Genomic DNA, 141,649 nt, shown 5'->3' with positions numbered 1-141,649 from the left:
AAAGAGTCTGATGCTAGGAAGGATGGGGGCGGGAGGAGACAGAGACGACCGAGAATGAGATGGCTGGATGGCATCACCGACTCGATGGACGTGAGTCTGAGTGAACTCCAGGAGTTGGTGATGGACAGGGAGGCCTGGTGTGCTGTGATTCATGGGGTCACAAAGAGTTGGACACGACTGAGCGACTGAACTGAACTGAACCAGTTTTGTCTGGAGGGATCGATAAAGTATACTGCAGTGCATTCAGTTCAGTTCAGTTCAGTCGCTCAGTCGTGTCCGACTCTTTGCGATCCCATGAATCACAGCATGCCAGGCCTCCCTGTCCATCACCAACTCCCGGGGTCACACAAACTCATGTCCATCGAGTCAGTGATGCCATCCAGCCATCTCATTCTCTGTCTTCCCTTTCTGCTCCTGCCCCCAATCCCTGCATAGTATGAATCAAAATGCTTGCCAAGCCAGAAGTCTGTCATCCTTTTGGAAATTCATTAATGCAGATAGACATGAAATCCTAGTAAGCCATAAAGGGTTAATCCATGAATGACTTAAGTATAATAGTGTTATGTATGAAACCTTAAATTGGTTTCTTTTAGATAGTTTTAAAATAGGCAGACTTTTGCGAACTAAATTTGAGGCTTCTGTGAAGTCTGCCCTACAAAATTATTCTTGTTGATGCTGAGTAAAATTCTCCAGCTAGCTGTGTAAAGTCTAGCTCTAGCCATTTACCTTCCTGGGCTTAATTTTCCTCATTAAAATAATACAGGACTAATATTAGGTGATTTCTAGAGTCTTTTTCTGTTTTGTGATTTGTATATCTTATATCTAATAATTCTTTGCAAATTATCTTTCATGTAGTGCTCACATGGTCTTCTGAAGAAGCCATGGGTAGCTGTTGTAGCTGTCCAGATAAAGACACTGTCCCAGATAACCATCGGAACAAGTTTAAGGTCAGTAAAAACTGGATGAGTTGTAGCTCTTGCTGCCTACCTGAATGCTCTACTTTTACTTTACTTAATACATCTTCTTATTTCCTCACTGGTATCTTCAGACTCTCTTTATTTTCCTTTTTGTCCATTCTGCCTTTTCTTGTTTTAACCAATAAGGACAACATTTTTTACTGACAGTGTGAAATTCTCTTTTCCTTTGTTCTTCCATATCCAATTAGAACCACACAATTCTGATAATACTCTCCTTTTTTCCCCCCCAACTTGGAAGACATTTACATTTATTATATTATTACCTTCCTATATCATCAGTCATGGATATGAGAAGCTAAATCTTATATCTCCGTCAGGAAAACACAGCACTATTGAGTGACTGTTACACCCTCTGGAGAATTCAGTCTTTGGTCACAGTGATAAGAGCCCCTGGATTTGGTCCCATCAGCCCTCTTTGAAATGACCTGATAATATTGTCTTTAAAATGCCATTTTATAGGTGCTTCTTCAGTCCTGTCACTGGTTCCCAGTCATTGTTTAATGCCTGCATAATTTCGTAACTGAACTCTACCTCCAGTCACCTCTGTGATCCATCCTGCAGTTGACATCAGATTTATCTTCCTCTTTCATTATTCTAAAACTTCAGTGGTGTTCTGTTACTTAGACACTAAGTGCTCCATTCCTTACTCCTCCACAGCTATTAATGCCTCTCATATTCTGACTTCAGTCTGCTATCAATCAGCCTCTGGATCACATAAACCTTGGTGTAAATCACAACCTTCTTGCCTCATAGCTTTGCGACCTTTGACAAGTTACACTGTCACCAAGTCTTTGTTCATTTGTATGCAATGGAAACAGTAGTATTACCTGCAGTTTAGAATTGGTATTAAATGACAAAATACAAGTAAAGCACTTTGCCCAACCCAGGAGTATTAGTAAATTCTCCCTAAGTGTTATCTGTTCTTTAAAGTCTCTGGCCATTTTCTGAAACTCAGCAGTGCAAGGCCTTCTCTGACAAGAACTCAGTGCCCGTCCTGTCTTGATCTCTCTGAAATGTACCTTCTTTATCTCTGCTGTAGCACTGTAGCTTCAGGGTGTGCCCCTTAAGTCCTGACCCACCAACTCACCCTCTTTATTTCTTCTTGCATGGGAAATCCCATGGACAGAGGAGCCTGGTGGGCTATTGATACTATCCATGGGGCTGCAAAGAGTTAGACACAACTTAGTGAGAGAGCATGCATGCGTGCAAACTTATTTATACCCAGAACCCAGGTAAAGTCCCTTCGCTTCATATGTGAAGGCTTCTCCAACAACCCTTGGCTACCGTTCCTGCATTTTTCAGGGTCTGTTGTACTCTTTTGTTAGGTTAGTTAAGCATTTACAGTTCTGTGATGTTGACTTTGTCTTTCTGTATCTTACCTCCTCAGTGGGAATGTGAGTTCTTTGGGGATGTGAACCAGGTATTGCCCTGCTACGTAATCCATGCCATACAAAAACATTGGTTGCTGAATGAAATAACAATAACTGAACCAATCAGCAACAGTACATTTTCCTGAAATTAGTGAAATACGTGCATGACTGTCGAGAGGGAGCATTGAGTTAGCACTAATTAAACTTTGTTTTAGGTCATTAACGTGGATGATGATGGAAATGAGTTAGGCTCTGGCATAATGGAACTTACAGACACAGAGCTGATTTTATATACTCGCAAACGTGACTCGGTAAAATGGCACTACCTCTGCCTCCGACGCTATGGTTATGATTCGAATCTCTTTTCTTTTGAAAGTGGTCGAAGGTGTCAAACTGGACAAGGTAGGTGGAGCCTTCTTTTTTTCTCCAAACATCATATTTGAATATCATTCTGTAATTCAGTTATTTTATATATGTTTACATTACTGTTTTAGTTTTATGCTGAATGAAAAAAAATCCTCAAATAAGTGGATTATTTAAAAAGGAGATATAGTACACTACGTATTCACTTATCAAGCATTTATTAAGCATGTTTTCTATATCTAGAATTGTGGCTCATATTAACTAAGATTTGAAGTAAGTAAATGAATTAGTCTCAGTAAATTGCTTCTGTCTGTCTTTACTATTATAACACTTCTCTGGTGGCTCAGACAGTAAAGCATCTGCTTACAATGCGGGAGACCCGGGTTTGATCCCTGGATTGGGAAGATCCTCTGGAGAAGGAAATGGCAACCCACCCCAGTACTCTTGCCTGGAAAATCCCATTGATGGATTTTCACATGGTAGGCTACAGTCCATGGCGTCACAAAGAGTCAGACACGACTGAACGACTTCACTTTCACTTCACTTTTACTGTTATAGGGCTTCCCTGGTGGCTCAGACAATAAAGAATCTGCCTGTGATGAGGGAGACCTGAGTTCAGTCCCTGGGTTGGGAAGATCCCCCGGAGGAGAGCATGGCAGCCCACTCCAGTATTCTTGCCTGGAAAATCCCATGGTTGGAGGAGCCTGACAGGCTAGTCCATGGGGTTGTAAAAGAATGGGACATAACTGAGTGACTTTCACTTTACTGTTACAAGTTGGGGGAAAGAACTTAAACTTTGGAGTTAAGCAGAACATAGTTTTATTTTTTGGCCACCTTCTTCTTGAAAGTCCTTAGACAAGTTGGGGAACCTGTTGCATCAAATTCCTTATGTATTAGAGTGCAATGGTAATCCAGTAATTAAACAGGGTATTGATTGTAAACCACAGAGCAAGCACCTGTCAAATGGTGGATTCCTGTGGTAATGATAGGTTAGACTCCCCCTGCTGTTAGAAAGCAGACTAGAGCAAGTGTGCAAATCTTATTTTTGCCTTCCTTATTTTGAGCCATCACCCATGGACAAATGAAAATTACTCTGTGAACTTTCTTTTGAAACAGGGAATATAATGAATTTATCAGACATTTCTTTGAAAGGCCTTTCTTGCTATTGGCACACAGAATGCTTCCTTTATAATTTTGTTCTCTGATAGGTGCTCCTTTGTCTTTTTTAGATGTCGTGACCGTGTTTTTTTCTTCTGGTTTATATTTGTAGGAATCTTTGCCTTTAAGTGTGCTCGTGCAGAAGAATTATTTAATATGTTACAAGAGATTATGCAGAATAATAGTATAAATGTAGTGGAGGAACCCGTGGTTGAAAGGAATAACCATCAGACAGAATTGGAAGTCCCTCGGACACCTCGAACACCTACAAGTAAGTGTCCGTTTTCCCCTCTTCTACTATAAACTATAGACTGTGGGTATTTAATCTATACCATGTTAGAAATTGCCATTGGCTAACATAAATATAGTGGTTGTGAGTTTTGAAAAACTGTTAGCTATGATTATAAACATTTTAAATATGAAAACACAAAGTGTTTCATATTATTTTAAATGTGAGTGGAAAGTTAAAAGTGCAGGGAGGTACAGTTTGCTCTGGTTTTTTGTGTATCTTCCCAGAAACACCTCCTTAAACCTCTCAGTGCTGATTGTATCCTCGTTCATTTTTTTCTCTGTGCCCTACCCCTGCATTCTTTCTGAAACCAATAAACGCAAACTCAGCTCCAGGGTTTGCTGCTCAGAACTTACCCAATGGATATCCCCGATATCCCTCGTTTGGAGATGCTTCATCCCATCCTTCCAGCAGACATCCTTCCGTGGGAAGTGCCCGCCTGCCGTCAGTAGGTGAAGAATCTACACATCCTTTGCTGGTGGCTGAGGAACAAGTAAGCATGTGCTGCTGTCCAGTGGTATTGTATGGGGTTAGAGTATTATCGTGCTAACACTTGAAGGTTTTATTAGTCAATTTGAATTTTAGTTGTCACTTTTGTATATGACCTTTGTAGTGAAGATTCAGAGGACAAAGCATATATTTGCTGACATATACACAAATATGTATAGGTTTGAGGGAAGCTTAGCATTACAGTTAAGTTTGTGGGTCCACAGAAGAGGTGTGTCTGTAGACGAAGATGGACAAAACTAACGGTCAGTTCTCTTACAATAACCTTAAAGGAAAGCTTTTTATATTGCAGTTTCTGTAAATAGTGCACTGCTAACAGTAAGGCAGATTTTGTTGTCAGTGTTTTTAACAGCAATTTAGTGTCCCCAGCTAGTCTGTTTTCATTTTAGGAATGATGTATCTGGTTGAACATTGTCTGTGTATTAATTAGTTGTACTTATCTTTTGTCAACAGTATGACTGTTTATCATTAAGAAATTTTCACTGTTTTAAAATACATTTCTTTGTATTTTTTACTTGTTAAGTGAGTTCTTACTATAATTAAATATCCCTCTTTTTGAATTTTATTTTTTGAGTTTTTCAGATTTTATGTAAAGACTTCTGAACATTTTTATATTATCTCCCCCAAATACCATGAGCTTTTCTAAGCAGTGATAACTTCCTACCAAGTGGAACTATTTTATATCTATGTATCTTACAGAACTCTTACTAAATCTAATAATTTATCTCTTTATATAGTAAGATGATCTATAAATAATGATAAATTTCTCTTCTCCTTTTTAATACTTGTTATTTCCTATTTCTAAATCAGGTTTTAATGCACTGATGAGAATTTCTAGAACATCCAAGTAGTAATCCCTGTTTGTTCCTGACTTTTTATAGAATGCTTATCATGTTTCACCATCACATCTATTTTAAAGCACTTATTCTTTTATCAAGCTAGGAAGACATTTGTACATTTCTTCCATCTCCTCCAAACCTTTTTATTAGTAAAAAGCAGGTGCAAAAGCTTTGAAGAATATACTTAGAAAGTTAATAAAATTAATTGATATAGTCAGGCAGATTTTTTGTTCTTTTTCCTTTTCTTTTAAACAAGCTACTCACTTTCCTGTTTTGTTTTAGGTACATACCTATGTCAACACTACAGGTGTGCAAGAAGAACGGAAAAACCGCACAAGTGTGCATGTCCCATTGGAGGCAAGAGTTTCCATTGCTGAAAGCAACACACCAAAAGAAGAGTCAAGTAATATTGAGGACAGGGACCCTCAGATTCTACTTGAACCTGAAGGAGTCAAATTTGTCTTAGGACCAACACCAGTTCAAAAGCAGTTAATGGAAAAAGAGAAACTGGAACAACTTGGAAGAGATCCAGTCGGTGGAAGCGGTGCAAATAGTGCAGAATGGGACACTGGCTATGACAGTGACGAGCGAAGAGACGCGCCCTCTGTCAGCAAGCTGGCATACGAGAATCTAAACGGCCTCTCTCTCCCCAGCGCCTCAGGGTTCAGGAGAGCTCGTCCGCCGTCCACCGGTACCTCAGACACCCAGAATGTCAACAACTCAGCTCAGAGGAGGACTGCACTGTTAAACTACGAAAATCTACCATCTTTGCCTCCTGTTTGGGAAGCCCGCAAGCTAAGTAGGGATGAAGATGACAACTTAGGACCAAAGACCCCATCTCTGAATGGCTACCATAATAGTCTAGACCCAATGCATAACTATGTAAATACAGAGAATGTAACAGTGCCGGCAAGTGCTCACAAAATAGAGTATTCAAGGCGTCGGGACTGTACGCCGACAGTCTTTAACTTTGATATCAGACGCCCAAGTTTAGAACACAGGCAGCTCAATTACATACAGGTTGACTTGGAAGGTGGCAGTGACTCTGACAACCCTCAGACTCCAAAAACGCCTACCACTCCCCTTCCACAGACCCCTACCAGGCGCACAGAGCTGTATGCTGTGATAGACATCGAGAGAACTGCTGCTATGTCCAATCTGCAGAAAGCACTGCCGCGAGATGATGGTACATCTAGGAAAACTAGACACAATAGTACTGATCTGCCCATGTGAGCCCTGGAAAGCATTTACATTATTTGCACCTTTGTGAAGTTTTTAAAAAAAAAAATGATGCAAGTGCTTCATTTTTATTTCTAAACAACTAACTCCTTTTATAGACTGATAGAAAAAATTTTCGTGAATATTTCATGTGCTTCTTTAAAGGGAATTAATGTAGAGCAGGTACTCATAAAAGAACACTAATTTCATTATATACTACTCATTACTGTACAGCAGCATTCCCATTTTCACAGTGCCTATTTAAAATGAGAGTTGAAGTGAGTGACATGCTGGTTGATTTTTATCAAGATTCTGAACTCATGTATATCATTCATGTGTAAGTCATGGTTGGCATTTAAAACAGAGCCTCTTGATAACGTGCATTGCTAACAGATAACTGTAGCTTTGAAAGTACTATTTGTAGATTCACTATTCATGGTATGTGGCCTCCAGCATGTAACATGAGGAATCCTTTATTTCATTAATTGTAGGCTTTTTGACTTGAGCCAAAACGTATGTAATGGAAATAGAAGTACCACACCTCCTATGTACCAGTCAGTTCCTTTGCCTTCAGCATTTCTAGAAAGTTCTACTTTCATGAATGTGGTGGTGTGCTTTTGGTGTGTTGAAAGGCAAGAAAGAGATGAGATTTTCTGTTTCGTCATCTCATGATGTCATTTGAAGGGCATGCCCAAGTATCTTAATCAGAATTATAAATAGGCTCAAGAATCAGTCTCAGGTCACTTTATCCAAAAACATTTGAAAAATCTGAACCATGATCTCTTGAAAGTTTCTCTCCTACAGATTATTTACAGTAGCATTGTTCTCTGGAGGCATTTGTGCCATTAGATTACCATTTACCTTCAGTTTTTCCTTTGGTGTTTGGGATGTCTAACTTTGTTGCTTCGTGTCTTTTTCAATTTAAAATGTTTGAGTTTGTATATAGTTTTGAAATTGGTATGTGTTCATTGTTGTTTAGTTTGCATATTTGTCCAATTGTGGTTTTGAAGGTTCATTTGGAACTTAACTGTTATTCTATAACAGGGTTGCCCTTGTCCAGTATTTATTTATATGCTGTTTACTTTTCATGTTGATAAAAGCATTCTCTCAATTCTAAATTTCACTTGTGTCCATAGGTGATCTCTTAAGCAACTGAGAAGAGAGGGAAAAAAAAAAGGAAGTACTTTTAACATGCAAAGTCCCCTAAAGGTACTGTGTTTTCTCTGTGGGCACTGTCCCAGCACTTTAGCAGTGATTCCTTCAGTCACATGGCTGCAACTATACTTTGCCCACTGTATTGCTCCTCAGCTCTACTGTCCTTTCACTCATAGCTGATCTTGGATTATCCCTTGATTTTAATAGAGTGTTAAGATTATTGCCAGCATAGCAGGTACAGTGGAAGTCTTACAGCAATGAGATTGTGTCATAATTTAGGATTGGAAATGAAGTTTATATAAACTGATTATAGAGTCTATATTCTCGCTCTTGGAAAGTCAAGAATTTTCCAGTTTCCCAAATCGTAGAGAAACAAGAGAAGGTAGAGTGGAAAGAAGGTTGGATAACCTTGCAAAATACGTCACTATTTCCTGTAAATATGAGGAAGTTTCTGAGATTATGATCTGGGTTTATCAGATGTAATTAAGGTTAATTTAGCGTGAAAAAGTAGCATCCAACCTGTCCCATAAATGCCCTAAGTATAGGACAGTGGGTGGATTGGCAAAATAATAGGGTGGGACCATTATAAAGAAAACAGATTATTAAAGGTGTCTTTATCACTTTCAGTGCCATTGGTTTATGTGCATAGCAGAATTTTTTTTTTTCTGTGAATTTGGTGCTTACTAAAGTGTTCACTGTTCTCTAGAAAGAGTACAGTGGTATAGGTGTGCAGCTTCCATTTTCATGTATTGTTCCATTTATGCTTTCTTCTGAGTAGATTGCTAATCGTGCCAAATTTATGTGATGATCTTTGTAATGTGGAGTAAGAATTATGATGAAACCAGTGCATATGGTTTTCTTGGAAACAAGCAGTCAAAACAGAACGTTAACCTCCAAACGAAAGGGCTGACCTATTTACTTATTTTGGAGGTTGGGTACTTTTTTTTCTTTCTCTCAGCCTTTTCATTTTTCCTTCCAGATTCTGATTACTTTTTATATTTTTTAAGCAACTATAATATAACCATTGCAGTTTATGCTTTAAATACTTTGTGCTTTAAAATTGAAAATGGGACCAGTTTGTCTGTTAGGAATTTGATTTTTAGGTACTACGAGTATTAGGGAAGATGTATACAACTGGTATTAATTTCTAGGTATCTCTGGAAATCCCCTGTGTTCCTATTTAATAAAAAGTAATGTAGAACACTACTTGTCCTTTGCTGTAGTCTAGTGATGGGCATTAAGCTCTGTCCCGGAAGAATGTACCGATTACTTGGTACATTTTAGAATGAGATATTTTCTTGGGATATAATTGTGGCCATATGTTTCAGATTTTCTGAGACAGACCTAGTTTTAGATACTCCGTTCTGTTGATAGGTCATGTGATCCCACTTTCTGGCTTTGGAAATAGAATCATTGATCATGTGTTTTCTCCCTAATGGAATCCTCTTTTATCTGTATGGATCATAGCAGCTTTTATCCCAGACCAGGGTTGGAAACTGATATGGGTATCACATGTGTTTTTTCCTCAGTATATTTTATTTCCCAGGTTCATCATCCTTTAAAAATGAAAATATGGTGCCTTCCCTCCCTCCAGGAAGATTGGCAAATAGTTCCTTTTATTTACTGCTGCTGTGGAGTGATGAGACATGCACTTTACTTTTGAAGACTCAGCAAAAAGCTTTTCACTTCTCAGTATATCCAGAATAGATCACATTTGGGACTTAAGAAAATTTGCCAAGCAATCTTTGTTTTTATAGATATTAATGTTGACCCCACAGTTCAATAAATCAAGCTAGTGTTTATAACACCCCCTCCAAAAAAAATCTGTGGCACAACATATAAAAATGTACCTCAATAATGTTCTATTAAAAATGGGACAGGGGCCTTATGTTTTCATAATTTCCCAATAATGTGCCACCATATTTTTGCCTCAAGGTAAAGGTTTTAGCAGGCTAAAAACTACATCCCATTTCCCCTTGTGCTGTTCCTCACCCATAACGTTCAAGTGTTTGTGCAATGTGTAGTATGTGTGTGTGTATAAATATATATGTATATCTCCTTGAAACAGAGATACCATCAGAGACAACATTCAGAAGTAACTAATGTATTGGCATCTTTTTCTTATCTCTGATATGTGAGGTATATGGTACTAAATTACCTTTTCCCTGATGTTTGCCAAATTTGAATAAAGGCATTGGTACGAAATCACAGAATGTATAGAAAATGTTTTTGGCTTGAAAAACTAACAGATATTTTATGACATACCACAGTATACTCTGCCCAAACCAGCACCCTGTCTTTGCTCTTCTTTACATCCCTGTTCCCCATCCTTACTTCCTCATTTTTTTGGTATAAAAATTCTTTTGTAGCATCATTACAATTGCAATTCTATGACAATTGGATAATAATAGCATGGAAACGGACTGGTATTAATAGTACAGTAGTCACCAGTGTGCCACATTTGCATTAGTAAATGCAAAATATACATTTTATAAAGGACAAATTTTGTGTTATGTTTTTATTTTCATTACATTGTATAATACTGTAAGATTATTGTATGTCCTAATTTGCATTATAAATGTTTTTTTCCTACGTAAAGGCATAAATATAGCAACTTTGTATAAAGGTAGCTTATTAGATTTTTGATTTTGTATTTTATAAAAAAAATTGTCTAACAGTGGGACTACCATTGCCAAATTGTACATGAAATATGAATTTTACCCCTTATGGTTAATTTCATTTATAAACATTCCATATTTCTCTAATAAGACATAAGTGATACTGTACTATGCATAAATGGTATTTTAATGCTGTTTCATATCAGCATTTTAAATTTTGGTTTGCATTTTTAATATTGGCAAAATTTACCACTGTTGATTAAACCTTGTTGTATATGTAACAACATCTTTTGCCCTTTTGCCCTCCCTACCCTTCTCCCTGTCAGTGCCAACTTCATACATTTTGTAGCATGGCAATAAAATATAACTTTTACACTGAGGCCAAGTGTGGCTTTTTGGAGGTTATGGAGATGGGAGGATTGCCCTCTAGTTATGCTTTGCATATGACTTTCTGCCACATAAACCATGTTTCCAGGCATGAGGAAATTATCTCGTATATGATGTGAACATGCTTTTAAAGACAAGTGTGAATGTTTCTTTTAAGCTTAATTTTTGTCCTTAACTAATTTTTTATCTTTGGAAAAGTCAGAGTTCTGAAAGTACAATCAAACCTTTATTAACTGGAGTACTTAAAGAATGAGCTAATAACTGAATTTAGTTCAACAAGGGCTAAGCAACACATTTTTTAAATCCTTATTTATTGTAGAGTATTAGTATACTGTCCTAAAAATTATATGTAAAATATGGTTTCATCTTAGATGATTTAGGATCTTGCAATGCCTTACTGTTGTCATTCTGGCATAAATTCCCATGACGAGGTACTCAAGTTGATACTGGAAGCTGAGCTTGACTATACAACTAACATTAAGCATTCATGAAAAACTGCTTTGTTTAATAAAATCCGATCAGAGTTCTTACGGTTACTTTACCCTTATTGCCGAAAGTAGATTGCAATAAAACCCCAATAAAAGTTTGGTTGGATACCTGTTTAAAGTTTCACTGTATTTATACTTCACACGTTTCTTGAGACTTTATGATAAGTGGTTTTATTAGACTCATATCACCACCTCCATTTTCAAAGTGAACATATAATGGGTCAAGGATTATGTTTCAAAGTGAAATGAAATTTTAAGTATTTGCCAGACTCTCAAGAACTTTTATCTTCTTGGTCATTCAAACTAGTAGTTCTTAGGCTGGGATTCCAAACCTGTTGTCACCTAGTGGCACTGCAAAGCCTATCTGGGTACAACTCAAGATGCAGATCGTTTAAATAGTAAAGGGAATAGACAAGTCCACAAATGGTCAGGTGCTTACTATGTACCAGACACTACAGAATACACAGATCGGTGTAAGATGTGACAGAGACCACATCTTACTTAGGTATCTTGGGTATTCTCAGAAATTAAAAACTTTTTTGGATTATTTTTTTCCTTTGAGTTCCTTTGAAGATAATAACTATTCAAATGTTCTTGTTTAATGAATAAGCACAAACTAGGCCCTCTGTTAGTAATGAAGATAGTTAATTCTTGTTGCCAAAAGAATCAATAGTTTAGAACAGCTCTTCTAACTGGGGGCAGTGCCCTTCCTCTCCCCAGAGAAATAAACCTTAAGATATAAATTATATATAAAGGATTGCAATCTCTCTGATACCTCTAGAATAGTACTAGCTATATACCTTAAGAGAATTGAAAAAAAAATTATTCCAATTCTTAATTTGTAATAAAGGCATTTACAAAGGAAGGGCATCTAACTCAGCCTGAGAATGAAGGTTTTTAAGAAAAATTTGAAGAATGTAATCCCTGAGGTGTTTGATGAGAGTTTTTACAGATTAGGGCCGGGTGGAGAGGATATCTTGTATGTGTGTTAGTCGCTCAGCTGTGTCCGACTCTTTGTGACCCCATGGACTGCACAGCCCACCAGGCTCTTCTGTCCATGGGATTCTCCAGGCAAGGATACTGAAGCGGGTTGCCATTTCCTTCTCCGAGGATATCTTAGGGAGAAGAAATACCCAGTGCAAAGGCACAGAGGTATAGAAAGATCACAGTGTTCAGTGATGGCAAAGATTCCGTTTGCTTGGAGCATAGAGTGAAAAGGCAGGTTTGTGGGCATAGAGAAGGGAGAAATTAGAGATATCCTATACATTTAGAATGCACGAGTTTTTGTTTTACTCTGAGTCAGATGAGAGAATTTGAAGAATTTTAAACACTGGAGAAACATTTTGTAAAAATGACTCTGACATCAACATGGAGGACACAGTAGAGGACATGACATTTTAATAATGGAGGGAGACTAAAGTGGAGGTAAAACTGGGTAAATGTTTTTTCAAAGGTATTTTTAAAGGAGTTTTGAGGTTATCTGCTGCTCTGCAACAAGCCACCTTAAAATTGAATGACTTAAAGCAACAAATCATGTTATTCTCACATTGCTATAGATTAGAGTTAAGCAGGCTTATGGAATGCACCCCAATCACAAAACTAATATATGGAAGGGTTGAAACCCAAACCTATACAGCCTGGTTCCTGAAACTTGAGTGTTCAGCCCCTGGAGGTACAAGGGTGACACCAAATAACACAGTAAAGGAGGAAAAGTAAAACACACGTGCACTGGAGAAAGGACAAATTGCTGGGAGTCCCCGTGTAGGGGGCTGCTTCTGGCTGTCTCTGGCCTCCGCTCCACAGGTGGCAAAGCCTGCCTCCTAGTCCCCATCCAAAAGCCCCTCAGTTTCTCCTCCCCAGCGCCCCCTCGAGACCAGCAGGGAACGAGCCCTGGGTTCTCCATCACCCATAGTCTCAGGCTTGCCTGCCAGAGGACATAATCTGTATTTCCACATACGTGATCTTGCTCATAATAAAAACAGCTGTTTTTAATATTGTGCAGGTATCTTACCCTCTTGTATTGTAATTCTTCTCATTCCAGTGTGTGATTTGAAATCTTCTGGTTGAGGTGCATTTCCTAAAAGAAGAGCAAACTTTTCCACAAAGAACACAAAACTCTTGGTCGATTTAAAATAATTTGTCCAATCTGAACATCCCTTTTCATGATGGACCTTGGAAAGAGTGTAAACTGGGGTCAGCAGCCTTTTTCTGTAAAACATTAGATAGTAAATGTTCTAGGCTTTACGGGCGACACAGTTTGTCACAACTATTCCTTCCATTGTATAACTGTTTTGTGTTGTTTAGTATAAAAATGAATTAGCTTGTGTTACAACCAAGCTTTATGGACATCAAAATATAAATTTCATATAATTTTAATGCATCACAACAGTTTTTATGTTTCCAATCATTTAAAAATGTAAAAACTATTCTTAACACTCTGGTCATACAAAATCAGGTGGCAGGTTGGATCTGGCTCCCAATGGTTTCTCAATCCCTGGGGTAAACTAACCCTCTTAGCATGCATCTCAAAGGTACAAAAGATTAAAAATTGAAAGCAGCTATCAATGTTAACAATTACCAAAATATAAGCACTTGATCATCAAGGGAGAAAAAGGTATCAGATGCAAAGCTGAACATTATTTTAAGCACAAAAATTTTGTTTTAAATGTCCTAGGGGGTCAATTTAAAGTATAAAATTATTCTTAATAAATGGGAATATTTGGGATTGATTTTGCTCTCTACCAAGCCACTATGTAAAAGCATATTAGTCATCTCTACAGTTGTGTGTTGTGCGGAAGGGGAAATGAGTGAAAGGCAAAACCTCCTGAAAGTAAGCAGGACAAAATAAATGTCTCCATCAGAGTTCACAAGACCTTGTCCCTGACCGTCCAATTAAAAACAGCATTTGGACTTCCATGGTGATCCAGTGGTTAATCTCCCTGCCAGTGCTGGGGACATGAGTTCGATTCCTGGTCCAGGAACATTTCACATGCCAGGGAGCAACTACTACTGAGCCAGTGAGTTCTATAGTCCGTGATCTGCAACAAGAGGAGCCATGGCAGTGAGAAGCCTGTGCACTGCAACTAGGGAGTAGTCCTTGCACACAGCAATGAAGACCCAGCATGGCCAAAACTAATTAATTTACAAAACAGTATTTTATAATTTAATAAAAGAAATGTAGGTCTTCATCTTAATAATGTTTAAAATAGCAATAAACTATTATTTAGAAAGATGATGGTACATTTTTTAAAAAGTTAAAAAAGTGGTTGCTTCTGGGGAGAGGAATCAATGCTGATGGTGAATTACGTTTTCCATTATTAGTTACAGAGCCTAAGCTTGCTGTGCTTGCAGGCCAGTGAATCTGGTGGGGCAAAGAATAATGACTTTAACTGGAAAGCTAGCAGACCAAGAAGACAGATGAGTGTCTCAAAAAACCATCTTTCCTGAGTCCAAATTCAGGCTTTTTTTTAATACAGAAGAAGGGGAGGGGATGGTGTGTGCTGCGATGCGAGTGGCGTAGCAAGACCATCACTACCAGTTGCTCTAACAGCCCAGAACCTGCCCTTTCCCTGCTGTCAATGTCCATTCCATAATCCTGTGGGGAAAAGGGGCAGTGATCTTTCTTGCTGCTTCCTGCCAAACGGGGGAGATGAGGGGATGATTGTGAAATGGAATTGATGACTTTCTGGTTGGGAATATTCCTTAAAATTTTTAGTAAGTGATACAATTCTTTTTCTGAAACTACAATTATTTGAATCTGATGAGATTTCTTCCACAATGAAATTTTAATCTCAGTACTCACCCTTTTTGAAGAGCAATCTTAAGTCTCCTAAGTGTTCACAAGCCCACTGCTCTCAAAGTCTCTTAGGAGTTGGGTCATTTTCTGATGGCAGTGGGGCTGCTTTAACCTGAGTGTGATGAGTTCACAGCTTTACTGCAGCTAACTTGACAGATGAGTGCCTGGTAGGTAAGATCACTTGTGGTCCTGTCCACTTCGCCATGACCTGGTATTCAGGCCCCTGAACTCTCCAGGTCTTAAGGAGGACTTGGTCTCCAGCCTGGAAAGGATGTAAGGCTATTGCAGCTGGATAGGCAGACCTGCTAGAAGAAAACTCATGAACAGAAGTAGTACAGTGCCCAGAGTTTTAACATAATTGGCAACTGCTAGATCTTTCAAAGCATTTATAGATTCTCCTGCCTGGGCAAACACCTGAAATGACCTACTATACAATATTTCAAAGGAGCTTAATTTAAGCCTCCTTCTGGGGGCCATTCTAATCCATATATGGGGATATATGGCAACTGGCAAGGCTTTATCCCAAGTTAAATTGGTCTCGACATATTTTAGCAATGCTCCTTTTTAATGTATAATTCATTTTCTTGGGTTTTCCTGTAAATTGTGGTCTCCAGGGTGAATGTAGCTTCTAGTTAATTTGCAGTTCTCCAGACATCTATTTCTGCTTTATTGACTATGCCAAAGCCTTTGACTGTGTGGATCACAATAAATTGTGGAAAATTCTGAAAGAGATGGGAATACCAGACCACCTGACCTGCCTCTTGAAAAATCTGTATGCAGGTCAGGAAGCAACAGTTAGAAGTGGACATGGAACAGCAGACTGGTTCCAAATAGGAATAGGAGTACCTCAAGGCTGTATACTGTCACCTTGCTTATTTAACTTATACGCAGAGTACATCATGAGAAACGCTGGGCTGGAAGAAGCACAAGCTGGAATCAAGATTGCTGGGAGAAATATCAATAACCTCAGATATGCAGATGACACCACCCTTATGGCAGAAAGTGAAGAGGAACTAAAAAGCCTCTTGATGAAAGTGAAAGAGAAGAGTGAAAAAGTTGGCTTAAGGCTCAACATTTGGAAAACTAAGATCATGGCATCCGGTACCATCACTTCATGGCAAATAGATGGGGAAATAGTGGAAACTGGCTGACTTTATTTTTCTGGGCTCCAAAATCAGATCAGATGGTGATTGCAGCCATGAAATTAAAAGAAGCTTACTACTTGGAAGGAAAGCTATGACCAACCTAGATAGCATATTAAAAAGCAGAGACATTACTTTGTCAACAAAGGTCCGTCTAGTCAAGGCTATGGTTTTCCCAGTAGTCAGGTATGGATGTGAGAATTGGACTATAAAGAAATCTGAGTGCTGAAGAATTGATGCTTTTGAACTGTGGTGTTGGAGAAGACTCTTGAGAGTCCCGTGGACTGCAGGGAGATCCAACCAGTCCATCCTAAAGATCAGTCCTGGGTGTTCACTGGTAGGACTGATGTTGAAGCTGAAACTCCAATACTTTGACCACCTGATGCGAAGAGCTGACTCATTTGAAAAGACCATGATGCTGGGAAAGATTGAGGGCAGGAGGAGAAGGGGACAACAGAGGATGAGATGGTTGGATGGCATCACCAATTAAATGGACATGGGTTTGGGTGGACTCTGGGAGTTGGTGATGGACAGGGAGGTCTGGCGTGCTGCGGTTCATGGGGTCACAAAGAGTTGGACGCGACTGAGCAATTGAACTGAAGACACTGGTTGGGTGATGCTAGAGACAGAAGCAGGCCCGTCATCACATTGAAGGGAGTTAGCACTCCAAATCGGGGGATAATTTCCATCAGAGGGCCTTTACCACTTTGGAAGCTTTCTCTGTCCCTCTTCCCATCCTGAAAAAGTATCCACAGATACTAGCAGGTATTTAACATTTCCTACAGTTTGAGGCATTTGAGTCAAGTTTGCCAGATCTCAGTGGGGCAGGTTCCTCTGTGTTGGGTTCCCTTCTGGGGAGGTCTGACAGCAGTCTTTGGGTTATTTTTAGCACAAATCATGCAACTTTGAGTGATTGCTGGGTGGTCCTTGGTAGGTTATGCCTCGTTATGTATTTCTGATTTTTGGTTCCATTGTAAGGAGGCATCTCTCCCATAATGCTTACTGTTATGACTGCACTGCAGCACAGTATCCAAAAGGGCCTCAGGAGTCAAAATAATTCCTTGTGCATGACATTTCCAGCCAGATGAGGTATGATCAAGAGTGAACCCCTGCTCTTTGGCCCTCTCCTTGTCCTTTTCTGAATACATTGGTTGGTATTTTGACAAATCAGTCTGCGGAAGAAGTGATGCTATCATGGCAATGTATGGAGGGATATTCCTCAGAGTTTGAATGAACACCCTGAGACCTGTGCATTGCCTCTCATGAACATACAATTTGAAAGGTTTCTTTAAGTCTGGTAGTCCCAAACCCAGGGCTGAGACAAGCTTTGTTTTCATTGTTTCAAAGGCTTTTCGGCACCGTGTAATCCAAGTAGGGGCTCAAAATCCTGTCCATTTAAAGCCTCATAGAAGGGTTTTACTACGAGTCCATAGTTCAGTATCTGAATCTGACAGACTCCTGCCATTCCCAGAAACCTTCTCAGCTGTCTGTGAGTCTTGCCCTGCAATTGCCTGTTTTCTATCAGGCAAAAGACTTCACTGTCCTTGGGAATGAACAAAACCTAGGTATGTGAATTGTTGCGCATACTTGGGCCTTTTTCTGGGAAAACTTATTTCTGCAATTCCAGATAATTCAGGGTTCTTAAGGTATTTTGTAGAAAACTTATTATATGCAGGGCTTGGAGTAAGAGTCTTTCATCCAACATGAAGTTTCTAAGGTCCCTAGCTAGCATTTCTCCAAACAAGGCAGGAGAAATCTTAAGGCAGGACTGACCAACAGTAATGTTGGACCACCTGTGTTTCTGGGTCCTGCCCTGAGTCCTGGGTCAAAAGCAAACAGCTGCTGTGATTCTCCTGCAATAGGATTGCAAAACAAACAAACATCTTTCAAGTCCAAAACTGAGAACCAACTGTATTCTCCTGGAATTGTTGTAAGCAGGATGTATAGGTTAGGTACTACAGGGTGCAAATCTTGGACTATTTCATTAACAGCCCTCAAGTCTTGGACAAAGCAATACTCTACTCAATTTGGATTTTTGACCAGGAGGATAGGCATGTTATCCGGGAACCTGGAAGGTTTAATCAGTCCTGTTTTCAAAAACTTATTGAGAATTGGCTGAATTCCCTTTTGGGCCACTTGTCTCAGAGGGTATTGTTTTAGATTAGGTATCCCAGAGTCCCTTTTTACCAGGACTTATACTGGCCATGGACTTGCATTGGCCATGAGTGTTTTGTCTTCTCTGGCGTGCCATCAGCCCACAATTTCTTGTATTGTTTTTTTGCTTATCCTTTAGCCTGGTGCAATCTTTTTCCCAATGTTCTTCCTCCTTACAGTAAGTGCACTGTTTCTTCCCTGATGGTGGCTCACCTCTCTGGGTTACTGGCCTTCCAGGAATCCAATGCTGCTGCCAAAAAAGTAGCGTTCCATCCTGCATTCTCTTGCTTCTGCTGTTGTGCCCTGTTGTTGAATATTTTATAAGAAGGGTTAATTCCAAATGTACCATCTAACTTCTGTAGTTTTCTTCTTATATCTGGGGTGCTTTGCCCAACAAATATCATATTTACCATTCTCTTCTTTCCGGGGCCCTCAGGTTCTGCCTCAGTGAGCGTCTATAAGCTTGATAAATTCTTTCTAAAAAACATGGATGGATCCTCACTGGATTTTTGGTGTATCTCCTGAATTTTGTTTAAGCTCCTTTGCCTAGGTACTCCCTTTCAAACACCCGCTAAGGTACACCTCCTACAATGCTCCAGGTGTGGTGGCATATCTCCATTATTAGGATCCTAGTCAGGCTCAGCAATGGGAGCTTCCAGATTTGCTTCTGCAGTTACATCTGGGAATCTGCTAGATGATGCTCGTGTGCTTCCTCCCTAGTGTCAATGACCATCCTCCTCTCATCCCCAGAAAGCATCATATTCAGGAATGTAAATGTCTGCCCAAGAGGGATGGTGAGTGGCAAAGACAGAAGGGAAAAGTTCAGTCACATGGGGGTGGGGCAGTCTCTCGGTAAGCAGGGTTATGGTTTTTCCAATTAAACAAATCTGAAGTTGAGACTGGATTGTGCACCCATAGAAACCCAACTGGTTGGTCATTTGCATTAAGGCCTCGTACAGGATGTCAGCACAAGGGAAACTGTCCTGGTCCAGAAGTGACTCCCTGTATGGTCTCAAACCAAACCACGGTCGGTCCTGTGTCCCAGGGCTTAAGGTAGAAACTTCTAATTGATCCCCATAAGCAGGGGAAACAGGAGGAGGTGAATATGCTGGTGACATGGGCTGTGCTGGTATAGCCTGCTTGGGAGAAATGGATTGGCTGGAGGGGGTTTTAAATTTTGAAATAACATGTTCTCACTCTCATTTTCTCTGTTTTATAGAATAGGTTTTCACTTGGTTTTCCTTTTGGACTGCTGTCCAATAAAGCAGCAGCCATCTGATGCCTTGTCCTCCTGATTCAAAAGCATAAATGCTTCTACATATGGAATCTCATCATTTTTACCTGCTCTTTCACAAAGATCTTATAATAACTAAGTGAGCCATTCAAGGGCCATCGCTAACCTGATCCTAACATACAATGGGACCACACACTACTACAATAGAATATCACCTCTTTCTTAGTTACAGGCCCACAGCTATATTTCGTACATTTATTTACGATACACCCCAAATGGATTTCCTGAGGGACAGAATATTTCCCATGTTTATAAGTTCAAGAACAACAAAGCAAAAAAGCACAAGCAAATTTCAATACCAAAAGTACAAACGGATTCCATCATGAATGAATGCAAACAAACTGGTTCACAAATCTGAGTCCAACAATTCCCCTCTGCAACAGGGTACCCCAATCACATGCAAAACAAAATGGCTTTTCCCATAAGGGAAAAGCCCAAATTGAGAGTAGGAAATGTTCCCAATTTTATACAGCAGAGCAACTTACAACTTACTATATGGAGCTTGTCTCTGCTCAGTCATGTTCAACTCTGCGACCCCATGGACTGTAGCCTGCCAGGCTCCTCTGTCCATGGGATTTTTCAGGCAAGAATACTGGAGTGGGATGCCATTTCCTTTTCCAGGATAGCTTCTCGACCCAGGGATCGAACCTGCGACTTTTAGATCTACAGTCATTACCAGGTGGGTTCTTTACCACCAGTGCCACCTGAGAAGCCATGTGGATTCTTTCCTCCAACTGCCAAGCTCAGGGGCAGCTGGTAATACTTCAGGGAATTCTGAAGGCAAGATCCTCAGGAAGAGTGGTTCAGGAAGCTGCCAGGGCCTTACCTAAAAATTCCCAAACTGGAGCCAGCTGGCTACAACAAACAAGGTTCCTGGCTGGCATTGCCAAAATTTACCAAGCCTAGGTTTACTGTTTGCTGCACAACAGGCCAATAAATCAGGAGATGAGTTGTTCAGGCAAAGAATAATGACTTTAATTGGGAAGCTAGCAGACCAAGGAGCTGACAGACTAGTGTCTCAAAAGATCATCTTCCCTCAGTCATAATTCAGGCTCCGTTTATACAGAGGATGGGGGAAGAGAGACCTATGGTAACAGCCACATGCCTGTCCTGCCCCTATTACATTAGTATATATCGCTTTAAATTCTGTATATGCAATACTTTAAGGCAACATTTTTTTAAAGGTTAAATTTAGGAGAAAACCTTCGAGAAAGAACTCCGTTGCTATGGAAACCCCAACAGCGCAACTTCTTTGCGGGTTCTCCTCTCAAACCTCTGGGACGCAGGCAAGACGTCCCGCCCTCCTTTTCCTGTTTTTCAGTAGGTGCCAAAGCAGAAAGCAAGGCCTCAGGCAAGGCCCCGCCTCTCCAGTGTGACGGGCAGTCTTTCCGACCTCAAAATGCTGCCCCCTCCCATTCCCCCGTGAGGGCGGTGCCGGGACGTGAAGCGCGCCTGTCGAGGCTCCGCCCCTTGCGGCAGAGCGTGTGGCGTCACTTCCGGTCTCTCTTCCCTCGGGTCACGGGCGCGAGCTGTGAGGGGTTAGTGTGTGTGCCGAACTCCTCGGAACCATGGTGAGTCTCGCCCCGCAGGCCCTCCCGAGACCCCCCGTCCCCCTCCGCCGTCCGCTGCCCCATCTGTATCCCAGCGCTGTGCTGGGATATCGCTGCGTCGCTATGCCTGTACCCCGGGTCCGCCGCACATGGCGCAGGCCGCGGCGTGTGGTCTGCGCCGGGCCCTCGGGTGAGGCCCTCCCTGTGAGCCAGGAGGAAGGGTGGGACTGAAGGCTGGCATTTGTTCTGACTTGGTCTCTGGATAGGCCCAGAACCTCGAAACCTAGGACTAACCCTAAGCTAAGAAATTTCTAGTGCATCGGGCGGGTCGGGGAGCCGGGCCCCTCCCTCCCTCTCAGGGTGGAGCCTGGAGCGGCCCGTGGGCGGTGCTGGAGCGAGACTGCCGCGCTGCCTCCCCTTGGCGGTCCTCGCGCGAGTGGCCTGCCACCCCTGCCAGCCTTATTTTTAGTTTAAAATAATTTTTGCGGTCTTTGGTCCTGCCATACTTAGAGTCCGTATCTTCGGTGTAGAATTTTTTTCGCGGAACGCTTAAGATATCCAAAAAAGGAATGTCACCTAAGTCCCTGCCTTCACTTTAAATAAATGACGCCTAATCATGGACTGCTTTATTTGTTTAAAAGGAACCTTCTTTAAATTCGTGTTTTCTTAGGTATCTACTTGTAAGTCCAGTGAAACTCATCAAAGTATGTATGTTAAAGAATACTGGTATTCAGACTGATTCTTGGTTTTCAATTTTAGGCGTCCCTTTCCCTCGCACCTGTTAATATCTTCAAGGCTGGAGCTGATGAAGAGAGAGCGGAGACAGCTCGCCTGGTAAGCCTTTTCCTCGTTCTTAAAAAGGTGGAAGAGTGGTCTTTTGTTTGTTTTACGATTTTAAGACTGAAGTTTATTTTGGTCATCTCTGATTTTTATTCCAGTCTTCTTTTATTGGTGCCATTGCTATTGGAGACTTGGTAAAGAGCACGTTGGGACCCAAGGGAATGGTAAGGAAAACAGGGAATTTTAGTATTTTACTGTCGTTTTAGAGCCCTTGGGAATACAAAATCTTGTGGGTGCTTTTTCATGTTTAAAACTTAAATGTTAATTATAAAAATTCAGACATAGGTACATTCTCTTTACTGAAAATCAAGACCGTACCCCCTAGGACTAAGGTCTCCTTCTGATCACTATCCCCAGTGCCACTTCCTTCCCCAGTGATAACCACTGATACCTTTGGATACAAATCTAACTGCTGTCCTTATTTTTATGTGGATGTACAGGTATCTTATGAATTATAAGATACTAGTTTATATATTCTTCTCATGACGTTGTTTTGTCTCATCAAAGATAGGATTGGTGTGTACTTTTTCTGTAGCTTCTGGTTTTTTCGTTGTTTTTTTTTCAGTATAACTAAATATACTCTGCTCTGTCAAATACTCTTCTGCATCTTGCTTATTTTATAATTTGTATCTATTATTGTATTGTGAGGTACACTTAGTTTTTCTCTTACAGTATTCAAACAGCCTTGTTAATGTCTCTCTCTTCTAGTGTCTCTAGGAATAGAGAAGGATAGGACATCAAGGTTTGCTTTGGGAGCTGGTATATACAGTGAAACAATTTGGAGTCTGCTATATAACCCTTCAGAGTATTTACACATTAGCAGTCTGAGAGTACTGATTAATCCATGCATCATTCCAGATGTGCTTCTGTCTTAACCTGAAGCAAATATGTTCCTTTTAGGACAAAATTCTGTTAAGCAGTGGACGAGATGCATCTCTTATGGTAACCAATGATGGTGCAACTATTTTAAAAAACATTGGTGTGGACAACCCAGCTGCTAAAGTTTTAGTTGGTGAGTCTTGGGATAACATTTGTTAACATTTGGAAATAATTTTTAAATAGACTGTGTTGACTGACTGTCCTTTTGATTAATTGATGTCTACTTTTTTATTGATAATTATCATTATTAAAATACAAACTCCTAGATGTGGTACATATACATGATGGACTATTACTCAACCATAAAAAGAATGAAATAATGCCATTTGCAGCAGGATGAACCTAGAGCTTATCAAACTAAGTGAAGTAGGTTAGAGAAGGACAAATACCATATGATATCACTTATTTGTGGAATATGACAGAAATGAACATATCTCTGAAATGAGAACAGACTCAGATACAGAAACTTGTGGTTGCCAGGAGGAAAGGGAGAGGTGAAAGAAGGAAGGGTTGGGAGTATGGGATTAGCAGATGCAAACTATATTGTATATAGAATGGATAAACAACAAGGCCCTAATACAGCCCAGGGAACTATATTCAGTATCCTGTGATAAGCTGTAACTGAAAATAATATGAAAAAGAATATATGTACAACTGAATCACTTTGTTGTATAATAAAAATTAACATTTTAAATCAACTATACTTCAGTAAAATTTTTAAAATAGAGTCTTGTAGTGTAATAGTGTGATATACTTACTGATGGTGAAACTGCTGTATTTCAGACTGAAGAGTTCCAAAGAATTTGTTAGGTGAGGACACCTAGATAAGTAAGATTTAGACTGGTAGTGAGTATGTTTGGAGAATTAGATAAGGTACCAAGAAGTGTTAATAATTTAAAAAGCAGAATCACGTATAAGTGAGTTATTAACTAACTTTTTCCCGCTAGATATGTCAAGGGTTCAAGATGATGAAGTTGGTGATGGCACTACATCTGTTACTGTTCTCGCCGCAGAATTGCTAAGGGTAAGAATATCTGAGTAACTTGACCGTCATCTCACTGTATTTTTTCCTACTCTGGTATTGAGTGTCATAAGTAATCAGATTCTTTCTTACTACAAATTTGCTATTGATGTGTGTTTTCATTGTTTATTAATAGGAAGCAGAATCCTTAATTGCAAAAAAGATTCATCCACAGACCATTATTGCGGGTTGGAGAGAAGCCACAAAGGCAGCAAGACAGGCTCTATTGAATTCTGCAGTTGACCATGGGTTGGTATACCACAGTATTACTGTTTTAAACATTTAATATTCTTTTCAAAATATACTTAGTTCAGGAAGTCTAGAAAGCAGTGGAAAGCACACATGGATGTGGTTCTGTTACCTCATCCTGCCTCAAGAGCAACCAGAAAAGCCCCACATTACCCATCAGAGGTAGTCACTAAAGTTAAAATTTGGGGTTCTGGCTTTTTGCATATATAATCACAAGTAGTCATTATATAGAGGATTTTTTTTAGCTTTTTTAACCTAGTTGAACAGCAACCACAATTTTTAGGTGTCAGTGTACTTTATTAGTTTTAGTAGAGGTATACGCGTTTGATTATATGACGGCTGTAACTTACTTATCTGTAATTGGAGATTTTGCGTTTTGACAATTTTTTATTTTATAATGTTGTGACAAAGTTGTTACTTTAAAAAGTAGTATAATATCTGGGTCCAGAGATACCTGTGTTTATTTACCTCACAAGTAGTTCTCTAGAAAAAAATAATTTACAGATCCACTGGCTGTATAACAGTGTCTCTTTCCCCATGTTCTTGACATTTTTGTTTGCTTGTGTTTCTGCTTTGGTAGTTTGCCAGCTTGGTGGGGAAAATAGTATCCATTTATTTGTATTTCTTGATTACTGATAAGGTTTAATTTTTTTCATGTGACTTAAGAACCCTGACTAGAAAAAAAAAAAGAACCCTGACTGGTTGAGGTAACAGTTTCTATTGGCAAACACTGTTTGGATAAATTTTGGAAAAGTAAAACAATGTTGATAACTTTGGAGAAGCATTTTAAGATCGGGCCTGAGTTTTTTTGCTTGGTGTTTGTTTTGGTTTTAGTTCTGATGAAGTTAAGTTCCGTCAAGATTTAATGAACATTGCAGGAACAACGCTATCCTCAAAACTTCTTACTCATCATAAAGACCACTTTACTAAGTTAGCTGTGGAAGCTGTCCTCAGACTAAAAGGCTCTGGTAACCTGGAGGCAATTCATGTCATCAAAAAGCTAGGAGGAAGTCTGGCAGATTCCTATTTAGATGAAGGTATGTATATATTGTATATGGGAAAAGACGTGTTGACTAGATGTTGAAAGCTAAATACTGAGTGAATAAAACTCATTTATTTAGTCAGGACGCTCCCGCCTGGAAAATCCCATGGACGGAGGAGCCTGGTAGGCTGCAGTTCATGGGGTCGCTAAGAGTCGGGCACGACTGAGCGACTTCACTTCTTTTTTCACTTTCATGCATTGGAGAAGGAAATGGCAACCCACTCCAGTATTCTTGCCTGGAGAATCCTAGGGACAGGAGCCTGGTGGGCTGCCGTCTATGGGATCGCACAGAGTCGGACACAACTGAAGCGACTTAGCAGCAGCAGCAGTGACACTTTACAAAGCGAGAAAACTTGATTTTAAGGGAACAAATCATGTTGCAATGATTTTTGTCATCTTAATCCACTTGTTATATTGACAGTGCACTTGACCTACTCATACTATCCCAGTATTTCTTTGATAACCTCTAGGTTTTAGTTTTGGAGAAGGCAGTGGCGGCCCACTCCAGTACTCTTGCCTGAAAAATCCCATGGATGGAGGAGCCTCGTAGGCTGCAGTCCATGGGGTCATAAAGAGTTGGACACGACTGAGCGACTTACTTTCACTTTTCACTTTCATGCATTGGAGAAGGAAATGGCAACCCACTCCAGTGTTCTTGGCTGGAGAATCCCAGGGATGGTGGAGCCTGGTGGGCTACCGTCTATGGGGTCATACAGAGTTGGACACGACTGAAGTGACTTAGCAGCAGCAGCAGGTTTTAGTTTATACCGTGAAGTAAGTTACAGTTTTTAATAAAGAGACTTAGTTTCCTTCTATGATTGTCAAATGGTATTTTTTCTAGGGTTGCAAGTGTTCTCTAGGAAGGGTCTGGGTAGGTCACATTAATTGGTTGACAGATGTTTGAAGAATCAGTTTCTGATGTTCCTGAGGAGTGATAAATCTCTTAGTGTTTTTATGCTGTGTCCTTAATAATAGTATGTTTTGTTCTTATAGTATGTTCACAGTGCATTTACTTCACAAAGGGACCTGTAGAAAGTGTAGGCATTCTATAGAGAAGGGGAAAAAAGGGATAAATTATGCTTTATAGTTTCTGCTTTACTAGTCAGTAATTTGGAGTCTGGGTTTTGTTGCAAAAATTCATGTTGTCTTTCACAGGTGTAACAATTCTGAAAATACTCTAGGTTGAATTTATAGGCGAGGGCTGTGTAGCATTTTTATAGAATTTGGTGGTTCAGTTCAGTCGCTCAGTCGTGTCTGACTCTCAGCGACCCAATAAATCACAGCACGCCAGGCCTCCCTGTCCATCACCAACTCCCGGAGTTCACTCAAACTCATGTCCATCAAGTTGGTGATGCCATGAATTTGGTGGTTGCTGCTGCTGCTAAGTCACTTCAGTTGTATCCGACTCTGTGTGACCCCATAGACGGAAGCCCACGAGGCTCCCCCGTCGCTGGGATTCTCCAGGCGAGAACACTGGAGTGGGTTGCCATTTCCTTCTCCAGTGTGTGAAAGTGAAGTCACTCAGTCGTGTCCGACCCTTAGCGACCCAACGGACTAAGGCACTAATAGTGACTGTTGAATGTCTGCTCTGCGCCAGGCATTCTAATAGCAATTGTACTCAAAATCTCATTTCTTTATCGTGATGTTGATCCATTGAGCAAGAATTAAGTTCAGCTGAATAGAGCAGAAAACCCAAGGTGTGATAAATGAATTAAAAGATAAAAGATGTATCTAAAGGAAGCCTGGAGAGATACACAGTACTCAACTTGTATGATCCTTTCAGGGCCCTTGGCCTAGTAATGGCATCTCTGCCGCTGTTGATATTCCTGTTTATGGATGAGTAGTTAGGGTTGGAAATTTGGTCCAAGCTTGTATGCTGATGCTGCTGCTAAGTCGCTTCAGTCGTGTCCGACTCTGTGCGACCCCATAGACGGCAGCCCACCAGGCTCCCCCATCCCTGGGATTCTCCAGGCAAGAACACTGGAGTGGGTTGCCATTTCCTTCTGCAATGCGTGAAAGTGAAGAGTGAAAGTGAAGTCGCTCAGTCGTGTCCGACTCCTAGCGACCCCATGGACTGCAACCTACCAGGCCCCTCTGTCCATGGGATTTTCCAGGCAAGGGTACTGGAGTGGGGTGCCATTGCCTTCTCCCCAAGCTTGTATACATAGCCCATAAGCAGCATGAGGGGGACAGGTTTGACTGACCGTTGTCCATGGTGTTTCATGTTATCACAGCCTCAGTTTTCTAAAAAGTTCAGTAGTCTCTATCTGAATCTTGAGAGCTTGTTTTGTTTTGGTTTTAAGCTAATGAAAGTGGATTAATAATTTTGCATTGCAACTCACACACCTGCAAATGTAGTATGTATCTGAGATTAAAGATTCAAAAATAACTTGTTTTTTTAATTAGCTCATTTTTATTGAAGTATATAAATTGTTGTACAAAAAAATGGTCTGTTTACTTTTCATATTTCTACTGTGCCTCATTTTCTTTTTTTTTGCATGATATTTTTTAAATGACCTGCTAAATTAAATTTTTATGGTTACTGGTGTGGAATGCAATGTAGGTTCTAGGAGCTTGATGAATTGGACTAGAAATGCATTCTTTGAAACAGTAATTTGATAAAGCGTATTACTTTAAAAGATTCATTAATACAGCCTTGAAGTATTTAATAAAATTCTGTTTTAACAGGCTTTCTGTTGGATAAAAAAATTGGTGTAAATCAACCAAAACGAATTGAAAATGCTAAAATTCTTATTGCAAATACTGGTATGGATACAGACAAAATTAAGGTACATTAACGATATTTTCTGAATTTCTGATTATTAGCTGCTGTAAACTTGGGTTGGGAATCAGTTGCACTTGATACATATATGTGAATATATATGAGTATGTGTTTATATGGTATGCATGCGTTCACAGTGCACACAGTTTTGTTGTATTTACATTAAAAAGTTTTAAGTATGCTATGAAACTTAAGGCAAGTGATGCTATTTTTTATGATTTCTTTTGTTTTAGATATTTGGTTCCCGGGTGAGAGTTGATTCTACAGCAAAGGTTGCTGAAATAGAACACGCAGAAAAGGAAAAAATGAAGGAGAAAGTTGAACGTATTCTTAAGCATGGGATAAATTGCTTTATTAACAGGTCTGTTTGTATTTGTGCTAACAATATAATGATCCAAGAAAGGGCCTTGTTTTTCTGGAACAGTTTAGGAAAATGCTTATAGAACTTAGTTGTTTGTTATTTAGGAAGTGGTTTTTTTCCCAAAATGTAAATAAGATTGTACAGCAAGGCATTTGCCTTAGTAAATCATTCAATATGCTTTATGAAACCTTTTCTGTATCAATGATGCAGTTTTCTGATTTGCATTTCTTTGATTGCTGGTGAGGTAAAGATGTTTTCATGTTTTTCTTAGTCTAATGTATTTTATCCTGTGAAGTAACAATTTTGAACAGTGTTTTTTCATATTTTTTTATAGGCAACTAATTTATAATTATCCTGAACAACTCTTTGGTGCTGCTGGTGTTATGGCTATTGAGCATGCAGATTTTGCAGGTGTGGAACGCCTCGCTCTTGTCACAGGTATGAAAAAAGGACATTAACTTCTAACAAATAATCACTCTTGGATTTATTGAGAATTAGTTTATGTAACTCATTTCTAAAAGTACAAAGAAAGTACTTTGTACCTGAAAAGGGTACCTTAAAGTGCCCTTAAGGTGCCTAGACTCTAAAGAGGTATCCTGAATCTTTGATATCTTTAGTTACATTAATTTTTAACATATCAAATGCCAGCTTCACTGTAGGTTTAGATTTATTTTTGCTTGTTGTTTTAAAGGTACTATATCTTTTTCTCACAAACACACAGGACCTCTGTTCTAAACATTAGTCTAAATAAACTGAAGCTTAAAAAAGGAGTCTTAAGTTTTACTTAGTTATTCATTTAATTCTAGTGCTAATTAAGTAGTATTCACTTTGTGCCTGGTGTGGTACTCTCTGTTCACTCTATGTGCCCGGTGAATAGTACTCTGTTGCACATTTAACTATATGCCAGACAGTGCATCAAATACTTAAACATTGTTTTTGTTAATTTTTTAAAATTTATGAAAGTAATAAATGTTGAATAAGTGTGAAACAGTCCAGGAGTGTATGATGAAAAGTTAGTTTACTCCAGTATCGTTCAATACAGGTATGGGTTTTATAGTCACAGTGTAGACTAAGAAGTGCATTTACAGATATGTCTACATCAAAATAACTTACAGTGCAGTTATTTGCTTTTTTAGTAGTGGTAACTGCTAAGTAGCCCTTGAAAACTAAGTATAACAATCTTTATCCTGTTTCAAGAGCTTGACAGTGAATAGGTTGGAAAGTTGGTTTGTGATCTGGCAGTGAGAATTCCAAGAATGGGGTTTAGATGTAAAGCTACTAGGAACACCACATTCAGTTTGGAACTGCTGTTTGTATTAGATGAAATTATACTAAGTAGATGGTAGGATTGGACTTATTTCAAAATAACTTCTTAAGCCATTTTCAATAATTTGAGAAGCATAGTCTTCTGACCTAAAAAGAGACGTTTTTCTTGGAGGTGGGTTTACCTGCTTTAGAAGTTATTGCATATTTGATACTTAAGGTGATAAATCTTATGATGCTCATATTTATTTAATTACTTCCTCAATGCAGCACAATTAAAGATATGTTATTATCACAAGGACTTGATAATGTGAAATTGCCACATACATTCAGAAGATTTACTGCTTCAAGCACACCAGCTGTATGGCTGTGAAGTAGACTCCATGGTGGTTCTCATTCTTAGTAAACTCATCTGTTGTCAAGATGTGTGAAATTGGGTCTTGCGAATGGTCTTTAAATATTTTGTAAGCAGGTGTACCTGAGTGAGTGAATGAATGTAGGATCAGTGAAAATTCTCATAAGCCAAATTGGTCTCATTTGGGGCATATCATGTCCCAAACATCTATTGTGTCTCATATCTAGAACCCAGAGCTGTCTCTGGAGTTTGCCAACCGAAAATAAGAGCTTCAGTTATACAAATGAGTATATAAATTAGTAGAGTTGGGAAGACCAGAGTCCTTTTTATAAAGTTAATTGTACACTAGAAATAAAGCATGAATTATGTAGCAGATTTATCGGTAAGGTGTAAGAAAAGGGAAGGGGTTGGGTTGATGATTGCGGGTATCTATTAAGAGAGAGTAAAGAGCTAGAGAAAAGGGTTTTGTTTTGTTTGTTTATTTTATTTGGCTGCCTCACGCAGCAAGTGGAATCTTAGTTCCCAGACCATGAATCAAACCCGTGCCTCCTTAAGTGAAAGCACAGAGTCTTCATCACTGGATCACCAGGGAAGTCAGAAAAGGATTTTAAAATGGAAACCTAACTTTTGCTTAATTAAGAACCAGGAAAGGAAATGTTTATAGCATGGAAGGTGGAGGGAAGATAGGAATAAAAGGAAAACCTAAGGAAGAAAATGAATTTGCTTTTTTGCCTTCTCATTAAGTTTGCTCTGGGAAATCCTCAGTATACATTCCCCCCTTCTCTAGGCCTTATATTACAGGAGCTTTCTGACACTTCAGTTATTGTAATAATTCACAAGTATCAAGTGCTCACTATTTGAAGCAGTTCCTAATGTCACTGCACCTGTTGATATAAGATTAGCCAAATATTTTCATGTTTGGTGATACTGGATCATAGAGTACTAGTTTTCTAGAGTGAATTCAGAAGAAAGTCTGAATTTGTTGATAAATTCAGCCTTAAAGGTAAATGTCAAAGTCTCGGTTAAGGTGGAATTATATAGCATGCCATAGAGGTCTGAAGCCAGATTGCTTGTATTTGAATTTCAGTTTTGTATTTGTTTGAACTATGTAAGCTTATATGAAAACGAAACATTTCCTTGCCTCAGTTTTACCATTTCTCAATGGAATGATAAATGAAGCCTGTCTTCTTAGGGTTGTTGTGAAGATTAAATAATTAGTTTGTATAAAGTGCTTCAAAATGTTTGGCATATAGTAAGCAGTCAACTTAACATGTTTTCTGTTCATTTCTGCTTGTAAGAAAGCAGACATTTCAAAACTATTGTGCATTTAATTAATGAATATTTTTGTTCATAGGTGGTGAAATTGCCTCTACCTTTGACCATCCAGAACTAGTGAAGCTTGGAAGTTGTAAACTTATTGAGGAAGTCATGATTGGAGAAGACAAACTCATTCACTTTTCCGGGGTAGCCCTTGGTGAGTGCTTATGTATAGATTCTGGTTTAGGTTCCTAAACCTTTTGTAGACTCTGTTGAAGTGAAATAAATAGTTACTGTAGTTACTAGAACATATGTCTTAATTGTTGAAAAACGTTCAGTTCAGTCACGTCCGACTCATTGCGACCCCATGAATCACAGCACACCAGGCCTCCCTGTCCACCACCAACTCCTGGAGTTCACTCAAACTCATGTCCATTGAGTCGGTGATGCCATCCAGCCATCTCATTCTCTGTCGTCCCCGTCTCCTCCCATCGCCAATCCCTCCTAGCATCAGAGTCTTTTCCAGTGAGTCAACTTGTCGCATGAGGTGGCCAAAGTATTGGAGTTTCAGCTTTAGTATCAGTCCTTCCAATGAACACCCAGGATTGATCTCCTTTAGAATGGACTGGTTGGATCTCCTTGCCATCCAAGGGACTCTCAAGAGTCTTCTCTAGCACCACAGTTCAAAAGCATCAATTCTTCGGCTATCAGCTTTCTAGCCTTGACTAGACGGACCTTTGTTGGCAAAGTAATGTCTGCTCTTTTATGCTCTCTAACTGTGTCGATCACAATAAACTGTGGAACATTCTGAAAGAGATGGGAATCCCAGACCACCTGACCTGCCTCTTGAGAAACCTGTATGCAGGTCAGGAAGCAACAGTTAGAACTGGCCATGGAACAACAGACTGGTTCCAAATAGGAAAAGGTGTACGTCAAGGTTGTATATTGTCACCTTGCTTATTTAACTTCTATGCAGAGTACATCATGAGGATGTACTGGGCTGGAAGAAGCACAAGCTGGAATCAAGATTGCTGGGAGAAATGTCAATAACCTCAGATATGCAGATGACACTACCCTTATGGCAGAAAGTGAAGAGGAACTCAAAAGCCTCTTGATGAAAGTGAAAGAGGAGAGTGAAAAGATTGGCTTGAAGCTCAACATTCAGAAAACAAAGATCATGGCATCTGGTCCCATCACTTCATGGGAAATAGATGGGGAAACAGTGGAAACAGTGTCAGACTTTAATTTTTTGGGCTCCAAAATCACTGCAGATGCTGATTGCAGCCATGAAATTAAAAGACGCTTGCTCCTTGGAAGGAAAGTTATGACCAACCTGGATAGTATATTAAAAAGCAGAGACATTACTTTGCCAACCAAGGTCCGTCTAGTCAAGGCAATGGTTTTTCCCGTGGTCATGTATGGATGTGAGAGTTGGACTGTGAAGAAGGCTGATCGCCGAAGAATCGATGCTTTTGAACTGTGGTGTTGGAGAAGACTCTTGAGAGTCCCTTATACTGCAAGGAGATCCAACCAGTCCATTCTAAAGGAGATCAATCCTGGATGTTCATGGGAGGGACTGATGCTAAAGCTGAAACTGCAATACTTTGGCCACCTCATGCGACGGGTTGACTCACTGGAAAAGATTCTGATGCTGGGAAAGGTTGGGGGCGGGAGGAGAAGGGGACGACGGAGAATGAGATGGCTGGATGGCATCACCGACTCTGTGGACATGGGTTTGAGTGTACTCTGGGAGTTGGTGATGGACAGGGAGGCCTGGCGTGCTGTGATTCATGGGGTCGCGGAGAGTCGGACACGACTGAGCGACTGAACTGAACTGAACTGAGGTTGGTCATAACTTTCCTTCCAAGGAGTAAGCGTCTTTTAATTTCCTGGCTGCAGTCAGCATCTGCAGTGATTTTGGAGCCCAAATAAATAAAGTCTGACACTGTTTCCCCATCTATTTCCCATGAAGTGATGGGACCAGATGCCATGATCTTCGTTTTCTGAATGTTGAGCTTCAAGCCAACCTTTTCACTCCTCTTTCACTTTCATCAAGAGGCTTTTGAGTTCTTCTTCACTTTCTGCCTCAAGGGTGGTGTGTATGCTAATTTCAGTCTCTTGAGGGAAGCCTGTTAACCTTGTCTTTGTGAGCAATGCATATTCAATATAATTGTTTTAGATCATTTGGAACTGCTAGGAATGTGCAGCAATAAAAAACATATCAACTTTCAAAACCAGATAATATAACCTAAATAATAGAAGGCAGATTTCTATGTTTTACAACTTGAGTTCATTGTGACATGAAAACATTTTTTTTTTTTTAATTTTAGGTGAGGCTTGCACCATTGTTCTGCGTGGTGCCACTCAACAAATTTTAGATGAAGCAGAAAGATCTTTGCATGATGCTCTTTGTGTTCTTGCCCAAACTGTGAAAGATTCTAGAACAGTTTATGGAGGAGGTAAGCATCTGAAAAATATTGAACATATTTTATGTATTGAAGTGTAGTAGTGGCTTTTGACTTTTAATGCTTCTTACTTAGTAATGCCTTTGCACTTAATTTTTAATAGATCGTAAAGGAAGTCTTACTTAGTGTCTTGGAGGCAACTGAGTGTAATGATTTATGTTCTTGGAATTTTAATCTGTAGGCTGTTCTGAGATGCTAATGGCTCATGCCGTGACACAGCTTGCCAGTAGAACACCAGGCAAAGAAGCTGTTGCAATGGAGTCTTATGCTAAAGCACTGAGAATGGTAAGTTAATGAAAAAGGGAGCCCTGAATTTAAATTTTGTAGGTATTGATGGTTTTTAAATGAATACATTCTTTTATCTTGGACAGAAAATGTTTTCTTTCTTGCCTTTAAGAAAAGAATGGTTCACACTGCTTAAGTTTGATTTTGGAGTTTATAAACCTCTTTATGAGCAGTAATTAAAAGGAAACATTTTACATTATTTCTAAATGTACAGTTTGAGAAAGCTTTTCTTCTAGTTGGTAAATGAACTTTCTGTTGGTAGAGTAGATAGTTACCATGTCCTCTTCATTTTGTAGTTGCCAACTATCATAGCTGACAATGCGGGCTATGACAGTGCAGACCTGGTGGCACAGCTCCGAGCTGCCCATAGTGAAGGCAAAACAACTGCTGGACTGGGTAAGAAATTAATTGGAATCTTGTGGGAGTTCTTAAGAGTAGCTCTTTACTAAGTTCTTTTTTTAATGTGAATGTTCATAACAACTATGTAAAAGATTCCTGTGACCCTTGCTTTCATAACCATTATGTTGTTTAGTTGCTATGTTGTGTCTGACTCTTTTTGACCCTATGGACTGTAGCTCATCAGGCTCCTCCGTCCATGGGATTTCCTAGGCAAGAAGACTGAAGTGGGTTGCCATTCTTTTCTCCAGGGGATCTTCCAACCCAGGGATCAAACCCATGTCTCCAGCATTGGCAGGCAGATTCTTTACTACTAAGCCACTAGGGGGAAAAGTGGCCTAAAAAAGACTTAATTCACATTGAAAAATTTTCCAATAAAATAGTCTAGGACCTAAAAGGAATATTTTTAGGGGTAGATAATCCTGTCACTGGACAAAAGAGAGTTAATGAATAATGATCTTACAGAAGATGAAAGGGGAGTCTAATAAGAAAAATAGATGACTTAAAGTCTCCTTCAGTTCTTTAGACTCCATGGTGTATTCAGTGATGAACAAATTTTCTTCAGTTTTATAGGTAGATTGGTGATGTGTTGCATATAAATTTTCCTTATTTGACATAGTTATCCTTCATAATACAGATGATCAGTAGTTGATCTTTTAATTTTCTAAAACGTTTTCCTTGGGTGATAGTCTGATGAGAATGTTCTAATTGAATAGTTGACTCTGTAATTTTGGTTTTTTTACAAGTCAGGTTTAATTTTATTACTGTATTCTGTTATTAGATATGTTTTGATACTTTAGTTAAGACTAGTTGTTTATCTAGTGAATATTTCTCAGATATGAAGGAAGGTACCATTGGAGATATGTCGATACTGGGTATAACAGAAAGTTTCCAAGTGAAGCGACAAGTTCTTTTAAGTGCAGCTGAAGCAGCAGAGGTCATTCTCCGTGTGGACAACATCATCAAGGCAGCACCAAGGTATTGTAACACTTTAAAAAACATCTCTTAGGAAAAATTAACATGGAAACAACAGCTATATTTTTGTTAATTGTAGTTGATAGGAAGTGGAGTCATTTTGTCTAAATAGCAGTATTTGCAAGTTACTTAAAATACGTGATCACAACTCTTAGATTTAAGCCAGAAAAGCTTAGTGGGGAGAAGGGTGTGGATAACACAGGGTAGCCCTCAAGATTGAGAGGGCACAGAAGAGCAGGCTTGGGAAAGTCTAAAACCAGAGAGCTCATGGGTAGGAAAGTAGTAGTAAGAAAGGATGTCTGTTTACCAGGATGAGTTGGCTCCAGTCATTTTCTGTCTGGGTACTCTTTTCTATATATATATATTCTTCAGCACATGATGTGCAGAGTTCCTTACATGTTCATATTCCAGTTCAGTCGCTCAGTCGTGTCTGACTCTTTGCCACCCCATGGACTGCAGAATGACAGGATTCCCTGTCCATCACCAACTCCCAGAGCTTGCTCAAACTCATGTTGATCGAGTTGTTGATGCTGTCCAACCATCTTTTCCTCTGTTGTCCCCTTCTCCTGGCTTCAGTCTTTTCCAGCATCGGGGTCTTTTTCAATGAGTCAGTTCTTCACAGGTGGCTAAAGTATTGGAGTTTTCAGTTTCAGGATCAGTCCTTCCAATGAATATTCAGGACTGATTTCCTTTAAGATTGACTGGTTTGATCTTGCAGTCCAAGGGACTGTCAAGAGCCTTCTCCAATACCACAGTTCAGAAGCATCAATTCTTCCACACTCAGATTTCTTTAAAGTCCAACTCTCACATCCATACATGACTACTGGAAAAACCATAGCTTTGACTGGACGGACCTTTGTTGGCAAAGTAATGTCTCTTTTTTAAGATGCTGTCTAGGTTGGTCGTAGCTTTTCTTCAAGGAGCAAGCATCCTTTAATTTCATGGCTGCAGTCACCACCTGCAGTGATTTTGGAGCCCAAGAAAATAAGTGTGTCACTGTTTCCATTGTTTCCCCATCCTATTCCAGTACCATTTTTTTGGCCGTTACTTGTGAGATTGTAGTTCCCCAGTTGGGGATTGAACCCAGGCCTCCTGCAGTGGACGTGCAGAGACTTAACTACTGGACTGCCAGGGAAGTCCCTCCAGCAGCTTTTCTCAGATGAAACCTATTCACGTAAAAATGATTAGGTGGCCAGAAAAATCTTAGCATTTGAAGCTTCAGTTAATAATTTTAATTAATTAAATTAACTGCTAGTAGCTGATTAGTTACCTAAACCATTAATTTTTCTTATTAGGGGGACGTTCAGGGAGATGGGAGGGGATGGTGGCTTGGACCAGCAGATAAAGGTGAAGGTGGTAAGGAGGGATTGATAGTAAATCTATTTTAGGTGATAGAGTCAGCAGGATTTGATGATGGGTTGGATATAAGGTCTTTGAGAAAAGGGAATTGATAATTCAAGGGTGGGCTTTTGAGGGGGCAGTCCTAAAGATTTTTATTCAAAGCTCCTTAATAATTGCCACATTTCTCCAATACATTAAGCATATTCCCACTTTATGGGTAGAGAAAGGGGGATGGAATTCTAAATTTTGTCAGAAATATCTCAATTATGTTTTAACATGACAGTATTAAACATTTTTAGTTCAGAAATAAAAGGTAGAAATTCCCAGCAACTAAAATAACAGTAACAAAACAATATTGGCCATGTCATTCAAGGTTTTTGTTGTGGAAAGCAGAAGTTTTTCTTAACTGAGTTGGAGGAAGGCTTTGGGAGCAAAGATGGGGGTTTGTCAGCTTTGGACATTTGAGATAACCTTTGAGAATGCAGTTAGTTGGATCATTGAGCCTGTAGTTTAGGGAAGAAATTCAACTGTAGTTAAAGTTTTAGGGTTGTCAGCTTGTACGTGGTAGTATAGAAGGTCACACTACTAATTGAGTTCCCAAGAGAGTTAATGTAGCTAGAGAAGGGAAACGGGTTTTTTTTGTTTGTTTTTTTAAAGGACTGAATGCTTGAGAATTCCAGTAAGAAGTTTGAATTAGAACAGCCGTCAAGGGTCAGTAAGAAGGATTTTACTAAACTGGTTAATGGATACATGAGGATTGAGTGTACAGTCTCTACTTTGATATACTTTTGAAGTTTCCCATAATTCAAAAGTCTAAGGTTGGGTTGGGGGAGTGTCCCTGAGGTATGAGAAATGTGTGTGGCAGCCAAGTAATGTATTTGGGGAGGAGGAGTGATCAGCTCCCAGGATGATGCAAATACGTCAAGTAAGGACTGAAAATTGGTCTTAAAAATTGGATTTAGCAACGGAGGTTGTTGGTATTCTTAATGGGCAGTTTCAGTGGGATAGAGAGGGCAAAAAGCTTGAAGTAAATTCGATAGAGTCTGGGGAAAGAGGAATTGGAGGAATCGTATGTAGTCTGCGTTTTCAGGGAATGTTACTGTGAATGAGAGCAGAGAAGTGCAATAGTAGCTAGAGGAGGTGTGGTCATTTCTGTGAAAATTGAATGTGTGCATTTGGGAGCAGTTTCATGGAGAGGAAGTGATGGATGCAGAAGAGGGGCGTGGTCCGCCGGCAGCTGCTGTTGGACCTAGGGAGCAAGAGGAGGACAGGAAGGAAGTAGGGATGTTACTAGGAAATTACATTTCAAGTGGATGAAGTTCTTCATGTAGAACCCTGCAGCACTCCTTTCATTGGATTTCTCCTATGAATGGCAGCTGTTCTCTTACTGTTAGAGGAAGGAGAGAGTAGAAAATAGTGATTTGGATGTGGACAGAAAAGCTAAAATGATACTCAGGTCTCCCACTGTGGTGAGTGGAAAGGACTGAGCTACAAAATCTAGATTCCCTCCACTTCTAGTATTGGGAGAATAGGGTAATGAGGAGCACTCATATTTTGAAACAGAAAGTAAACAAGGGAAGGAAAAGTTGACAAAGTTTTCTTGGAAGCAGTGCCAACGAAGATGGGTAAATACAGCTACATTTTCTGTTGTCTTGAAGTAGAATGATAACAAAGGGAAACAGTTCTACAGGTAAAGTTTTCTGACTTGGGGGCAAGGTCACATAGCTGCCTCAGAAGTTTTTGTAATAACTTGGCTCCCTCAACAACGTTTGAAATACAACTGTAGTACCTTGTTTGAGCTGGTATCACTGTTTTTGAAGTTTAAGTGTCTTAAAAATATTAGACAGTCTGAGTAATTTGCAGTAAAGAAGTTTTGAATTTTTTTAAACTCAGTTGTGCTTCCCAAACATCCTGAATTGTGGACTTCTCTTCATACTCGTTATTAATCTCCAGGGGATTAATTTTTCTAGGCAGTGTTTTGTGACAGCTGCTTGACAACTTTTTCTTTATTGCCATCCTTTGGTCATACTCCCATAAGCTACTGAGGTTGGAAGGTTTATCTCTATATGATCCTAATGTGGTTTAGTCTGGATCTGTTTTTGTGCTTTGTCTGCTTCTCTTAACTGTTGTGCTTGCCTCATGAAGCAGTGTTTCCACAGTCATGAAGTAAAAAAATTTCACTAGTACCCTTACCATGCCCCCTTCCTGATTCACTGTATGGTTACCAGAGAATAAAAATTTAACATTAAAGATATGGGAGGTACTGTTGACATACTTAAGTGAATTACCCAACTCCATCACCAACTTTTTGTTTTCATTCATTTAGAATAGTGACCCAAAAGTTTTAATTTAGAAGCCCCAAACTCCAATACTTTGGCCACCTCATGCGACAAGTTGACTCACTGGAAAAGACTCTGATGCTGGGAGGGATTGGGGGCGGGAGGAGACGGGGACGACAGAGAATGAGAAGGCTGGATGGCATCACCGACTCGATAGACATGAGTTTGAGTGAACTCCGGGAGTTGGTGATGGACAGGGAGGCCTGGTGTGCTGTGATTCATGGGGTCGCAGAGAGTCGGACACGACTGAGCGACTGAACTGAACTGAACTGAAAGACTTGTCATTTTACAACTTCTGACTGAGAGAACCATCTTTGACTCATTTTGTAAAATTAACTAGCCTAAGTGAAAAACATGAACTAGCCATTTTCTGGAGAATATATATTTGGTAGGTAGGTTGTTTAGATGAGAAGCTGAGAACTGCTGAGTACCTACCTGCACCTGTACACTGCAGATTTTTCCTATTCTCTTAACAATACAGTAATTAAGGGATGTTAATTTTGAGATAGAAACATCCTTTTTACACATTTAAAACTGGTTTTAATAAAAGTAGTACTCTAGCTGCGTTTGTGTTTAATATAGACCTTTGGTTACAGTCATGCTTTTCATTTTAACTGTTGCCCTATTTTAATTCTTACAGGAAGCGTGTCCCTGATCACCACCCCTGTTAAGCATTCCCGTATGCTGTTGAACTCTGGACCAGTTCATAGTAAAGTTGTGTTTGAAAGACTTTGACTTCCTGAAAGAAGAATATAGAATTGAAGTTTATCTGTGGCTGTTATGTCCTTAAACTTGGACATTTAACTGACCTTCTATTTTAACATGGGTCTAATTTATTTGCTGTTTCATTTTCTATAAAATTCAGTTGATTTAAGAGTTCATTCCTCATACTGTGCATCAAAATAAAAATTTGAACGATTACTTAGTTCTTAACTGACTTAGTGATTTGTATCAGGTTTACTCTAAATGGGAGTGAATGATTATACTTGGAGTGTAGAGTTGTTCCATCTTAACTAATGATCGCTATTACATATTTATGAAAAAATTAACTTGATTAAGGCCAAGTGAGACGTTATAAACTTTGTATCTGTCGTTTGATTCTTAATCATACATGACATTTGTTAACCATTTTGTTTTGTGAAAGAACCATATAGTCCTCTTAATTTTGTGTAGTCTACATACTCTCTCAAACACAGGAAAAAATGGTTTCTGTTACTTCAAGTGTGAAAGAGTTAAATTTTAAATGTCAGCTGCTGCAAGCTTCTTCAGATTACATCTGGTAATTTTATAGGGCATGGATATGGTTAGCATATCCATATGTCAGCATTGTTGATTGTTTTGCTAGGGTTTCTTGTTTTTGTTTTTGGTAAATACATTCTAGATAGACTGTAAGTACGTGCTGAATTTGATGGTTTAAAGGTGAATTTAGATTTGGAGGTTAATTCAGCAAAATGTGCAAGAAATGAAACAAGAGCCCAGTTGTAGTCTTACCTTGGGTACCTCTGCTAGAATTCTGGAGAGATGTTTTACTCGCATAGAGGATCAAAAGGGTTTTCAGAGAAATACCGATAACCAGCCTGTTTTGTTCTTGTCCAAAAATTTGTCTCAGCATTTTAACACTACTTTGTAGAAGCTATTAAAACTGGAAAATTTTGTTTTTTATTGTGATACTAGCTTATATCCCCCAAAATTCACATAAAAGAGACACTTCTGAGATCATCAAAGAGATTTATACAGGTTTTTACTTTTTTCACTTTTAGAAACGTTAGTGGTACATTTGTTTGCTGTGTTGTTTTTAAAATACTTTGTCACGTCATAACATAAATTTTTCATCCCACAACTCAGATAGGTGGAGCAGTTGAGCATATCATGGCCTAGAAAACATGCAGAGGTTTCCATGGGAGAGGTAGGTGGATAAACATTTATCCTGAGGGACCAGGTAGCTTGGAGTAGGATTTTAATCTACACTGTATTTGGGCTTATTTTTTCTGAAGGTTCTAAAAAGAAAGGAAGTGTTAAAGAGGTAGAAATCTAAGAGCTTCATTGTATATTCAAGAATACACCCATGTTTCTTTCCATCTTTGATTCATATCCTTTGAAGACCTTACAGATGTTTTCATCATTGGCCTAGAATATCCCAAGTTCACGAATTACGAAGTATTTAAGTTTCAGAGGTAATGTACCAACCTGCTGCTGCTGCTGCTAAGTCGCTTCAGTCGTGTCCGACTGTGCGATCCCATAGAAGGCAGCCCATCAAGCTCCTCCGTCCCTGAGATTCTCCAGGCAGGAATACTGGAGTGGGTTGCCATTTCCTTCTCCAATACATGCATGCATGCTAAGTTGCTTCAGTCATCTCTGACTCTGTGACCCAGTGGACAGCAGCCCACCAGGCTCCTCTGTCCATGGAATTCTCTAGGCAAGAATACTGAAGTGGGTTGCCATTGGCCCCTCTAATTCCTGTAAGAGTTTTAGGATGGAGTTTTTTAACTCAGAAACAATTATGGAAACAATTTTTCAGTTTTCACAAGACTTTTGTGACATGGAGATTTTTGGAATGTATGTTAATACTTAACTGCATAGAAGTTAAGTGCTTAGGATTTTAAAGTCCATTTTAGTAGCGTTCTGTTTTTCTTTGAAGAAGAATAATATATGTGCTGGGTATTTTACTCTTCTCAAGTCGGACTCCATTCTTTGCCTGCTTGGAGGCCATGGGGCTTATTACCCTTGCTGACTGCCTTATAGCTCCCCGTAGTCTGGTTTTATATGGATTAACTCAGGAGCCACTGGTGGGGAAAGGGAGTTGGTATTTTCTTCCTGTTTTTGCTCTTTTTCTCTGGAATTGGTTGCAACTCTGGAGACCTGCCACTGTAGCTTCCTGGGCAGCTCCTCTTTTCCTGGCTGTCAGCTCTTCCTGCATTTTGGTAACATATCTGTTCCCTGTTCATTGGGCCATATGGGTGGGGACACCTGCTGCTGTTACTTAATGCTAAATACAGTTACTCGTGTTACCCTAACATAGGCATTTTCTTGTCAGGACTCTGAGGCGTAAAAGTCAATAGAATACTTTGAATAAAATCCTTTACTGAAGTCTGCCTTGTTTTGTGCCTACTCTAGTGTTTTAGGACATCATTAAAACAGAAATGTAAAGAGCACTTTACCTTTTAATCATAGTATTATTATAGAACATTTTTTGTTTCTCAATATGAATAAAGATTTCACATTTTAAAATTGTGAGCAGTACATAACACCTTTCAAAGAGGTATTGACAAAACTATATGAATTCACTTACACAAGACCCTGAGGATAGTGCTCCGCCTACAGTAGTGCTTTGTAAGTGTCAGTGTGTTTCCCTGTCCTGTGGCCTAGGTGTGTGGTAAAATCTCCAAAATTCAGTGATAAAGCTACCAAGCACTGGGGGTTCAAAGATAAGTATCACCTGCTTTGTGTTCTCAGAAGTGGACAGACCAGAAGGGAGGGGAAAGCATATGAACTTTAAAATAGTATTAATATTATTTCTAAGGTAGTGAGATTACAAGGGTTGTGTGTGTGTATTTTTTTTTTTTTTACAGTGATAAAAGACTAAATTGTCTAGCAGATACACACCCATGTTTTCAGTCTCTTGTCTTTTGCTCTCATGATAGGAATGGGATTAGCGCCAAGGGAAAGTCACATTTTCATTTATTTTAATGATTTTGCAAATTCTAGAAAAACAGGGCAGGGTATATTCATTTAGAATCTTAAAATCCTTGATAATTGTACCTGTGTTTTCCTGTGTAGGTAAGGCAGAAGTGTTTGATCACATTTCAGTAGTATTTATTATATTCAAGATCAGAGATACTATTTGTTGAAAATTTACTGAGAAAGTTTTTTTTGTTGTTCTTTTGCTATTTATGGTTTATTCCTTTACAGGAGTCACACTGGTTGTAGGGTAAAAGTGTCATGCTGCCATGATATGACAGTAAAACAACATATTAAGTAAACATTAGCCATAACCTACCACACACTGTTCAATGTACTTCCTACACAGTAATTTGTTTAAACTTGACAGTATCCCAAGAGGCAGAAACTTATGATTTTACTGACTAGAAAACAGGCCCACAGAGAAATAAGTGACCAGTAAATGACCAAAGTAGGATTTCATCTCAGGTAGTTTGAAGGGACATGCTCTTAACCATATTACAACCTGTGGCTTCCTTAGAAAAAGCGGGCCCCTTACTCTTAGAGGGGGGAGTGAGTGAAAGTCATGTCCGACTTTTTGCGACCCTATGGGTTATAAAGTCCATGGAATTCTCCAGGTCAGAATACTGGAGTGGGTAGCCTTTCCCTTGTCCATGGGATCTTCCAACCCAGGGGTTGAACCCAGGTCTCACATTGCAGGCAGATTCTTGACGGCTGAGCCACCAGGGAAGCCCCTAGGAGGGGGAAGAGAAGGTCAAAAGTCATAGCCATTATTGAGGATGAACTGTGATGCAGCTCAAGGCAGTCTTCCTGGCAGAATATTTCAAGTATCAGCTGGGTATAGTTAAATTGCAGTCATTAGGAATGAATAAATAGACTAAATTCTAGCTTTCTAATAGAAATCTGGACTCATTGCTAAAGGGGTTACGTATTTGACAATTTAGTGATTAAAGGGACGCTTTGGCCGTCTAATCAATGGGTTGCGGATACTCTACAGACTGGAAAGTGGTGATAGGAAGAGATTATGTGAAACCATGAAACTTCCTCAGGTTTAGCAAGAAATATTTGTGGAAGGAAAACAGGAAAATTGTCTTCTGTCTCATGTCATTTTAGAACCGAACTTAGCTGGATTAAGATGCTTTTATGGAGAGCATTCTTTTTAAAAGCTAACGTTTTCAATATGTTTTAGTTAAGATGGCACTTTCTTGAAAGAGTTCAAGGACAAAAAGGATTGTGTTACTAAACTACCCATTGACAGCAGTTTCTGTAAAGTTGACATATTCATGGGGAGAAGAAAAGGTCATAATTAACATATTAATACTTCAAAGAAATAGCAGCTTGAATAGCACCAAAAGATTCTATACAAAATAAATCAGGGAAGGCAGAGATGCTGAGGCTGAAGAGGCAGACATTTCCTATATGTACACTACAACTTGCAATTCCAATTTCCAAATGCTTTTTTCAAGCAAACAGATTTTGCACAACTTTTTACCTAATATGATTCTGGAAATGTGGTTCCTGCATGCAAAGGAATTTAATTCAACCCTGGTTCATTACTGTTAAGTAAACAGTAGGATTCTGCTCCACTGAGGCAACCAGTTACACCTTGGCTTGATTTTAATGAGACCACCCTGCCAAAGAGGTTCTATTTTCTAGATGACTTTCAGCATTGCCAGTGACAGTAAACAGGTGGGAGTAGACCTTTGGTCAGATCTTTACAAGGAAAATGAGTGAAATCAACATGAACCACAGTCAAATTCAAAGTGGCAGCTGGACTCCACCAGGAGGCATTCTCCAGCAGGGGTGTCAGCAGCCACTGAATTGCAGGGGAAAAGCTTCATCTCCAGCCTTTGCAACAATAAGGAGTTTCTGTGAATCTGACTGACTAGGTAGACATGTCATTTTTAAGTAACCTGAATATTTTAAGTAACATGAATATTTTCATGCCATTTATGCTCATTCATAGTATGAAAATACACGCAGCAGAGGACTGGAGACAGGCCACGTGAACTGTTAGATGAGTTCTGTAACTTACACCTGATTTGAGAAGCACGTGAGCCTCATGACCAGCCAGTTCTAGAGACTGAGGGAGGCTATAGTGTCCCAGCCTTTCTTTCCGGTGTTTCAAAATACCTGTTTGGAGAGGCTGATTTTCTTGCAAAGAAGTTTGCGTGGTACCTATAGCACACAGTTCCCTTTGGGAGAGATGTTCTTGGCCAAGAGTATTTTCTTGTGGGTTAGGCAGTCCATCTGATGCTGTTCCATTTGCCGCTGGCCGAGGTGCCCCACATGGCCTAGAGCAATCCTCTGCAGTCTAACGGAGCGATCTTCAGAAGATGCTGGAGTTGTCCTTGGCTTTGACCTGCAACTGAAGCTTCTCAGGAGTTGGTAGGAAGCAGTGGAGGAGGCAGGGCAGGTAGCTGCGCCTCCTGGCTTTCCTCCCTGGCCAACGCATAGCGTCTGGCTTTTCTAGGGTCAGGCTCTGGGGTCTCCTCTGCCCATCTTCCCACTCGACGCACCCCTTTGGCCACCTTGGGTGCATTCCTGCAAGGATTGTGGTCATAGATGACCAGCTTCAGGCTTGACAGGTGGGCCAGGCTGGGAAAGTAGCGGATGCTGTTCCGGTCCACATCGATTACCTCCAGGAAAGGCATGTGAAGCAGCACAGGGGGGAAGTCTGTCAGCAGGTTACCAGAGAGCCAGATGGTCCTCAGCTCCCGGAGGCGCTGGAGCTGGCCTGGCAGCAGACGCAGGGCATTGGAGCCAGCGTGCAGCGTCTTAAGGAGACTCAGCTCACAGACCACCTCCGGCAATTTGGTGAGATAATTGGCCTCGACCCACAGGGTCCGGAGATTCTGGAGCAGGCTCAGCTCCCTGGGGAGATCACAGAGTTTGTTGTTGCCCAGGTAGAGGATGCAGAGCTGTTTCAAGGTACATACCACCTGTGGCAGAGCCTTGAAGTTGTTGAAATCCAGGGCCAGAATCTGCAGGTTCTGAAGCTGCCCCAGCTCTGGAGGCAGGCTGTTGAGGCGGTTGTCGCTCAGGTAGAGCTTGACCAGCTCCTGGAAGGAGCACACATGCACAGGGAAGCGGCGTAGCTGGTTCCCACTCAGATCCACCATCCTGTCCAGTGGCATCTCCCGGAGGTCTCTGGCCACGTAGTTCTGGCAGCGGTCAGCAGGGATGAAGGCCACGAAGGCCCTGATGGTGTTCCCCATGGCAAGCCGCAGCCCACCAACCATGGGGCTGCTGCTTCTGCTCTGAGGCCTGTCTTCCTCTTATTATAACCTGGGAATTGCTTGACAAAAGCCAGTCACTTCAACAGAGAAAAGTGCTCCTGATAGCAACTTGAGTGTCCGGTGACAGCCAGGGTCCTGGAGGCGGGGTCTCACACACTTGCTTTCTGTTGCCTAAACCCCAATCCTCTTTACATTTGTTATTTGTTTCAAACTGAAAATAGCTTCACTGTTTCTTCTAATGATGAAACATTGGGACATTGCATAAAGGTGTAAAAGAAGAAAGTAAAAAACACCCAGTCACACCCACCAGAGATAAATACTGTAAACATTTTAGCGGATGTCCTCCAGCCTTCTTGTATAAATAATCAATTTGTTTTAAAAAATTTCATATACTATTTAGGAGTCATTTTTTATATCATAAAATATGGGCATATTTTTATGTTTACAGGTATCCATGCAATTATTTTAAACACCTGTAAATCATTCCATTATATGGATGCACTGTTGTTTAAACAAGTCTCTTGTTGGGCATCTTGGTTGCTTACAATGTGTCACTATTATATATGTATCCTTGTACATACAGTGTGAGCAGTTATCCACTAATCTCTTTAGGAAATGTCCTTAGAAGTATCACTGGGTCAAAGATATGTATCCTTTAAAGGCTTTTCATTGGTGTATCTGGACTAGTGTGTACACTCCACAAGTGTCCATTTTCTTATTTCTTCTTTCTTTGTTGTTGTACAGTTGCTATGTTGTGTCTGACTCTTGTGTTACTTTATGGACTATAGCACGTCAGGCTTCTCTGTCCATGGGATTTCCCAGGTTAGAATATTGCATGGGTTGCCATGGTTTTCCACATTTAAACAATTTATCTTTGACAAAAGACAAGTAGAAAAACAGCAGAAAGAGAAGAACCAGCCTTCTAAAGCTTAAATAAACGAGGATGTATTCCAGCAGTGCACCCGTATCAGATGTGGCTCATCAAAGGTTTGTGCTTCCTTCCGTAGAATGAAGTTGTGGGAAATAGGTATCCATTTGGGACATTTCCTAGCACTAGTCTAGGGCAGTTAGGCTAATTTTGGCCAATGGAATGAACAGAAGTGATATAAAATATTTCTAGGCCTGGTTTATTTAAAACAAACCTCAACTTTCTCCATACTCTTTCTGCATCTAACACCCAGGGTGACCCTAGAAGCCATCAAGTATGTGGGATTCATACATTAAAGTTCTGGGTGTCCTGGATCTCTGCCTCCCACACACACTTCCACCAGTGGATTTAGATAAATGAGAGACTTTCAGTTATGTTAGGGCATCAAGAGCTAAGGGTTGTCTCTTACATTATCCTAATGAATAGAGCAATCTATAAATCTATATATACTAATGTGCAAAGATATTTAGGATAAATAAAGGCAAAAAAAACCTTCTGAAGTTTTTTTTTAACTGTCCCATCTGCAAAAATATATGCATATATTCTTGCTTATGCACAAAAGTATCTGTAAGACATAACAGTGATTACCTCTAGGGAATCTGAAGGTTTGGGGTGATAGGAATGCTGACTCTTCCATTTTCACCTTCTTATACTGTTTGATTTTTTAGAGACTACATACATCTACTATCAAAAACTATTCCAAAAGAAATGGATTGCTTCCATTTCCAAAAGAAATGAGCTGTTTCCATTTATAACAGCCTGCTTGCTCTCTATAGAGTGTTAGGGTTTGTGGGAAGACCTGACATACCATTTAACTTCCTCCATGGGCTTCCTGGCTGGCTCAGTGATAAAGAATCCACCTGCCAATGTAGGAGACATGGGTTCAGTTCCTGGGTTGGGAAGATCTGCTGGAGGAGGAAATGGCTACCCACTCCAATATACTTGTCTGGGAAATCCCATAGACAGAGGAGCCTGATGGGCCACAGTCTATGGGGTTGCAAAAGAGTTGAACATGACTTCATGACTAAACAACAGCAACAACAAATGCCTTTCCTGCTAAATTGCTTATGACAGACTAAACTGAGCGATAGAGGAGCAACCCATGGGAATGGCCATTCTACAGAACTATTTGGTGATGTGGCATCACTACTCACCTTCTTTCTTCTCAGGCGTGACTAAAGCCGGTGTCCTTGGACTCTCTACACATTGAATGTTAAGAGCTATTATCTTAAGCCCTCTCCTTGCTTTGATGACTTGTCCTGTAATAACTAGCCTCTCAACAGGTACTGTGCTTTAGCTCTATATTTAGCATGGTCAGTGGTGACCACAAATGGTCATAAAGCTGCTGCCCTTATATGATAGGGATAATAATGATTGCTGCTGCTGCTGCTGCTAAGTCGCTTCAGTCGTGTCCGACTCTTACCCACTATTATTTATGACTAAATGCTAAGCACCATGCTGGTGCTTTACGTATATCATCTCTTCTCACAACTTCTGCCAGGTAGAGATTTTTCACCTCAATTTTCAGATGAGAAAACTGAGTCTCAGGTTTAAGAATAACAGTAAATAGTTATTGAGCACCAATTGTGTTTAGATTCAGGGAATCTCGTAGCTAATAGATAGATAAGACCCTGATATCACAGAGTGTACGGTTCTATCAGAGTGGAGTTAAGTCACACCAGCTGACAAACTGCCCACACACACACACTTCCACTCAGCACTTCAGTGTCAGCCCCTAAATGTGAGCATGTAGCTAAGGATAACGACACATGAGACAAGCCTTCTACATGAAAGATGGAGACTGAAACGAAACCAAGAAACACAAACAATGGCGAGAGCAGAAGAAAATCTTAACTAATTTTCTGCAGTGTTTTCAGAGAGTTAGCTGTAACACTTGTGTGCTGGTTACAGTATTATTAGCTCATTGAATTCTTACAGCAACCCTAAAATGCAGGCAGCTGTAAGAGAACAGAAAATATATTGGTTTCTACCCCTGCTTCCTGGTATAGAGCTCCTAAAGCCCTTATAAATTCCATTCCTGTGTGATAAGACCACGAGGAACATATTTATTTATTTATTTTTGGCCATGCTAGGTCTTCGTTTCTGTTCGGGATCTTCGTTTCTGCTCAGGCTTTTCTCCGGCTGTAGCAAGGAGGTGGCACTCTCCAGCTGCACACTGCAAGCTGCTCATTGCGGCGCTCTCTCCTGTTGGGCAGCACGGGCCCTAGGACATGCGGGCTTCGGAAGCAGCAGTATGAGGGCTCAGTAGTTGCAGCTCCAGGGCTCTAGGGCACAGACTCAATAGTTGTGGCACACAGGCTTAGTTGCTCTGAGGCACATGGGTTCTTCCCGGATCAAGGATTGATCCCGCATTGGCAGGCAGATTCTTTACACTGAGCCTCCAGGGAAGCCCACAAGGAGCACCTCTTGTTCTAATATTTGGTCTTTGAATCCATCCAGACACAGGGTTCCTAAAGCCCTTGTGAATTCCTAAGTGATAAGGACACTAGGAACACAGTTGTTCTAATGAGGAACTGTGGGTGGGGTCCTGGGTGGCTGCTGGATAGGGGCTGGTCACTGGAAAGACCCAGTCATGATTGGAAGCTTGGAATGTTCATCCCCACTCCTTCATCCTCCAGAGAAGGCAGAGAAGCTGGAAATGGAGTTAATGATGGATCATGCCTATGTGAGGAAATTCTCCATGAAATCAAGGTTATTAGGGGGCTCAGGGAGCTTCCAGGTGGCTGAAAACATCCAAACCGGGAGGGTGACATACCCCTCCATGAGGATAGAAGATCCTGTGCTCAGGACCCTTCCAAACCTTGCCCTATGTGTGTCTTCATCTGATTATTCATTCTTTATCATATTCTTTAATAAACTGGTAAACATAAGTGTTTCCCAGAGTTCTATGAGCTGCTGGCAAAAGGGTGCATTGCTGTGCCAGGGGAATGCAGTGTGGAGCGTCCTCAAAGAACCTCTGGGAAATGGCCAGCATTGAATATCTGCCATAACAGAAGGCAAGTTTCTGCCAAAGGACAATTAGTGGGTTGGCCAAAAAGTTCGTTTGGGTCTTTCTGTACCATCTTCTGGAAAACCCCAATGAAATTTTTGGTCAACCCAACAAAACTGTGTATCCAGAGTGAAGCAAATCTTCTCTCCCTTCTGCTGGGCCCAACCCCTAGCAGGTTAAGGCATAGGAGACGGGGAGGAAAAGGGGAAGTGGAGTCAAAAGAGAGAAAGAAAAGACATGTACCTTCTACCTCCAATGCCAGCTCCTTTCTCTTTGCTGGTCCCCAAGCCACAGGCCAGGCCACAGATGGGCAGAAATAAGTGTTAAACTGGATGAGATATTAAAGTGTTGATATAGACTTGGCTAAACATTTCAATATCTCAAAGTGTCAAGAAAGCTGTAGGATCTGCCCAAGATGCCATCTGGAGGTTGGGATAGGAATACGCACGGTGTGTGTGAAAGAAGAGGTAGGAAGATTATAGCTAATCTTCTCTACACTCTACTGGATTCCTTCACTGCACTCTACCGGATTCAGCCCCCGTGATAAACCGCTATGAAATGATCAAAGTGGCCCCTAGAAAAACAGCCTGAATCAAAAGGACAATACATTCTTGGGCACAAATATACACATCTCGAAGAAAAGACAATCCATGTTGCCAAAGACATGCAAACAACTCTTGAAAACAGAAAACATAAATTGCTTTGTATTCCAGTAATTAGTTTTGAGGTGCAGCTGGTGTTTCCTTTGTTAAAACTCATGGGAACCATGGTGCTGGATGCTGAGAAGGGAGCCCACAGCCAGGGTCCTGGGCCTTCATGAAGAGTGGTCCAGAAGCAAGCTCATCCCTTTCAAGCCTGAAACCAAGTGCAAACTCGTGTCTGACCACGTGTACCTGTTGGCTTTCACTCCAGACTCCTCCACTGAGGTATCTGCACAAAAATTTGGTCCAGAGCTAACTGATGTTGGGTCTTCAGATAACTTCAAGTTTCAGTTCTAGTGTGGGGGTTCTTAATTTCAATGCAGTAGAAACCGTCTTTGGATGATTCAGGGAACAGGAATTTACGACAAGGTGTTAGGATGTAATCACAGACTGCCTGAATATCCTGAGGGGCCTGGCTTGGATGCTGCAGCCGGAATCACGTCCTAGCTTGGTGCAGAACTGGCACTCCTGGGCTCAACCCCTTTGCTTCTCCCTTTGACTCCCTGGTGCTGAATGCTACCCCTAAACATGAATGTTGCCACCTCCCTCCCTGTCCCTATCCTGCCCTGGAAGGAATTTTTCACAGGCCCTGCTTCTTTGCATCACCAGCAGTTGAATCTGATGGAGAGATTTCATTGGCCACATGCCCACACTAAGGGAGGCTAGGGTTGAGATTTTGGATTCTGTGATGGAGAGTGGCTTTTTTCCACCACCAAGATTCATAAGGTGAGACATTCCCCAAGCACAGAAAGGTGAGTTGTATGCTGCTTGTTGTTGTTCAGTCACGCAGTTGTGTCCAACTCTGTGACCCCGTGGACTGCAGCACGCCAGGCCTGCCTGTCCCTCACCATTTCCTGGAATTTGCCCAAGTTCATGTTCATTGCATCGGTGATGCTGTCCAGCCATCTCATCATCTGACGCCCTCTTCTCCTTCCTCCTTAAATCTTTCCTAGCAACAGGGACTTTTCCAATGAGTCGTCTGTTCCCAAAAGATGACCAAAATACTGGAGCTTCAGCTTCAGCATCAGTCCTTCCAGTGAATATTCAGGGTTGATCTCTCTTAAGATTGATTGGTTTGGTTTTCTTGCTATCCAAGAGACTTTCAGGAGTCTTCTCCAGCACCACAGTTTGGAGGCATCAATTCTTTGGCATTTGCCTTCTCTACGGTCCAGCTCTCACAACCGTACGTGACCACTGGGAAGAGTTGTATACTGACAATTGAAAGAAATCACAAATACCCATCACAGCTAGCCTGTGGTCAGACACCCTCTAATGGCTGTTTGACCATGTATAATTAATTTTTCTCCCTATATCTACATGACTATTTCTTCCTATATGATCAATTTTTCTTCCCGTATCTATACGAGCAGTTTCTTAAAGCAGACAATTAACGTGGAATATATGTGGATTTCCCAGAGCTGGAACATGACTCATTTCCTAAACAATTGTGTAATGTTAGAAGAATTTGAATGGAAGGATTATAATCTTAAACCCTTCAAAAGAATCCAGAAACATTCAATGTGACAGCTGATCAGCAGATAACAATACTACTTACTCAGGAAAATGGTATGTCAATTAAACAATGGATAAATGCTATTTCCATCAGATACTAGTAAACATTTATTGAAATGAAATGAAAACAATCTACCAAAACAGGACTCCTACTAGGTAGTATTTGGTTAGCCTGATTCTGTTATGTACTTAAAAGTAAAATAGAAAAGTTTTCATAGTACTATAACCTGTAATTTAGATTTATGATTCAGATTTCTATGGTCTTATTTTAGTGTATGAAATGGCAGTAGAGAGTGGAGTTTAGAATTAAAAGCAAATGTTTCATCATTAAAGGGACCTTGTACAGTTTGAAGCTGGATTCTGTTTTTTTTTTCGTGTGTGTGTGTGTGTGCGTGCATGTACTGTGTTTAGTCATGTCTGACACTTTGCAACCCCATGGACTGTAGCCCACCAGGCTCTTCTGTCCATTAAATTTTCTAGGAAAGAATACTGGAGTGGGTTGCCATTTCCTCTTCCAGGGGATCTTCCCTATCCAGGGACAGAACCTGTGTCTCCTGCATTGGCACGTGGATTCTTCTTTTAAAAAAAAAAATTTTTTAATTTATTTTATTTTTGGCTGGGCTGTGTCTTCCTTGCTGCACAGGCTTTCCCTAGTTGTGGTAAGTGGGTACTGCACTCTAGCTGTGGTGTGCAGGCTTCTCACTGCTGTGGCTTCTCTTGTTGCAGAACACAGGCTGGAGGCTGTAGTTGTGGCACACAGGCTCAGTAGCTGCAGCTCCCGCGCTCTGGAGCACAGGCTCAGAAGTCGTGGCACATGGGCTTAGTTGCTCCCCAGCATGTGGGATCTTCCTGGGTCAAGGATTGAACCCACATCTTCTGCATTGGCAGGTAGATTCTTTACCCCTGAGCCACCTGGGAAGCCCTCTGGCAATTATTTATTTCTAAAACCTTTCTTTACTTTTGTTTGCCCCACAAGTCATGTGGGATCCTGGTTCTATCACCAGAAATTGAACCGGCACCCCCTGCATTGGAAGCTCAGAGCCTTAATCACTGGACCGCCAGAGAAGTCCTTGGATTCTGTTATTTATTAGTTTGGAAGCTTTGGACAAAGTTTTCTGTGCCTTGGGCTCTTCATCTGTAAAACTGGAACCAACTGAGGCTCCACCTCATTGAGTTACTGTGTAATGTACTTATTATCTGTATAAATGCATATAGGCATATGCTATTTGCTGTATGCAATCAAGTTCAAGGTAACCTGGGGTGTTGTATAAAAAAAAAAGTCATAAATCATCCCCAAATAATGAATGAAATCCAATTTAGATCTTTATCACAGGCACTTAGGAAGCTGACAGAGGAGAGATCCCTTTCGTGATGCCCAGCAAATTCTTCTTAAGACTCCCTCTGCCTGCCTTTTCCTCCTACCCAGATTGGGGCCCCAAAAGTGCTCTCCCTGAGCACTGCCTCTGTACCATCCCAGGGGACTCCTGGAGAATGGGGAGATGGTACAGCAGCCCTGCCCCAGCTTCCTGCCATTGTTTTCCTAGTCCTACCCCCTCACTGGCTGTCTTGTCTCTCTTTCTTCTTGCTCTCTTTGTAGCCATCCTTTTTCTCCCCCCAGTAGCTATCAGCAGCCCTTGGGGGCTCTCTCCAGATTGCATTTTCTCAACATGCACAATTAAGACCTAAAGCAGATGGGAAACCTCGTGTGGGCACTTCCTGGGGGGCAACCCAGATGGGGAAGACCAGGCAGATCTGAACCTCCCGGTGCTTGTGTGGCTCTTGTTGCTCCGCAGAAGCCCCATTCACCCTCCCCGCTTCTTTCACTGGATTCCAGCACCAGGGTTCACCACTTTCCAGGGCAGAAAGGATTCCATCCTTCTCGCTGGGAGAGCAGACAGGCAGCCCCTCCTCTTCCCTCTGGGAGTTGAAACCATTGAACCCTTTCTAGTGAATTTTATCTGTCTTCCAGGTTGGTCCTGCCCTTGTTATCGAACTGGACTCTGGTTGGCTTGCCCTCCACACATCAAAGTCAGTCTACCTACAATAGGTTGTGGTGAATGAAAGCAAGTGCTGATTGCAAGGCTGAGCAAGGAGAATGGAGCCCATACTCACAAGACCCCAACTTCCTGATGGCTTTCAGGGAAGGGTTTTTAAAGACGGTGTTTGTGTTGAGGGCTGCAGAGGTCATGACTTTCTTTGGTTGGTTGGTGGTGAGGCAATAGGGTGATGCTTTGAGAATCTTAGTCTTCAATCTTCTGGTTCCAGCTTTGTGCTCACCGTGCATTCGCTGTCCTCCATGTGAATGGGGGGGTCTTAGTTCTTACAGAACAAGTCAAAGTACTCATCACACTGTTGCGTATTCTGGAGAGAAGGAGCTAGGTCTTCGTTTCATCTTTGTTTCCCTCGCTTTCCTGACAAGTAACTGCTTGTGTCTGCTCTTGGGAAGTCAGGAAAAGCCTAGAAGGCTAAAACCTTTTTCTATAAGCAAGAAACATGACATGGAAGGTCTGGCTCGATTTCAATCACCCCCTTTTTTTTTTGATACCCCTCAGTCCTCGCAGAAACAGGTGTGAGACAAGAGAGGGGATAAAATTTTGAATAGAGAGGTTAGTCGTAAACTCATCAGGGGAACTCAGTTATGGGGGGACTTTGTGTCACTCTCATTTTTCCTGCATTTGTATCAGGTTTAAAGTGGGTAAAAAGTCCCTCAGGAAGCAATATGGATTGTGGATTAATTATTACCATGGCTGGATTATTGAGCCACCCTATGTTGTTGATGTGTTGACAGGCAGAGGGACAGCCTGCCGATTCAATAGCATTTCATAGATCCACAGCACACTCTTCCCAAAGTCACTGGGAGAACTGCAACCTCCGGTCACAGATGTCTGTGAATATGTAGAACACGACAGTGACAATGACTGTTCGCCAATCACTCCAGAGGGCTTTGTGCAGGTTTATCTCCAAGAACTTGTGGATGTTCATGGCTCAGTTCAGCCAAGTTGATGATAAAAGTCAGAAAAAGAATGTCTGAAGGGTGGACTGAGTGTCGGAGGGCAAGTGAGAGATGGGGAGAGACATCTGCTCCCAGCTGTGCCCGTCTCCTGGGAGGTTCCCCAAGGCTCCGTGCTCACATCTCCTCCATTGCTTCTGGGATTGAGAACTTGAAGCTTCCAGAAAATGGCACAGAGCAGTTCATCTCTGTTCTTCATCTGCTCCCCTTGTCCATTTGGCCCTCCCTGGCCCTGTCCCACCAATTTCCCACTTGTCTGCAGTAGCGCGTCCTTGTAAGATCATCCAAGTATTGCCACTCCCCACCGCCTTGCCTGGGCGCAGACTCCTCAGCCAGGATCTGGCCCCTGTGCATCTCTCCGGCCCCTCCACGGGGGCTATCCTCCTGTCCCCACGCGAATGTGCCAGCACCTCCCTTCCCCACCCACTCCCCCATCCCCTGGTGAGGGCCTTCCCATGCTCAGCCCCCTGGGTTAGGAATGCTCTCCCCTAGCCCACCCCTACCCCTCTCTTCCCTTGGTCATTTGTGCTGTCCCATCCTACATGACATTTCCTGACCTTTCAGACTAGGTTGGTCATTTTATAATGTGCTGTCAGTCCTTCAGTGTGTAAATATTTGTTGACTGCCCATTTCCCTGCATGCACTGGACTTTAATCACCATGAGGGCAGAGATCTGCTGGGACTCACTCCCTGGTGGATCCGGCTCTCTCTACTTCAGCGCCTGGCAACCGAAACATCCTCAGCTAATCAATGAGCTGATCATCCTCAGAAATCGATGAGCTAATGATAACTGCATAGTGAAGGAGGCATTGACTTGCACACAGAAAAAAAGTTTTAATGCTAAAGTGAAAGTGAAAGTCACTTAGTCATGTCCAACTCTTTGCAACCCCATGGACTATACAGTCCATGGAATTCTCCAGGCCAGAATACTGGAGTGGGTAGTGGTTCCCAACCCAGGGTCTCCTGCATTGCAGGAGGATTCTTTACCAGTTGAGCTCCGGGGAAGCCCTTAATGATAAAGATGGCACCAAAGATAGGAAAAGAACACAGATTTAATTTATCCCATTAGAACTGCAATAGACAGTACCTTCTGTAAAAACCTGGAGTTTTATATATATGATTGTACTTATAATTAATTCATAACGTGATATATAGTTTGTAAACATATAATTTCAGTATAAAAGTAATTGTTTTATTGAGAAAAGGAGAGTAGAGGTGGAGAGTTTCAGATGTAGCATAAATAAAAATAATAAAATTACTTTTCTGGTTGGCATTTTAATCACACTTTTCCCTAAAAAATCATATAAATAATAAAAAAAATATAAAAAATATTTCTAAACCCATAGTTACAAAATCTATATATCTGGGGTTACATCCAGGGTTAAACCCAGGAATGAAGATCTTTCTTTTCCTATCTCATCCAGCACCATTACTAGTTCAATGTCTTCTTACATATGTATCACCCTGTGTTATGGTCAATACCATTATTATGAGTAATAGTATCTTTTTACCTTCTTTTCAATGAGTAATACAGACAACCAAGTCTCAAGGCCTTTGTGCTAGACTTTTTGCTCAGCCCTGAAATATTCCCTTGAACCAAAGTGTGTAGGTATATGTATGCATATGTGCATATCTGCATGTGTGTGTATTTATGAGGATACATATGTATGTAAGAATGTGTTGCATATGTATGCATGTTTAGGTGTGTGCATGTGTGCATCTCTGCATGTGTGCATGGGTATTTATGTGTGTATTTGTGCCTGTGGTTTGCATGTGTGTGCATATCTGTATGTGTGTGTCCCCTGAAAATCTTTTCAGGCCAGCTCCTCTTCTTCAGGTTTCAGCTTAATGGACATTTCCACAAAGAGGATCCCCCTGACCACCTATTTGTGTTGGCTGCTTCTGCTCGCATTTCCCTCCACTTAGCTCTTACCACAATTTGTGATTGTTTTGTTTACTTCTTTGTTCTCTTGCTCTTCTTTGGCAGGAGAACTGCCTGAAGGCAGGGCTTGTACCAATCCTATTCATCGTTGAAGTTTTAGCCCTAATGATAGCACCCCAAAGTGGACATTCATTTACTCAACAAATAACCAAAGAACCAACAACAGAATTTCTGGCCCTCCTGGAGCATTTGAATGAACGAATAATGTATTACTCTGTTTGATAATGTAAACTCAAATTGCTATTAGCCAATGACTAAATATATATTCATATTTATTTTTTCTACCATCAGTGATCATTGTGGTAAAAGATAGTGACTCTGAGAAAGACTCAGAATTTATTGAGATAAGTTAAGATACACACAGGGTTGGAATAACCTGGAAAAGAGCTCATATGTGCTTGGCAACCTTTTGGGTAAACTCCAATTTTGTGCTTCCCTAAAGTGCAATGCCAGGGTAGAAGCCGAGGGTTTCCCCTGAGATTTCAGCCTAGGACGACAAAATGTGCCCACTTGGTGGACTTCATAAAGCTGGATTCCAGAGATGTCTCCCAGAGTACTCTGTGAAGCTGATTAGATCTTCACTCAATGCTGAACTGCTGGAATCTGTTCAGTAGCACTGCTGAGCTCAGACAACTGTTCCGAGAAAGGAGGCTTCAGAAGTGAGCAGTGAAATGAAACACGAGCCCTGAAGGAGCGCCATCGACGCCACTCACGACTCATGGGTGGAGGGCTGGGGAGGGGGGAAATGAAGAGAAGTGGGAAAGGCAGGCTTTTTATAGCCCGAGTGTGAGTGATAGGAACCAGGCCAGGAAGATGGGCCCTGAGGGGACTCTGTCTCACTCGCCATCCCTGGGAACCAGCTCCGAGGGGATACGCTCTCTGAAGCTGTGCTTCTTGATGGCCTGGGTAATGGACCTTCCTTGTGATTACAGCCAAGTGCTGTTTCAGTGACCCTCTGCTCCCTGCTTTCTGGAGTAGGATTTGCTATCAGAACACTCTGTCTTCTAGACGGTTCAGTCCTTTTTACTTCATGGGTGTGTTTCCTGGTTTTGTAAGGTTTAGTGCAGCCCTTTGAGTAAATAGAGCCTTCTAGTTTATTTGCCTTTGCCAGTGACTTTAAACTAGTGGTGGGCTTGCCCTTTGGATGGCGATGTCTGAAGATAGTTCTGGTTGTCATAGCTGAGAGAGAAAGTGTTCCTGGCATCTGTAGGATAGAGGCCAGTTCAGTTCAGTCGCTCAGTCATGTCCGACTCTTTGTGACCCCATGAATCACAGCACGCCAGGCCTCCCTGTCCATCACCAACTCCTGGAATTTACTCAAACTCATGTCCATTGAGTCGGTGATGCCATCCAGCCATCTCATCCTCTGTCATCTCCTTCTCCTCCTGCCCCCAATCCCTCCCAGCATCAGGGTCTTTTCCAGTGAGTCAACTCTTCGCATGAGGTGGCCAAAGTATTGCAGTTTCAGCTTTAGCATCAGTCCTGCCAATGAACACCCAGGACTGATCTCCTTTAGAATGGACTGGTTGAATCTCCTTGCAGTCCAAGGGACTCTCAAGAGTCTTCTCCAACACCACAGGTCAAAAGCATCAATTCTTCGGCGCTCAGCTTTCTTCACAGTCCAACTCTCACATCCACACATGACCTCTGGAAAAACCATAGCCTTGACTAGATGGACCTTTGTTGGCAAAGTAATGTCTCTGCTTTGTAATATGCTATCTAGGTTGGTCATAACTTTCCTTCCAAGTAGTAAGCATCTTTTAATTTCATGGCTGCAATCACCATCTGCAGTGATTTTGGAGTCCCCAAAAATAAAGTGAAAGTGAAGTCACTCAGTCGTGTCTGACTCTGCGACCCCATGGACTGCAGCCTCCCAGGCTCCTCCATCCATGGAATTCTCCAGGCAAGAATACTGGAGTGGGTTGCCATTTCCTTCTCCAGGGGATCTTCCCAACTCAGGGATTGAAACTGAGTCTCCTGCATGGCAGGCAGATGCTTTACCCTCTAAGCCACCAGGGAAGCCCAAAAATAATGTCTGACACTGTTTCCTGCTAAACGTTCTCCAATGCACAGGACAGCCCTGCAACAAAGAATTATCTGGCCCCAAATGGCAACAGTGTCGAGGCTGACAAACCCTGGGCCATCCTAACGGCGGAAGTCTTGCAGGAAACGAGGCACTGTAATTGGAAAATGCACACAGCAGCAGTGTTTCATCTTCTTGACTAGAACAGATCTCTTTTTCAGTTGTAGGGAAGATTGTCTTTCAATTTAATCAAGTCAAGTAAGATTGGATAGAAATACACCATATTTAAGTATACTTGTAGGAATACCCTTTTGGTATTTTTGATATTCCTAGATCTTTCTATAAGTGAAGTATTAGTTACTCAGTCATGTCCAACTCTTTGTGATTCTTTGGACTGTAGCCCACCAGGCTCTTCTGTCCATGGAATTCTCCAAGGCAAGAAAGGGTTGCCATTCCCTTCTCTAGGGGACCCTCCCGACCCAGAGATCGAACCCAGGTCTCCTGCATTGCAGGCAGATTCTTTACCATCTCAAGCACCAGGGAAGCCCAAGAAAGGGCTGGTTAATAAGAAAGTAGCTTTGGGTTTGGACCTGTAAACTCTGAATTAATTTGAACCTTAAAAAGGAATCACAAAGTCTCTTTTGTTTTTTTGGGTGAGTGGGGGGTATGGAATAGCAGGTGCGTAGATCTTTTAATGCATTTTTCCAGAAATTATGGCATAAATGGTGGTATCCCAGGTTAATCTATAAGAGTTGGCTTAACCCATAGAACAGAAGTGTGCTGATAATGCAGTAATCTCATTCTTACTGACTCTTGTGTGTAAGATGGTTTCTGAGGAAGTGAATTCTGAGCTGTCCTTCAAGCATCAGCCCAGTCCTGGAGGTGATTTCAGAGGGTGGTAGATGCTACTAAACTCTGGGGCCACCTGCAGCTGGGCACACTTCAATGCAACCAGGAGCCTATCAACAAGAAAGAAAGGAGAGCTTAGGCAGGAAACCAGCATTGCTTGTCATGGGAATGTCTGGTGTGTGTGGGCTGGCAGTTAGGAGTGGAAGTTTAGTTCTACCATTTCCTGCCTTTCTGGCCTTGGGGACCTTGCTGAGACTCTTTGAAATTCTTTCTACATTTATCAACTGGAGACAATATTAATATCACGGTGGGGATTAAATGACAATAACAACCTGAAAGACAGAAGCTTAATTCTTGTCAAGTTTTCCCTCTCCCACTGCAAACTTGCTTATCAATACTTGGCTGATACCACCTCACATCTTTAAGGAATGTCAATATTTGCCCAAGTTTGTGGTCAGCTCCAGCCACATTATTAAAACTACTGGTAATATAGAACTTCTAGAACTGATGGAACAAACTCACAACTTTGGAAATCAACGAGCTATCAAAAAATCTGGTGCATTGCAAGTGACCACTGAACAAGGACGATAAAGCTGGTCCTGACGACTCTGGTGTCTTTTAGATTATCATGGAGTGGAAAGCTAAGGGGAGCTTGGCACAGCCTCTGCTGTGACACTGTCTCTCCTTGACTGACACCTGCCGTCCTCCGCACACTGAGGAGTTGAAGCTGGAATGAGATGCATTGAAACAGCGTGGGTCTGACACCACGAGCTCACTCATCTATCTCTTTTTTCAGGATTTCTTTGAGCCAGGGGAAGTACGGCAGACATCATCTTGGAGAAGCAGGGACCCTGGAGTTGCTGCAGTTTCTGCTTGTAGATATCTATGATGATCCCTCAGGAAGTTTATTTATAGGAGAGAATGACAAAAGAGCAGTTATGTGATTACGAGACTAGATTATGTGAGTAGATTGGGAATCTGGAGATGTCTGGCTCTGTGAAAGACCACAAACCAACCTGGGTTCCCTAGAGGCTGTGTTTTTCTCTTGTCGGAGAGTTTCTTCTATTGAGTTAAACAAATAAATTTTTAGTATTAAAAACATTTTTTTAATGTTTAAAAAATTAAAAAAAATTTTTTTTGGCCTGACCAGTAGTCAAATTCAGGAAACCTAGGAAAAGCACGTAGTCTTAACCACTGGACACACAGAGATGTCCTGCTCCCATTTCCCTTTGGAAGGAGCAGTGGTGCAGGTTCAGTATTACTCCATCTCAGGTGTCTGATTTCAGACAGGAGGGCTCATTCTGGATCCTGGTCAGTTAGGGTCATGTTGACGGGGTGGGGCTGATTCTGTGGAAGGGAATCCAGACGTGGACTCTGCATATCTGTGTTTGCTTTTCTCTAATTGCTGTGCAAGCTTGGGCAAGTTGTTGAAGTTCTCTCTCTCTCCTTTCCCTCATCTGGAGACAAGATGGTTGGACCAGGTGGTCTCTAAGGTCCCCATCAAACTTGACCGCAGGGACTTCTCACTGCATCACTTTGGGGTCATCAAATCACTCAGCTGCAAATGCAGAGTAGGGTGGGGTAAATGGGATGCAGACTGTGCTTGAGAAAACCACTGTTGCTTTGCTTTAGTTTCAATTCTGGGACACTAAGTTAAAATGGCAAAGAGCTTGACTCAATCTCCTTTTTTGTAACTCGTTCCAACACACTTAGGGGGCCCAGTATGAGAAATGGGAAGAGGATGCATAGAGTTTAGAGTCAGAAAAATTTGAGTTTGCATGTCAGCTCTGTCATTCACTAGACAGAAGTTAAACAACTTCTCTGAGCCTTAGTTCCCTTACCTGCAAAACTGAAATGATAACACCTACTGCAGGGGATTGCTTCCCAGGTCATACAGTGGTAAAAAATCCACCTGCCAATGCAGGAGACACAAGAGATGTGGGTTCGATCCCTGGGTTGGGAAGATTACCCTGGAGAAGGAAATGGAAACCCACTCCAGTATTCTCTCCTGGAAAATTCCATGGACAGAGGAGCCTGGTGGGCTACAGTCCATAGGGTGACAAAGAGTCAGACACAACTGAATGACGGAGTACACACACACACACACACACGGGATTGTCCCCAGGTCAGTATTGTAAGGTGTCTAAAATATTTTGCACACAGAGGGTGCTTGAGAAGGGTTAATATTGTTATCCTCTTGTTATTAGTGTTAATATTAGCTGTTGGGTTGCGATTATTCCAGGCAGTTTTAATGGATGCAGAAGTGAGCTGAACCCTGAGCCAGCTCAGGGACTGTTTCTCTCCATCCCTGGGCCCTTTGTCAGAAGCACAGACCTGGAAAGAATGCCTTTCTATAAAAATAGGACAGTTGGAGGCGTAACTGCACCAGCAGATAGTCTCAGAGTCTTTGGGACAGGCCAACTGATAAAGTTTTCTGCTCCGGGTGCCCCAGATTACTCACAGCTGTTTTCCAGACCAAAGGGCCCTGGGGAGGCTGGCCGCACGCCACACGTCAGGTGCTCTTCATCACACTCTACCCGAGAGGCAGCAGGCAGCTCAGCAGCCTTGAAGCCTTGGCTGCCCTCTAGGAAGGATGAGGGAGGGCTGGCAACCTGACCTGTAAGCACATTCCAAAACCCAGCAATCTCTTTGTTTTACTTTATATGTACATATTTCTTTTCCTTTTTATTTTACTTCTATCAAAAGTTGGTAGAAGCTGGGGAGGACTTCCCTGGCAGGTCAGTGGATAGGACTCCATGCTTCCACTACCATTGGCCCAGGTTCAATCCCTGGTCAGAGAACTAAGATCCCACAAGCCTCCAGAAAAAAAAAAAAAAATTGGATAGTATGGTGGTTAAAGAGGTGCATTCTGGATGTGAAGCCTGTGTTTTGTTTGGTTTTTTAGACTTCCCTCGTGGCTTAGATGGTAAAGCACCTGCCTACAATGCAGGAGACCCGGGTTCAATCCCTGGGTCGGGAAGATCCCCTGGAGAAGGAAATGGCAACCCACTCCAGTACTCTTGCCTGGAAAATCCCATGGACACAGTCCACAGGGTTGCAAAGAGTCGGACATGACTGAGCGGCTTCACTTTCACTTTTTAAGAGGGCCTTAAGGGTAGTTTTACATTAACAGGGAAACTGAGCGATAAGTACAGAGAGTTCCTGTAGCCCTGTACTCACCCCTACTGCCTCCCACACCATGGATACCGCACACCACAGTGTGCATCTCTTACAGTCGGTGAACCCACATTCACACATTCTCACCTGAAGTCCATTGTCTAACTGGGGTTCACTTTTGGTGCTGGGCTTCATTCTTTGGGTTTGGACAAATGTATTCCCTGTTGCAGTATCATACAGAAGAATATAGTTTCACTGCCGCCAGATCCTGAGCTCTGACTATTCATCTCTCCCCTCTTGTAATAGGCAACCCCTGATCTGTTTACTGTCTCCATAGTTTTACTGTTTACATCATATAGTTGGAATCATGCAGTATGTAGTTTTTTCAGATTGGCTTCTTTCACTTAGTAATATGCTTTTAAGTTTCCTCCATGCCTTTTCATGGCTTGATAACTCATTTCTCTTTAGCACCAACTAACAGTCTATGGCATCTGGTCCCATCACTTCATGGGAAATAGATGGAAAAACAGTGGAAACAGTGTCAGACTTTATTTTTTTGGGCTCCAAAATCACTGCAGATGCTGATTGCAGCCAGGAAATTAAAAGACGCTTACTCCTTGGAAGGAAAGCTATGACCAACCTTGATAGTATATTAAAAAGCAGACACATTACTTTGCCAACAAAGGTCCGTCTAGTCAAGGCTGTGGTTTTCCCCGTGGTCATGTATGGATGTGAGAGTTGGACTGTGAAGAAAGCTGATCGCCGAAGAATTGATGCTTTTGAACTGTGGTGTTGGAGAAGACTCTTGAGAGTCCCTTGTACCGCAAGGAGATCCAACCAGTCCATTCTAAAGGAGATCAATCCTGGGTGTTCATTGGAAGGACTGATGCTAAAGCTGAAACTGCAATACTTTGGCCACCTCATGCAACGAGTTGACTCACTGGAAAAGACTCTGATGCTGGGAAAGGTTGAGGGCGGGAGGAGAAGGGGACGACAGAGAGTGAGATAGCTGGATGGCATCACCGACTCTGTGGACATGAGTTTGAGTGAACCCCGGGAGTTGGTGATGGACAGGGAGGCCTGGCGTGCTGTGATTCATGGGGTCGCGGAGAGTCAGACACGACTGAGTGACTGAACTGAACTGAACAGTCTATTGTCTGGATGTATCACAATTATACTTTCACCTACTGAGGTATATCCTGGTTATTTCCAAGTTTAGCAATTATGTGTAAATATCTGTGTGCAGGTTTTTGCGTGGATATAGGTTTGAGTAAATGCCAAGGAAAATGATTGTTGAACCATATGGGAAGAAAATGCTTAGTTTTGTCAAAAACTACCAAACTGTCTTCTAAAGTGGCAATAACATTTTGCATTCCCACTACCAATGAGTAAGAGTTCCTGTTTCTCCACATCATCGCCAGCATTTGGTATTGTCAGTGTCCTGGATTTTTTAATCTTTCAATGATTTGAGGCAAATTACTAAATTTCTCTGCTTTGGTTTCCCAATCTGTCAAACCTGGAAAGCAGTAGCACTTCCATGATTGGGTTTTCATGAGGATTAAAGTAACCCATGTAAGGAGTGTAGGTGTGGGCAGGTCTATGTAAATTCTCAGTAACTATTAGCTATGATGTTTGGATTAGGTTGGACTTCTGTTCTAAAAAACACTTGGGATTATTGGGCACAAAATAATGTTTGAGTTAGGAGAGGATTCCACAAAACTATTTTTAATAATGAGAATCAACCCCATACCATTCATCATGCTGAGATTTCATATACAATCTCATTTGAACACTACAGAGTAGATGCCAACGTTATTCTCCATTTTACCGAGGGTGAATTAACTTAGCCAAGGTCAGGAGTAGAGTTAGGACTTGAACTTGAGTTTATGTGATCCACAGTTCAGGACTTAGCCCTTTGCGACACTACCCCTTAACTTGGTGTCCCTATCAACCTGCACCTTTGACTTGGAAATTTTGATTTACAGGGGTATAGTCTTTCAACCCACTCCAGTATTCTTGCCTGGAGAATCCCAGGGACGGGGGAGCCTGGTGGACTGCCGTCTATGGGGTCGCACAGAGTCGGACACGACTGAAGCAACTTGGCAGCAGCAGCAGCAGCAGTCTTTCCAAGGGCTTCCCTGGTAGCTCAGATGGTAAAAAATCCACCTGCAATGCAGGAAACCAGAGTTTGATCCCTGGGTCAGGAAGAAGGGCTACCCACTCCAGTATTCTTGCCTGGAGAATCCCATGGACAGAGAAACCTGACAGGCAACAAACAGTCCATGAAGTTGCAAAGAATCAGACACGACTTAGTGACTACTCAGAAGTACACACACGCAAGTCTTTCCAAGCCATTCTCTGGTTAAGCAAGAAGCTCGGACCACATGTTAGAATTAACTTGACACAACATGATTATATTCAAGTCCAGTTCCACTGTTTTCTTCTACTGATGGTTCAGCCAATCTCTGCTCTTTGCAATGCTCTTCCGTGCTTCCCCTGCCTCTTCTGGCTAGCTCCCATATCATCCTCAGGTCTTGGCTTAGACATTACTTCCTGCAGCGAGAATTCTGGATCAGGTGCACTCCTTTGCTCCCTCAGCACCCTCTCTTTTCCGCATTGTATCACCCTGTGTTATGATTTTATGTCTGGCTCCATGAGTACAGATCCGCTGTGGGTCTTGCTCACTGTTGTAGTCCCAGCCCACAGGATAGCATCTGGCACTTAATGTAGACTTAACGAGTATTAGTGGAATGAAAGACTGAATGAGCCTAAGTGGCTGGTGTTGGGCTGCAGTTCTAGGTTTATATTCTTCCTACAGGCTCAGTCTCTGGGGTTGTCAGCACTGATAAACCACTGCAGAAATTCGCAATGGTGTTTGACTTAGGATCATCCAACTTCTGGGTCCCTTCTTCCTACTGCATCAGCAAGGCATGACATGGATAGGGGAGTTTTAGCACTTGAGTAGTCTCTTGGGCCACCCCACTCCAATACTCTTGCCTGGAAAATCCCATGGACGGAGGAGCCTGGTAGGCTGCAGTCCATGGAGTCGTTAAGAGTCAGATATGACTGAGCGACTTCACTTTCACTTTTCACTTTCATGCATTGGAGAAGGAAATGGCCACCCACTCCAGTGTTCTTGCCTGGAGAATCCCAGGGATGGGGAGCCTGGTGGCTGCCGTCCTTGGGGTCACACAGAGTCGGACACGACTGAAGCGACTTAGCAGCAGCAGCAGTCTCTTGGGGAATGAGGTTCTTCTCCCCAACTCTGCAACAGGGCATGGGCCCCAGATGGGCTTAACACAGTCTGTGGTCTCTATATCCTTCAGGGGTTTCACCTGGGGATGAATCAGTTGGTACATGATAGTTTGGCCATATTGGTTGTTAAAATGTAAACTGATTATTTCCATATCATTTGTTAAGGAACCCTTGCCCAGGGTCTGCTGGGTATTCTCTCCACTGGTTCATCTTCCCAGGCTCCTCTCCTAGGACCCCTCCCTTACCTCTCCACAACCTGGGAAACAAGGTGGTAGCACCTGGTGCAATAGGAAGCTCCAAAGACTCTATTTCAGCTCCTTGTGCTCAGTCGCTCGTTTGTGTCCGACTCTTTGTGACCCCATGGACTGTAGCCTGACAGCTTCCTCTGTCCATGGGATTCTCCAGGCAAGAATACTGGAGTGGGGTGCCATTTCTACCTTCAGGGATCTTCCTGACCCAGGGATCAAACCCGAGTTTCCTTCATCTCCTGCATTGGCAGGTGAATTTTTTTACCTCTGTGCTACCTGGGAAGCCCTTGACTGGCACTATATTGCTTCAGTCTAGGTCTTTACATAATCTGAGTATTACGCCTGGTACGGCCCTTCTGTATTCTTGGGAAATGGCCCAGGAAAGAGGGGGGCGGAGAGAGGGATCAGGAGAGGACTCAGGCAGTGTCTCTGCTCCTCTGGCACTTGCATAGAACTAAGAGAATTATGAATTTGGACATTCCGGATGAATGACACATACTTACATGTGGTCTCCAGCTACCCACCGCACAGACAGCTGCTCTTTGCCCCCCTTCACTAGCTGTCTGCAGAAGGTTTCTAGAACAGCAGCCACCGTATGCTGAGCTCTTTCTGTGTACTCGGCACTCAGCTAAATGTCTATTCACTTCTCTTGGCAACTCCGTGAATATGAACAATTACTATCTTCATTTTCCACATAAGGAAACTGTTCTGAGAGGTTAAAATAGCACCCAGGTCACACAGCTAGTAACTGATAGAGTTGGGAGTCTGATGCAAGGAGGCCCACAGGGATTGCATTTGTAGGGAGCATCTCTTTGTTCCCAGATAGAGGCACAGAGGCTTAGGTTAGGGGAAGGTGCTTTTTAAAAAACAGTGCAGAAAAGTGAAACAAATTCATGGAGAGGGCTGCCACAGAGCCACGTCCCTATGGCAGCCAGAGGAAAACTTCCCAAGAATCCTAGGTCCTGTGGATGGCCGCCCTATTGCTCTCTGCGCTCAGAGCCTCTGTGCTGACAGAAGTGAGCCAGCTACAGAAGTGAGTCCCCAGAGTTCCCTTTGGGACACCTGCTCTGAGGGCAGTGCACACAGACGGTTGACCTTATGACTTGTCCTGAGGTTTCATGCTACACTCAGTCTCCATAGCAACCCTGGCTCTCTGGGTAGCACCCCAGGGCAGGCTGGGATATTACAGAGCTCCCATCTGGGAGCTCTAGGTCAGAATCTTTGCTGGATGTACAAAGAAATCCCCATTGCTTTGACTAAAAAATGTGAAAATCACATCTAAAAACCAAAAATTCTTGGAGGGAAAAAAATCTTAAAGAATATCCTTCAGTGAAGAATTTATATTATACCTTGCTTATAATTAAGAAAAAAAAGATGGAAAGGAAGAATTTTAAAAGCTGACATGGTTTGATAATGGGCAATTTATTTTTCTTTCTATTTTTTCCAAAATATATAATGTGTTTACTTTTAAAATGAAAAACATATATTTAAATTCCCCCTTTCTTTCTAGGATGCCTTATGTCTTTAGGAGTTAGAAGGAGATAGATGACCAAGAGGAGACAAATGAATCTTCTCTGCCCTTTATGACTTTGAGTAAATCATCTGATTGCTTTGATCATTTTCTCATTTTTAAAAGTGGGGAAAATAGTAAAACAGTAGGATTATAAAGTTAGGATGAGCAGTGAATGGGTTAATCTGAGTAAAATTTTTACTACAAGTCTAGCTCACAGTAAATGCTTCTGATAAGTGTTAGTTATTCTGTGTGTGTGCGTGCTAAGTCACTTTAGTCGTGTCTGACTCTTTTTGACCCATTGGCTATAGCCTGCAAGGCTCCTCTGTCCATGCGCTTCTCCAGGAAATAGCTCATAGTGTTATTCTCATAATCGTCAGTGTTATTATGACCACCAGAGGGCACTCCTGGCTCTGGAGTCCACCATGGGGTTCTGGTCTTTCATGGGACACCAGGATTCCAATGTTGTGTGCCTGTTCTTGGTGGGTAGATGTGAGAAGGAGGCACATGGATGCCCCTTGCTCACTTGCTGATCTCTAAGATACCAACCATGTTCTGGAAGAGAAATTAGCTTTAGATTGGAAGTGACTGACTCTCTCTAGAAATAGTGGCAGCTGACCACATCACTCCTAGGAATGCACTTGTGATTCAGATCTTTCCTCTGAAATTCCCATGGACAAGCAGGGATTATGTCCCCCATTCAGTAGTGAACAGGGACCTCCCACGGATGGTGAGGATGGAGGAGGGGCTGGTGAGCGGGCCTGAGGTTTCCACTGCTTGGGTTGGGTGTGGGGCACAGAGGCAGACCCATATTCTCTGTTTCACTGGTCGCCAGCTCTGGAAAGCCACATGGAAAGAGCATAGAATCCTGGATTAGTCGAATTCCTAGGCAACTTCATGCAGTGATGCAGCTTCATTTTCTGTCCAGTCTCTCTCTAGCCCTCACCTCTCCTCTAAGCTCCATACTTGTCTGTCTATCCAGCTGTCTACTTGATATGTCTACTTCAGTTCAGTTCAGTTCAGTCGCTCAGTCGTGTCTGACTCTTTGCGACCCCATGAATCACAGCAGCACGCCAGGCCTCCCTGTCCATCACCAACTCCCGGAGTTCACTCAAACTCATGTCCATCGATTCGGTGATGCCATCCATCCATCTCATTCTCTGTCGTCCCCGTCTCCTCCCGCCCCCAATCCCTCCCAGCATCAGAGTCTTTTCCAGTGAGTCACCTCGTCCCATGAGGTGGCCAAAGTCTACTTGGATGGGGTTTAATAAACCCAAAATTAAACTGTTTCTTCTGACTATTAACAAGAAGCAACAGCTATTAATATTACTACAACAAAAACAAAACAGAATGAGCCTGTATTCTCAAAGTGTCATTCATTTACTAAACAAGAACATCCTGAGTGTCCACCCAGTGCCAGACAGTGAACTTATCTCTGGGGTGGGAAGCAGGTACCGCAGTGAACAGAAAGGGCACAATCCCCCCATCAGGGGTTTATGTGAAGAGAAACCAAGTGACTCTAACAAGGAAACTGGCTATGCTGCTCTGGTCTGCACTGGCGAAAAGCAAAGCATACAAACATGTGAGGAGTGTTGTGCTCGCTTCTGGGGACATGTCTGAGTAGAGCCATTGTGAAACTGACACGTCTTGAGTAGAGAGAGAGCAGGTTGTAAAGGGGCTGAAGGCCATGAGATGCGAACAACAGTTTGGGCCTTGGTTTGGCAATACTGGGCTTCCCTGGGAGCTCAGTTGGTAAAGAATCCACCTGCAATGCAGGAGACCCCAGTTCGATTCCTGGGTCGGAAGATCCCCTGGAGAAGGGAAAGGCTACCCACTCCAGTATTCTTGGGCTTCCCTTGTGACTCAGCTGGTAAAGAATCTGCCTGCATGTGGGAGACCTGGGTTTGATCTCTTGGTTGGGAAGATTCCCTGGAGAAGGGAAAGGCTACCCACTCCATTATTCTGGTCTAGAGAATTCTATGAACCTTATAGTTCATAGGGTCGCAAAGAGTGGGACATGACTGAACAACTTTCACTTTCACGTGGCAAGATTTGGTCTCAAGAAAAGATGTGGGCAAGTGTGCGCTGGGACCTTATATTATGCTTGTGCTTAGTCGCTCAGTGGTGTCTGACTCTTTGCGACCCCATGGACTGTAACCTGCCAGGCTCCTCTGTCCATGAGGATTCCCCAGGCAAGAATACTATGCCCTCCTCCAGAGAATCTTCCCAACCAAGGGACTGAATCCAGGTCTCCACATTGCAGGCAGATTGTTTACTGACTGAGTCATCAGGGAAGCCCAAGAGTACTGGAGTGGATAGCTTATCCCTTCTCCAAGGGATATTCCAAACTTAGGAATTGAACCGGGGTCCCCTGCATTGAAGCTGGATTCTTTACCAATTGAGCAACCAGGGAAACCCTGGGACCTTAAATAGATGCTGCATAATGGCATTCTTCAAAGGTCTGACACTGGTCCTGAGTGTGGAAAAAGATGGACTCACTAGCTATGGATCCAGAGGTAGATTGAGAACCAGTGGGGATCTGGTTGCCAGGAGGCAACTTTGCCCCCAGGGTGGAGAAGGCCATCTCCTGAGTGTGATGTTTCAGTGTACAGCGGATCACCTGGTGGAGGTGAATTGTCTTTCACTCGAGGGATTTGGCCAGATGAATCTTGGCAGGGATGTTATAAGGACGATTCTATCAAAGGTAAGGCATTGCACTAGGTGACCCCGAAATTCCCTTTCCACCCTAAGGTTCTGGGAACAGGCAGGTTGACAGCATAGAAATGCACCATGAATGCATTTACTGTCACCAACCTGGAGTGGGTGCACTATCAGCAGCCTCTGAGGACTGTTCCTTGATGGCCTGCAGATGAAGACACTCTCCATCCCATAATGCCCCAGTAATTTCAAAAGACAGGAGCAGCTGGATCTCGGGGGCCCAGAGGCATGACGAGGCTGAAGCCCAGCGCCTCTCGGACTGGGGCCCTAGGCTTAGTGCTATGGCCTTGCTCTCTGTCCCCATCCCGACCTGCCTCCTCCCCGTGACTTCCATCCCCAGACACCAGCTTGCCCAGGAGGGGAAGGGGCTCGTTCATTACCTCCTTGATCTCAGATCACAATCATCTTTCTTGCAATTTCCATACTCCTAAGACTCTTAGCTAGCAATTTCTTGGTTGTTCTCTTTGGTAGACAACCTATTTGGAAGAGATTTTAAATGTGAACAGAAGTTTAAGAAATGAATATGTATGAGTGGATTACATGTTAGCCCTTGGATTACTGAGGGTGGGATGCCAGGAAATATTGAAGGCCAAAGGAGAAAGGGGTGGCAGAGGATGATATGGTTAGACAGCATGGCCGACTCAATGGACATGAATTTGAGCAAACCCTGGGAGACAGTGAAGAACAGAGGCGCCTGGCGTGCTCAGTTCATGGGGTTCATCAAGTAGGCTGGAACTCAATGACTGAACAACAAGAAGCGGGCCTCTGTCCAGAATGGAAGGAGAGCCAGGTCGCCCGCGGCACTGGGGGTGCTGAGCGGGCCCTGGGAGGCTGTGTGGAACACCCCTTGACATTTCTGCCTTTCCGCCTTTCCTCTCATCCTACCTTCCTTCTCTTATTTTCCTTCTTATCACATTAGACTCAGGGACATTTGCCCCTAGCAAGCTTTGCTCCATCAGACTACTGCCCTCTAAAGTTTCTCGTGTTCAAATCCATCCCTGGGGCTGGGGCTGGCAGGGCCAGCAATGCCCTCCAGGCAGGGCAGCCTGAAGCTTATAGGGGTGTCCTCTGGTCATGGTGCCAGGGGACCTGCCTATCCAGGGGATTGTGCTTGGGATAGGTATTGTTGTTGTTGTGTTTTCCCTTAGTTTCACATGAATTGGGCCTTCAGAAAACACACGCTGATTTCAGCTGACTCAAATAGTTTAAAGGGCTTCCCAGGTAGCACTAGTGGTAAAGAATCCACCTGCCAATGCAGGGGATGCTAGAGACTCGGGTTTGATCCCTGGGTCGGGAAGATCCAGTGGAGAAGGAAATGGCTAACCGCTCCAGGATTCTTGCCTAGAGAATTCCATAAACAGAGTAGCCCGGTGGGGGTGAGCTACAGGCCATGGGATCACAAAGAGTCAAAGACATGACTGAGCACACACACACACACACAGTTTGAACAGACTGGAGCCCTGAAGCCACAGTCCTGATTATGTCCCAAACCTCCCCTGGAGGCAATTTAAAGTGCATCTCAGATCCTCCAGCAGGATTCAACATCACTGTGATGCTCAGCTTTAGAGGGATGAACTGGAGATGTGATCAGGGGCTTTCCCAAGCTCAATATGTCAAATGCTGCCACCTGGAGGCAGGCCGAGGCCTCTCTTTGGCCTTGGCCTTTCCAAGTGGAGTTTGCTATTTGCTGTTTTATGAAATGCACTTAAGGCAGGAAATTTAAGAAATCATGTACCAAGATCTTTGACTCTGAGAAGGAGTCAGTTTCATACTTCAGGGAAGAAATATTAAACATTCTCATATCTTTCATTTATTTTAAAATGTTTTTTAGCCTTGCTTCAAGGTATGTGGGATCTTAGTTCCCTGACCAGGGATTGAACCTATGCCCCCCTACATTGGAAGCATGGAGTCTTAAACACTGAACCAGCAAAGAAGTTGAAACACTCTCAAATCTTACTTTTGTTATGAAGTCAAGCTTATTTCATTAAATAATAATAAAAATAGTTCACAATTACTGGGCCATAACTTTGCACAGGGAGAAGGCAATGGCAAGCCACTCCAGTGTTCTTCCCTGGAGAATCCCATGGATGGAGGAGCCTGGTGGGCTACAGTACATGGGGTCACTAAGAGTCAGACACGACTGAACAACTTCACTTTCACTTTTCACTTTCATGCATTGGAGAAGGAAATGGCAACCCACTCCAGTATTCTTGCCTGGAGAATCCCAGGGATGGGGAGCCTGGTGGGCTGCTGTCTATGGGGTCGCACAGAGTCGGACATGACTGATGCGACTTAGCAGCAGCAGCAACTTTGCACAGACCCTGCATTAACTGCTTTAAATCCACTATTTCATTTAATTGTTAAAATAACCCAGTGAGGCAGGTACTGGCATTAATGTCATTTCACAGTTGATGAAACTGAGGCTAAGGTACATCAGGTCACTTGACCAGGTTGTACAGCTACTAAGTGTCTGAGCCTGAATAGAATTGGGTGCCTTGGCTTTTAATCACAATACTATTTAATAACATGATGATATAATAATGAGAGCAAACATTCATTAAGTGCTTACTATGTGACAGGTAATGTAATGACTTTTGTAGGTACTAACTCATTTAATACTCACAGTAATAGTATTACTATTATCCCCATTTTATCTGTGAGGAAAGCAAGTCACAAAATGGTTAAGTAGCTTCACAAGCAGTGATGGATGTGGGACTTGAACCCACGTAAACTGAGTCCAAAAGATAACCTTCTTGCCCTTAGTGTTCTCTTCTTAATGCGGGTTGATTAGACCACATTTGAAATTTGGTTTTATGGGTAGAACATAAAGTAAAAGCAAGGGCTTGCTCTGTTTTCTGTGTTCTTGGTCTCGTGTAGACCACAAAAGACTATGGATTTGCCTTACATAACATTTTACCACGGACCAACAGAAGTGTACCCTGTCTGCTGAAAACTACATCAGAGAAGTGTGAGCCTGGTACTCAGCCAGCCCCAGGTCATGGATGCATGGTGGCAGAGACGCCCACATGATCCCTGTCAGATCTTTTTGATTCCGGAGGCCCTGCGGCATGGGATTGTGTGTGTCGGCAGCTTTCAAGTTCTAGATGTCACACCAGCTCCGGACAGCTCTGGATCTCAGGAGCTGTGTTTGTGTTAGAACTCTATTACATGTCTGATGGGGTAACGACAGGGAGGAGTTTGCAGAAGCTGTGCATGGGTGGTGGCCTTGGGTAATGGATGAGGTAGTCCTGGCAGCTGTGGGGAGAGACCTCATGGAAGTTGACGGGACAGTGGGAGAGTTCATGTCTTTTTTTAAATTGTGCTTCTTTGTTCGGGCTGTGCCTGCTCTTCGTCACTGTGCGGGCTTTTCTCTAGTTGTGGGGAGTGAGAGTGACTCTCTGTCGTGGTGCTGGGCTTCTCCCTGTGGTGGCCTCTCTTGGAGCACACGGGCTCCAGGGCATATGGGCTCGGTAGTTGCTGCTCCCTGGCTCTGGAGCACAGGCTCAGGAGCTGTAGTGCATGGGCTTAGTTGCTCTGTGGCATGTGGCATCTCCCCAGACCAGGGATCGAATCCATGTCTCCTGCATTGGCAGGTGGATTCTTTATCACTGAGCCACCAGGGAAGCCCCGAGAAGTCAACTTCTAATCTGATGTTGGGCTTCCTACTCTTTGTTCTCAACCTCCTTAGGGCCCTTCTCACAGGCTCTCTGAGTACCCCTGAGAGGATATTGTGAGGAAAGCACCCTTCTGGGAAAGCACCACACACAGGAGCGTTCTGCTCTCTTGTGTCTGGTGCTTCTCCTGACTTCTGGTCTTTCACCAGTTTCTGGTCCCTGCTGGCTTTTAGGGGTTTTATTTCCAAGGTAATGAGTGGGTTTGATCTTCTTCCCGGCCATCACTTGCTCCCACTCCAATAGGATTTACCAACCATGGCTTAGCTGTTTCTTCTTGCCCCACTTACTGACTTGCCCTTTCCCTTTGGAGAGTGAAGTCGGCTTTTAAAATTTACTCATCCTTTCGTCTTCCCTCGGTGTGGAGCTGCCCCTGTTATTCAGTGCTCCCATGCAAGATGACATGAAGCAGTGACCTCAGAGTGACCGATGGGTCTGGAGGCCGATGGCTGGAAATAGCGGGAGGGCTCTGGGCTGCCTCCCTCCATAGTCAGGCAGGCAGCCCACCAGGGACTGTGACCAGCAGTTGCGGCGACGTGAACCTTAGTGGAGAGCCTCGGGTTTCTCCGGTGAGAATGACACAGAAATAACATGCTGTTTTTGGGTCATCTGGGATGTGACGGCCTGCTGCCAGCGGGACCTGTCAAGATTAATGTCACGAGTCTCCGTGCCTCGAGTGATCTGCACTATTGCTGAGCCCAGGAGAATACAGAGACTGTACAGTTCAACCGGAGATGTAGGTCAGAAAAGAAACGAATTGGCAACACAGGGCTGCTGGAGTCTCCAGCAGTAAGTAGAAACATGCTCTGAGATCATTAGCTTTGCATCTTCTTATTCTTTCCCTCTTTGCATAGTTTGGAAACTCATAGTGGTTGAGGTCTCCATGGAGCTGGTGATGCTTAAGTAAAAGAATCTGAACTCCTGATACCCACCAGGGCCAAACAGGAAGCAGGTCTAGCAGAGGGCATAGTGGACTGTTAAACTGGAGAATCCTGGCTAAGCAAGAGCTATGAGAAAATCAGATTCAGACCACCAACCGCCACTTCCCACTGCAGACTAAAGTTGTGTGTCTAACTTTGTCTTAGACTGCAAAGTAAAGGAACTTATTAGTTAACATTTTCCACTTAAAGGGCTTCCCTGGTGGCTCAGATGGTGAAGAATCTGCCTGTAATGCAGGAGACCAGGGTTCGATCCCTGGGTTGGGAACAGCCTCTGGAGAAGGGAATGGCTTCTCACTTCGTTATTCTTGCCTGGTGAATCCTATGGACAGAGGACCCTGTCAGGCTACAGTCCACGGGGTCACAAAGAGTGGACATGACTGAGGGATGTATGCACACACACACACACACACACAAGTTCCACTTAATGTAAAAAAAGGACAAAATCAGATTCAATAAAATTGTTCTTAAGTGCTTCTACCGTTGCACTTTCTCTTCATGGAAATGTTTCTGGGATGCTCCAGTGTAAACCTCTGGGTGATGAACAAGTCACAATGACCTTACACCTGAGTTTAGGCCCGAAAGTCAGCACAGAGTGAGAACACTGGGAGAGTGAAAACTACTACTGAACATCTCTTAGGGAGGTTCCGCGTCAGGCACATTGTTAATTACCTTTTTCAGGAAGTCCAGATGGCCTGGATGTTAACAATTGTTGGAAGTCTTTCATTTGAACAGCAGATGAAATGGTTGGCTAGTGTTTAGGAGCCAAGTTGTTTGGGAAATTCAAGTGCTGTGTCTTTAAGCACCAGCATCACTCTCAGCACATTGGAATTGGGACTAATTGAGTGGGCTTTGCATCTGGCATCTCCCAGTCACTCGGAGATCCGTGTTCCCTGTAGGGAGGGTGGGAGTGAGGGGGAGGGGACCTTTCTTTTATGCACATACGTAATGCTTCTCTCTCTTTTTTCAAAAAAACTTGTTTTGTTTTGTATTTGAGTTTAGCTGATTAACAATGTTGTGATAGTTTCAGGTGAACAGCAAGGGGACTCATCTATACACGTACATGTATCCGTTCTCCCTCAAACTCCCCTCCCATCCAGGCTGCCACATAACATTGAGCACAATTCCATTTTAAATATAGCAGTGTTCACATGTCCATCCCCAAACCCCTAACCGAAACTTCCCCCAACCTGTCCCTCCCAGAAACCACAAGATCGTTCTCTGAGTGCACCGTGCTTCTCTTTCCTTTGCCGAGCACATTAGGTGCATACATTCAGTGTGATTCCAGCATTTGGAAGGACACACCTGCACACCTCACATGTGTCCAGAGGAGGCATTAGTGGTCTTGCGCTGAATCCATACACTTGTTTCAAGCTTTGTCTAGCGGCAAAGTACAATCCGAGGTCACAGCCAAGAGTTGAAGTTTGTTTCAGTGAAGGCAGGGATCATGAGCAGAACAGGTTTAACTTCAGGGAAGGTGTTTACAGAGAGATACACTCTGGAGTTGGGCTGTTCTTTAGCGAGATGATGCATTTCCTCATAGTTTATGTGCAAAACCGATTTTGCGTCCCTCCTCTGCCCGTGATTAGCTCTGTGACATGGGTACACTATTTCACTTCCCTCCGTTTCCTTATCTGTAAAGTGAGTATAGTGACACCTCACAGTTCATTAATGGAACCAATGTGTGTAACAGCATTTCAACCATAGCATTTGATGCACAATAGGTGTTTCAAAAAGGTGGCTCCCAGGGTTCCCCACCAAATTCTGGACCTATCATGAAGCTGCTCCAGTGATTATGATAATTGATTGCTCATCTGCATACAGACATTTCTATCCTAACCTGTTTCATTGTTTTTTTTTTTTGGATGCAGTATAGAGTGGTGGCTCAGATGGTAAAGAATCTGCCTGCAATGCGGAAGACTGGGGTTCGATTCCCAGGTTGGGAAGATTCCCTGTAGGAGGGCATGGCAACCCACTCCAGCATTCTTGCCTGGAGAATCCCCATGGACAGAGGAGCCTGGTGGGCTACAACCCATGGGGTCAAAAAAGAGTGGGACACGACTGAGCGACTAAGCACATACAGCATATACATAGAGTAGTAGAATCAGCAATGAGCCTAAGAGACCTGGGTTGAAACCCTAGATTGAAATTTTAACTGTTGTGAAACCCCTGACAAGTTATTTAACTTTTCTGCTTCTCCCTACATAACAGGTGATAGTACCTGGTGAAGGTTGATTTAAATGATGAATGTGAAACGCCAGGCAGATCCCAAGTACCCAATAGATGTTAACCCCCCAACCCCCGCCGCTGCCCCACTTCTCTTTTTGTTTTCTTTCTGCCATTTGGGTCAGTTTTCTCAATATTCATCATCACTGTCTCTTCCTTCATCCCCATGTATAGAACCTCCAGAACTGTTATTGAAACAAGCCTTTGAGAGAGACTTTAAATCATTTAGTCTAACCACTTATTTCAGAGCTGAGCAAGGTGAAGTTCTGAGGTTCCAGTAACTTGACTGACTTCACACAGCTAAGGTCGTGGTCGCCTTTGATTGAGATTTTCAAGTTTCCTGACTTTAGCTCTAGAACTAATTTGGTTTATTCATTCATTTTTTTCTTTATTTCAATATTCATTCATCTAACTTTTTTTGAATTGTTTCAGACACTGTTCTAAGCACGGGGGTACACTGATTGATTAAGACAGCGAATGGAGGTTACAGTCCAGTGGAAAAGGCATGGCTGCCTCCGAGGACTGGTCAGCATTCTCCCCATTTCCACTATACCTGTGAGACTAACCTCTCACAGCTAAAGCCGAACATTCTTCCTTGGCAGAGTAGCAAGGGGCACAGCCTCCGAATGGGAATCAGGAGTTGCAAACTTACGTTGAAAAGGGGTGACTGTGTCATTCAGGAACTTGCCTGCATCCTCACGTTCTTTCGTGGTGAAAGTAAGCAAGCTCCAGTTTTACTGGGAAGAATGTGACTAATCTTTTGTTTGAAGGTGTTTTCTAACCTTGAAAAGTGCTTTCCACTTTGGAGTTTGTAGGGTCCCTGACCATGTGTATGACTAGCAAGCCTGTCATTAGTGTCAAGGATGCTGAGCACAGCCTGTTACAGAGTCAGGACTCGTGGGAGGGAGACTGTGCGGAAGCCTGGAGGCTCAGGGCAGATCTCAGGCAGTGAGCAAGTGACACTGGCCTCCTGGCACAGTGCCTCCTCCTCTGCTAATCCTGGGCCCTAAATATAGTTTGATTGTGGACTCCACCCCTCTGGATTCAGTCCTGACTTCTTTTGAGTGTTGAAGGACCCTGGACTATCCCTGTGACACCATCATTGCTTCTTCTTTACCAAAAGCTCCTTATGTATCGTGCAGCTTAGTCTCAGTCTGATCAAAGAGATGGCGTATTTTAGTGAGTTCTTGTGCAGAGGTAGGTATAATAGGAAGAGTTTAAACACTCCACACACAAAACAGGGAAGATCACCAGTTGAAAGATAACAGGAGGAGAATGCATTTTGGAGAAAGCTTGTATTTAGTGGGGAGGAGCATGAGTTCTATGAAGTTAAGGCTCAGCCTTCTTTTTTTCTATTTATAACACCCTATGGTTCAGTTCTCTCAGATGCTATTTTGTTTCATACTAGTGTATCTGATTTATAAGAAATAATGTGGAGCTTGTAATATGTGGTTATTTAGTAGAGGGTGTTGGTGGGGGGGAAATTGGTTCATTCTATGAAGAAAAATAAAACCAGATCACTACCTAACATTATAAAGATGACAGAAGAAAATGGTGGGAGAGTATTGTGACATAGATGTGGAAAAACTTTCAAAAATATAAAACAAACAAACAAAAATGAATGAACTTGATCACATCAAAGTTAAGGGTATCTATTCAACAAACAAACAACACCATGGGCACTTTTACTGGACACACAAGAAACTGGAAGAGATTATTTTAATGTCCCAAACTAACAAGGATCTGCTATTATTCTAGAATATAAAAGGGACTCTCCAGAGCCAACAAGAAATATATAGAATCCCCATTAGATGAAAGGGTAAAGCATTTGAAAAGGCAATTTTTCAGAAGAGGAGTTCCCCAAAGAATTAACAAGTATATGAAGAGATACTTGATGTCATTAATAAATCAGAAAAATGTCATGTAGTAACCAGTAATGTTTAACTGGCAGGTAAACCCTGGTTAAACAGCAGGTAGGTGCCATGTTACACTTGTTAGACTGGAAAAATTAGAAATGTAGGTGATGCCAAGAGTGTGGCAGGGAGGGGGTAGTGGAGACACAATGTGCAGCTTGGGGGTGGGGGAATGCCAACTGGTGCTGCTATTCTGGAGCACTACTTGGCAAGAGTAGTCAGGTTAAATAGATCCAGTTCCTGTGACCCAGAGACTCTGTTCATGGGCTTACACCTCAAAGAAACTCTCCTACGGGGCCATAAAGGAACACATCTGAGGTGCTTACTGTGGAGAGGGGTGGAGGCAACCTGGGGAGTAGATAAGTAGGCTCCGAGACATCTTAGACCATATGGGAGTTAGAAACAATGGATTAGATGTTACAGGGAATGTGTGTGTGTGTGTGTGTGTGTGTGTGTGTGTGTGTGTATTTGTGGCGTCTGACTCTTTGCAACCCCAATGGCAAGCCACTCGAGTACTTGTGCCTAGAAAATTGCATGGACAGAGGAGCCTGGTGGGCTGCAGTCCATGGGGTCGCTACTAGTCGGACACGACTGGGCAACTTCACTTTCACTTTTCACTTTCACACATTGGAGAAGGAAATGGCAACCCACTCCAGTGTTCTTGCCTGGAGAATCCCAGGGACAGAGGAGCCTGGTCGGCTGTCGTCTATGGGGTTGCACAGAGTCAGACACAACTGAAGCGACTTAGCAGCAGCAGTAGCAGCAGCATACTGTAGCCAGCCAGATTCCTCTGTCCATGGAATTTTCCAGGCAAGAATACTGAGTGGGTTGCCATGTCCTGCTCCAGGGGAGCCTCCCGATCTAGGGGTTGAACCTGCATCTCTTGTGTCTCCTGCCTTGGCAGGTGAAATCTTTACCACTGTGCCACCTGGGAAGCCTATACAGGGAACTTGGGAGGATCTTAAAACACTGTATGGAATAAATGTTTAGTAAGTAAAGGGATAGTTAGGAAGTTTGAGATTGACATGTATACACTGCTGTATTTAAAATGGGTAAGCAACAAGGACCCACTGTATAGCACAGGAAACTCTGCTTAATATTCTTTTGTAGCCTGAATGGAGGGGGAGTTTGGGGAAGAATGGATACATGTATACGTATGGCTGAGTCCCTTTGCCATTCACCTGAAACCATCACAGCATTGTTAATTAGCTAAACTGCAATACAAAAGAGAAAGTTAAAAAGCAAAATCAACAAAGAGATGGATGAGGCCTATAGTATAAGTACTCACAGAAGTTAAGAAACCTTGCTCACAAAACAGTAACACATCTTTTGTAAGAATGTAAAGGGCTTCCTTGGTGTGTATGCCCAGGAGTGCAATTACTACACCCAGGGCAGATTCATGTCAATGTATGGCAAAGCCAATACAATAATGTAAACTAATTAGCCTCCAATTAAAATAAATAAATTAAAAAAAAAAAGAAAAAAAAAGAATGTAAAGGGCTTCCCAGATGGCTCAGTGGTAACGAATCTGCCTGCAATGTAGGAGATGCGGGTTCTATTCCTGGCTTTGGGAAGATCCCCTGGAGAAGGAAATGGCAATCCACTCCAGTATTCTGCCTGGGAAATCCCATGGACAAAGGAGCCTGATGGGCTGCAGCCCATGGGGTCACAAAAGAGTCAGGCATGACTTAGTGACTAAATAACAACAAATGCAAACAAAGGGCTTTACAAAAATAAACTAAAATGGTTGGGAAGGGGATCAAGATTGGGGATGAAAGGAAGCAAACAAAGAGACATACAAAGAAGCAAGCTGGCTGAACTTTAGAGACCATTTTCATTTTTACCTAGACCTGCAGAAGAGAGTGACAGATGGGAGGGAGAGGCTGGAGGGGCCAGTCTCCCACCTCCCAGCCTTAGCTAAATGCCTGACAGTCTGTAGTCACTAATGTTTCATGAATGATTTGAATAAAAGCCCAGCTGGTGCCATATTCAGAACTTCTCTAATCCTCTGATGTTATTCTCCTGGAAGTGATGGAGAACGTATAAGGTAGAGAGACCTGTGAGTTTGCCTGGCCCATGGGCAGAAGGCAGACTGATCTTACCCATTGTAACTGTTCCCTACTGAAAAATAAAATGCCAGATTGTCTGTATGGTTTATTTGTTTGATCCTAAGTAAGACATATATAAAGACCAAAGCTGGATCAGGTGTCAATCCATGGTCTAGCAGTTTATTGGCACAAACTCCTGAATAATATTTGGCATAATATACTGTTGTCACCCTTTATATAATATTCATTCTGAGAAAATTATAGTCATGCTAGCAATGGTGTTAAATAACTATTACTGGTAAGAGTCATTAATGGAATTCTCTATGGGTGAACCTTAGGGTTTCCATCCAGTTTTTCTGGATTTGACATATCATACTGTTTAGCATCATGGGAGAAATGGTGATTCATTCATAGTTTATACGCAGAAAAATAATTTAGCCAGTTGCTGGGCTCATCTGTTCTCTTGTAGTTCTATTTCTTCTTTTAGCACTTCTCTCTTCATGCATCTGCTCAGTGGCTGTCCCATTTTTACCTTTCTGTTGTTGTTTAGTCACTAAGTCGTGTCATGACTCTTTCGCGACCCCATAGACTGTAGTTCACCAGACTCCTCTATCCATGGGATTTCCCAGGCAAGAATAATGGAGTGGGTTGCCATTTCCTTCTCCAGAGGATCTTCCCAATCGCTAGACCAAACCTGTGTCTCCTATTGGTAGGCGGGTTCTTTATCACTGAGCCACCAGGGAAGCCCATCTTTCTATTGGCCTAAATTAAATTTCCTAACCTGAGTGTTTTGGGCTCCATGGTTGTTATGACCATCTGTCTTGTACATTGCAGGATGTTTAGCAATATCCCTGGCCTCTACCCACCAGATGTCAGTAACACTCCCCAGTGTGACAACACAACATGTCTCCAAACATTGCCAAACATTTCCTGGGTACAAAATCACCTCAGGTCAATAACCATTAGCTTGACAAAGAACTTGGGACACATCAGTGTTTTTGTTCAAAAGCTATTTTAGAAATGTTCTTATCCATCTTCAGGATACAAGATACAACATGCCTTTTGCTGCTTCTGTTAGGTAAATAACTTAAACTTGTGTGTCAGTCATTAAGTCATGTCTGATTCTTTTGCAACCCTGTGAACTGGGTTTGCAGGAACCCAGGAACCCACCAGGCTCCTCTGTCCATAGGATTTCCCAGGCAAAAATACTGGAGTGGGTTTCCATTTCCTTCTTCAGGGGATATTCCCAATCCAGGGATCGAACCAGTATCTGCTATATTGCAGGCAGATTCTTTACCACTGAGCCACCAGGGACCACTAGATATTAAAAAAAAATGGTTCCAGGGACTTTCTTGGTGGTCCAGTGGTTAAGACTCCATGGTTCCAGTGCTGGGGAACAGGTTTGATCCCTAGTTGGGGAACTAAGATCCTGCATGCCACACAGCCAAAAGCAAAGTGAAACAAACAGAAAAGATGGTTCTAGGTAATCATCTGGCCAAATCTACTTGTGGTGAAAGGAGAACTGGGGCCCATTTTCTGAACTAATTCAGAAACAAAACAAAACACAAAAACTAAATCTCCACACAGAATTAATAGAGTAATTAAGGCCAATGTGTTTTTGTGCCCCTGTTTTAATTGCTTCAGTTTTCTTTTTGCCACAGCTGGGGTTTTCTCAGATTTGCAATACAGGAACAATCCCGGTATTCTTGAATGGCTTCTTTTGACTCAATAATCATTGCCATGAAAATACCGTGCTAAAAATTAGGGTTCATAGAAGCAAGAAAAATGGAAAGCATGTGGAAGGATTGACCATCTACCTGAGATTGTTTGAAAGACAAAATGAGGAAAATCTGTGGTTATTCCTATTGATACCACAGCATAGCACATCAGAAAATGACAGGTTGATCGTGTAGATGATAACTGTGAAGAGGGAGGGAATTAGATTTTAATTTTGCTCTTGTTTAGACATTTCTTTTACAGTTGTAGTTATTATTCACTCTTAACTGATAGAGGGCCAGGTTTAGGAAGACTGATGCCCTAAGAGGGTCCTCTAACTGCAAACCAGAGATGTTAAATCCTTAGACCTCCCTGGGGGTCCAGTGGTTAAGAATCTGTCTGCCAATGCAGGGGACGTGGGACTGATCCCTGGTTCAGGAAGATTCCATATGCAAAGGGACAACTAGGCTTGTGTGCCGCAAGTACTGAGCTGTGTGCTCTAGAGCGGCTCTCTGCAACAGTAAGAACCATCGCAATGAGAAGCAACTAGAGAGGAACCGCCACTCCCCAAAACTAGAGAATAAAAAAATAAAAGAAAGCAAAACAAAAAAGAGTGTTGAATCCTCTCAATTACAGTGAAAAGGACAAAGGCAATTGATCATTCTCTAGTTCCACTTTTTTTTTTTTAGATTAGAACATCTTCATGTTCTAATTCTTTTTTGTTTTTTCCTGACTGCACTATATGACTTGTGGGATCTTAGTTCCCTAACCAGAGACCAAACCCACGGCACCTGCAGTGGAAACTCAGACTTTTAACCAATGGACAGCCAGGAAATTTTATAATTCCACATTTTGATTGAGAGAATTGATATGTAAAATGGGTTAGGGGCAGAGTTTGTCACCATGGTGATGAGGCTGGTCTATTGTGGGGATTGAAGGAATGAGAAAAACTGAAGAAAAGGAGGAAATATGAAACATCAAGAAGCGTTTTGGGGGAAACTGAAGCCCAAAGAGAAACTGCAAGCTTTCTGGATGAAAGAGATTAGAATCCTGGAGAACAGGGGGTCCTGACGAGCAAATGACTAACGTCTTTTTTTCTGCAGTTGGTGCCGGATCCATGGAGACATCAATTCCCAGTCAGGCTCAGCACCCACACAGTGCTGCCTGGGGCTCCCTGCCTTTCACATAAACTCCCTCAGTTCCTTACGATGGCCAGTGAGGTGGGGCAGAGAAGAACCCATTTCACAGATGGGAATATGAGAGACAGAAGGAGGGGGCTCACTGAAGTTCACAAAGCCCCTGGGAGGGGAGTCACACATGGCGTATCGTTCTCATTCTCTCACACCACGGTGCTGCCTGGCCTCAGCAGATTCTCAGAGAGCAGAGTTTATGACAGGAAGCTCTCAGAATGATGACTGAGGACTGAATCCATTTCTCTGGAGAAGGAGGAAACTAGAGGGGAAAACACTAAAAAAGAGAGGTGCATGAAGGTTAAGTGAGTTTTTTCTTTAGACTAATGGTAAATTATATGTTTCTCCATTCTATTTAAAATATATTTTCCAGAGTTCAGCTGAATTGGGCTGCAGTGGATGCCTGGAGTAGTGGAGGCGTGACCCAAGAAATAGCCAGGACCATTACAGAGAAGAGAGAACATCCTTCTTTGCTTTGGAGTGGGCAGTCATCCCTAAATTCTTAGATGACAGAGAAAAAGCTCCTGGGCCTTTATCTTTACTGACCCGTGGACCCCAGGATCAGGGCAGAATTGTCATTTCTGGAGAACAGAAGGAGAATGCAATAAGTAGGACTTGGCCTCATTGCACCTCTGGCTTGCGGATTACATTTAATGCAGAGAAGAGCTGAGCCTGTTCTTGGAAAGGATAAGCCCAAATGACTAAGCTGGTTGTTGTAAGCATTCATCCAGCAGGTGAAAGTTTCCAGAATTTGGGTGAAAATGGGCTAGGCGGACAATAAAATCAGGCACAGGAGAAGAAATTATTTTGTTTTTGCCACTTTGGTCGGTCTCTATAAACTCACCTTATAGTTTATAGAGAATTTCTTCATTTGATCTAGGCAACTGTTGGCTGGAATTTATAGCTGAATTCAACCACATGGACTCATTGAATGAGCCATTATTCAGTTTTCAGTGCAAGGAGGAAATAGAGGCCACCTCAAATTTTGATGAAATACTGAGGAAGTTAAATAACTCTTCGGACAAAGGTATATAAAGTTTGGAGAGAGGCAGAGATAAATGAACCCTCCTCGTCCTCCAGAAAATGTATGATTCTAATTGTATATAATTTATCACCTTAGGTTTAGGAACAGAAATTGATTATATTTCAAAAGCCGCTAAGTAGAAGCTTATTTGAATTTGAGCAATAGATAAAGCCAAAGAGAAGAGATTAGAAGATTTAAGTTGAAACATCCAAGAAAATAGCATTTAGAGATTGGAAGAGGGACATCTCTTGTGGTCCAATGGCAAGAACCCGTCTTTCAAAGCAGTGATTCAAATCTGTGGTTGGAGAACTAAAATTGCACGTGCCATGGGGCATCTAAACCCACATGACACAACTAGAGAGAAGCCTATGCTCTGCAACTAGAGAAGCCCGTATGCTGCACCTAAGACCTGACACAGCCAAATAAACAAGTAAGTATTTTAAAGAAAAGAGTGTGGGAAAGCTTAGGGTTCCTGTGTTATAGCCTTGTTGCATTGGTGCCTGACTTCATAGTCTGTAGATAATGCTTCAGGAATGTGGGTGCTTTTCCCAGGTGTAACACTGTTGATCAACACAGAGAACCACCAATGGATACCATTTCTTCCAATATTATGACCTTTTAGCCCTTCGCAAAAAGTTAGTTCAAGTAAATGTCATTGCTGTCATGCAGCTGGGGTGGCCCACTGGGTGCCATGTCTTGTAAAAACATGCTATATGTAACATTCTTGTTGGGAGAAGTTGGGGAAGGGAGGTGAGGGTTCTGCTAATTGTTTTCTGTCCTCAGAAATGAGGAGGACCATGGCTAGGCTTCATGTTGGAGCACTGCCCTCCTGTGTGCATACATAAAAGGTCAAGGTAGACTTCAGTGGGGAGGACCTCCAGGACAGGCCTCCAAGGCTGGAGAGTCTTATGCCCGGCTCCCGTGGGGCATCCTCCAGAATTCTGGGTAAAGTCCTGGCAGATTCAGGGCCCTACAGACAACACAGCACAGGGAAGAAGCATGCTGGACCGGACTGTGGGCTCTGCGTCAGAGAAACCTGGGCTTGAATCTGAGCCCTGCCATTTCCTAGTTTGGTAATTTTAGTCAAATTATTTCTCTAAAGCCTCTGTTTTCTTCACCTTTAAAATGGAGACAGGGACTTCCCTGGTGTTCCAGTGGTTAAGACTCCATGGTTTTAACTGCAGGGGGTTGGGGTCCAATCCCTGGTCCAGGAACTAAGATCCCACATGACATGCAGTCAAAAAAAAAAAAGAAAGCAAACAAGCATTGGTCTAAGGTATATTATTTGAATAAGAGAATAACAATAACAACTAACATTAAGAAACAAAAGACTCCTTTAAAAAATAGATAAAAATAGGTAAAAAATAGAACCTATGGCTGATTCATTTTGATGTTTGACAGAAAAACAAAAAAATTCTGTAAAGCAATTATCATTCAATAAAAAATAAATAAGTTAAAAAAACTAAAAAATAAATGTGACTGCCATAGCCAAGGTCAAAAAAAAAAATAGAGATAATAGTATATCAATTCATGGGATTCCTGTGAGGATTAGTAGGATTATCTGCGAACTTTACATGCTATTGTGAACACTCAATAAGTGGTAGCAATTAGGATTATTTTGTTTCTTAAGCTTGCAGTCAAGTTTCATCATATGACAGAAATAGAGCAGCATTCTTTAGACATGGCCTTCCGGGCAAAGTTGGGAGTCCCCAGCAGATAAGACCAAGAACTCCTTGGAGGAAGTTAGTCAACGTCCCCTCCCCATCGTGATCCTGGACTCCTTTAACCTCCCAGCTCCAATACCCTACTTCATCCCAGACAACCTGCCAGGCACAGTAACTGGTCCCGTGTTGTGACATAATGGGATTTTTACTTAGAGTCTGAGTGGAACAGTTTCAAACCTTGTTATTTGCTTCTGAAGCATTTGGTTATGCAGCTTTCATGCCCCCATTGCTTCTCCAGTATTCAGGACCTTAGAGTGGTTGCAGAAGGAGATGGCCACGGCAGAGAGGGGGTGATAGGGACACAGCAAGCTCCCACACCCTTTCCTGCGAGGCTTGGAGAAGTCAGGCTGGATTTACTGACACTTTAATTGCTCTGTCTGAAACTTTGCCAAAACCTCCTTGAAAATCATGGCGGGAAGTAAGCAACAGAGTCAGCCGGAGTAAACATTACAACCTGAAAGCGGGGGAGGGAATAGAGTCACTGGAGAGGGAGAAAGACTAGGGGGATGAGAAGGATAAAAGGATGAGGAAATAAAGGCAGATGAGAGGAAAATAAAGTCCTGAAAATTGAAAAGAAAATTGAAGGGAGATGGAACTTTCTGATGCTGATGAAACTTAAGAATTAGGAAACGATAATAGTTACAGAAAGCGGAGTGAGATGGTTAGAAAGCCTCACACAGGGAAATCAGCATTAGGAAGGGGCTTTTGAGGCATCATATGATCCATCTCCCTGTCTTTATAACTGAAGAAAAGAAGAAAGGGGGAAAAAAGGGAAGAGACAATTATTCGTCTCCCTTTTGGCAAAACTAGGGGATCGGACTGTGATCTATAAAGCCTTTTTCACAGATTAACAAGCTATGAATTTATAAGGCAATCTATGAATTTATAATTGATAACAATCTATGAATTTATATGATTCCTTATTTGTTTAAGGTACATCACTGTGGTCTGTGTAACTTCCGTGAAAGTCACTTTGTGGTAGATAGCATGAATGTGTTTGATCTTCCCATAATGTCAGTATCGTAATGCCCTTCAAAGTTTTAAGCAGCTTACACAGTATGATCATTTCAAAAAAAATTGACCAGTCCCCAGGTATGTTCTGGAACTACTGCTTGAACTTTTGGGGAAGTAAGAATCTAGGCTAGAACCAGGTCCTAGAATGTTCTGGCCTTCCCATGGGAGACTCCTCCGTCTGCTCATTGTTGAACTCTACAATATCCGTTTCTTTGGTGTCCAGGTTTTCCATTAAATACAGCACATCAGGAGAGACTCGAGAACTAGCCGCAAAGGTGATTCCACTGGTCTCTGAGGATGTTTCTGGGTCCAGTAAAGGAAGTGGCTCAGGGTTCATGGGATCCAGACTCAGGCCTGCCAGGGAGGTGCGGCTGGAGTCCAGGAGTCTCCACTTTCGGGGGGACTTGTCCTTCTCATGAGGGTCCTCCTCAGAGGCAGACTTGAGGCTGTTTTTCTCAGCTTTGGCTGGAACAGTCTGGGAACGAGGGTCCCTCGGAGGCACCCCTTTCTCGGAGAACGGGACTGACCCCACAGGGTCCTCCTGCTGCCCAGGCCTGCTGGGCTGAACCCCTGTAAAGTCGGAGCTCTGGATGGAGGCCGTGGAGTCATGGTGGTCGTGCTCTGCCACAGGCGCTAGTGCTTCGGTGGCTGTGACCAATACCTCGGGGACCTGCGGCATTTTGGTGGGGGAGCCCCTCATGCTGGACTGTGGACTCAGGCTGGTCTCTCGGATGGTGGACAGCTCTCCCAGGCTGGAGTGCAGCTTGGGGCTCCCCTTTGGAGACCGGGGGTGCTTCCTGGTGGCCGAGGCACGGTGAGGGCTTCTTGGAGGCACATCCAGCAGATCCCTGGTTGGGCTGAGGTCGCTCGGGGGGAAGAACATGGAGCTGTCGCTGGCCTGCCTTCCGTAGCTTCTCCTCCTGGGGCTTGAGGCGTGTTCGTGAGCACTCAGGAACCTCTTGACTCTTCGAATCACCGAACGGCGATGACCATGCTTCTCAAAATCCCACAGCCACTCATCACCCGGCAGGTCGGACCCGGACAACCTGAAACACAGGAGGACAAAATGCAGCAGAGCGGCTTCAGGGGCTTGACCTTGGGGCCAGAGTCTCAAAAGTAAGGGCCAAGTGTGATATTTTCACATTACAGATTTTGAAATGGAGGGGGGAGTGGGGTACTTTAACGTGAGACAATCTAGCAGAGGTTCTCAAACTTTGGGGTCACCTTTTACACTTTTAAAAGTTACTGAGTACCCTGGAGAGACTGGTTTATGTGATTATAGCTACTGCTATTTACAGTGTTGGAAATGATGACTGAGGATTATATAAAAGCACAAGAATGTACAAGTGCACATTCCATGAACTCAGTGATGACATCATCACATAGCATGTAGCCTCTGGAAAATTCCATTGTATACTCAAAAAAAAAATAAGAGTGAAAAGGGCACATAACAGTTTACTGTTATTATGAAAACAGTTTTGACCTTAAGGACTTGGATCTCGGGGTCTTGGTTCTTGGGGATTTCCAGAGGTCCCCGCCCAGACTTGGAGAATTACGGATCTAGAGACTTGGACATTAAAAAAAAAAAGTTATAATATGTGTTCTTTCTTTTTTGTTACAGGTGAACTAAAGCCGTGTTTTCCCAAGGTATATATAATTCCCAAAACAATGGATCCTAGCTAAATTCGAGACAATGCAAACAACAGCTAACATTTACTGACCATGCACCTCCCATGTACTAATTCAAGCTGTTACCACAGTAATCGTGTATGTTTGTGTCATTATTATTCACGTTCTGCAGGTGAGGAAACTGAGGCCCTAGAGATTCATTAAGGCTATATACAGTTAGTGAGGGTTAAACCCAGAATATCTGATTCCAAAACCTTTGTTTTTTCTCCTAATAATCCATTTGTTTATACTTTATGAAAGTTGGTGGAAGTTAATGTATGATTAGACAGAGGAAGTATATTCAGGGAATGTTTGAAATTAGACGTTAAGCTTTCATTCTTAACAGAAGTTGAATGCTAATTCTGTATGCATCACAGACATTTTAACCCATAGCAACTGACTGTAAATACAGTAAAAAGCTAACTAGAGTCTTACTTGCCAATTCGCCACCCTCCAGCACTAAAAACAAAAACCAAATGGTAGCACAAGAACTGCCAAACAAAACACACTCTGCCCCTCATGTACACTCCTTTCTATTTCCACAAACAGAACATCTTGCGTCTTGTTTTCCATCAAAAAATCCAACTATGGAATTTGAAATAAAGTTAGGGAAAAAGACATTTGCATGACATGACAGGAACAAATAATTGTTAAAATGGTTCTCTCTCTCAAACATGCATCCCCTTAAAAAAATTGTAAGTACTGTAAGCGCCAAAGCCTTTGTTCTTAATCCTTCTATATGAAGTCTGCTGTGTAGGTGTCAAATGTTGAGGTAGAGCCCAGGGACAAAATAATATGTACAATATATTCTTTGCACAGAGGTCTTTGATATCATTCCTTGCCCATGCTTTGTGTTTCTGTACTTGTGGAAGGAGTGCATCCCTGGAGGTGGCATGGACTTGCAATGTGGTCGGGCTCCACTGGTGATTAAGTCTGATTGATTTGGTATTTTGAAGAATACTCTTGGATTTTTAACCTTGAGACATAAAATAAATAATCCTGGGCTTCCCTGAAGGCGCTAGTGATAAAGAATCAGCCTGCCAATGCAGAATGCAGAAGGCACAAGAGATGCAGGTTCAAATCCCTGGGTCTGTAAGATCCCCTGGAAGAAGAAATGGCATCCCACTCCAGTATTCTGGCCTGGAGAATTCCATGGATAAAGGAGGCTGGAGGGCTACAGTCCATGGGCTCTCCAAGAGTCGGACACGACTGAGCACATACACGACTGATCAGCACACATGTATACACAAATAATCCTACCATTTTTAGCCTTCTCCTTCGAGGCTGAAATAAATGGATGACTGAGATAACAGTAAGGGCTATTGTTTAGTAAGGTAGGCTCCTGCCTTGGATCATGTGGTTATTTGTCTCACAACTCCATGAACGTGCAGTCTTAAGGAAGCTCCAGGAAGAACTATTTAAAGACTTGCCCTTATACAGATGCTCCTGCTGACTCTGGGAGCAACAGTGACCTGGCCGTCCCATTCCAGTGTTCTCACTGATGTCTGCAGTGACAAGATGCTAAAACTGGGTGCGTTTTATGAGACATAGAGGAAAAAATTGGAACAGCATAATATTGGTGTAACCTGAAAGGGCAAAGTAGGTGGCCAAAGAAAACGTCATTCCTCCGTGTTAATGAATAAAAGATGGACGATTGAGATGATTAACTGGCTAAATGTGGTGGGATGGCATCTGATTACCACCTTGTACTGTTATTCTAAAGTCCTGGCAGTGCCCTTGGCTACCAGATAGCCTTCTGGCCCAGCCTCCAGCCTGCACAGCTCAGATTCTGTTACATCGACTTGAGAAACGCCAGGTTCATGCTTCAGCAGCCTTGGTGACACTACTTGGTGCATTTCATTAGGTCAGATCTCCGTCATATTCCAGGAACCTATTTAGTTACAGAGGACATGGGAGCAGTTGATCCCTAACGTTGCCATGCTGGACGTGCCCTGGGAACTGAGGTGTACCTGACAATGTCTCTTTATAAGACAGGCCTCTGTCCTCCATGTGGGCTTGACTTTTTATTTGGGATTTGTTTTCCTTAAAGTGAAAATGTTAGTCACACAGTCATATCTGACTGTTTGCCACCCCATGGACTGTAGCCTGCCAGGCTCCTCTGTCCATGGGATTTCCCAGGCAAGAATACTGGAGTGGGTTGCCATTCCCTTCTCCAGGGGATCTTCCTGAGCAAGGGATTGAACTCAGGCCTCCTGCATTGCTGGCAGATTCTTTACCGTCTGAGCCACTAGGGAAGCCTATCTTCTTTAACTACTTCTTTTTTTCCCCTTAACTATTTCCAAGCTACACAACCTTGTAAGAATGACAAAATCTTCTACGAAAAAATGTTAGTATTATTACTTCAAAACTTCATGAACCCTATAGAAAAACCTTTTTAACTATGCACTGATGTAGTGGATGTATACACTCAACTGAGGCAAAGGATTAAGGCCTTGGGTCACACATTGGAGAAAAACAAATCAGTTGCAAACAGTAAATGCCAGAAAGGTCAGTGCTCTTGCTGCTGTTCTACTGAGTAAGCCGCTGACATTGGGCAGGATTACCCATGAGGTTCTATTGCACCTTCCTGCCTCTGAGACTGTGGTATGGACACGTGAGATTTATCCACATACCTAACTGAGCACCTATACCACCATTGAGCACCTATACCACAAACACATGTGTTGCCTTAAACTCTATATAACATAATTTAAAAGGAGGAAGAAGACATGTTTATAAATAGCTAAACTGGGGACAAATTACATTAAAAAAAACATTTATTGGTTGTGTTGGGTCTAGTTGCATCACTTGGCTTCTTTCCTGTGGCATACAGGCTCAGTAGTAGTGGTGCACAGGCTTAGTTTCCCAATGCATGTGGGATTTTAGTTCCCCGACCAGGGATTGAACCTGCATCCCCTGCATTGCAAGGCAGATTTGAAACCACTGTACTGCCAAGGAAGTTCCTAGAGTAAGTTGTTGAGTTGGTCTTTGACACTGTGTTGGAATCAGATAAACAGAGAAGGGAAAGAATATTCCAGGTGGAAAAAGTGACTTGAGCAAATGAGACAGCAGGGAACTTTAGGTGTTTGTGAATAGGAAGTACTCGGATTTGTGTCAAATACAGAATAGTGTCAGGCATAAAACTGGTAGCCCTGGACTGTATTATAAAGAGTCCTATATACCAGATAGAAGGATTAGGACTTTACCCCAGGGGCAGTGGGCAGCTGTGGGTTGTCTCTGCGAGTGGATGGCCTATCTAGAGTCGTGTCAGTTGGTGGTCATGTCCCAGTGGGAAAAGCTACATGGAGAGCAATACTGTTGAGTGTTCTCATCCAAAAATGCTTTGGATAAGAAACCTGAGGTGGGAACTTTCCATATCATTAATCAGAAAGACCTTAGTCTGTCTTTGGAAGAACACTTGGTGGTCTGTGATCTGGGGGCAGTTTTACGAACCTCCTGCTGGAGTGATGAAGGAAGCCCTTCTGCTCTCCATGGTATCAAAGAGCCAAAGTGAAACATCCTGCACGATGGACTTAATGACCTTTCTTCCAAATGTTTTTGTAATCGAAGATTTCATTGCCAACCCCCAGGGCCCATCTCCTTTCTCTGACAGTCATGGTTCCCAATATGACAACAGAAACTGTGGTTTGAGAACAAAATGATTTAATGATTAAAATATGCAGAATAGGGACTTGCCTGTGGCAAAGACTCTGTGCTTCCAATGCAGGGGGCCTGGCTTCAATCCCTGGTCAGGGAACTAGATCCCACAACTAAGAGTCTGCATGCTGTAACTAAAACCCAGGGCAGCCAATTACATAAAAACAAACATTTAACATGCAGAATAGAATATATTAAAGATTCTTTATTCCCAAGTACCTTTTAAGTCCTTTTAGACTTTCTTCTCCTCCTTATTTGATTTTTAAAATGTACCTTCAGTACAGGATAAGTACAGTCTTGAGGCCCAAATATAACACCACTTAAAATGCCCCAAAGCAATTATAGCAGAAATATTATGTCATAGAATGTAAGCACCCTCATTATATTGCTATATATTAGAGAAGGTCAGCTGAAAAATCTGTCTTATGTTCTGGAATTCACTTGGACTGAGATAGGCAGGTAATTAGAGACTGGAGGACATTCATGGAAAGTGCCATTAGTGTCCAGAGGATGGAATTTGAGAATTACCTCTGTGGTGAGGCAGATAATTTATTTCAGGAGCTTGCAGAGCCAGGATGACTGCTGCCCAGGCTGATGCTAATTAGCTGTGTGACCTTTGGAGAGTCACTTAACCTCCCTGTGGCTTAGCATCATACTTGAGAAACCAAGTATGATGTATGAGAAACTAAGCATGACAACAATACTCAACTTGTTTTACAAGGGTGTTTGGAAGTTCAAAAGGAATAATATATGTGGAAAAGCTTTGAAGAGTAGATGATATAAAAAGGACTCTGTCAATGACTGGCAAACTTTCAGAGATGATTTCTAAAGCACCACTGACTACATATGGTTGCAAGAAATAATAGATTCTGTCTGAAGGTCACTCCCTTCTCTCCTTTAAGAGTGTCCTTTAAAATGTTACTACACCTCCAATCTGCCACCTAACAATTAACATGTTGGAAGGGATGACTACTGTAGTCATTTGAGGATGTTGAGTAGATGGAGAGCAAATGAAAGGATAGGAGGAACTGGGTGAGAAAAAGTTGATAAAACCAATCAGATGGTGGGACTGCCCTCACTTGTCTCCCAATATTGTTTTTGGTGCCATTTGCAGACATTGTCAAATCCTGCAAAAAAAACATTTATCAGTTCAGTTCAGTCGCTCAGTCGTGTCCGACTCTCTGCAACCCCATGAACCACAGCACGCCAGGCCTCCCTGTCCATCACCAACTCCCGGAGCTCACTCAAACTCATGTCCACAGAGTCGGTGATGCCATCCAGCCATCTCATCCTCGGTCGTCCCCTTCTCCTCCTGCCCCCAATCCCTCCCAGCATCAGAGTCTTTTCCAGTGAGTCAACTCGTCGCATGAGGTGGCCAAAGTATTGGAGTTTCAGCTTCAGCATCAGTCCTTCCAATGAACACCCAGGATCGATCTCCCTTAGAATGGACTGGTTGGATCTCCTTGCGGTACAAGGGACTCTCAAGAGTCTTCTCCAACACCACAGTTCAAAAGCATCAATTCTTCGGCGATCAGCTTTCTTCACAGTCCAACTCTCACATCCATACATGACCACGGGAAAAACCATAGCCTTGACTAGACGGACCTTGGTTGGCAAAGTAATGTCTCTGCTTTTTAATATATTATCAAGGTTGGTCATAACTTTCCTTCCAAGGAGTAAGTGTCTTTTAATTTCATGGCTGCAATCAGCATCTGCAGTGATTTTGGAGCCCCAAAAAATAAAGTCTGACACTGTTTCCACTGTTTTTCCATCTATTTCCCATGAAGTGATGGGACCAGATGCCATGATCTTTGTTTTCTGAATGTTGAGCTTCAAGCCAACCTTTTCACTCTCCTCTTTCACTTTCATCAAGAGGCTCTTGAGTTTCTCTTCACTTTCTGCCATAAGGGTAGTGTCATCAGCATATCTGAGATTATTGATATTTCTGCCAGCAATCTTGATTCCAGCTTGTGCTTCTTCCAGCCCAGAGTTCCTCATGATGTACTCTGCATAGAAGTTAAATAAGCAAGGTGACAACATACAGCCTTGACGTACTCCTTTTCCTATTTGGAATCAGTCTGTTGTTCCATGTACAGTTCTAACTGTTGCTTCCTGACCTGCATACAGGTTTCTCAAGAGGAAGGTCAGGTGGTCTGGTATTCCCATCTCTTTCAGAATTCTCCACAGTTTACTGTGATCCACACAGTCAAAGGCTTTGGCATAGTCAATGAAGCAGAAATAGATGCTCTTCTGGAACTCTCTTGCTTTCTCCATGATCCAGCAGATGTTGGCAATTTGATCTCTGGTGCCTTTGCCTTTTCTAAAACCTGCTTGAACATCTGGGAGTTCATGGTTCACATATTGCTGAAGCCTGGCTTGGAGAATTTTGAGCATGACTTTGCTAGCGTGTGAGATGAGGGCAATTGTGCGGTAGTTTGAGCATTCTTTGGCATTGCCCTTCTTTGGGATTGGAATGAAGACTGACCTTTTCCAGTCCTGTGGCCACTGCTGAGTTTTCCAGATTTGCTGGCATATTGAGTGCAGCACTTTCACAGCATCATCTTTTGGGATTTGAAATAGCTCAACTGGAATTCCATCACCTCCACTAGCTTTTTCGTAGTGATGCTTTCTAAGGCCCACTTGACTTCACATTCCAAGATGTCTGGCTCTAGGTCAGTGATCACGTTATCGTGACTATCTTGGTCGTGAAGATCTTTTTTGTACAGTTCTTCTGTGTATTCTTGCTACCTCTTCTTAATATCTTCTGCTTCTGTTAGGTCCATACCATTTCTGTCCTTTATCGAGCCCATCTTTGCACAAAATGTTCCCTTGGAATCTCTAATTTTCTTGAAGAGATCTCTTGTTTTTCCTATTCTGTTGTTTTCCTCTATTTCTTTATGGCACAGTATAAGTTATCAGTGTAGAAGAAGCGAGAATGAGAAAGGTTGTGGCGTGTATTGGGCTAGTTTTGAAAGGAAGGAGGAGTATACATGGGGGAGAGAGAAAAGTTTGTATTAAGCTCAGCAGGCTAGTTGGTTCTGGAAGGAGGGAGAGAATGCATTATCTCTACAAGTCACATCTACACATCAGAATTGAGATGTATTCTTAATTTAATCTCAAGGGTTAAAAAGAAACAGTTTTTAAAATACCTATTGAGGACTTCCCTGTTGGTCCAGTGGTTAAGAATCTGCCTGCCAAAGCGGGGGACATGGGTTCAATCCCTGCTCCAGGAAGATCCACATGCTGCAGAACAACTAAAGCCCGTGCGCTAAAACTACTGAAGCCCACGCGCTAGAGCCTGTGTTCCACAAGGGAAGCCCCCGCAATGAGAAGCTTGCACACTGCAATGGAGAGAAGTCTCCACTTGCTGCAACTAGAGAAAACCCACATGGCAACGAAGACCTTGTGCAGCCAAAAAAAAAAAAATTAAATTTTAAAAAAGTGATAAAGGTTTAAAAAATACCTTTTGGATACCTACAAAACCAACAACTCCACAGTCTCCCTGGCCAAAAACTAATATCTGAGGGCTCTGATATAATTAAGGCCTCTTGAAAAGGTGCTTGGGTTGCTCAGGGGTACAGAAGAACACTTGTTACTTCCCGTTGCCACAACAAAGAAGAGGCTGGGCACAGGATGGCAGAAGATGGCAGCTGATATCCAGACTTCTTGGGATGTGTCTAACATGGAAAGACCAAAATTGCCCCCACGACTTGAAAGATTTAATGTAGTTTTTCAAAGCAAGCCTTTTGCAAAGCAAACCGCTTCTCTTTAGTGTGATCAGGTAGATATAGAACTTCAAACACTAAAACAAGATTATGTTTATCTTTCTTTCTTTGTGGCCACTTTTGAAGTGGTATTTTGACAATTTAAATTAAAATAATAAGAGGTCATTTTAACAGAGCTGAAATGAGAAATTTAGGAAAATGATATTTAATACAATGGGCCCTACGTCTCATGTCAGATTTATTGTTTTCAAACTGTGAGTGTCCTCAAAGTCAAGCAGCTGCCTTGGAGGGAGCCAGGAATTTGCCTGAAAATCTATCAGGGGAGAGACACGTGTGCAGGAGTGTTTATTCATGGGCAAAGCAAATGCACTCTTCAAACCCATTAGAGGTGCACACTGTTATTTTTAACCTTCTGCACTGCAGAATCACTGTCAAAGCTAACCAGGGATTTATAAAATGAGTAAAAACCCTCATGCTAAGCTGACAGAAACTGGCTGACAGAGGTTGTAGTCACCCAGCAACCTGCCTGCCTGCTCATTCCCTGATGAGAGAGAGATTTAAGCAGTGAAGCATCATGGGAGGTTGCTGAGTCCAGAGAGCTGGCCATCCTCCAGAGGCCTTTCTGTTGCCTCTCTGCTAGTTTGGACCAAGGATTATGGCAAATCTGGTTAAATAACAGGCATATCCAGCCTCATGTTATCACTTTGGTTCTGCTGACCCAGTCTACACTGGCTGTTGCAAAAAGAAACTGTGGCCCAATGTTACGGTCCCCACCTTTCAATACTGTTGTATCCTATGTGAGTTTTGTTAGAAAAGGACATGAAGCTGTCTGTACCTCTCATACCACTTAGACAGTGAAAACTAAGCATCAGTGGTGACCCTGTGTCGGTGTATGAAAAAATCCCTGAGCAAGTTCTACAATTACAAACTTAACGCACATTCACGTCCTTGGGAATTTCCATCTCTCCTTCCTTTTTGATACATTAAGTTAAAATCAATGTTCCAAGAATACATTTTTGTTGAAGTTAGTGATTCAGATTTTGAGATATTTTTGGCTGTTTATGGCACAAGCATGCAATAGTATATATGTATATATATATGTATATATATATCAGACTATGTATTTTCTTGTTAAGTTAAAATGTTTGAATATAGTTGGCTAAGAAGGGATTACTGAATAAAACATCCATCTAAAAGTATATTTAACCACATTTTGATACAGTCTGCTTGCTTGAGTACATATTTTGATTAATTTGAACTAATATCACTAGGAATATTACCAAATGTACTGTACTATCCTAAATGCTTTGTGCACATTAAATACATATATGTATAATTGCAAAAAAGTCATTGTATTATTTCTACATAGTTTTAGAACTTTTGGAATGATTTCCAGGTACATGGTTGTAGTTTGACAGAACCGAATAAATCTTAAAGTCCTCAACTCCTAACCAGAAGGAACTCTAACAGAAATTTGAATACCTCTTCTCTTTATTAGGGCTTCCCAGCTGGCGCTAATGGTAAAGAACCCACCTGCCAATGCAAGAGACATGAGAGACTGGGGTTAGACAGCGTATTAAAAAGCAGAGAGAGATGTCACTTTGCTGACCAAAGTCTGTATAGTCAAGGCTGTGTTTTTTCCAATAGTTATCTACTGGATGTGAGATTTGGACCATAAAGAGGGTTGAGCACCAAAGAACTGATGCTTTCAAACTGTGGTACTGGAGAAGACTCTTGAGAGTCCCTTGGACACCAAGGATATCAAACCAGTTAATCCTAGAGGAAATCACCTCTGACTATTCATTGGAAGGACTGATGCTGAAGCTGAAGTTCCAATACTTTAGCCACCAGATGTGAAGAGACGACTCATTGGAAAAGACCCTGATTCTGGGAAAGATTGAGGGCAGGAGAAGGGGATGACAGAGAATGAGATGGCTGGATGGCATCACTGACTCAATGGACATGAGGTTGAGCAAACTCCGGGAGATAGTGAAGGACAGGGAAGCCTGGCGTGCTGCAATCCTTGGGGTCGCAAAGAGTTGGACATGACTTAGAGACTGAACAACAACCTCTTTGTTAAGTGGATACTTAATTGACTTCACAGACCTATTCCTTGAGAACACTACCAATGTGAAGAAGTTTTGACATATTTGAATTGTGGCAGAAAGCCCAATACAACAGTGCTTTTTGAAGAGGACTGCAGTCAGCAGGATTAAGGCTGCCAGACTGAGAGCTGCTCTTAGATCAGCAGCACACTGTGAGCACAGCCCAACGTGGACGTCCCTCACAACACACTTAAGTGATTTCACTTCTTAAGCAGTGTAACTTCTCTTCTTCAGAATCTCAAGTCCTTTCATTGTTATGGATGAATATTTTGTTAGGGTTTTTCCAAGGCCTTTAAGGGGTCTTTGCTGCTTTACTCTTGGCTGCTTTGATTTCCAACACAGGATTAAAGGGAGTTAAGAGACTTCAGGTCTCTAATTTCCATGTATTCCATTCCTCAGAGCCCTAGAAGTATGTGCTAACAGATAAATCCAAGGATCTAAAAAATAATAAGAATTTCAGAGTGAACTCATGATGATATAATGTGAAGACAAGCATTCTCCCTCAAGCTAGCTGTGGTGGCCTGGGCCTGAACCTTATTTTTTGTTTGCTTAAAAGAGAAATTTATTTTCAGTAAAGTTGACTTGAGTTTGAACATTCTAGGTTTGATTTGGTTAGGTTAGGTGGGGTTTATCAAGCGTAAGTGTCTGCTACTGCCTGAAGAAGACCTAATAATGTTTTCATTTAAGGGTTTGAGTATGTTTTCTTGATGTGCATCTTATGGACAACTCTTCTTTTGGCTGCTTGTGGGTGCTTTATTAATCTTGGTTACTAGTGTTTCCATGGTTAAGCTAATGAAACGATGCCTCAATCGAAATAGCAGATCAGAAAGCATTCTATATTATGACAAAGAGCAAACTCAAGAGCTTCAGTTGCAATCATATTAGATGTGGTAATGGGAATGGGGTTCAAATAGGAAAGATTCTTTTCCATTGTTCAGTTATTTCATAGAATGGTTTACTAAGTGGACATTAGAGGCTGTACAATAAATAACGTGGTTTATTAAATGCTCAAGACAAATATGTCTATGAAAGTATTTCTATTCTGGGTGCTAAGCACAAGGATTGGGAAATGGAACAACAGCATTGGTTTGGTATTAGAAATTATAAAATGCTGTTTTAAAACAGAAGCCTTTAACACATCTTTAAAAATGTTTAAATCAGATTCAACAGAAAAAGATAAGCTTTGTCAGTTACATTTTTCTTTGAATTAAGATATGATAAGGGACTTCCCTGGTGGTCCCAAGGCTAAGACTCTGTGATCCCAATGCAGGGGGCCTAGTTTGATCCCTGGTTAGGTAACTAGATCCCAAATGCCACAGCTAAGAGTTCCCATGCCACAGCCAAGAGTGGGGCAACCAACTAAATAAATAAAAATAAACATTAAAAAAAGACATGATGATGGTTGGATGTGGTGGGAACACATTCCTGCTTTCCTGGTTGCACAGGTACCACTTCCCCTTGCCGTTTGCAACATCCATCCTCAGTCCTTCCCTCCAACTCAGGCTCTGAGGCCTCTCTCCTTGTGAGCAGCCCTGGCCCCTGCTGTCCCCCAGGTTTTCTCTAGGCCATTCTCTGTCAATTCCCCTGGCTCCCATGTCTTCCCTCCCCTCTCCCTTCACTCTGTCTGTCCTTTTTCATTCCTTTTTTAGAGCGAGAAGAGACATTGATTTGTTTCTTTATTATATCTTACTTCATCTTATAAAGGCTTTGAGGTGGCTTTTAAAGATAACACAATGCAATAATATATAAAGACAGGGCTAGAATAAGGAACGGGCTTCCCAGGTTACTCAGTAGTGAAAAATCTGCCTGCCAGCGCAGAAGATGCAGTTTAATCCCTTGGTTGGGAAGATCTTCTGGGAAAGGAAATGACAACCCTCTCCAATATTCTTGCCTGGAAAATCCCATGGACAGAGGAGCCTGGAGGGCTACAGTCCATGGGATCACAAAAGAGTCAAACATGACTTAGTGACTGAACAACGGCAGGAAAGAATAAGGAACACTAACAAGATGAGACTAACAGACAGGTTACGCTAAGTCACTTCAGTCGTGTCCGACTCTGTGAGACCCCATAGACGGAAGCCCACCAGGCTCCCCCATCCCTGGGATTCTCCAGGCAAGAACACTGGAGTGGGTTGCCATTTCCTTCTCCAGTGTGTGAAAGTGGAAAGTGAAAAGTGAAAGTGAAGTCGCTCAGTCGTGTCCGACCCTTAGCGACCCCACGGACTGCAGCCCACCAGGCTCCTCCATCCATGGGATTTTCCAGGCAAGAGTACTGGAGTGGCTTGCCATTGCCTTCTCCGTACATAGAGATATATGCCAAAAAATCTCACAGACTGACTAAAGGTGGGCTATGGATTTGGTTTTCACTTTTCAGTAGCCAAAATGAAAAGACCATCATCAATTATAAAGTCCATAGTCTGTAAGAGAAATAGTATAAGAGTTACCCATAAGAGGCAAAGCTTTTTTTCCCTCCCCATGGATGGCTGAGATAAATTTTTCCATGGGTCCTTTGATAAAAGGGATGCTAAATCATACAGGGCACATACCGTGGACAGTACTACAGTAAATAGCATAGACAGTCTTGGTGGATCTGTCCAGACAAGACCAGGGCATAACCGCGAAGTGAAATTCCGTAAAGGTGGTTAAAGTAATTCCAAGGATGGGTGGTAGCATGGCGGGGGCAGATTCCCCTTTTCCTGTAAACATGCTTAAGGTGTTCCCATCCTAAAATGTTATAAAACAATTAAAAAATATGACATTGTCCTTGACTTTATGTCTCATTGGATACTGTCTAGTATATCTCCTCTCCACAATCCAGAGTTCTCAAAAATAGAGTTCATGTATAGCTAACGAGTTAAGGAATTGTTTTGAGTTTTGTGGCTTTTGTTTTTAAGGCATGAAAATGGTATTGTGGTTATATTTGCTTCACAGTGGGTAAAGATGAGTGGGAAGATATATGAAACCAGGGTGATGATGAAACCAGGTTGGTCATGACTTGAAAACTGAAGGTGGGTGATGGCTACCTGAGGTTTATTATAGTTTGTTTTCTACTCCTGTGTATGTTTGAGTTTTTCTGTTATAAAATTATTGGGGAAATAGGTTACATTGGCAATCTTGATCTCCTTGCCTCCCAACCATCCCTCAACCTGCTGTAATTTAGCTTCTGCCTCACGCTCTCACTTAAGTCTCCAATCGCCTTAAAACGCAAACTCCTATGGTGTTTTTCAGGCTTCGTGTTGAAATTTCCACCCTTGGTCTCTAGGACAGGGCATTCTCGGGGATCTTCTCCTGCATCTGTAGTGAGGATTCCTCCTCTCTTTCACGGGTCCCTTTATTCTGATCACCTTTTGGGTGACAGTGTTCTGCCCTTTGTATTCTGTTCTGCTCACATGACATGGTTCCTGGGTGCTCCCGCCTACTCTTTCGGTTCTAACACACCCACGTAGTGATAAGAGTTAAAAGCATCCCTCTGCTTAGTTTTGTCTCTGTGCTCCCGGCCTGCTGGACATCTCCATGTGAACTGCCCACAGATGCCTTCAACGCAACCCACGTGAAAGGAAGCTGGCTCGTATTCCTCCCTTTCAGCAGGTCTTTCTCACTACACTCTATCATCCTTAGTTCATCACCACTCACTGCACCATTTTAAACTCCTTCTCTCTCAAATCTGTCCCTTTTGCCATGTGCACTGTCAACATATCTTGAAGCACTGTGCTACTTTGGCCCTTATGCTTTCCTGTCTAAACTATACCGATGGCCTGCTCACTGGTCTCTCTGGCTCTAGTCTTATCCTTAGGCATCCATCTTTCAGCCAGTTGCTAGGACAACTTGTTTAAAACACAAATGTGACTATGTCATTTAATAGCTTTGGAAAAAGGCTGAAACTCTTCACTCAGACTCTAGAACCCTCTATGATCCTTCCCTCTCCCTCCAGATTCATTTCTTGGCTCTTCTGCTTTGCATATCAAATTGTTATTCTAATAGAAACACGTTTTGCTAGTGGCTCAGAAGTGAAGAATCTGCCTGCCAATGCAGAAGACGCAGATTTGATCCCTGGGTTGGGAAGATACTCTAGAGAAGGAAATGACAACCCACTCCAGTATTCTTGCCTGGAAAATCCCTTGGACAGAGGAGCCTGGTGGGCTACAGCCCATGGGGTCACACAGAGTCAGACACGACTTAGTGACTAAAAACAACCACAGAGACACAGAGTAGAAAGATCACTGTCAGGGGCTAGGAGGTTGGGGGAAATAGGGATAAAATAGGGAAAAAGGTACAAAGTTTCAGCTGTAAGATGAATAAGGTCTGAGAATCTAATTAAAACATGGGGAGTATAGTTGATAACACTGTATCATGTAATTGCAGTTTGCTACTGCAAGGAGATCCAACCAGTCCATTCTAGAGGAGATCAATCCTGGATGTTCATTGGAGGGACTGATGCTAAAGCTGAAACTGCAATACTTTGGCCACCTCATGCGACGAGTTGACTCACTGGAAAAGACTCTGATGCTGGGAAAGGTTGGGGGCGGGAGGAGAAGTGGACAACAGAGAATGAGATGGCTGGATGGCATCACCGACTCTGTGGACATGAGTTTGAGTGTACTCCGGGAGTTGGTGATGGATAGGGAGGCCTGGCGTGCTGTGATTCATGGGGTTGCGGAGAGTCGGACACGACTGAGCGACTGAACTGAACTGAACTGAAGACAGTAGAACTTAAAACATTCTTACCAAAAAATAAAGAGATAAATATGTGAGGTGAAGGATTTGTTAATTAATGAGGTGGGGGAATCCTTTCACAATGTATACATATATCAAATCACCACAATGTACACTTTACCTTATAATTTTATATGTCAACTCCATTGCAATAGAGCTGAAATTTTAAAAATTGTTGCTTTGAATACACTATCATTCCTTTCTGTCTTTGCTGATACCTAGAATGTACTCTCTGCTGCATCCCCTGACTTCTGTCTATGTGCAAATTCATTTTTTTTTTTTTGACTGATTTTCATTTTTTTTTTTTTTACTGTCCTTTGTGGCTTACAAGATCTTAGTTTCCCAACCAGGATCAAACCTGGGCCTTGGCAGTGAAAGCACCAAGTCCTAACCACTGGACCACTGTGGAAATCCTTCCAAATTCATGCTTTTTTTAAAAAATCTTATTTTTTTAAATTAGACTGTAGTTGATTTGTAATGTTGTGTTAGTTTCAGGTGTACAGCAAGGTGAATCAGCTGTATCTATCTATCTCCACTCTTTTTTTAAGATTCTTTTCCCATATAGCCCATTAGAGAGCACTGAGTAGAGTTCCCTGTGCTATGCAGTAGGTCCTTAATAGTTATCTACTTTACATATAGTGAAAGTGTTAGTCACTCAGTCGTGTCCGACTCTTTGCGGCCCCATGGACTACATGTAGCCTACCAGGCTCCTCTGTCCATGGAATACTCCACGCAAGAATACTGGAGTGGGTAACCATTTCCCTTCTCCAGGGGATCTTCCCCACCCAGGGATTGAAGTCGGGTCTCCTGCATTGCAGACAGATTCTCTACCATCTGAGCTACCCAGGAAGTTCATATAGTAGTGTCCAAATTCATTCTTAAAGATGCATATTAGGGACATCTCTGGTATTCAGTGATTAGCTCTGTGCTCCCAATATAGGGGGTGCAGGTGTGATTCCTGGATGGAGAATTAAGATCCCACATGCCACATCTCGCAGTCTAAAGAATAAAAATTTTAAAAATGAGATGCATACTACATTCCCCAGCTGAAAGGGGCTTTCTTTGATTTATCAGGCCCCATGAAGTATACCTTCACTGTTTTCCCATAAAACTCTCAGCATTTCTCTATCACTGCATTTACCACATAGTTTTATAACTAATCTCATTATGTCTGAGGCCTTAAAAGACATTTTTTTTTTTTTTTTGCCTATTCCTAGCATCTGGCATTGGAGAAGGCAATGGCAACTCCCTCCGGTACTCTTGCCTGGAAAATCCCAGGGATGAGGGAGCCTGGTGGGCTCCCGTCTATGGGGTCACACATAGCTGGACATGACTGAAGTGACTTAGCAGCAGCAGCATCTGGCATGGAACCTACCATATGCTGCTGCTGCTGCTAAGTCGCTTCAGTCGTGTCCAACTCTGTGCGACCCCATAGACAGCAGCCCACCAGGCTCCCCCATCCCTGGGATTCTCCAGGCAAGAACACTGGAGTGGGTTGCCATTTCCTTCTCCAATGTGAAAGTGAAAAGTGAAAGTGAAGTCGCTCAGTCATTTGACTTGTAGCGACCCCATGGACTGCAGCCTACCAGGCTCCTCCATCCATGGGATTTTCTAGGCAAGAGTACTGGAGTGGCTTGCCATTGCCTTCTCCAACCTACCATATGCTGCTGCTGCTGCTGCTAAGTCACTTCAGTCGTGTCCGACTCTGTGTGACCCCATAGACGGAAGCCTACCAGGCTCCCCCGTCCCTGGGATTCTCCAGGCAAGAACACTGGAGTGGGTTGCCATTTCCTTCTCCAAACCTACCATATACTAGGCCCTAAAAGAAAATTTTGCTTGAATAAATGAACATGTATGCTCCTTATGTGAAGACACAAAGAAAATGATAATTTAACTTTGCACTTGAGATAAAAATGAGGAATTACTTTATTTCAGTAACGTATATTTGAAAAATGTGTAAAAATAGAGCAATATTTTGAACATGTTCCTGAATATAGAGAACAAAGAAATTGTCTCCAAGGAGTTTCCTTTTTATGTGGATATGTGTAGCATGCTAAATGTGAAAAAATGTATGAGGCGGAGTAATTTCTCAGGTTGCCCTTGGATAGTAATATTGTTATTCAGTTACTCAAAGACAGTGCCTCCAGTTTGGAATTTCTGAATCATGGGAATTGTGATTACAAACCTGAAACATTGATAGGAAAAGATGAGGGAAATCTGATTTCTGAATTAAATGTGCTGGAACATATATCTTAAAAAGAATAAGAAATTTTATAAAAATATTCAGGAAGGGATTTTAAATGCCCATTGAGATGTTTGCATCCATAGCATGCCGACACCTAGTCTTCATCCAAACGTGAGAAAAACTTATTGGCTCAGTCATCATCAACTGCCTGTGCTATAATAATCCTTACTTTTACTGCCTTTTCCATGAACCTCACTCAGATGATTGACTTGGTATCAATGTTGTATTTGGTGAGTGAAAAATTTGATGCTTAGTGAATTATCTTTTAAGATTTTAGAGGACACCTATTGTCTTCACCAACCCAGCAGACCATTCAGCCTTCTCCTGAAATAGCACCTTCATCTTTCTCGCCAGCATCACCTGCTCCATTTTGTTGGTTGGAGCTGACCATACCCCTTGGTCCAAAGATGTATGCATGAAACAACATTAGCTAATCAAAATATTGTGTTTTCTTGTTGATAGTTATTGGTTCAGAAACAGACATGTTCACCAAACCTAGCCAATCATAATGAATCCAGTACTCTAGTTTTCAGAGTTGAAAAAGAGATGTGGTTTTTCCACAGCATTTGTTAAGAAGATAGGTTGTACACCTGGAGCTGCTGACTACCATCTTGTCTGTCTGCCATCAGGAAGGGAGAGCCTGCCTGGAACCTGAGCCAGTGGAGAGAAAAGTAGAACTGAGAGACAGGGAGGGCAGTGCAGGTCCTGGTGACATACGTGAGCCTCTGGACCCAGCCACATCCAAAGCTAGGCCACTTTCTGGATGTGATCAAAGAAATCCCTTTTTGCTTAAGTCAGTTTCAGTTGGTTTTCTGCCATAGGCAACCAGAAACATCTTGTCTAATAACATACTCATGGGGAAAAGTGACGCTAATGGATTAAAGAGGACATTCTTGTGAATGCTGACTTCCAAAAGCCTGAATTCCTGCAGTGACCTTTCCTGGATTGTGAGGCCCCCCTTTAGGGTCCTCATTCGTGCAGAAAGTCTAGACCAAGTAAACTTTTGCCTAGTTGTTTCTTGAACAGTTAGTCCTAGTGAAGTCCAGTTAAACATCTCATAAAAACCTCCCCTAAAAGACCTAGCTTTTGCCTGTGCCTGCGAGTAAATAGGCGATAGTAACTAGTAGTGAATAGGCCATTGTAACTAATAGTAAAAATCACTACGGATGCTGATTGCAGCCATGAAATTAAAAGATGCTTACTCCTTGGAAGGAAAGTTATGACCAACCTTGATAGTATATTAAAAAGCAGAGACATTACTTTGCCAACAAAGGTCCGTCTAGTCAAGGCTATGGTTTTTCCAGTGGTCATGTATGGATGTGAGAGTTGGACTGTGAAGAAAGCTGATCGCCGAAGAATTGAGAGTTTTGAACAATGGTGCTGGAGAAGACTCTTGGGAGTCCCTTGGACTGCAAGGAGATCCAACCAGTCCATTCTAGAGGAGATCAATCCTGGGTGTTCATTGGAAGGACTGAGGCTAACGCTGAAACTCCAATACTTTGGCCACCTCATGCGATGAGTTCAGTTCAGTTCAGTTCAGTTGCTCAGTCGTGTCCGACTCTTTGCGACCCCATGAATCACAGCACGCCAGGCCTCCCTGTCCATCACCAACTCCCGGAGCTCACTCAAACTCATGTCCATCGAGTCGGTGATGCCATCCAGCCATCTCATTCTCTGTCGTCCCCGTCTCCTCCCATCCCCAATCCCTCCCAGCATCAGACTCTTTTCCAGTGAGTAAACTCGTCACATGAGGTGGCCAAAGTATTGGAGTTTCAGCTTCAGCATCAGTCCTTCCAATGAACACCCAGGATTGATCTCCCTTAGAATGGACTGGTTTGACCTCCTTGCAGTCCAAGGGACTCTCAAGAGTCTTCTCCAGCAACATAGTTCAAAAGCATCAATTCTTTGGCAATCAGCTTTCTTCACAGTCCAACTCTCACATCCATACATGACCACTGGAAAAACAATAACCTTGACTAGACGGACCTTGGTTGGCAAAATAATGTCTCTGCTTTTTAATATGCTATCTAGGTTGGTCATAATTTTTTTTCCAAGGAGTAAGCGTCTTTTAATTTCATGGCTGCAATCAGCATCTGCAGTGATTTTGGAGCCCCCCAAAATAAAGTCTGACACTGTTTCCCCATCTATTTCCCATGAAGTGATGGGACCAGATGCCATGATCTTCGTTTTCTGAATGTTGAGCTTCAAGCCGACCTTTTCACTCTCCTCTTTCACTTTCATCAAGAGGCTTTTGAGTTCCCCTTCACTTTCTACCATAAGGGTAGTGTCATCTGCATATCTGAGGTTATTGATATTTCTCCCAGCAATCTTGATTCCAGCTTGTGCTTCTTCCAACCCAGCGTTCCTCATGATGTACTCTGCATATAAGTTAAATAAGCAGGGTGACAATATACAACCTTGACGGACTCCTTTCCCTATTTGGAACCAGTCTGTTGTTCCATGTCCAGTTCTAACTGTTGCTTCCTGACCTGCCTACAGGTTTCTCAAGAGGCAGATCAGGTGGTCTGGTATTCCCATCTCTTTCAGAATGTTCCACAGTTTATTGTGATCCACACAGTCAAAGGCTTTGGCATAGTCAATGAAGCAGAAATAGATGTTTTTCTGGAACTCTCTTGCTTTTTCCATGATCCAGCGGATGTTGTAATTTGATCTCTGGTTCCTCTGCCTTTTCTAAAACTTGCTTGAACATCTGGAAGTTCGGGTTCAAGACTCTGATGCTGGGAAGGATTGGGGGCGGGAGGAGAAGGGGACGACAGAGAATGAGGTGGCTGGATGGCATCACCGACTTGATGGACATGAGTTTGAGTGAACTCCGGGAGTTGGTGATGGACAGGGAGGCCTGGAGTGCTGTGATTCATGGGGTCGCAAAGAGTCGGACACAACTGAGCGACTGAACTGAACTAATAGTAAATAGATTAGATCTGATAGAGTGCCTGACAAACTACGGACAAAGGTTTGTGACATTGTATAGGAGACAGGGATCAAGACCATCCCCAAGAAAAAGAAATGCAAATAAACAAAATGGCTGTCTGAGGAGGCCTTACAAATATCTGTGAAAAGAAGAGCAAAAGAGAAAAGGAAAGATATACCCATTTGAATGCAGAGTTCCAAAGATTAGAGAGGAGAGATAATAAAGCCTTCCTCAGCTATCAATGCAAAGAAATAGAGGAAAACAATAGAATAGGAAAGACTAGAGCTGTCTTCAAGAAAATTAGAGATACCAAGGGAACATTTCATGCAAAAATGGGCTCCATAAAGGACAGAAATGGTAGGGACCTGACAGAAGCAGAAGATATTAAGAAGAGGTGGCAAGAATACACAGAAGAACTATACAAAAAAGATCTTCATGACCCAGTTAATCACGATGGTGTGATCACTCACCTAGAGCCAGACATCCTGGAATGCGAAGTCAAGTGGGCCTTAGGAAGCATCACTAGGAACAAAGCTAGTGGAGGTGATGGAATTCCAGTTGAGCCTTTTCAAATCCTAAAAGATGATGCTGTGAAAGTGCTGCACTCAATATGCTAGCAAATTTGGAAAACTCAACAGTGGCCACAGGACTGGAAAAGGTCAGTCTTCATTCCAATCCCAAAGAAAGGGAATGCCAAAGAATGCTCAAACTATCGCACAATTGCACTCATCTCACACGCTAGTAAAGTAACGCTCAAAATTCTCCAAGCTAGGCTTCAGCAATACATGAACAATGAAATTCAAGATGTTCAAGCTGGTTTTTGAAAAGGCAGAGGAACCAGAGATCAAATTGCCGACATTTGATGCTGGATCATCGAAAAAGCAAGAGAGTTCCAGAAATACATCTATTTCTGCTTCATTGACTCTGCCAAAGCCTTTGTGTGGATCACAATCAACTGTGGAACATTCTGAAAGAGATGGGAATACTAGACCACCTGAATTGCCTCTTGAGAAACCTATATGCAGGGCAGGAAGCAATAGTTAGAACTGGACATGGAACAACAGACTGGTTCCAAATCGGGAAAGGAATATGTCAAGGCTGTATATTGTCACCCTGCTTATTTAACTTATATGCAGAGTACATCATGAGAATGCTGGGCTGGAAGAAGCCCAAGCTGGAATCAAGATTGCTGGGAGAAATATCAATAACCTCAGATATGCAGATGACACCACCCTGATGGCAGAAAGTGAAAAGGAACTCAAAAGCCTCTTGATGAAAGTGAAAGAGGAGAGTGAAAAGGTTGGCTTAAAGCTCAACATTCAGGAAACTAAGATCATGGCATCCAATCCCATCACTTTGTGGCAAATAGATGGGAAACAGTGGAAACAGTGGCTGACTTTATTTTGGGGGGCTTCAAAATCACTGCAGATGGGGATTGTAGCCATGAAATTAAAAGATGCTTACTGCTTGGAGGGAAAGTTATGACCAACTTAGACAGCATATTGAAAAGTAGAGACATTATTTTGCCAACAAAGGTCCATAGAATCAAGGCTATGGTTTTTCCAGTACTCATGTGTGGATGTGAGAGCTGGACTATAAAGAAAGCTGAGAGCCAAAGAATTGATGCTTTTGAACTGTGGTGCTGGAGAAGACTCTTGAGAGTCCCTTGGACTGCAAGGAGATCCAACCAGTCCATCCTAAAGGAGACCAATCCTGGGTGTTCATTGGAAGGACTGATGTTGAAGCTGAAACTCCAGTACTTTGGCCACCTGATGTGAAGAGCTGACTCATTTGAAAAGACCCTGATGCTGGGAAAGACTGAGGTCAGGAGAAGGGGATGACAGAGGATGAGATGGATGGATGGCATCACTGACTCATGGACATGAGTTTGGGTGAACTCCAGGAGTTGGTGATGGGCAGGGAGGCCTGGCATGCTGCCGTTCATGGGGTCGCAAAGAGTCAGACACGACTGAGCGACTGAACTGAAGTGAAACTGAGATAGGCCATTTTAACTAATGGTAAGTAGGTCATCTTATCTAGTAGTGAATATGCCAACTTAACCGTAGGATCTCTCTGACAACTGGTAACTGTTTGCTTCATTCTTCCTTCCTGGTTTGCTTTCAAGCATTTTATTTTCTGTGACAGATTTCCAGGCTTAGTTAAATATGAAAAATAGCTTAGACTTGTTCAATCTTTCTGTGCCAAAGTTTGACATCCACAAATATGAGATCTGTACTAGTGATAATTATAATGCTCTTCAGTTATTTATAGATTGTTTTTATACTTACCATCTCGTTTAATCTTCCCAATAATCATTTGGAATATGTATTTTCTCCAAGGTCTTATAAATTCCTAATACTATGTTTCTATATTTAGAAACAGGAAGAATACATATTTTTGTTTTATTATTAATATTTTTTGGCTGCGCCACACAGCTTGTTGGATCTTTGTTCCCTGGCCATGGAGTAAACCTGGGCCCATGACAATGAAATCGTGGAGTCCTAACCACTGGATCACCAGGGAATTCCCAAAACACATATTTTAATACTTTCTAAAGAATACAGACACTTGCATAAGAATGTGAAATTATGATGATTAGGATGAATATGTAGATCAAGATTAAATCTTGAGACCAAAATAAAAAATCTTCATTTTATGTATGCATACTCAACTGTGTCTGACCCTTTGGGACCCCACGGACTGTAGCCCACTAGGCTCCTCTGTCCTCTCCAGGCAAGAATATTGGAGTTGGTTGCCATTTCCTTCTCCCATGGATGGAGGAGCCTGGTGGGCTGCAGTCCATGGGGTCGCAAAGAGTCGGACACGACTGAGCGACTTCACTTTCACTTTTCACTTGCATGCATTGGAGAAGGAAATGGCAACCCACTGCAGTGTTCTTGCCTGGAGAATCCCAGGGATGGGGGAGCCTGGTGGGCTTCCGTCTATGGGGTAACACAGAGTCGGACACGACTGAAGTGACTTAGCAGCAGCAGCCATTTCCTTCTCCAGGGGATCCTCCTGACCCAGGGATCGACCCAGGGATTGAACCCACATCACCTGTGTCTCCTTCACTGGTCGGCAGATTCTTTACCACTGAGCCACCCGGGAAGGGCCGCAAGTGGCACTTGCAGTCCAAACAGAGTCATCACAAGGACTCCCCAGCCCTATCGATGGTGCTGGTCTCCTTTCTTTTACAATCAGATCTTCAAATGCTTTGCATTAATCAATGACAGGAAAGGAGGGGAAGGTTAAAGCTTATAGAGTGATCAAAAACAAACTGACAGAAAAACATCTATTACTTTTCAAAACTGAGAAGATTGCCAGATATCTGTGAAACTACCACTGCAGAATATATTACAAAAGACTGAGAAGTGCAGACGGCAGGGAATTACTATTTATAGAAACTGAGCAATCTGCTGGGGTAGGGATGAGTACCTTGGTCAGGAGGAGGCCCTGGACCGGAGGGCCCAGGCTTAGCAGGCATCTAGAAGCATAAACAAGGCCAGCCTGGAGTAGCCACCTTTACCAAGCTGTGCTTGGAGAGCAGCAAGGCGAGTTTCCTGACTCCTACATTGTCTCATTATTTGCCACAACGCCTGAAATTATACTTTCAGTCATGTTTTTCTTTGAGTCTTCAAGGGATTTCAGCCTCAGAGGTTCTAGGAGCCTTAATAGACATTCAGGGCTTCCCTGGTAGCTCAGTGATAAAGAATCCACTTACAGTGCTGGGGAGGCAGGAGACATGGGTTTGATCCCTGGGTCAAGAAGATCCCCTGGAGGAGGGCATGGCAACCCACAACAGTATTCTTGCCTGGAGAATCCCATGGACAGAGGAGCCTGGCAGGTTTCAGTCCATGGGGTCACAAGAGTTGGACATGACTGAAGCGAATTAGCAGCAGCAGCAGGCAGCAGGCAGGAGACATTCAGCTAAGAGTAAAGCATTATATGGACTGGATTGAAGCTAAATATTCTCATATTTGTATTAAAAACAAGATAACAGGCCCCAAATGGAGTCACTTATGCTAAGCACCATGTCACGAAACCAAGACTTAATTACAGTTTTGATTTTCCCAGAAATGGAATCTTAAGCCAGTCAATCAGGAATTGCCTGATCAGCACTGGTTAGGTATTATGCCTGTTAGACCCCTGCCATCTCCTATAGGAAAGTGACCTTGCAATAAACAGCCCAGTTTTTTGCCACGTATAACTTCCTTATTCCTGCTCCCTTCTGCCAATAAAAGGCTTTCATTTGTATAGTTCTGTGGCGCGCCTTTATCTTTGCTAGATTGCATGCTGCCCAATTCAAGAATTGGTGGATGAAGCAATAAGACCTTTAAAATTTACTCAGTTGAATGCAAACATAGAAAACAGACTTGTGGACACAGAGGATGGGATGAATTGAGAGAGTAGCACGGAAACATACACATTATCATATGTAAGATCGATCACTGATGGGAAATTGCTGTAAAACATGGAGAGCTCGACGTAGTGCTCTGTGGCAGCCTAGAGGGGTGGGCGGGGTGGGGAGCAGAGGGAGGTTCAGGAGGGAGGGGACATGTATACCTATGGCCGATTCATGTTGATGTATGGCAGAAACCAGCACAGTATTGCAAAGCAACTATCCTCCAGTTAAAAATAAATAAATTTTAAAAAAGCTTAGGGAGGGAATTTCAAAAAAATTTACACAGTTGAATTTTGCTTTTTAATAGTAGCGAAAGAGAAGGGCTGAACGGTGTGAGAGGGAGAGAAACAGGGTCACAGGTGGTAACTCTAGACATGATCTCACTTCATAAATCTGCCTAGAGCTGGCCTCAGAAAAATGAACTACAGTTTTGCCAAAAATTATAAGAAAAATTCTGTAAAAGTTTTTCCTTCTTCTATAATTTTTTGGAGGGGTTCTTTTTACTTTTCTAAATTTGTCCACACTCTTCCTTTTAAGTTACTTGGAAACCATGGCATCTGCCTTCAGCAAATATACTTAAACTTCCTCCACATTCACACATTTCTGCAAAATCAAATACATGATCAGATTTAATAAAATTATTCAAGAACTGCGCATGATTTACTGAAGGCCTCAGCCCATTTATTTAAAGCTCACAGTACATATGGACAGATTGTTATCTTGAAACCACTGAACAGAGACTGGCTTGTACACTAAACAGTTTGATCAAAGCATAATCTTTGAGGAAACTTTTTTGATAAAATTTACCTTAAGGCTTACTTGTCTCAAAATAGTCTAGCACAGTGCCTACACATGGTATATGCTCAATAAATACTTTTTAAAATGCATTTCATTATGATGGTCATAATTAAATAATAAATAACAATATAATTAAATAACTACTCCAAGTTGGAAGGAAAAGAAAAAGAAAGATAGTTTCACAACTATTAGAAAAATTTGCTGTGGTATAAAAGCAAGGTGAAATGCAAATTACCCCCAAATACATACATATACACACTCCATATTTAAACCAGAAACTACAGTCATTTTAATTTCTCACTCTCTTGGACATATTAATTATGTCTGGAAATTTGAAAAGGCTACCACTATGGGATATTAATAATTGAGAGTTCTTATGAAAGTAACTTCAGGACCACAGTGTAAAAAGATCAGAACGGTGATGTACTTATTTTCTAAATGTTGGTAAGTTTTAGAAATGCACTTACCCCATTTGGACGGTTGACCCCAGAAATGAGGGTATGCAGTAGTCAGCAGCTGCCAGTGTGTATGGTGGACGAGCAGCAGAATCATCCCAGTAAATATCCTTCTTCATCTTGGGTAAGCTCATGTGCATTTCATCCACAGCCAAAAGAGAGACCTAAAATCATCAGTATAGTGTTAGAATAATTCTGATGTGAATTGCATTAAGAAAGAAGAAGTTCCAGTGGGTGAATGAAGTTTGGAATGGGATAGAACACAGTGTGAATGAGTGAATATATAAATGTCCACAGTTTATATTTGCTACAACTAGAGCTGCTACAGAGAGTTATACATGTTGTTCACTGTATGGCAGTGAGGGTAAGTGAGGCCATACAGCTGCCCAGACTAGAATCATCAAGCCACATACTCCAGAGTGGAGCACATCTTATCTGGAGGCAGGAGAGACACCTTTTTATTCTTTGCTCAAAATTATCTAATTGTCTAGTGGGTATCCTGACAGCAACCACATAATCCCAGATATTATAGGAAGCTGAAGCTTTCAATATACCATTTCATTGATTCTGTAAGTACATTTATACCTGATATCACTTCTTATTTGCCATGAATTTTTGTTTCTTTAGAAAAATAGATCAACAAGTCTATACTGCTTGTGGTCATAATGGTCTTCTCCTCTTGACTTTAACAAATTGATGCTTGAATAAATTATTAAACTTCTGGGAATCCAGTTTTTACAGTGAGTAGTGTAGGCATTATAATTCCTCCTTAACAGGCTGACAATGTGTTGTTGGGGGTCATACAGAGATCATGATCTGTGAGCTGCACCAGGGTAATGGGGTGGGCTTCTCTCCCTTGTCCTTGGAATATACATTCCGCCCATTGTCTCCATATGGGGAGCTGTTTCAAGGATATGATCTTGAGAGAGCAATGTGTTGTTGAGACCATCTGGACTGACTACATGACTGAACCCCAGTAAAGCTTCTATATCAAATTTTAGGATTCTGGCAGGTAGATATGGAGGTCTATTCACCTTGTATCTACTCAAGACAAGCCTGTTGAGTCAGTTCCCTAGCTTGTTAAAACTGTCACTTACCAACCTAACTTGGTCTGCCTTTTTCTTTGGTCTCCCCTTTCCCTCTGTGTATGGGGGTTAGCTTATGAACCAACAGTAAAATGTTTGATACTGTTTAAGAGCCGAGCAAGGACTTGAGTTTGAGTGAACTCCGGGAGTTGGTGATGGACTGGGAGGCCTGGCGTGCTGTGGTTCATGGGGTCGCAAAGAGTCCGACACGACTGAGCGGCTGAACTGAACTGAACTGAACTGAAGGACTTGAAACAAATGGACAAGCTGAAGGCCTTTTCTTAGGTTTTCAGGAAAGAGAATGGTTGGAGGAGAATCTTGTCTAAAATCAAAATTCTTTCATGCTACCTCTTCATGAATAACTTCTCAGGAATAATGCTTCAGTGTAAAAGCCTTGGGGTCCATTGAGGGAGATTTTGAGACACAGGTTGGCCTGGCCCCACATTCTCAGTGTTCAGCTGCTGGACATCTGACTGTAGGGATCTATATGATGTGCATTTTGGAACTCACATTGTATTATGGCTTCCACTTTATGTCACTTAATCTTTTTAGGTGGCAATTGAAAACAGATTAAAAATGTATTAAAATATTGGTCCGTACTGAAATGGAAGAGGCTATGAAAAGCTAATAAAGAAACTTACAAAGAAAACTGGCTTGAAGTTCTATTGAAAAGGGATGGAATTTCACTGGAATTGAGATCCAGTGAGGTTTGTAAGGTTTCAAAAGAACCTGGAAGCAACATACTGAACAGCCAAACCTCTTTTGTTTGTGGCTAAAGCTCTTAACTTCAGAGGCCTGCATTCAGATTCTGTTTAGATTATTAATGTTTATAAAGGAAAGAAAAGCTTCTCTAACCTGCAGATTTCTGTCAATGCACCAGTTAGTTTCAAAATCATCATCATCTTCTCCAAAAGGATTGATAAGCTGCTCAGCAACCTGCAATGGAGAACATAGAATGAGTCTGCCACGATGCTTGTGAAGACTAAGAGTGGAGGTTGGAGAGGATTCCTGTGTCACTCTCTGATTTCTTTTGTCACCTTTCACAGTAGGAAGCCTAGAGTGGAGTGGGAGTGGGTTGATAAAACACAGGTATTTATCAGTCAGCAAGACTGAACTCTCAGACCGTCAGTTGTGCGCCTGTGTGGGTCTACTCTTCAAAGGCTCTGTCTGTTCAGCTGGTAACAATGCAGGTCCCATCCAGGAGAAGCCATGGGCTGTTTAGGAACTTAAAGACTGATTCTCAAGTACAAATCATCCAGCAAATATCGAAGGAGTTCTGACAATATGCTAGGCACTTCAAGGGGTGCAGAGCTGTGCTCTGAAAGAATTTACAAAAGCCCTGGTGATGAGAGAAAATGTAACTGTGGGCAAGGTTAAAGAGCAAAGAAAGACTTAATAAAGAAAATATTACAAGGAGATTTCACAGTAACTGGACATAACTACTAAGTGTATAATTCAGAGAGCTAGTAAGTCATAAAGCTGGACTTTTTCTTTCTTAGTTTTAACTTAAAGGATTTACTGCAGGTTACGTAGAAGTTACATAGGTTTTTATCATATATCTTCTAATAGTCGGTCAGTATTAGATGTTCTTACCATGCTCCTGAATTGAACAGCCTTCTTTTAAAAACAACTTCTTTTGTGACCGCACTGCATGCTGTGGGATCCTAGTTCCTGACCAGGGATCAAACCCATTCCATGCTCTGCATTGGAAAGGCAGAGTCTTAACCACTGGACTGCCAGGGAACCCCCTGAATAGCCTTCTTGATGAGAAATTTATATGCCAAATGAGACTCAACTGTTCTTCTTTTTGATTCATTCCCTTTGATGTTTTTATTATTTGGATGTGTGTGTGTGTGCGCATGTGTATGGTTTTATATTGGGCTTAAATGTGAAAAACTTACAACTGTATAAAATAAAAGCACCATTGATTAGTTGAGTTCCTAGATTCTGAAACTTCTTGGTAAAAAAAAATCTATATATTTTTTAGGATTTAGGTTTAATCACTTAGAGCTGTTTTCAACATTGAGTGAACATCAAAATTATCTGAAAAGCTTTTAAAGAAAATTGATGGCTAGGTCCTTCCCTCAGAGATTCTGATTTAATGGGTGTGAAGCTGAGCCAGGCATCAGTAGTGAGTAGAGCTCCCAAGAGGTTTTAATGTGTGGCCGTTGTTGAGAACCAGTGATAGAGAAGGATATCCCCCTGTTCTAAGGGACACCCCTGGCAGAGCTGGTGCCTGGATCAGTCAGCTGCACAGCAATATCCATGAAAGAGTCTGTCAATGCAAGTTCCGAGGGGTTGTCTGCCCTTTCTTGCCTGGTGCGAGCATGCGTGCTAAGTCGCTTCAGCCATGTCTGACACTTTGTGACCCTATGGACTTTAGCCCTTCAGGTTCCTCTGCCCATGGGATTTTCCAGGCAGGAATACTGGAGTAGGTTGCCATGCCCTCCTCCAGGGGAATCTTCCCAACCCAGGTATTCCAACACGGGAAGCCTATTCTTGCCTGGGGTTTTCTTTAAATAAAATGGGCCCCTGGATGGGTCCTGAAAATACTTGAGTTAGTTACATACATAATTTCACTTTCTTGACATCAGTCCTGCATATAGTATTACAGTTTACATTTAACTACCAAAACGATATCCATGATTTTGAGTTGACTGTCACAAAGATAGCCTTTACTCACTTCGAGGCTCCATTTCTAGCAAATAACTGAGTAATAGACTACTCATAAGGTTAAGTTGGGTTTTCTACACTTCGATATCTATAAATATCAGAATGGTCAGGACAAAACAGCTGTTTAGAAATTGAGATACAATCCACTGGATGGTAGAACTCCCTTCTCTTAGAGTCTCCTATCTCTTAATGAAGCTAAGATTTTCTTTTCATATCTTGCCTTGAAAAATATTTTATAAAGGAAAAGAATGTTAATTTTTTTTGGTGGGGGGGCCACTCTGCACAGCAGCTTAGTTCCCTGACCAGGGATTGAACCCATGTCCCTTGCAGTGTAAGCAGCGGTCTTAACCACTGAACCCCTAGGGAAGTCCCAAGAATGTTAATATAGTAGAGAGTACTTCAGAAGGCAGGAAATGCTGACTGTTCCTTCCAGCCTGGCTGAACAGTTCACATGGGCACAAAGGGAAGAATAAAAAGCTCAGCACACCTCAGGCAAAAGGACAATAGAAGACCAGAACGATTGAGGATTGAGTGTTTGGGCCAGTTGTGGTGATTTTCTGTTTATAAAGGTGGAGTGTACTTTTCCTCTAATGAGAAATGAGAGCTGTTAGTGTCTCTTGCTCTTCGCCTTAAATGAGTAAAAAGAATCGAGTCACTGTCATCTGGTTAAAAATGTTTTTGCCATTTGTACACAAAATGCCTTTACTCTTTGGAGGGTAACTTGAAATGCCAACCGATTTATTTTTTTTCCTGGTTAAGATTCAAACCAATGAAAGTAAAGGCATCTGCAGGGAAAAGGCTGCAACAACCTGGAAGACCTGGATATGCGTGTCGACACATGATTGGAACGTTAGACATTTGAAATTCTACTTTATTAAAGTTATCTTCAAACTATCCTTAGATTTCAGTTACCTTAAGGAAGGCATAATCTTTGACCTTTTTCTGTCACATACTAGAGAGGGAAGAATCAGGTTTCTGATATTGTTACATACATTGGGGTGGAAGGGAGATGGTGGTGGGGACAAATAAAATTTAACACTGATGATTGGACTAGTTCTTTTCATTGCTCTGACCTGCTTTTAATTTCCTGGCAAGCCAAATGTTGTCATTAATCCTGGTGTTTCTGGTTTTGATTCTGATGAATGCCTTCGAGTCTCAGTTCTGGTTTTGAAAATGGAATGCATTTAATGTTGTGGGGCAGCTAGTGGGATTTAGGGGACTAGAAGCTAATTATTTAGAGTTGAGCAGAGCCAAGATTGTTTAGTCGCTCAATCCTGTCTGATTCTTTTCAACCCATGGACTGTAGCCCGCCAGGCTCCTCTGTCCATGGGATTTTCCAGGCAAGAATACTGGAGTGGGTTGCCATTCCCTTCTCCAGGGGATCTTCCTGACCCAGAGACTGAACCCACATCTCCTGCATTGCAGGTAGATTCTTTATCACTGAGCCACCTGGGAAACCCAGAACCAAGATAACAATATAACAATCATGCTTAAGTCTGAGATACAAGACTTCTTATTTACTTTCTTTCGCTCTGCCTAGTCTCTTGTTGTGGTATAAAATATCAATGCAGGTATACTTAATACTTTAATTACATTATTGTAATCCTAATGGGAACACACAAAGACTTAACACAATCAATGGCCATAAGAGCAACATCTTTGCATAAATGAGCTGCTTCAGATCTCTGCAGTACAATACTCACCACATCCCTGCCACTTGAACTCCCATTTGAAAAATAGTAACATCTCAGCTATTAAATGTTAAATCTACCTTGGACTCACTCCTGAATGAGTGATTCAGTAAGGGATCAGTGTGCAGAGTTTGGAACAGGACCTAGATTGTAGAGCCGGCCTCAGGCACCGAGACCGTTGGCTACCTTGAGCCATCCTGCATAGAAGAAGAATTGTAGGAGAGTGAAGATTGGAATGTAAAGATCTAAGTCGTGCCCCGCATAGCCTTTGGTGGGATCCAAAAACTGGCGTCCGATCAGGCAGGCAAAGAAGAAGGTGTAGACAGCCAGCGTGACCACCTGAAACAGAGAGAAATTGTACTGAGAGCACAGCCCTGGCTGCTTCGAGAGAGCCAGCACGCCAAAGTGGGCAATGGAAGGAAAAAATCACATGCCAAGGATTTGATACCTGGGTGTAAACCAGCGGAATCCCAACCCAGTCATAACCAAATAAAAGGCTGCACCAGGAGCGAAATCGGTTCATTTCCTAAGCCAGAAATAGATAAAACATGATTTACTAAGATGATGGGTGTGGTAAATAACATTTCATGGGATTCAGAATATGGCTGTGGCTTTTAGAAATACATTTTACACCTGTAAAATGATGATCAGGACTTCAAAAGACTAGAAGTTGGTTCTGAAGGCCACTCCAAAAGGAAAATTTTGAAAATGACAAACTATCAACCTCATTCAAGGATGTGCAAAAGGGATAAGTACAGTTGTACAGTTTAAAAAAATATTAAGATAAATCAGGATGGTATAGAAATATCCCCTACTCTATTGAATTCATAATTTCACACTATATACATAGATAGCCCAAGGCAGGGGTGGAAATGCAGTAGTTAAAATTTTAAATAAATCATTTCTAAATTATGTGGAGAGCAGATTATTTTTTGTTTCCTCTATCTCTTTTGAAAAGTTGCTTACTGAATATCTTAGAAAAAACCCTAAATACATCCTATGCCTTTCCCCCAACAAATGAAGACTTTAGAATACTTCTATTGACAGAAAATCTATCTCTGTTAAAGCAGAAAGGACTGAGATCCATTGATTTCTTTTTTCTCTACTGAACATAAGTTATTATTTAAGACTGAGAAAGAGTATATGCTAATTTGGGAGATATTTAAAATCATTCACTCCTTTTAGCCTAATGAAGGCAGGAGACTGTCATGGCACAAATCTATCTAGCCCGTCTATAAATTTGTTTCTCAAATGCATTCAGGATTATTTCATTTAATGAAAACACAGTTTTGTTTCCTGGGTCATGTGGAAAGCTGGATTAACTTTGCTAAGTCATTTCAGTCATGTCTGACTCTTAGTGAACTGGTAGACTGTAGCCTGCCAGGCTCCTCTGTCCATGGGATTCTCTAGGCAAAAATATTGGAGTGGGTTGCCATTTCCTCCTCCAGGGGATTAACTTTGGGATGTTCCAATTTTGGGGAACTGACTAGGGATTTGGGTCCAGGATCCTGGAGTTAGGGATGGCAAATATGCCTCTTGGGTGTCAGAACCTTCTGAGCCCTTTGCAGACATGGCTGATCAATCAAGGAACATTTTCTTATAGAGCCTATTACAAAGCCTGTGTGTGTTAGTCGCTCAGTTGTGTCCAGTTCTTTTCGACCCCATGGAGTGAAGCCTGCTAGGCTTCTCCGTTCATAGACTTCTCCAGCTAAGATACTGGAGTGGTTTCCATTTTCTTATTCCAGGGGATCTTCCCGACCTAGGGATTGAACCTGAATTTCCTCCCTTGCAGGTGGATTCTTTACTGTCTGAACCACCAGGGAACCCTATTATAAAGCCTTCAGTTCAGTCGCTCAGTCGAGTCCAACTTTTTGCAACCCCATGGACTGCAGCATGCCAGGCCTCCCTGTCCATCACCAACTCCTGGAATTTACTCAAACTCAAGTCCATTGACTCGGTGATGTCATCCAACCGTCTCATCGTCTGTCGTCCCCTTCTCCTCCTGCCTTCAATCTTTCCCAACATCAGGGTCTTTTCAAATGAGTCAACTCTTTGCATCAGGTGACCAAAGTATTGGAGCTTCAGCTTCAGCATCAGTCCTTCCAGTCAGTATTCAGGACTGATTTCCTTTAGGATGGATTGGTTGGATCTCCTTGCAGTCCAAGGGACTCTCAATAGTCTTCTCCAAAACCATAATTCAAAGTAGGCTTTATAATGAATGATGAAAAAGTTGGCTTAAAACTCAACATTCATTACAAAGCCTACTTCTGCTTAAAACAGAGCCTCTAAGCCACCACCTCCAATCAACCTCAGTTAAAACTGTGTTATATTCTCCTCCTGCATTTGAGGGCTCTAATCCTAGCCCAGTCTTTCTGGTTCCTTTGGAACCAGGATTGAACAAAGCGGACTCGTCCAGGTCCAGCCTGTTACATCCAAGTCCCTGTTGGTATCTGATTCATTATTTTTTAACTGATGTCTGCAATGTACTTACAGTCATCAGAGATTGAAGATCAACACTGTCTCTAATTCTACCTTCTTTCCGGGCTTTAGCTGCGAGATTTCCAAACCAGATGAATGGAACCCAGTATTTCAGATGAGGAGATTTGAGGTGGTCGAATAATTTTCTTTCATCTGCTGTCATAAAACCTTTACACAAAATAAAAAGAGATAGGTTATACTGACTTGATTTAGCATTAATGTTTGTCTTAGTTGCTCGATCGTGTCCCACTCTTTGTGACCCCATAGGTTGTAGCCTGCCAGGCTCCTCTGTCCATGGTCCAGGCAAGAATACTGGAGAGGGTTGCCATTTCCTTCTCCAGGGGATCTTCCTGTCCCAGGGATTGAACTGGCATCTCTTATGTCTCCTGCATTGCAGGTGGATTCTTTACTGTCTAAGCCACCAGGGAAGCCCCTAAACATTAATATATTACCCTAAATATTTCAGTGTCTACTATGTGAGCATAGAATGGGGGGTATTCAAGAAATAAAAAATAATGCGGTTCCTGTCTCAAGAAGTTTTTACTTGTATTAGAGAAAAGGAGTATTTACCTCTGTAGGGATTGCTTACATGCATTGCCTTATATACTGACAGATAACTCTGTGTGTGTGTGTGTGTGTGTGTGTGTGTGTGCATAGCACAATTTGCTTCAGCTCTGAGTGACTTCTCTGAGCCTCAGTTTTCTCATGTGTAAAAGAAATAATAATGTCTACTTCACAAGGATGTTGTAGAAGTACCTGAGATGAGGAACACGTGTCAAGAGGTTAACATAACACTTTGCACATAAAGACACTCAGTGAGTGCTGACACATAATATATTATGTGAAACTTTACTCATCCGCCACTGCCTGCACACCGAAAGAAGAGACTTGAATAATAGGAGAGGAATAACAAGGTAGCAGGTTTATTTATTATCAAACATTTATGCAATGTCTACTATGTAAAAAGGTTTGTTCATATAAATATGTGCTTCAAAAGCTTACTGTTTACACTTGGCCTTTTATTGTTTTTTAAATTTGATTGAGTAGTTCAGTTGGCACAAAAATGCTAACAGGCTAAAGAAATATTAAAGGGGAAAATAAGTCTCATTTTCCTAACCAACCAGTTTCCCTCCCTGAAGGAAATCACTACAACCAGGCTATTGTGTATATTTCCGGAGATGTGTCACAGATTTCATATAGGCCAAATTTTTAAAAACACAAATGACTTTATACTCCATACATGTCTGCCATTTGTCTTTTTTTCAAGTTATATCTTGGAGATTTTTTTGTTAAGATGTGGAGAGCAGAATCATTCTTTTTAATGGCTGCATTCTAGTTAGCTTTGTATAATATTTTCCACAACTAGTCTTCTTCTGATCAGAGTTTTAAGTTGTCACAAAGCACCGAGCTGAGCTCCCTGTGCTGCATAGCAACTTCCCACTAGCTATCTATTTTACACGTGTAGTGTACATATGGCAATGCTGCTCTCTCAGTTCAGCCCACCCTCTCCTTCCTACCTGTGTCCATAACACCATTAGGGCAAGATTCCTGACCCAGTGCTGCACCTGACAGTCTCATGCTTCTTTGTCTTAGCCCAAATGCCTCTTAGAAAATACCAGTGCCTTTGATTATCCCCAGGGGTGTTGATTCAATTGTCTAGAGTAAGGTTCAGGGGTAAGCATGCTTTTAAATCTTCCTGAGTGATCTAATGAATTGGATCCAGGCAGTTGCATATTTACAAATCTCTGCAGGAAATTCTGAACTACAGCGATGCTTGGAAAATCACTTCCTCACTGAATGAAGATTCTGTTAACTCAGTTTGAAATAAACAGAGTAACAATTACAAGGCGAGTATTTACCAACAAGAGACTAGTTTCAGATAACACTCAGGTTATTTACATTAGCTTTGAAAAGGTCTGCCCATGCCAGGGGAACTGAATTCTCTCTGGTTTTCAACAATAAGAATGAGCCCGAGAATTCTTGTCTTGTTTCTCAGTGCATTTCAAAGTTGTTGCATGATCTAGATAATCCTTTTGGGATTTTGTTTTAAAAGACTTGCAGAGTGTGATTAAATCTAATGATAGATAGGAAGTCAATAGATGAACTTGACCTGTCTTGGCTCTGTGCTTCAAGACCTACTGCAACCTTTCACCCTTTCCCTGGAAGCCTATTCTCAGACATTTCATATCAATTGTCTAACAGTTCCAGTCTTGGGATTTACAGTGCAATTTCCAAAAATGACCGCATTTGTATACTTGGCTGAAATCTCTGTCATTTGACCAAAGAATAACTTTACCTCTGGTTATTTTTTATTCAGGAGTATGGATCAAATTGTGCTTGCCAGTCCTTTCTTGGCTTCTTAGCAGAAAGCAAATATGCAGAGTGAGGAATTATTTAATGCAAACACTAAAGCAAGAGTTAGGTACCTCCCTCCCCCATCCCTGACGTGTAGCAAACCCATTGGTTGAAAAGGGACACATAGAGGTAGGAAAGCAGGGGGGTTTAAATGTTCAGTCCAAATGTGCTGAGTGCTTTGCTAGGTGCTGTGAAAAATGAACCAGACACTAATGTGTCCTCTAAGAGTCAAGGCTATGGTTTTTCCAGTGGTCATGTATGGATGTGAGAGTTGGACTGTGAAGAAAGCTGATCGCCGAAGAATTGATGCTTTTGAACTGTGGTGCTGGAGAGGACTCTTGAGAGTCCCTTGGACTGCAAGGAGATCCAACCAGTCCATTCTAAAGGAGATCAATCCTGGGTGTTCATTGGAAGGACTGATGCTAAAGCTGAAACTGCAATACTTTGGCCACCTCATGCGACGAGTTGACTCACTGGAAAAGACTCTGACGCTGGGAAGGATTGGAGGCGGGAGGAGAAGGGGACGACAGAGAATGAGATGGCTGGATGGCATCACCGACTCTGTGGACATCAGTTTGAGTGAACTCTGGGAGTTGGTGATGGACAGGGAGGCCTGGCGTGCTGTGATTCATGGGGTCGCAAAGAGTCGGACACGACTGAGCGACTGAACTGAAATGAACTGAACTGAAGAGTATACAGGCAGAGTAATTTTTATTATTTCCTGCAGGGTTACACATCTTATACAAAGTAACCCTATCTTTGGAAATTGAGTTACTGGTCCCTTGAAAGCAAAGTCTAGATTGTTAGTGAAATCAATTCAGAGAGCATTTGTTATTGAATGGAACGCTACCCTCATCCGTGCTTCAGACCATTTTAACCAGAGAGCAATGATGTTTCCAGAACGTGGTCACTGTCCTTGTCTCTAAGGCTGTGTTCACCACAGGTACCGGCTTGCTGCAGTTTGGCAATACCATCAGTTGGCTGATCCTCACGTTACCCTGTCTCCTTCACGTATCTATCTTCATGCCACAGTTCCTCAGACCCGAGCCACACTCCCAACATTGCAATTTTATCTTACTATTGCATCTGGCTTGAATTTCTCTTGCTATCTCTTTTCCTTCTGGTTTTCTGGCTAGTTCAGCTCTGCTCAGCAATTTTCATATTGCTTATCCCAAAGAAGACTTTTTAATATTTCAAATCAGAGTAAAAAAAAAGATATAGATATATAATTATGCACACACACAGGGGCTTCCCAGGTGGCACTAGTGGTAAAGTACCCGCCTGCCAACGCAGGTAGACATAAGAGACATGGGTTTGATCTCTGGGTGGGGAAGATCCCCTGGAGGAGGGCATAGCAACCCACTCCAGTATTCTTGCTTGAAGAACCCCTTGGACAGAGGAGCCTGGTGGGCTATAGTCCACAGAACGCAACTGAAGAGAATTAGCATGCATGCACACACACACACATGTTTGTATTTTCTTGTGACTTGAATTGTGGCTTGATGGAGTAGGATCTGCTGCTGCTGCTCAGTCGCGTCAGTCATGTCCGACTCTGTGCGACCCCATAGACGGCAGCCCACCAGGCTCCCCCGTCCCTGGGATTCTCCAGGCAAGAACACTGGAGTGGGTTGCCATTTCCTTCTCCAATGCATGAAAGTGAAAAGTGAAAGTGAAGTCACTCAGTCGTGTCCAACTCTTCGCGACCCCACGGACTGCAGCCTACCAGGCTCCTCCGTCCATGGGATTTTCCAGGCAAGAGTAATGGAGTGGGGTGTCATCACCTTCTCCAAGGATCTGCTACTTTAAGGCAAAATTTTATTGCTTTCAAACCAAAGGACCAATTGAGTCCATTAATCAACAATATTCCAGCAATTGCAGATTTGGTTGCAGCTGAGGCAGATGTCTTTTGCCTTTAAAGCAGAGCATGCCCATTAGGCTCTATTAAGAGAATAGCTAAGAGCTCTGCTTCTCAAAACTTTTAGCAGGGTTTATTGCCAATTCTTTCTGAAAGAGTAACTTGTGCATTCAGCATCTCAGCTGTTCTCAGAGAGGTGACTTCTTCGGAAGCATTGCAATGAGCCTGATTCATTTTCCTCTCTGTAGTTTCCAAATGAATGGAATGAAGCCTCCAGATTCAGCTGCAGCTGTTCTTTAAATTCAATGGTAGAAGTTCAGAAATCCCTGTCAACTGGGAAAACCAAGAAAAGGGAAAATGTGACTGAGAGAGAGATGCAATCACAGTGTGACAGCATTGTGGAAGGCAGTATTCAGACCTATTTTTTTTCTCTATCAGCCACAGAAAGAAAGATACCCCAAAACAATTATTGGCTTTTCTGGATGAGGTGCTCCTTGATTCTTCTGCTCTGTTCCATTCCATTCCATAAAAATGTTGGCTCCAAGTCATTAAAATGATTTAAGAACCCAAGAATAAGTTACAACCCACAATTTGAAAAGTTTGAGATAGGATATGGTTGAGTAAAGTCAGTTTCTGGGGTAGCAATGCTGAACACAGACAGAAACTCCTCTATTTTCCTAATGTGAGCAAAACATCTCTAGTCAGCCATATTCCTGTCTCTAAATTAGTATCCTATTTGGTAGCTCACTGCCTTCTACACATGACTCACTGGAAATACCATTCACAAAATCAGTGCTCTTAACTCCTGGCCTGTCCAGGTGGCCCAGAATTCCATTTGTGCTGGGTAAATAGATCTGAGACAATTTGCAGATAAAGTTGGAGAAGTTAATAGACGTGCTCTAGTGCAAGACTTTGCTGCACAGTAGAATGGTCTAGGGAGCTTTAAAAACTCCCAATGCCCAGGTTACACCGTATACCTATTGAATGTTAATATCTGGGGATGTGAGCCAGGCATCGGTATTTTTAAAAGATCCATAGTGATTCTATCTTATAACAAAGTTTGAGAACAACTGCACCTAGTACAGAATCACACAGCAAGCTGGACATTTTAGCATCCTTGGTCTGGGTCAAATATAGTGCTTCTGGGGAGCTTGTTTAGAAGTGGATTTCTGGGTCCCAGACCCCAGAGAGTCAGATTCATAGGCTGTCTGGCAAGCTGTGATTGATTTAACTCCTAAAACAGCTGTGAAAAGTGAAAAAAGTCGCTCAGTCGTGTCTGACTCTTTGTGACCCCATGGACTATACAGTCCACGGAATTCTCCAGGCCAGAAAACTGGAGTGGGTAGCCTTTCCCTTCTCCAGGGGATCTTCCCAACCCAGGTCTCCCACATTGCAGGCCAATTCTTTACCAGCTGAGCCACAAAGGAAGCCCAAATAGAGCTGTGGGAACCTTCAAACACTGAGCCGAGACTGCCCATCCATGGCATTAATTCAAGGCTGTGTGCTCCTTCTGTCCCGCGTGGATCCAGCGTGCGTAGGTGAGTCAAGTTTCGCTCACAAGACGACATTCAGTCTGTTCTGGGCTCGTCATGTGAGACTATAGGCCTAACTGACTCAAACTATTAAAGTTCAGCCAACAGAGTGAAAACCGGCACAGCCGTGAATACCACTGTCCCCTTGATCATGTCTCCTGCAGCGCACAACAGTGGGAGATTTCAGAGGGACCAGGGAGCCCCAGCACCACAGAATGCACCAGACAAATGTGAACAGCAGACCACAGGGCAGAAAGTCAGTGTTATACAAAATCTATTCTATTTTACTTAGTGGGAGAAGATCACAGATTAAATGATCTAAGTGTGGGGCTGGCCTTCCAGTCAGTGCATCTAGAGTTAGAACTTTTCTCTCAACAGTCATTTGATAATTGGGAGCTTACTCGATTGTATTTATGCCTGTTAACTATACAAGTTGCTAAAAATTCTGATGGGATGTCCACAGGCTCTCTCACATCAGAGCAGAAGCTCAAGGAACTTCACGTTAAGATTCCAGGCCTTTGAGAAAACAGAAGTGTCCTTTCCCTAAATTTTACTGACTTTTAACCACTCTTACAGGCTACCGTGCACAGAAGGAAACTTTTTCAGAGAAACCTAAATGCAATGCAGTGATGTGAATTCCAACTGTAAATATATTTGTGCTTCTTTCTGCAAATGATTCATGGAAGAAAAGATTTGTAGTGATCTTTACTGACGGTTGAGGGGAGGGACCATAACCACACTTGTTTTCAGCTGTGCTCCAGTGCTCAGCACAATGCCTGGTGTACTGGCTGTGTGTGCGTGCTAAGTAGCTTCAGTTGTGGCTGACTCTTTGTGACCCTGTGGACAGTAGCCTGCCAGGCTGCTCAGTCCATGGAATTCTTCAGGCAAGAATACTGGAGTGGGTTTCTATGCCCTTCGCCAGCGCATCTTCCCGGCCTGGGATTGAATCTGCATCTCCTACTTGCATTGGCAGCCGGGTTCTTTACCAATACTGCCACCTGGGAAGCCCCAGTGTACTGTATCCACTCAATAAATCTTTGTTAATTGAGCAAACGCGTGACAGATTTAGCAAACGGATTTAGTACTGTTTCTTTTAGAGGAATGCATACCAATTGCCTTTACCTATTTTTGTGCTTCTGGTGAGGAATTACGAAGGGAAATGTTTTCTTCTCCTGATCACTGTGAAACTCCAGATAAGATGTTTTGATTCAGTCTCACCATAACGTAAACCCAATTAAGGCCATTACTTAAATTGGCAAAGATCTGGAATTGAGCCACTGACTTGACTTGGAATGAGTGACATCTTCCAGGGCAGGTGATTGAAATGACTGGAATTTTCCAGGGTAGGTTTGTAGCCGAGGGAAAATAACAGAGGCTCCTGGGTTGCAGCTCCTCTGGCAAATAAATGTTTGAAAACAGACCAGTGCAGGGAACTTTTGGCACAATAAACACTTTGTGGCCTGTGATTGCTATATTTCTATTTTCATGGGAGCATAAAGAACTTTTAATTTATAATTTGGGAAATGTAACCTGAAACATCAAATTTTATATACTTCCCAGAATAATGATTCTCCTAATTTCCTGGAATAATGTGACTTGAGTGTCCAACTTAACAGCAAGGAATGTTCAGGGACCAGCAGATAAATGACCTAGTCCACAAGTGTGGAGCCCCTGGCTGGGGTCTTAGGGTTATATTTCCAGAATTTGCCAAGTTCCATGGCAACCACTGGCATGGGCCATCCTGTTTGTCGTAAGTTATGCCATCCTGTTTTTCATGAGCCATTCTGTCCCTAACTGGCCAGCTCCCAGCTCCATATGAGGCAAGGTGAAGACCCAAAAGACACCCAACCAATGACTACCCCTTTCCATAGGAATTTTCTTTGTCCTGAGGCCATAAAAACTGGCCACAAGCCATGGAAGAGGTCTGCTCTCCCTCAAGCTGGCGCGCTGTCCTAACAGCGTCTCTCACTCTGCTCTCCCTCGTGTCAGCCCTTCCTGTCTGTCAGGAAGTCGGCCTGCTGTCTTTGCAGTGCCCCTTCCTACCTCAGTCCTTTGTTCTCAGTAAATTCGCTCTTCTAAAATACTCTGTGTCTGGAAATTCTTTTCCAACCTTCTTCAACAACCAGCTCTAGGCAAGCAGTTGCCAGATGCTTCAGAAGAGACTGCTGATCTTCACTCTCTCCACCCTCTCCCTCTTCTTCTCCTGCTGGTCCTGAATCTTTGTGACAGGGACCCCCCCTCCCCCCCGAAGCAATACAAAGAGGATGGCAGGAAACTGCCATTGCCCTAAAGTCCACTGTTTCTCAGAGTGTGATCCAGAGACCCCCCAACCCCTTGCCTCGAAGTCTCAGGAAGCTTGTTAAATATGCTCATTCCTAGACCCCACCCTGGACCTACTGAATTGCTAGGGGTGGTATCTTGGACCTGCAGTTTTAGCAATACTGATTTAAGTTTGAGCACATTTATTTCCCAGACAGGTGGCTTTATGTGGGGAAGTCCACTGAGGTTTTTGTGCCCCCAACATTGCCCCTCCCCAGCTTTGTCCCCTCTCCTTAGGGGACCCCCGTTTCTACTACCAGCCCTCTCTGCCCTCAGGCAGAGCAGGTGCCCTGGCTCTGTGCTCAGGGCATCTGCCAAACATTTTCTGCCATGCCTGAACTTCCTGTTCTTCCCAGAAATGTTGGCGCAGGCCAAGGACAGACAGAGAGGAGGGGAGATGTGCCCGGCTGGGGGAGCCTGGAAGCCAACTCCACGTGCAGACTGAGTCAGCCCTCTCTGTTAGGGAAGGGAGCAGGATGTCCGGTAAGTCTGTCCCACCAACTGACAGAGAGGCTGCCCCCTGACGTGGGTGGCAGTGGGGCAGCCAGGAAGGACTCTATCTCCGAAGCATATGTCCCAGCTTGGAAGGCAGTGGCTCGAACCTTTGCCCCACCATGTAATACGTAAACCTGGTGTTCCTGTGGGCATGTGCTGATCCATCGCCCCTTTTTCTGCCTTTTGAGAAAACACTTATGAGTGAAAAAGAGTGGTAGAGACCTTTACAGAAAGGATTAGTTATGAGCCTAGAGTGCACTTGCAAAGGCTTTAGCCTCCCTTCTATCTCTCTCACTTCTCTTCCTCCTTCAGACTCTTCACACAAACTGACTAAAAAACCCAAAGTGAGAATGATGCTTGTTGTATCCAGGCAGGTCTAATTCAGGTCCCCTAAATCAGGGGTCCCCAACCTCCGAGTGATGGGCCTGTGGCCTGTGGCCTGTTAGAAGCCAGACTGCACAGCAGGAGCTGAGCGGCAAGGGAGTGAGTGAAGCTTGATCTGTATAGCGCCCCCATCGCTCGTGTTACTGCCTAAGCTCTACCGCCTATCAGTTTCTGCATAGTGGTGAGCTGCATAATTATTTCACTGTATATCACAATGTAATAATCATAGAAATAAAGTGAACAATACATGTAATGAGCTTGAATCACCTCAAAGCACCTCCCACCCCATCAGTCCATGGAAAAATTATCTTCCATGAAACCGGTCCCTGGTGCCAAAAAGGTTGGGAACCGCTGCCCTAGATGATGGCCTCTGAGCAAACTGCTGCCTGAAGCCACCCTACAATTCTGGAGCCTCTAGCATGGTTGAAACCTTGAATTCACCCTTTTATTAACTGTTACAGCTTTGTTTTTAGTAATGAATTAGTTGGTGAATGCCAAAGCTTTTTACCCCAGGAGTGAGAAAAAGGATGAAAAAATAAGCTTCTCAGAAAAGATTCAGAACTTCTCAAACTCCAGTGTATAAACAAAGCAGCACACGAGCATGTTTAAATGCAGATTTCCCAGGCCTTCCATGGTTCTGATTCATAGGTCTGAGGCAGGAGCCAGGAGTTTGTGTTTTAAATAAACAACTCAAGTTATTCAAAGTGTAAAGGGCCCATGGGTCTGCAGATCATACCTTGAGACATACTTGCTTAAATGCACATCAAGGAACAAATGATTTCGTATGCTCTTGGAATGGCTGGGGTACTGGTGGTTGGAGATAAAGAAGTATTAGAGTATTCTAAATGTCTTGGAAAGGGGACGAGGGTGGATGCAAGGAACCAAAACAGGCATTTGTGTAAGTTTGATAATGAGTGAGTATTGGTGTTATGCAAGTATACCTAAAAGAAATGAATTCACATCATTAAACATCATTCTTCCACTCGTCTCACAGTGGAAGACTTGCCCCTCAGACCTGAGAACAACTCAGGCCTCCTTGAGCTCATGTCTGACTTGGGGTCCCAAAAGGGGCTCCACTGCCAGCTGCCCTGCCACCTCACCACTTGCTGTTAATATGAAGGTGATGTTGAGAAGAAGAGATCTGCTCTGAGAATTGGGCCTGGAGTCCCAATTCCTGTCAGAACGTGCCCTCTTCTTTCCAGGGATGCGTCAGGACTAGAGACACCTTTATCCATCCGAGTAAACTTTAGCTATCATTCATCATTTTGTTTTTTTTTTTTTTTCATTCATCATTTTGGAATGAGCCAAATCTTTCTCATTTGTTTTTAGAACTTTTTGCAGAGGTCGAAATTCTTATCTCATTCTATCCTTTAGATATTAGAGTAAGAAAATTAACCTATCAAGTGGTATTTTCAACCTGGTCATTCTGAAGCAGTGTTCCACTTTTAAATTTGGAGGACGGGTGGCAGTTAATTTTTCTTTAAATTCCGACTGGTTTTACTTCGTAATATACCTGTATGTTTGCCAGGCTATTTATACCCTTCATCTGACTCTGTAACTGACTCCTCACTTTTTCACAACTTGCTCTGTACTCCTCACAACAGCCTCTAAGTTCCTTCCTTGTTTCCATCTTGACTTTCACAGCCTCCTGGTCATAGATGATCAGGAAGACCCAGGATGTCACATCAAATGATTCTTCCTTCTAAAATGATCAAAGGCCTGTGTTGTGCCTTTGCACTAGATGATTTCATTATTAAAAGCAAGAATGCATGTCATACCGTGTGCCAAGTAAGCTTCTAGACACTGCAAATATTATCTTACTTAGTCCTCACAATAAACTAGGAGGTGTATGAGATCAGAGAGTTTTATAAAATCACTATAACCTCATTTTATGGATGAGGAAACTGAAGCATTAGAAAGGTAAAGTAACTCGCTGCTGCTGCTGCGGCGTCGCTTCAGTCGTGTCCGACTCTGTGACCCCACAGACGGAAGCCCACCAGGTTCCCCCGTCCCCGGGATTCTCCAGGCAAGGACACTGGAGTGGGTTGCCATTTCCTTCTCCAACGTGTGAAAGTGAAAAGTGAAAGTGAAGTCGCTCAGTCGTGTCCGACCCCCAGCGACCCCACGGACCACAGCCCACCAGGCTCCTCCATCCATGGGATTTTCTTAGACAAGGTCATGAAGCTGGTAAAGGATAGAGAAGGAGTTGAACTCTTACTCTGTGTTCTTGGTCACTATCTATTGTCATCTGAGAAGATAAAACCAAATCAAACAAAAACTTTCCAAACCTCCAAAAACAAGCAAAAATGCGACTCTTAAAATATATATACATGTCTGTATATGTTTTTAAGGACATTTCAGAAAAAGAGATTGGATAATGAAAGCTAATTTGAGACTGTACTCAACATAAAGGCAAAATCATCTCATGGTTCCTATGTTTACTATATATTCATGTATACATTCCATTAAAGACAACTCAGCACAACAACCCATTTTTATTCTGTACATGCCAACAATGACCTCATTTAATCCTTATCCCCTTGAAGGCTGATTTAACAGCTTCTTTCCTAAATAATAACCACAAAGAGAACCATCCTTCAAATGTGATTTGTCTCAGCATCCTGTGTCCAGGAGCCCAACTACAAAACTACGTCTCTTCTGAGGAACGGAAGAGACAACGGACCTCCACTGAAGCAGCCTTTTACTGCCACTTACCAGAGTCTGCACAGACGAAAACCCACATTGCTATTTCCTATCAGAATCTGCTATGTTTGGGGAAGAGTATTAAGTTAGGAGTTCCGAGTCTTAACTGGAAATTTGACCCTCCCATTAATGAGCAATGTGATCCAGGGCAGGTCATATCCTCTCTGAATCTCTTATGGTTTTATTGAGGTCCAAATGAAATAATGTTTGTGAAAGTGCATAAGCTGTAAAGTGCTAGACAGTGGAAGATAATATTACGGATGGTTTATATTTCTTTAAAAATGATATATGATGAAATATGAAAAATGGAATATAATTATTATATTATAGATTGTAATATAATATTACTGTATTATGACTGTTGGCAACTTAATATGAGGTTGACTGTTTGCTGTTTCCTTTGCTCTGCCCCCCAAGTAAACCTCTTGAGGGCAAGAACAATGGCTTATTCATTTTTTGCCTCTTAGACTGTTTCTGGCACAGGATAGGTATTTAGTAAATGTTTCTTGAATGAATGAATAAAAGATGTTTTCAGAGGTAATTTGAAGGTTGAGAGGAGTCCCATGGAAGGAAAAGTAATTCACAATACCTGCTTCAACCACGTGGTCCATCGTTGGAAACCTTTTGTAGACAGCTGTGCTCACTGAGCGGAAAATGAGCAGGGAGGTGAGATTGACATAGCGCATCAGCGTCCTCCTGAGCAGGCGCCCATGCTCGTCACTTCCATGAACGCTGCTGGAGATGAGAAACATCAGCCTGTCTGGCCAGGGCAGATTCACAAACTGGTTCCACCATCGATTCACTACTAGAGTAACATAAAAGCCTGCAGAATAACAGGAAACTGTAAAGCAATTTCTTACTGAAAACACGTTGTTGATACTGATGCTTTTAGCAGAATTTTAGCCTTTTTTAGAGATCAGGGTGTAAAAACATTTAGTTATCCATATCTTATGATTTTTTTCCCTCCAGAAAAAAAAAAGTAATTTGTGCCTGGCAATGGTATAACACTCAGTAAGTGGATATTAGACCTCACATATTGATGGCAAAAAATGGAGAGTTAGTGAAGAGAAAGCTTAATTGTCCAAGAGCAGATCATTACCTCAAACTTGTTGGGTGTTAATTTAGCAAAAGCAGTCTTGAAGGTAAACCTTATGGATGATTCTGGTTCTATTGCAAGCAGTGACTTTTCAGGCATGCCTCTCAGCTTGGAAACACTCCCATGCAGAGTCACTGGTGTCACCGTCGCGGAGACAGCTGTGTGGCTGCATGCTGCTTGTGACCTATACTTACCAAGCACAAAGGTTACTGGAATTTGTTCAGCATATCTGTCACAGTAAATTGATAATTTTTCAAAGAAACGTTTTTGGGCTCCTGTAAGTAACAATCTGGAGCAAAAATAAAATGCACAGCCCTTTATGATATTATACTTCTGCACCTGCTTTGCAAGTGACATTCATTGCAAACAATTAAGCAAAAATAATCTCAGTTTTTTTTTTAAAGGAGCAGTAGCTTTTCCTTTTATACCTAAGCTGATGTATCTCTAAAGCTTTTTAACTGCTGAACGTTTTAAGTACTAATGTTTTTAGTACATAAATGTTATTGGTCATAGTAATCCATTTTATTTCGAATGTTTTATATTTTTAAATTTTTATATGATTAATGAATGGGATTTGGAGCAAAATACTTCATAAAGGAGTCCATTATCCAATTATTAAACATATGTACTTTAAAAAGAATGTCTTAATTAGGCTTATTATTGGAATATGCTTATTAAGTAATTATTGAATAAAACCCCTGGATTTGACATCTTGATCTTACTTTCTCATGAATATTCTACTTAGTACATTCTTGGTTATGTGTGTTATACTTCAAGGGGTGTTATAACTGTTTATTTTAAAGCCTAGAGTTATTTCAAATATAAAACAACAACACAGATTCAACAGTTTAGAAGTGAAATTTTTATTATTAAATGTGGTGAGATTTTATTTCTATAGTATAAAAATATCAAAATTTATATTAGAGATCTGACAGAAACCCATTTTCTGGTATTGTTAAACATGAATCCATTTAATAGAGCTATTATTGATATTTATGTTTCAAGGCAGAGATTCAGAATCAGAAGAGATATCTCAAGGCAGGTTAATAATAATGATCGAAATCCGGAAAGAAAGCAGATGAATTTGAATAAACGAATGAATGCAGCTGTTCCAAAAGAATCAGGACTCCCTTGGAAACACTCACTATGGCATATGTCAGAGGCCTATTTGGGTCAGTAGAGCTTTGAGGAAGGAAGCGGAGGGATAATGAAGTGACAGTGAGCCACCAATCAGATTGCTGGTGAAGAGCTGGGAGCTGGTGCTAAGAAGGTGTGTGGGATTCAGGGTGGGCTTGGAGTGCCCAAAGCTGAGGGTGCAGCCTTAGCTTTGCAGGGGGTGTCAGAAATTCTACAGTCAAGAAAAGATGACAGGCAAGGCATCACCTGGTGGATAGGCCTGTCAAGGTGAGGTTGATAATAAGTTACAGCCAGAATGGTTTCTGGTACTCAAAATGAATTGGTCAGAGAGAATTAAATGTGGAGAGCACAGACCATAGAGCCTTACAGAACCATGTTTGAGTCCCAGATCTCCCACTTACAGATTTGGATTTTGAGCATATTTTTAAATCTCTCTGAGTCTCAGTTTTCTCATTTGTAAATGAGGATAATAATAATACCTGTGTATCAGGGACGTTAGGAGGATTAAAGAATACATGATATGTAAAACCACTTAGCATATAATGTCATAGTTAATAATAAAGTGGTTGTTACTATTAATAATTGGTCAAATGAAAAAATATTAAGCTAATAGACACATAGAAATTTTACTAGCTAGAAGGTACTACAGCAAGTATTTTGTAAAATGTATCCCAAAATACAAAGAGAGATAATCAAACTAGCGAATTCTGGTTCTATCTTATGATTTTTTTGACAAGCATAACTATTTGCTTATAATGGGATTAAAAACTTTAGCATTGTTAGTGGATATGAGAATGAAACTATGTCTATATTTCTCTGTAAGTATGTCTAACTTTCTCGACAGATTCAGCCTGTAGTTCTTGGTAGAGCTTTGATCAAGATAAAAGGATCTATTTTAATAAGTTTTTACATTTGAGATTTAAAGAATGAAAAATGGCTTGAACTAATGATGATTGTTATAAACACAAGCACTTTTTGGTCTTTAGAAAAAATATGTGCATACAATATTGTGGGAAATAAATAAGACATTGGAGCCAAAATTAAGGCCCAGTGGAGCATCTCTGGCTACGATGCAACTGTTCTAAGAGCTATTCTATTCTAAGCAGCAGTAGTAGCAATAAATACACATTAGTAAAAATAAACGAATGAGACAATTATCCTGAAACGTCATGTGTCTTCCACCATTTGATATTGTGAAGGATTGGATGACATGTAAATAAATTGTCAAAATAATACTATATTTAGAGGATTCATTCAAAAAATTGTTAGAGGTTTTTAATAAAACTTCCCTTTTAAAGATATTTTGCCAAAATGTATCGCAATATATACATTTTGTTTGGAACAGTAGTTTTGATATATAGCAAAATAACTGCTCAATTTTGGTCATTATCGACCAGTCAAATTAAATTCCCTCTTCTTCACATGGTGTCCTGTCACCGCAAGGAAGAATACAGGTGAAAGCAATGACACGCAAATTTGTTCATGATATGCAGAAGGAAAAGAACAAACTGATAAGCACAGAAAAGGTGGAAATACAGCCTCAAAAACCTTTAACTTTCCTATTTTAAGTTTTAACTTCTCCCTGAGAAGAAATTATGCAATCAATATTAATTAAAAGAACTCATGGAGCTTCCCATTTATAATACTGATAAATTTTATTAAAACTATAATTTTTAGTCATAAAAGTATTTCATGGATGTAATGTTGCTCAAATTATCTGTCAATCTGACAGGGAAAGTTTGTGATGTTATAAAGAATAAACATCTTTTGTGATATAATGTGCCCTCAACTTTGAAGATATGAAGAAAATAAATTCGTTTTTAGCCTTTTTCTTTAATTGAGATATTGGTAAGTTTAGGGGCACCATCTTGGATAAGATTTTGTCATTCCAGGAAAAAGGAAGGAAAGTTGCCTGATATACACTATTTATGAAAGTGTTAATTATGTAAGTAGTCGCTGCAAGCAGTCAAATCATAAAATCAAATTACAAATGATATCATTCAGAGAGGCACAAATAATGATTTTGAACGGTAAAAATCATCACTTAGTGAGGATCTAGTTATAAATCTTTCATTTTTTGCCTGGAGCAGAATTCCTGAAGCACAAATAATACTTCATCATGACCAGTTAAAGTGGGGCTGGAATGAGAACCACCTGAACATTATGGGTTAGAGTCCATTTAATATCTCGAAAAAGTTAGGTGTGGATTAAGAGACTCAGTCCCAGGGAGAAGAAGGCGACAGAGAATCATGCAAAGGAGGAGACTGCATAATGCAAAGGTCAGAGGCAACCAAAGAACTTGGATTTTTGAGACTGTATTCATATATGCAATTTGATGGCCATTTAAGAACACATGCAAAGGAAAGTACCTGTACATCAAACTTATTGCTGTGTAAAGTACAGCAAAAACAATAAATTCCCTGTACAGTAGTTTGTAGATGCTGCCTCTCCATTTGAGGAGTAACCTATGAAATCCAAAAAAAGTCGCATTTGCTACTTTACTGGAGTAAGTGACAGTCATCTTGGATAGTTTGTTTTTGTTTTTGTTTTTTTTTCTAGAAGAGCAAGAAGACAAAACACAAGTAAAAAGCAATGTTTAAGACAGCATAAATCTGTATCTCAAAGAAATCCTAGTTAGCAATGAGTTAGTCTTCTTTATTATTTGCCTTTCTTAGCTAGAACAATTTGGAATTTGGAGATAACCACGACCTCAGTGCTAAATCTTTTAGTAGAAAAGGGGAGGAAAGTAGTTCTGGAAAAAGTAATATTAGACGTGTCTAAATATTATTTACAGATTATATAACTATCACTCAATAAATACTTGAATGACTAAATAAGATGTATGAAATACATTGTAATAGCATCTATCATATATTTTCTGCATCCACGGGAAGATTTAAGGTATTGATATATGTTATATTAATTGATATTTTCTTTTTCTGCTGTTTTTTAAAGTCTAATTGTTTTAAATTGGAGGATAATTGCTTTACAACATTGTGTTGTATCAACATATTGTGTTGTAACAACATGAATCAGCCATAGGTATACATATGTCCCCTCCCTCTTGAGCTTCTCTCCACTTCCACCCCATCCCACCCCTCTAGGTTGTCACAAAGCACTGGATTTGAGCACTCTCTGCACTGTACAGTAAATTTCCACTGGCTATCCAGTTTTACATATGGTAATGCATGTGTTTCAATACTACTCTCTCAGTTTGTGATGGCTATTTTCAAAATCAGTAGTCAAACCCAAATCAGTTTGGGTCTTTATTTGCTAAAGTATGTAAATAGGCATTTATTTCACCTTTAAATTTCCTTGAAGGAAATTACGGCTCTCTTAGAAATCAAGAGAAGCAAGCCCTCTTTGGGCATTTAATTGATGGATTACTTTTGGTGGTTTTAATTTAATTGTCTCTTTAGTGGAGCTCTGAGTGCACTCTGTGTACTTCAAAAGGTAGAAAAAACATCAGGCTGCAGTGATTCTAAGTAAGGTGCATTTTCCCACTGAAAAGTCCCATGTAAAATGTTTAGGTCACTTTCTCTTTGGAACTGAAAAAAATGAGGCCATTATTTAGGACTGTTTCCACCTGGATCTGTTCCATGGATGTGGGTAGGATGAGAACTGGGCCCCCAATTCTAGTTTTCAGTGAGTTCTCTGGAATTCCATTGCTTTTCACCAAGACACTAAACATTCCGGCTTTGAGAAGATGCCCTGAAGCTGGTCTTTATTCGGAAACCCTGCTCCACAGCTTTCTGACGTGTAGCACACGGAAAATGAAATTTCCTTGAAAACTTTTGCTTTGGAAAGGATTTTGTTGAGGATTTTACAGAGCTATTTAGACTGAAATTATGAGGTTTTTAGGTAGAACTGTACTAGACATAACTAACAAATCCTATAGCAGATTTCTTATATACATAGTACCTTATGGCACACATTTTACCATCAACAAGGACATCTTCTGTCTTTATTCAGATTAAAGAAACAATCTAATCCCCATTTACCTAATTTCCCTAAAAAAACAAAAAAAACGTGAAATTTTGGAACTATATTCTGAAGCTGTATTTTTTGTAATCATCAACCTAAGCCTTCAACATGACTGATTTTTAACAAAGAAAACAGGACTTTTTGGCAAAAGTAAGTGCCATTACTTTTTTTGTGGGACTCAGGTTACAAAAGCAGTTCCATTGTTCCATCTTCATCTCGTCTTTTGTCTAATATGAGTACAGCAAAATTGGGAGAGGAACATAATAAATTAAGCCCAATTTCATAATTTGTTATCATGGGCACCGGAGTTTAAATGAGTCCTCAAATAACTCTCCAGTCAGTCACCCTTCCATTACAGCTCTGTCAGAAAAACCCAGATCACATCAACAAGAAGTCAGAGCTAAAAATGCATAGGTTTACTCTGCGCACTAACCTATTTGTTTGGGTTGGAGTGTCCGGCGTCTCCGACAGGAAAAACAATCTCCAGGCTCCCCCTGCAGAGGCGCCTTCGGGTTGGGGCTGTACTCTCCACTCACCCTCAACGCATGTACAGTCAGATTTTCTTTCTGTTCTCTGGCCACCGAGAGGACTCAGAGTGTGACAAGGACAGGGGTTAAATGACTTTCCACTTGCGAAGGCCTATTTATGCCAATTTGCCCACTGGTGACAGCCATAGCCGGGAACAAATAGGAGCAACAGCTGCTGATGTGGCTTTTTTTTTCCTAATCTCTAATTATAACTCCACCTGCCACCCAAGCACCCCTTTGAATGAGGAGAAGGAGGTGGTGTGAAGGAGCTGGGGT

At 42.1% G+C, this 141,649-nt stretch overlaps 4 protein-coding genes, 1 long non-coding RNA gene and 1 other non-coding gene across 21 annotated transcripts in view; 2 read left to right on the top strand and 4 right to left on the bottom strand.

Annotated features, from left to right (window-relative positions):
• The window catches only part of FRS2 (fibroblast growth factor receptor substrate 2), a 113,769-nt gene extending 99,809 nt beyond the window's left edge, over positions 1 to 13,960 (top strand). For all 5 annotated transcript variants that reach the window (XM_055396714.2, XM_055396715.2, XM_055396718.2 and 2 more), the window contains 5 exons: positions 856 to 947; positions 2,563 to 2,749; positions 3,981 to 4,139; positions 4,487 to 4,650; positions 5,786 to 13,960. In XM_055396714.2, coding sequence (XP_055252689.1) covers positions 856 to 947; positions 2,563 to 2,749; positions 3,981 to 4,139; positions 4,487 to 4,650; positions 5,786 to 6,736 — 1,553 coding nt within the window. In that variant the 3' untranslated portion in view covers positions 6,737 to 13,960. The remainder of the gene's footprint in view (positions 1 to 855; positions 948 to 2,562; positions 2,750 to 3,980; positions 4,140 to 4,486; positions 4,651 to 5,785) is intronic.
• Positions 1,278 to 1,404, bottom strand: LOC129537315 (small nucleolar RNA SNORA25). Its single transcript, XR_008681982.1, has one exon. It is a non-coding gene; the product is annotated as a small nucleolar RNA SNORA25 (small nucleolar RNA).
• LOC129537229 (uncharacterized) lies at positions 13,280 to 21,081 on the bottom strand. Its single transcript, XR_008681959.1, has 3 exons — positions 20,959 to 21,081; positions 18,675 to 18,764; positions 13,280 to 13,446 (listed from the first exon to the last, which is right to left on the bottom strand). It is a non-coding gene; the product is annotated as an uncharacterized LOC129537229 (long non-coding RNA).
• A 115-nt stretch (positions 21,082 to 21,196) lies between these two features.
• Positions 21,197 to 40,076, top strand: CCT2 (chaperonin containing TCP1 subunit 2). Its single transcript, XM_055395407.2, has 16 exons — positions 21,197 to 21,326; positions 22,065 to 22,139; positions 22,244 to 22,309; positions 23,046 to 23,157; positions 23,972 to 24,048; positions 24,182 to 24,294; positions 25,129 to 25,331; positions 28,025 to 28,125; positions 28,352 to 28,479; positions 28,814 to 28,917; positions 31,452 to 31,571; positions 33,685 to 33,813; positions 34,001 to 34,104; positions 34,401 to 34,500; positions 35,337 to 35,478; positions 39,796 to 40,076. Exons 1-16 carry the CDS (start codon positions 21,324 to 21,326, stop codon positions 39,824 to 39,826), a joined length of 1,608 nt encoding a protein of 535 aa, XP_055251382.1. The 5' UTR covers positions 21,197 to 21,323; the 3' UTR covers positions 39,827 to 40,076.
• Positions 40,077 to 45,211: 5,135 nt separating this feature from the next.
• On the bottom strand, positions 45,212 to 46,051 carry LRRC10 (leucine rich repeat containing 10). Its single transcript, XM_055394123.2, has one exon. The coding sequence runs from the start codon at positions 46,049 to 46,051 to the stop codon at positions 45,212 to 45,214; it is 840 nt and encodes a 279-aa protein (XP_055250098.2).
• A 33,131-nt stretch (positions 46,052 to 79,182) lies between these two features.
• Positions 79,183 to 141,446, bottom strand: BEST3 (bestrophin 3). 12 transcript variants are annotated; one of them, XM_055395058.2, is made up of 10 exons: positions 141,280 to 141,446; positions 139,232 to 139,417; positions 135,920 to 136,014; positions 135,219 to 135,452; positions 123,000 to 123,154; positions 120,957 to 121,034; positions 120,695 to 120,847; positions 117,000 to 117,080; positions 115,072 to 115,223; positions 79,183 to 89,405 (listed from the first exon to the last, which is right to left on the bottom strand). In XM_055395058.2, the coding sequence occupies exons 2-10, from the start codon at positions 139,381 to 139,383 to the stop codon at positions 88,487 to 88,489; spliced, it is 2,019 nt and encodes a 672-aa protein (XP_055251033.2). In that variant the 5' UTR covers positions 139,384 to 139,417; positions 141,280 to 141,446; the 3' UTR covers positions 79,183 to 88,486. The 12 variants fall into 12 exon arrangements, with proteins under 12 accessions (XP_055251033.2, XP_055251034.2, XP_055251035.2 ...); XM_055395059.2 differs by having other exon boundaries at positions 139,232 to 139,327; XM_055395060.2 differs by lacking the exon at positions 139,232 to 139,417.
• Between the last annotated feature and the right edge of the window lie 203 nt (positions 141,447 to 141,649).

The sequence above is a fragment of the Moschus berezovskii genome, chromosome 6, assembly GCF_049115385.1.
Source record: "Moschus berezovskii isolate FMDL1 chromosome 6, NW_MosBer_1.0, whole genome shotgun sequence".
Lineage (NCBI taxonomy): Eukaryota > Metazoa > Chordata > Mammalia > Artiodactyla > Moschidae > Moschus > Moschus berezovskii.
Note: the sequence above shows the minus strand (reverse complement) of the source record. Positions and strands in the feature narration are given on the sequence as shown.

Bases quoted from the DNA above. Each gene is read 5' to 3' on its own strand.
- CCT2 (XM_055395407.2), top strand. The intron at 24,295-25,128 runs GTTGGTATACCA...TTTTGGTTTTAG, and splicing joins AATTCTGCAGTTGACCATGG to TTCTGATGAAGTTAAGTTCC. The intron at 28,126-28,351 runs GTACATTAACGA...CTTTTGTTTTAG, and splicing joins TGGATACAGACAAAATTAAG to ATATTTGGTTCCCGGGTGAG.
- LRRC10 (XM_055394123.2), bottom strand. From the start codon at position 46,051: ATGGGGAACACCATCAGGGCCTTCGTGGCCTTCATCCCTGCTGACCGC.
- BEST3 (XM_055395058.2), bottom strand. From the start codon at position 139,383: ATGACTGTCACTTACTCCAGTAAAGTAGCAAATGCGACTTTTTTTGGA. The intron at 120,848-120,956 runs GTATCAAATCCT...TCTCTGTTTCAG, and splicing joins TTCCGCTGGTTTACACCCAG to GTGGTCACGCTGGCTGTCTA. The intron at 89,406-115,071 runs GTAAGTGCATTT...CCTGTGTTTCAG, and splicing joins GGGTCAACCGTCCAAATGGG to GTTGTCCGGGTCCGACCTGC.